The sequence below is a fragment of the Ovis aries genome, chromosome 6 (genome assembly GCF_016772045.2).
Source record: "Ovis aries strain OAR_USU_Benz2616 breed Rambouillet chromosome 6, ARS-UI_Ramb_v3.0, whole genome shotgun sequence".
Taxonomy (NCBI): domain Eukaryota; kingdom Metazoa; phylum Chordata; class Mammalia; order Artiodactyla; family Bovidae; genus Ovis; species Ovis aries.
The window spans coordinates 117,730,030-117,868,022 of NC_056059.1; the positions used below are offsets into that span (position 1 = coordinate 117,730,030).

Genomic DNA, 137,993 nt, shown 5'->3' on the forward strand with positions numbered 1-137,993 from the left:
GCCTCTGGTGGGCACTGACTGAAAATGCCTGAGCTTGGAGCTCTGCGTCTGGCAGGACCCTGGTGGACAGGGAGAGGAGGTGGCCACCCGGGGCAGGATCAAGCCTGGAGCCCCTGCTGCCCTGCAGGGATGGACAGTGACAGGCAAAGTGGCTGCAGAGGACAGTGGCCTCAAGGGGGAGTCTGGAGGGACAGGGTCTGCTGGGGCAAGGACACCCCCCGACACCCCATCTGAACTGTCTTCCCTGTATCAGCTGGTGGCCGATTACCTGTCCTTTTTGCCAGTAAAGATGCTGGCACCACGCGCCGTTGCGGCCAAAGGGCCGCAGGCACCAGGGACGCTGCCCAGGGGCAGAACGCCAGGGGTCGGGGAGCTGTCCGCGGTCCTGAACACGGGCCTGGGCGTGCGCTCTCCGCGGTCCTGAAGGCGCCTTGGATGCCAAGGCTGCATGAGGCTGGGTCCCCCTTGTTCCAAAGCTTCCGTGCAGCAGCATAGGCCCCCTCCCTCCTCTGGTGTCCTGAGTGTGGGGTGCCCTTTCTCGAGTCGTCAGGAGACCCCAGGTGAGGTCTCAGAGAAGATGAGAAAGCAAAGAAGCAGAGTGTTCCCCTTTCATTTGCCAAACTTCAGGTGACCCAAAGCCGTTGTCAGGGGGTATTTTGGGGTGCATAGGAGGGGGAGGGTGCACAGAGCCTTCTGTGGCCAGCCTCCACCTCTGCCGCCTGCACCCTCCCCACAGGTGCCCGGGGAGGCGCCTGCTCAGAGAGGGCGCAGTGCCAGCAGAGGACCCTGTCCAGATTCAGCGACTGACACTAATCTGTGGATGGGATGGCCACCCCTGCTGTGTCCTTCGTGGGGATGTTGGGAGGACCCTGGGCCGTCAGCGCTGGGGTGCGTTTTGCATGAACCAAACATCACTCAAAGCGGGGGTTGTTTATCCATGTGCCCTGGAGACCCCCAAGCACTGCTGCCACAGGAGAAGGGAGCTCCCCCCACCACCACCGAGTACAGCGAAGGCTGTAATTCTGCCATCCTTCACCCTTTGAGGGGAGGATATGGGGACCTTAGAGGTCACATGGAATCCAACTCCCACAATTCACAGATGAAAAATTGAGGAGGGGTTCACAAGCGCATGAAGGGTTAATGGCAGAGACGGTGGGCTGCTCCTCCTGCTGCTGCCCCCAAGCCGGCCAAACGCGAGGATGCTGGCGGCGGCGAAAGGGCTGAGAGCTCAGCGCTCGCCCAGCCCCCTCGGGCGCACCCTGCCCTCCCCTCTCCCACGTAATCTCAGCCCCCACCCACACGTGCCCTCAGGTCCACTTCGAAGGCCTTTTATCACCAGTCTCTCCCCAGATTTCTAACTTTGTCCATGTTGCTTCCAGCCTTGACAACCCACCAACCAACGCGCCAGTGACCCCCTCTGGTCCTGACAGATGTGCAGAGTGTGGGGCTTAGCAATGAGGGGGGTTCCTATCCACCGGGCAGGTGGAGCCGTCCCCACGTCAAGCCCTGATTTCACCCCACCTGGGGCCCCCGCAAGGGAAGCTGGTGGCTTGGAGATAACCCGATATGGCAGATGGGCAAAGATTGCACAAATGAGGGTCTAATTGACAATCAATTGTGATTAGGAGCAAAAGGACATCTTTATAGCCCCAGACGCTCTGAGCTAAAGTTGGGGAGATGGGAGGCCGTCTCCAGGTCTGGCAGAGGAGGGGGTACTGCACATCTCCACGACCACGGATGTTCCTTAGAGATGGGGGAGGGCCGGGGCAGGCGAGGACGGGACCGTCTCCCCACCTCTGTCCACACACAGCACCCCGCTTCCCATGGGCAAGCGGCCTGGGGTCCCCCGTGCACTCTGGAGGACCCCCCCACTCCATCGCCCCATGCTGCTCTGGACTGCACGCTACAGACTTCGAGATCCTTTCCCTGCCTTCCTGCCGAAGCTCCCAGCAGAACGCTGCGGGCGGAAGAAGGGGAGGGAAGGACCTCCACGCTCTGGGACAGGCACAGAGCTTCCGTCCACCCCATCCATCCGAGTGGCCCTCAGCCTGGACCAGTCCTCACCTCTCGGGGCAGAGCGCTTCGCTGCACTGAGTGTGTGTGTGTGCTTTGGGGAGGAGCACGGCGTGGTGGTCTGTTACGGCATAGTATTCCGTTGCGCCTACAGGCCATATGGAATATACTGCATTCTACTTACTGTGCTTAGCGATAGTCACCATACGCTACCTACATCTGCATTACACAGGCCGCCATTCCACGTGCGTGCTCATGCTGAAGGAGAGTTGCATCGAGAGAGCTCATATCTCTCTTCCTCCTGTGAGCGTGTAACCAGAGTGAGCGCAGGCTCCTGCCCGCCCCGCCCTCTGCCCACCCAGCAAGGGGTGGGGGTTTTGACTGCTGCTTGTGTGCCTCCCCTGGCGACCTGTGGTGGGGCCAGGCATGTGTGTGAGCGTGCCCTGGAGGGGCACCCAGAACCAGGTCAGGGCCCAGTCCAAGGGACTTGCCCCTTGGTGCCCAGGACAGTGCCCAGCAGCTGTGCCTGGGGGTGGTGGTGAGGGGTCAGAGCAGTAGCTCAGGGGACAGGTCCCTGTGTGCCCCTCGCACCAAGGCCAGCTGGGAGTTGGCTGGCAGGGGTGAGGCTGGCTGCAGGGATGTGACTGCGTTTTCATGGATTTGTGTCTGTGTGTGGTGTGTGCTGGTGAACGAGTGTGTGAGTGCGTGCAAACGGGTGTGCGCATCTATGTTCAAACTTTGCTGGGGGAGGGGCAGAGAGAGCGTAAGAGTCCCTCCAGGAAGGTGGGGGTGGGAAGGAGATAATTACCTCTCTGTGATGAGAGATTATCCACCCTCCTTCCCCCAGAGGTGATTTATAATTTAAAGATAAAGAATAATCAAGTCCTGGCAAGGAAGGACACAGTGTTGTGGGCCTGATTAGAATCTCCGGACGGACCAGCACGCGGGGGAGGGGAAGGGCTGGGGGAGGGGACGTCTGGCCTCCCCATCCCCCCTGCCCCCACCTCCCTGAGGATCAGCCTGTCCGAGCTTGGCCCAAATTACAGCCAATCGGTCCCCCATTATTTCTCCCAACTTTTAATTTCTGCTTCCAAAGGATCATTGCCCGCGGTAATTGCAAAGGACCCGTCCTTGTGTGCAGAGCAGGCTCCGGGGACCGCAGTGTGGGGCGGCGCAAACCGCTCGTGCACACGCCCGCGCGCACACCCCCACCACCAACAGCGCACACCCTGAGGACCCGGCACGCGCGCTCCCACCGCCGGCTCCCACCTGGGTCCAGCGGCGGCCGGTGTGCTTGTCGGCAGGCGCAGGGAGGAGGGAGAGGCGGCCCTCCCTCGGACGCGGGCCGGCCCCTCGAGGGCCGCAGGGCCGGGCGGTGCGCACCTCGCGGTGTAGGCAAACGCGCGTGTAACACCCGGGCCGAAGGACTTCTCCGGGAGCGGGGAGGGGGGTTTGCGGTGCTGCTCCCCCTTCCGGGAGGCTATCGATTTTTGTGTAAGCCTCCTGCCCTTGGCACGAGTTTTTCGGCCCCGGTTTTGGGGCGGGGACGGGAGGCCCAGCCCGCCGTCCCCGCGTTCGATTCCACTTCTGATGAGCGACCCCGGGGGCCATCGGCCCCGCCCGGCGCGGACACGAGGCCGGGCCCTAATTTGACGGCGCGAAGAGGCGGGGGCGTGAGAGGACGCCGGCCCGAATCGCTAAGCGAGCGAGACCCGGAGACTCGAGAGCAGACCCCGAGCGGAGGGACGGAGGGAGGCGGGACCGAGGCCCGCGGAACGCCCGAGAGAGGGCTGACGACGCGGCCGGGACCCCGGGGGTCGGCCCGCGGGGACCGCACGGCTCGCCCAGCCGCAGAGGGGCGCGGTAGCCTCGCGAGCCGCCGGGATGCCCCAGCCAACTCGCGGGGCGCGCCCCGGGGCCCCCGCAATTATTTAAGGGGGCTGCCTCCCCCCGCCCCAAGCCCGGGGGGCCGGCGGTGTTTCCGGACGAGAGGAAGCGAAGCGAACCGCGACAGCCTCTCGCGCACCGCACTCTTCCTCGGGCTGCGCGTCTGTCGGTCGGGCCCGGGGTGCCGTCCGTGTGTCCCGCGCGGGGCCCGCCTCCTCCGCCCGGGACCGTTCGCAGCCAATTAGGCGCGCGCGCTAACGAGGGCGGCGGAGCCCGCGGCCGCCGGCGGGCGCACGTGTGTGCGGCGAGTGGGCGCGTGGGCGCCGCCGGCGGGGCCGCCATAAAGGAGCCGGCCCGGCGCGAAGGGCGCTTGAGGCGGCGGCGGAGGCGGCGGCAGCAGCACCGGCCGAGCGCGGGGCGCGAGCCGAGCCGCGGCCGCCGGCGCAGGACCGAGCGGCGGCGCCCGGGCCGCCGGGGATGGGAGCCCAGTAGCCGGAGGGGCCCTAGCGGCCGACGCGCGGGAGGCCGGCATGAGCGCGAGCGGCCCGGCAGCTCCCGGGGACGGTCCCGCGCTGCCGCCGCCGCCGCCAGCGCCAGGCCCAGGGCCCGCACCGCCCGCGCCCGGCGCCGCCCGGGACGCCATGGACGGGCGCGCGGAGATGCCTGCCTTCCCGCGGGCCGGAGCCCCGCCGCTCGCCGCCAGCGACACGGTGCCCGCGGCGCCCGAGGGGGCTGGGGCGGCCCGGCCCGGCCCGCCGCCGCGCCCCACCTCCTTCTCGGTGCTGGACATACTGGACCCCAACAAGTTCAACAGCAGAAGACGCCGCTGTGTGCTGCTGGGCCCTGTGGCGTCCGCTGCCTGCGCCCCGTGCGCCCCGGCCCCCGCCGCCCCGGGACGCCCGCCGCGCTCGGAGGAGCTGGAGCGCCGCGCCCTCGTCGCCGCTGGAGCTGGAGCCGGGACCGGAGCTGAGCCGCCGCGTGAGTAGGACAGGGCCGGCGCCGGGTCTCCAGGGCCGGGGCACGGGCCGCGGCTACGCGTTCGCGCTCCCGGGACCCCTCGGCGAACCTGGCCGGCCCGGCGACAAGCTCTGTGGGAAAGTTCGTAGCGCGCGGGGTCCGCACCAGCCCGCCCGCCGCCTGCGTCCGAGCCGGGCTCCGGTCCCACACCGCCCGGTGCCTCCCAGCTGGCTCCCCGGGCCGGCGCAGGGCTGCGGGCCGCACAGGTTTGGCCACTGCGCGCCCTGGGCATGGCGGGCTCGCGCGCCGTGACCTCCCCACTCCCGCCGCAGCCTCCCGAGGCCCCCGCCCTTCATTCATTTTTTCCTTTTTTTTTCTTTCTGTCTCTCTCTTTTTTTGGGGGGACAAATCAGACTAATTGTGACAAAACGCTGGTTATCTCTGGAAAAACAATTAAATCCCTTCGATTACAGTTAAGGGGAAATGTGCTTAGCGGCGGAAAGCAACCGCTAATGGGGCGGCCCGAGCCCCGGCCTGGTCGATATCCCATTACGGCTGCATGCATATCTCTTTCAAGCACCTTGCAAACTCCCCCCGAACATCTAAATTATAGGGTCAAAATTCGGATAATTACTCGATTAAAACCTATTACACTTATTAGGGGCCGCTATTGATCGAGAATTGCATTCGACCGGCTCCTGATTGCTTTCGGTGCCCCCTCCCCTGGCCCTTCCTCCAGCCAACTTCCTGGGCCCTCTGCCTGGCAGAGAGAGGTGCACAAGGCGGGCAAGGCTAGGGGGCAGGCAGGGCTGGGGGGCCTTTCCAGGAGAGGGGCCTCCAGTTTGGGGTGCCCTCAGAGCTGGACTGATATGAAGGAGAAACAACCCAGGCGGACTGGAGGGGCCCCTTCAGACTCCCCCCACCCCCAGCGAGGTTCTGGGAGTTTCCACATAGAGCCTCCACTCAAACGGGGAACAGTCAGAAGGCCCAGTTCCCCGGGTTCAGGGAGGGGTGGTCAGCCGCCTTCCTCAGCACAGCCCTGGGCAGAACAGGAGCAAAGTGCTCTCGGCTCCTCTTGGCGCAGCCTCTGCTCGCGGTGAGGGGTACGTGGGGGCCTGGAGGCGTCTCCCAGGACTGCATGTGGCCTTTATTCTCCGATTCTCAGGGCCGCCCTCACGGGGCCTGGTGCCCGACCGCGAGACACGGTGCTGGGGGCTTGTCCTGGCTGCTTTCCTCGTTGTACGACCACCTGTGGGAGCCAGGGCTGCTTAGAAACCCCCCTGCCCCACACCAGGCCACCATCAGGTCAGATGCTGTCCTCCAAATTTCTGAGATTCGGATTGCAGCCGCCTTGCCGGGCTCTGCCTGGAGGATGTGGGGCTGCTGCTCAGACAGGCTGAGCAGAGACTCCATCCCGGGGATCTCAGCGCTGCCCTGGACCCCCGCCCCCAGGCCGGGATTTCCCGGTCAGGCCCAGTCCAGGCCCGCTGGGGCCTCAGCCCAGGGGCCAAGTTCTAGGCCCCGAGGCTCGAGGTAGGGATGGATCCAGGGCAGCGTTTTTGGTCCCCCGAAATCGCCTCCGGTAGCGGGCTCCACCCTCACCCCAGGCCTCTGGTCCGGCCCGCTCTTAAACGCTCAGTAATTGGCTGGCCCGGAGCCTTGCGGTAATTGGAGGGTAATATACGCCGAAATAAATTAAATGGCCGTTAACTAGTTTGTACATTACACAAAATGAGTTTAATTAAGTTTGTATCTGCCCCGCGGATCGATGGGATCCTTCCCCCTCGCCGTAAGCCCGGCGGTCCGGTCTGCCCCGCTCAGGCAAAGGCGCAGACCCGGGAGACGGCGGGAAGAGGAGCCGCGGGAAAGGAGGAGTGCGGGGGTGGGGGGCACAGGAGGAGGGAGGGAGCGGGCAGGGAAACGAGAGCGCCCGGGGCCGGGGAGGCGGCAGAGAAGAAACGGAAACGGGAGAGGGGGGCTCGATTCGGGGCGCGGGACGGCGGGGACGAGCGCGGAAGGGAGCGCGCCGGTCCTAACTGCCCTCTCCTCCCGCCCCGCCCGGCCCACAGACGCCGGCGACCCCTGCAAGGCGGACGAGGCAGAGGCGAACGGCTACAGCAGCGGCGGCGGCCGCAGCCCGAGCGCAGACAGCGGGGACGAGGCGCCCGACGACGACGACGATGAGGACGAGGCGGGGACGGTGCGCGGCGCGGAGGCGCGGGGAGGCGGCGGCGGCGGCCTCGGGGCCCGCGGGTCGGGCTGCCAGGGAGAGGCCGAAGCGCCCTCAGGCGCCGTCGACGAGGCCGCGGCCCCGGGTCCCCGCGGGACCTCGCCCGGAGTCCCGGGCCCGCAGGGAGCCGCGGCGGCGGCGCCGCCTGGGGGCGCGGGGACGGCCTCGCAGGGCGCGGCGGCGGCGGCGGCCGCGAAGCCCAAGCGGAAGCGCACGGGCTCCGACTCCAAGTCCGGGAAGCCGCGGCGCGCGCGCACCGCCTTCACCTACGAGCAGCTCGTGGCGCTGGAGAACAAGTTCAAGGCGACGCGCTACCTGTCGGTGTGCGAGCGCCTCAACCTGGCGCTGTCGCTGAGCCTCACCGAGACGCAGGTGAAGATCTGGTTCCAGAACCGCCGCACCAAGTGGAAGAAGCAGAACCCCGGCGCCGACACCAGCGCGCCGACCGGTGGCGGCGGGGGCGCGGGCCCGGGCGCGGGGCTGCCCGGCGGCCTCAGCCCGCTCAGCCCGTCGCCGCCCGTGGGCGCGCCGCTCGCCATGCACGGCCCGGCGGGGTACCCAGCGCACGGCCCCGGCGGCCTGGTGTGCGCCGCGCAGCTGCCCTTCCTGTCGAGCCCGACGGTGCTCTCGCCCTTCGTGCTGGGCTCGCAGACCTACGGCGCGCCCGCCTTCTACGCGCCGCACCTCTGAGCGCGGCCATGGGGCCGACCGGGCGGCCCAAGGACCCGAGGGCGCCCGCGGGCCGGCTCTTTGGCAAGGCCGCGGTCGCTGACTCTGTATATAGCCGATTGCTACAGAAGAGTTTTAAATTTATAAACGACTGTCCGCGTGCGTTGGGGCCGAGCTCGGTCCGCTGGGAAGCACTTTGCCGAACTCTACCCGATCAATAAACCGAAGGAGGCCCGCGTCCCTCAAGCTGCTCGCTGCCCTTCGGGGGGGACTTTGGCGCGACCCAGGTGCCCCTTGCGGGCCGTGGGCCCCCGTTTCCCCGCCGGCCCGGGTTCCCGTGGCCAGGCTCGCGCGTCCTGCGCCCCGAGTTCCCCCACGTGCTTGCGACCTTCGCTGCCGAGCCTCCAGCCCCAGAGAACCAGGTCCCCTGCCTTCCCTACTCCTTCCGTCCCCCAAGCCTCGGGACCTCCTCTTCCCCTCCCCCCGCGGGGAGCGCCTGGCGGGTGAGGAAAGGCCGGGGCTGGCGGGCCGCAGCAGGGATCGGGTCTGCCCCGACCCCGTGCTCCTGCCTCGCTGCGCCTTGGCCCCGTCAGTCCTGAGCACCAGGACTGCCGAGGTGGCGGGGGCGTCTGCAGCTTTCCGGGGAGGCGCCTGAGCCCAGCCCGCGGGGTCCCGTGCAGCCGCGCCTCTCCGCCCGCAGCCCGGCGCCGAGCCCCCACTTGCTGGCTCCTGGAGTGCGGGGCGGGGAGGCAGGCGGCTGAGCGCGCCGCCCCGGATGCGGGCGCTGCTGCGCAGTGATGGGGGTCCCCTTCGCCGGCACTCAGGGTGGGCTCCCACGGTCGCTGGACACCGAGTGGCGGCGCCGTGTGCCTGCCCAGCCCCGCGGCTGCTCCTTGGCCGAGCCCTGCGCCCGCGGGCGGACATTCCTCTCCGTGAGCAACTCCCATGTTCTCAGAGGGACTCTTCCCCGTGCTGGTCACCGACCACGGGGCCAGAGCTGGGGCTGAGGCTGGGGTCGTGAAGCAAGAGGACCCTGCGGCCAGTGAGTGACAGCCACCGCCGGCCGGTGGGGGAGGAGGAGGGCGCCCAGCGTTGCCCTCAGCGTCTCCAGTGGGCAGTGGGTGGAGGAGGGGCGGGAGTTGGGGTGGGGCGGCTAGACTGCCCCGCCCCGCGCTGCAGCCCCCACCCTGGCCTGCGGCCTCCCTCCTCACCCACAGCACCGCCCCCCACCCCGGGCGCCCCACCTGCTCAGGGCCGATGCTGCGGGAATTCTGCAGTAACCCTCTGGCTGGCGGTCAGCACCAAAGGGCTCCTCCACCCAACCTGCAGGCAGCTGAGAGGCCCGAATCTCAGGACACGGGGCTGGAGGAGTGTGAGCGCCCCCAGTCCCACCGCCAAGGCCTGGCTTCCGGAGGGCGCTGGTAGCGGACAGTGGGGCCCCGAAGGCTCTTGGCCTCAAGCTTCCCGCGTGACTGTGCACTTAGTCCAAGCAGGGTCCCAGGGCTGCCTAGCAAGAAACCGCAGCCCGCACTTCCGGCGCTGGGCACCCGCTCAGGACTGCGGAGGAGGGGCCAGGTCGATCATCCCCTGGGGACCCCCTGCCCTCCTCCCCGACGCCCACCTTGGGGAACCGAGGGCAGGAAGGAGGAGTTTCATGCACCAGGGCAGCGGCTCTGGGCTCCCTCTCCCCACTCCACCTCTCACCCACACTCACAAGGTCACCTGCACACGTGGCGGTCACACCTCTGGACCCTCCAGTGTCACCAGGCGCAGCTCAGGATGCGGGGAGGTCGGAAGCCGTGAGGAAGGGAAGCGGTCCCGCCCCCACCCGCCCCCCTCCTTGGGGCCCAGACTTAGCCCCGAGCTGGTCCCACTGCCATGTCCCTCTTGGCACCTGGGCAGGCCCTGCTGCACAAGTGTGGGGGGGGAGGCCTCCCTTCAGCGCTGAGCCCTTGTGGGGACGGAGCTGTGTCAGCCTGTCTGAGCCTCCTAGCACCTGAGGGGCAGCATGTCACTGGGAAGAACAGGCCTGGTCTTGCGGGGCTTAAAGCATCTGCCTCTAATACGGGAGACCTGGGTTCAATCCCTGGGTCGGGAAGATCCCGTGGAGGAGGAAATGGCAACCCACTCCAGTATTCTTGCCTGGAGAATCCCCTGGAAGGAGGAGCCTGGTGGGCTACAGTCCACGGGGTCGCAGAGTCGGACACGACTGAGCGACTTCACTTCACTTGTGGGGCTCGCGTGGGGCGGCCCTGCCCTGGCCCGCGCCCGCTCCTGCAGGCGCTTACAGGCCCAGCTCCCGCCCCAGCTCTCCTACAGGCCATGGAATCCACCACGAGCCCAGGGAACTGGGGTGCAGACACCACCTCCCTGGGGACCCTCCAGCTGTCCCCACCAGCCTTACTCCCAAGAGGCTTTTCAGGGAGCCCTGCCCGCCCAGTTCTGGGGTTCCTGAGCTGGAGGCAGGGGGGCATGCTGGCCCCGCTGGCACCTTACCCCTGTGGCCCCACTTTGCCGTCAGCGCCATGAGGCTCAGCCCAGGATCTGGGTGCACTCTGGGGAGGCCCTCCCCCAGCCCCCAGGACCAGCCCTGGCCCCAGAGAGCACTGGCCCCCAATCCCAGAATGCTGCCCACGCAGTTCACCCTGTGGAGGAGCAGGCACAACACGGCTCCTCTGTGCCTGGACGCACACAGGCGCCCAGAGCCGCCCTGGGGGCTCCCCTCCCTACACTATCCCCGTCTCCCGTCCAGGGGCTGCTGAGCCCAGCCCCCCTGCCTCCTTGGCCCAGCCCACGCTGGTGGGCTCTGGTCACTCGCTGTGTTAGGACTGGCTTTGGTTGTGTGGAAGAGAAAAGCTCAATGAACAGAAATTGAAGGAGATTATTTCTCCTGTGTGAGGGAGTGCTGGCCGTTGGAGGCGCTGGGCACCTGTGACACCTTCCCAGAGTTCTGGGGGGATCAGCTTGGAGAACCTTCCCAGAGTTCTTGGGGCACCAGCTGTCTAGCTCTCCCGTTGCCCCATCCCGGCTGGGCTGGACCCCGTCCTCATGGACACACATGGAGAGTGAGGCTCCAGCCATCACATCCACTTTCTAGGCACAAACAAGAGAGGAGAGGGGAGCAACCTCTTCCTTTAAGGAGCTTTCCAGAAGCCCTTGTAACAGCTGCTCAGATCTCATTGGCCAGAACTTGGTCACTTGACCGCTCCTAGCCAAGGGAGGTTGGGAAATGTAGTATCTTAGCTGGTGAGACACCCACGCCCCCGCTGCCAACCGCCCCATGCCTGGTAAGAAGGGGAGTGGGCATGGGGGCTGCCGGCAGACCCACTCGCCCACAAAGCACCCTAGCAGCTTCACCTGTCTCCCTGCCCACCTGTTCTGCTTACCCCTGACCAGTGCTGTTCCGTCTGGGCGCGCTGGAGACAGCCCTACCATCACAGCCACATGCTCAGGGGCACTCGCCCGGCCAGCCTGCTGTGCCCGCAGCCCCACTCCCCTGGCAGGCTCGTGCTCCCTGCCCGTCCTGCCACTCCACCCGGCCCCACGTCACCTCTGGCTGCCTGAAGCGCGTCCTTCTTTCGGAGCCAAAGCTCCAGACTGTCCACGTGGGCCACCCTCCCGCCGGGGCAGGCAGCCTGTCCTGCTCCTTCCTTCTCAGGGCCCTGGCACCCCCACTCGTCCTGTTGAGCTGGGGGGGGGGGCCCATCTCACTTCCTGCCCAGGACCCCCTCAGTACCACTGCCCCGGCCCAGGCACTCCTGTTCTCATCCCCACGGGCCCCTCTCCTCCCGCAGCGAGGTTCTCCTGTGCTGCCCAGCCCTGCCCACGCCAGTGGTGCGGCCCGCCACTCAGCAGCTGGTGCCCCTGCCACCCCACCCCCAGTTCCCCACTTGTGACCACATGCCCTTGCTCCTGGGCAGCCAGCGTGACCTACCACACCCCACCCTGGGGAGGCCCCTGGCTGGGCCACTGAAATGCCAACTCAGCTCAGAGGGACCGTCCCTGGCCACCTGCGGCTTTCTGGAGGGCGTGCTGTTTCCATGGGGAAGGGCAAGGCTGGACGGACAAAGTGGGCGACCTGGGGGTGGGCAGGGGAGTAACAGGAACGCAGGGAATGTCGCTCGGGGGAGGGGGTGCAGGGCTGAGCACACAGGTTGCGGGGGACGACTGCAGGTGCCCTGCCCCACCCCACCCCTTCAGCGGGGTGGTGGCCCCCTCTGGAGCAGCCCCCGCCAGGCAGCGACCACCCTCTCTCTTGCCAGGACACAGAGCTGATGGTAGCTGGGTGCTGATCCCTGGGAGAGAGACCGCCTTTGCTGCTTTCTGGGCACCTGGACACTCCCAGGGGATTAGGTTTGGCCAAGCTGACATGAGCAGTGTGTGCTGCTGGAGGAGCTCCCGAGGGGGCCCCTCACAGGAAACGGCTGAGGCTAAGGCACAGCCGCCTCTTTCTGCAGACACAGTGATGGCTGGAGCTCCAGCAGCCGCTGTGGGCCAAGAGACAGTCTTGGGGATACAGGCCCTGTGCTCTGATGCTGCGGGTGGGGGGGTGGGGGTGAAGCCCAGTGGCTCCATGCAGTTTCCTCGCCAACCTGAACACCACCTTAGGACTTTCAGTTCAGTTGCTCAGTCGTGTCCGACTCTGCGACCCCATGAACTGCAGCACGCCAGGCCTCCCTGTCCATCACCAACTCCTGGAGTTCACTCAAACCCAAGTTCATTGAGTCGGTGATGCAATCCAGCCATCTCATCGTCTGTCATCCCTTTCTCCTCCTGCCCCCAATCCCTCCCAGCATCAGAGTCTTTTCCAATGAGTCAACTCTTCACATCAGGTGACCAAAGTATTGGGATTTCCAGCTTCAACACCAGTCCTTCCAATGAACACCCAGGACTGATCTCCTTTAATATGGACTGGTTGGATCTCCTTGCAGTCCAGGGGACTCTCAAGAGTCTTCTCCACAGTTCAAAAGCATCAAATTCTTTGGCACTCAGCTTTCTTCACAGTCCAACTCTCACATCCATACATGACCACAGGAAAAACCATAGCCTTGACTAGACGGACCTTAGTTGGCAAAGTAATGTCTCTGCTTTTTAATATGCTGTCTAGGTTGGTCATAACTTTCCTTCCAAGGAGTAAGCGTCTTTTAATTTCATGGCTGCAATCACCATCTGCAGTGATTTTGGAGCCCAAAAATATAAAGTCTGACACTGTTTCCCCATCTATTTGCCAGGAAGTGATGGGACCAGATGCCATGATCTTATTTTTCTGAATGTTGAGCTTTAAGCCAACTTTTTCGCTCTCCTCTTTCACTTTCATCAAGAAGCTCTTTAGTTCCTCTTCACTTTCTGCCATAAGGGTGGTGTCATCTGCATATCTGAGGTTATTGATATTTCTCCCGGCAATCTTGATTCCAGCTTGTGCTTCTTCCAGTCCAGCATTTCTCATGATGTACTCTGCATAGAAGTTAAATAAGCAGGGTGACAATATACAGCCTTGACGTACTCCTTTTCCTATTTGGAGCCAGTCTGTTGTTCCATGTCCAGTTCTAACTGTTGCTTCCTGACCTACATGCAGATTTCTCAAGAGGCAGGTCAGGTGGTCTGGTATTCCCATCTCTGTCAGAATGTTCCAGTTTATTGTGATCCACACAGTCAGAGGCTTTGGCACAGTCAATAAAGCAGAAATAGATGTTTTCTGGAACTCTCTTGCTTTTTCGATGATCCAGCGGATTTTGGCAATTTGATCTCTGGTTCTTCTGCCTTTTCTAAAACCAGCTTGAACACCTGGAAGTTCACGGTTCACGTATTGCTGAAGCCTGGCTTGGAGAATTTTGAGCATTACTTTACTAGCGTGTGAGATGAGTGCAATTGTGCGGTAGTTTGAGCACTCGTTGGCACTGCCTCTCTTTGGGACTGGAGCATGTTTAAACCCTGTGCTCAGAAGGCTGTGTCACTGGAGTGTTCCGTTCTGTGCAGCCGACTCTGACTCCTGCCACCCCTCTGCTGCTCCCTGGACTGGCCAGTCAGTCTGCCCTGGGCAAGGGGGCTGCACCGTACCACCCCACACCCCACAGTAGCCCCATGGCCTCAGGAATATAAAACAAAGAAGCCACGAAAGACTGGTTAAATTCGGCTACATTAAAAAAAAAATCTCCATGGCAAAAACAGTGTGAGCAAAACCAGAAGATGAAATCAGGCGCGCTTGCAACACATCATGTACAGCTTGTCTTCTCACTGAATACAGCGTCCCCACAGTTTAGCAAGAAACCCATAAACTAACAGAAAAATGAACAAAGGGTATGGAATACAATTCCCAGAAAAGGATGAGCAACGAATGCTCCAACATATGGAAAACGCTTGCTCTCACTCCTAAGAGAAACATCAATCACAACTATAAGCGACTTTCTCATGGAGCAAAGATCAAAACATTCATGAAACGAGAGCCAAGTCACAGCCAGCATCTGGCTGGGAGAACACTGAAGGTGTGCCCCACACACCCACACACACTCCCACACACACGCACACTCCCGCACACACACACACGCCCACGCACACTTGCAGGCCCTCATGCACACGCACCCCACACACGCACACCCATGCACACACAGCTAGTCGGCAAAACCACGAGACTCACTGGATCAAAGCATTTGAGGAAACCTACTGAGCTGATCGGGAAGCTGCCAGGCCAGGACTCACATGGCCAAGCACAACACGTGCAGATTTACCCAACTGGTACAGGAAACACACTAAACAAACAACCAGAAACAATCTGGGGGACGGGAGGATCTTCCAGAGTTGCCACATCCTACCACTTGAACAAGAAAGAGACCCAAGGGCCAGGGAAGCAGGGCCCACACACCGAGGGAGACAGTGGCGGACAGAAACTTCTGGAAAAAGCCCAGATGCTAACCTTACTAGACAAGTGCTTTAGATCAGTTACTTCAGAAACTTCTGGAAAAGCCCAGATGCTAACCTTACTAGACAAGTGCTTTAGATCAGTTACTTCAGAAACTTCTGGAAAAAGCCCAGATGCTAACCTTACTAGACAAGTGCTTCAGATCAGTTACTTCAGAAACTTCTGGAAAAAGCCCAGATGCTAAGCTTACTAGACAAGTGCTTTAGATCAGTTACTTCAGAAACTTCTGGAAAAGCCCAGATGCTAACCTTACTAGACAAGTGCTTTAGATCAGTTACTTCAGAAACTTCTGGAAAAGCCCAGATGCTAACCTTACTAGACAAGTGCTTTAGATCAGTTACTTCAGAAACTTCTGGAAAAGCCCAGATGCTAACCTTACTAGACAAGTGCTTTAGATCAGTTACTTCAGAAACTTCTGGAAAAAGCCCAGATGCTAACCTTACTAGACAAGTGCTTCAGATCAGTTACTTCAGAAACTTCTGGAAAAGCCCAGATGCTAAGCTTACTAGACAAGTGCTTTGGATCAGTTACTTCAGAAACTTCTGGAGAAGCCCAGATGCTAAGCTTACTAGACAAGTGCTCTAGCTCAGTCACTGTGTGCTCATGCCTAAAGAGTGATGCTGTGCCAATGGAATATCCATAACAAGAAACCAATTAAGGAAGAAAACCAAGCAGACGTTTTCTGGACTGAAAAAGCACAGTCACAGAAATGAAAAGCTCCCTAGAGCAACTCAGCACCGGACTGCAGTTGGCGGAAGAAAGAATCTAGGCCCGGGAGGGAGGCCAACAGGTCCAGCCTGAGAAACAGAGAAAGAATGAAGAAAACCAGGCCTGAGAGGCCAGTGTGCGCACCTGACGGGGGTCCCAGGAGAGGAAGGAGGGGCAGGGCAGAAAGGATCTCGGGAGAAACAATGGGCGAAACCTTCCAAGTTTAAAGAGAAACCACCTCCAGAAGCAAGAAGCTCAGCAAAGCCCCAGCAGCACAGACAAGGAGTCCCTGACTAGACAGGCTTTAGTTAACAGCAGGACGGTGAAGGCGGGGCATCTCGAAAGCAGAGGAGACCCCGGCTCACCGTGCAGAGGCTTCTTTCTCTCAAAGGCTGACAGCTGCCTTCTCGCCTGGGACCCTGGAGCCTAGGAAGCAGTGACATGACATATTCAAAGTGTCGAAAGAGACGACGGTCACACCAAGAACCCCACAGCCAGCAAAACTGCGCAGAATGAAGGGAGAATGAAGACATCCCCAAAGAGACAGGAGCAAAGACAGCTCCCGGCTGGCAGATTCAGAGCCTCCGGGAGACACCCAGGGCGCTGGGAAAGGCAGCCCCGGGGCGGCAACACAGTGCAGACACGCCTGTGAGCCTTTTCCTTTCCTACGGAGCTGCAGAGCAGCTACATACAGCGATAGTCACAGACCTGTGCTGATGGGCTGACAGCCTGTACGATGCCACTTGTATGATAAGAACAGTGGAAAGGAGCTGGGAAGAAGCGCGCTCTAAGGGAGCAGCTCTGTAGCCACTGAAGTCCAGTCGGCATTAATCCACACTCGCGAGCATTAAAGTTGTTCAGCGTAATCCTCAATGCAACCACTGAAAAAATTACCTACAAATAATGAAAGGCACGAGGGAATTAAAGTATTACAAGGGAATTAAACAGTTATTTAACACACAGGAATCAGTAACAGAGAAAGAAAGGTTTAAAAGACATGTAGAAAAAAGGAAAAATGGCAGACACAAATCTCATCAGTAATTATCTTAAAGGGAAACAGATTACATGCTCCACTCCAGCAACAGAGCTGGTGGCACGGACTAAGGAGCATGAGCACACACACGCCGCCCATCAGCAAGACTCCAGGGTCGGAGGCGGCGAGAGCAGGGCGGGAGGAGGATGTGCCCCGCGAGCAACAGGAGGCGCGCTCACGCCGCCCGCGACAGGCGCGAGGCAGACGCTGTCACTGAGGGAGAGCAGGCTGTGCTCCGAGACAGAAGGCCAGGCCCTCAGGAAGAAGTTCCGGATATGCACATACATGCACTCAGCAACCAAGCCCTGGAGCGCACGGAGCAGAAGCTGACAGAAGAGGGAGAGACAGATGGCTCCAATGGCTGGAGCGTCTAACAGCTGGGGTAAAGGTCAGCAGGAAAAGAAGGCCTGAGCAGCGCGAGACAGCAGCCAGGCCCACAGGCTCCAGGCAACACCCGCCGCCAGGAGACCACGGGGCTGCACGCTGCTCTCCAGGAGAGCCCACGGGCCGCAAACCCTGAAGAACCGGAACCACACAAGACGTGCTCTTGGGCTCAATGAAATCAGAAATCAGGAGACATGAGGAAACTCGGGAAATTCACAAGCATGCGGGCATTAAACAAACTCCGAAATAAACGATGAGCGAAGGGAGAAATCACAAGAGAAGTCTGAAAACACTTCAAGAATAAGCAAACACGAACACACGATATGCTGAAACGTGCAGGACGGAGCTAAAGCAGCGCTTGGGTGATGCTTTGCACCCATCAACACCTACACTGAACAGCAGGCCTCAGAACAATGAGCTGAATCCCCACTGAAGAAAGCACGGCAAAGCCGAAAAATCATAAACGCAAAGCAACCCAAGGAAGTAAAGGGTAGAGTGGAGATTAACCAAGCAAAAACCGAAAATAACAGACGACGACTTCGAATACATCAACACGACTGACAATTCTTTAGCTAGACTGCCCGAGAAAACAGAGAGAAGATGCGAATTTCCACCATCAGGGGAGACAGGAGAGACCGTGCAACCAGCCTTGTTCCTGTTGTTCGGTCACCAAGTTGTGTCCGACTCCAGGCGACCCCGTGGACTGCAGCACGCCAGGCTCCCGTCCCGCACCATCTCCCGGAGTTTGCCCAAGTTCATGTCCACGGAGTCGGTGATGCCATCCAACCGTCTCATCCTGTCGTCCCCTTCTCCTGCCCTCAATCTTTCCCAGCGTCAGGGTCTTTTCCAACGAGTCAGCCCTTTGCATCAGGTGGCCGAAGTATTGGAGCTTCAGCTTCAGCATCAGTCCTTCCAATGGGTATTCACGGTTGATCTGAAGATTGACTGGTTGGATCTCCTTGAAGTCCAAGGGACTCTCAAGAGTCTTCTCCAGGACCACAGTTCAAAAGCATCAATTCTTTGGCGCTCTGCCTTCTTAACAGTTCAGCTTTCCCAATCGTCTGTGAGAGCTGGGAAGACCGCAGCCTTGCCTGCATACATCTTTGCTGGCAAAGTGGCGCCTTTGCCTCTTAGCGCTCTGTCCAGGCCTGTCGCAGCCTTCCTTCCAAGAGGCAATCGCCGTCTACTTTCAACGGCTGCGTGGCCCGAGAGCCCAAGAACGGGGTTTGCCACCGCTCCCCTCTCCCGCTTCTATCTGCCATGGGGTGACGGGACCGGGTGCCATGACCAGAGCGCTTCTTAATGTTTACTTTTAAGCTGGCTTTTTCACTCTCCTCCAAGAGGTTCTTTAGTTGCTCTCTGCTTTCTGCCATTTGAGTGGCACCGTCTGCGGATCTGAGGTTGTTGCCGTTTCTCCCGGCAGCAGCATTTCTTGTGACGTGCTCTGCATATGTCACGCAGGGTGGCAGTAGACAGCCCTGGCCACTCCTTTCTCAACCCTGAACCAGCCCACTGTTCCATACAAGGCTCTAAGTGTTGCTTCCTGACTGGCATATGGGTTTCTCCGGAGACAAGTAAGATGGTCTGGCATTCTCATCTCTTTTAACAGTTTTTCACAGTTGTTATGATCCACATTGTCAAAGGCTTTGGCGCAATCAATGAAACAGAGGTAGATTCTTTTAATTCCTTTGCTTTCTGTATGATCCAGCAAACGTTGGCAGTTTGAACTCTGATTCCTCTGCCTTTCCTAAGCCCAGCTTGGACATCTGGAAGTTCTCAGTTCACGTAATGCTGAAGCCTGGCATGAAGAATTCTGAGCACTAGCTTATTAGCATGGGAGATAAGAGTGGCTGCCTGGTGGTTTGAACATTGCTTAGCGCAGCCTTTCTTGGAACTGGGTGAGGACTGACCTTTTCCAGTCCTGTGGCCACTGCTGGGTTTTAAAGGTTGCTGGCGTGTTGAGGTCGCACTCTGACAGCATCCTCTACGGGGATCTCAAATAGCTCTGCTGGAGCCCCGTCCCCTCCGCTAGCTTTGCTGACAGCAGTGCTTCCTAAGGCCACCTGACCTCACCGCCAGGGTCTGGCTCCGGCTGAGCGGCCACACGGCGTGGCTCTCTGGCTCGTTAAGGGCTCTGCTACTGCAGTCCTCTGGATTCTTCCCTTCTCTTCCGCTTCTATTGGGTCTTCACTGCTTCTGTCCTTTATTGTGCCCATCTTTGGCTGAAATGTTCCTTTGCTATTTCCAATGTTCTTGAAGAGATCTCTAGTCTATCAACCTTATGGAAACATAAGTGATTATATAAAGGGATACTATGAACTGTGTGTATAACCTAGATAAGACGACAGGTTTCTAGAAATAAGCAAATGACTGAACTGACCTGTGGGGTTTATCCCACGAGTGCTCAAGGGTGGTCCAATGTATGGAAAGCAGTTAATGTAACACACCTGATCAGCAGAGCAAAGGGCAGAACCCACACAATCACTTCAACAGATGCATGAAGTGTATCTGAAAAAAATTCAGCTCCCGTCATGACGAAACACTCAACCAACCAGGAACCCAAGGGGATCCTCAACCTGCCGCGCAGCGTCTACAAAGAGCCCAGCCACCGCCACACTCTGCGGGGAAAGACCAGAAGCTCTTCCCTCAGATCAGGGGTGAGAAGAGGGGGCCTCTCCTCTCCAGCAGTCTCCGGCTCTGCCCTGAGGCTCCAGCCAGGGCCGCCAGACCAGACAGAGGGGTGGACGGGCTCCACCTGCGAAGGGGGAAACACAACTTTCTCCTGCAGGTGACGTGACACTGTGTGCAAGGAATCCTGAGGAATCTACACACACACGCAGACACACACACACTGTGTACAAAAAATCCTGAGGAATCTACACACACACGCACACAGATACACACGCACACACACACACAGACTCACACAGAGACACACAGATACACACACACACACGCATGCACACAGACACACACAGACACACGCACACACGCACACGCACACACACAGTGTACAAAAAATCCTGAGGAATCTACATACACACGCACACACGCACACACACACACACACACGCACATACACACAGACACAGATACAGACACACAGACACACACACAGACACAGACACACACACCACCACCACCACCCCCGTCCCCAGTAGAGCTAGTAAGGAATCCACACACACACACACACACACACACAGCCTGTTAGAACTAATAAGCGAGCTGAGCACTTTCAGGACATGCCATCAACGTGAAACAAGCAGTTGTAACATCTGCGTATCAGCAGCAAACAATCCAGAAGTGAGGCTCAGAGAGCTGCATCTGTGACAGCATCAAGCAGAGCAGAGCACCTGAGGACGCATCTAACCAACGCAAGACTCGGCACGCAGAACCCGCAAGACTGAAGATACAGAGAAAAGCTAGATATTTAGAAAGATGCTCTACGTTCACTAAGTACAAAATTTAATATTCAGTTCAGTTCAGTCGCTCAGTCGTGTCTGACTCTTTGCGACCCCATGAATCGCAGCACGCCAGGCCTCCCTGTCCATCACCAATGCCCGGAGTTCACTCAGAGTTGCGTTCATCGAGTCTGTGACGCCATCCAGCCACCTCATCCTCGGTCGTCCCCTTCTCCTCCTGCCCCCAATCCCTCCCAGCATCAGAGTCTTTTCCAGTGAGTCAACTCTTCGCATGAGGAGGCCAAAGTACTGGAGCTTCAGCTTTAGCATCATTCCCTCCAAAAGAAATCCCAGGGCTGATCTCCTTCAGAATGGACTGGTTGGATCTCCTTGCAGTCCAAGGGACTCTCGAGAGTCTTCTCCAACACCACAGTTCAAAAGCATCAATTCTTCGGCGCTCAGCCTTCTTCACAGTCCAATTCTCACATCCATACATGACCACAGGAAAAACCATAGCCTTGACTAGACGGACCTTAGTCGGCAAAGTAATATCTCTGCTTTTGAATATACCATCTAGGTTGGTCATAAATTTTCTTCCAAGGAGTAAGCGTCTTTTAATTTCATGGCTGCAATCACCATCTGCAGTGATTTTGGAGCCCCCCAAAAATAAAGTCTGACACTGTTTCCCCATCTATTTGCCAGGAAGTGATGGGACCAGATGCCATGATCTTACTTTTCTGAACGTTGAGCTTTAAGCCAACTTTTTCACTCTCCTCTTTCATCAAGAGGCTTTTTAGTTCCTCTTCACTTTCTGCCATAAGGGTGGTGTCATCTGCACATATGAGGTTATTGATATTTCTCCCGGCAATCTTGATTCCAGCTTGTGTTTCTTCCAGCCCATGGTTCTCATGATGGACTCGGCACAGAAGTTAAATAAGCAGAGTGACAATATACAACCCTGACGTACTCCTTTTCCTGTTTGGAACCAGTCTGTTGTTCCATGTCCACTTCTAACTGTTGCTTCCTGACCTGCATACAGATTTCTCAAGAGGCAGGTCAGGTGTCTGGTATTCCCATCTCTTTCAGAATTTTCCACAGTTTATTGTGATCCACACAGACAAAGGCTTTGGCATAGTCAATAAAGCAGAAATAGATGTTTTTCTGGAACTCTCTTGCTTTTTCGATGATCCAGCGGATTTTGGCAATTTGATCTCTGGTTCCTCTGCCTTTTCTAAAACCAGCTTGAACATCAGGGAGTTCACGGTTCACGTATTGCTGAAGCCTGGCTTGGAGAATTTTGAGCATTACTTTACTAGCGTGTGAGATGAGTGCAATTGTGTGGTAGTTTGAGCATTCTTTGGCATTGCCTTTCTTTGGGATTGGAATGAAAACTGACCTTTTCCAGTCCTGTGGCCACTGCTGAGTTTTCCAAATTTGCTGGCATATTGAGTGCAGCACTTTCACAGCATCATCTTTCAGGATTTGAAACAGCTCAACTGGAATTCCATCTTGTGATGCTTTCTAAGGCCCACTTGACTTCACATTCCAGGATGTCTGGCTCTAGAGGAGTGATCACACCATCATGATTGTCTGGGTCGTGAAGATCTTTTTTGTACAGTTCTTCTGTGTATTCTTGCCACCTCTTCTTAATATCTTCTGCTTCTGTTAGGTCCAGACCATTTCTGTCCTTTATCGAGCCCATCTTTGCAGGAAATGTTCCCTTGGTATCTCTGATTTTCTTGAAGAGATCTCTAGTCTTTCTCATTCTATTCTTTTCCTCTATTTCTTTGCATTGATCGCTGAAGAAGGCTTTCTTATCTCTTCTTGCTATTCTCTGGAACTCTGCATTCAGATGCTTGTATCTTTCCTTTTCTCCTTTGCTTTTCGCCTCTCTCTTTTCACAGCTATTTGTAAGGCCTCTCCAGACAGCCATTTTGCTTTTTTGCATTTCTTTTCCATGGGGATGGTCTTGATCCCTGTCTCCTGTACAATGTCACGAACCTCATTCCATAGTTCATCAGGCACTCTATCTATCAGATCTAGGCCCTTAAATCTATTTCTCACTTCCACTGTATAATCATAAGGGATTTGATTGAGGTCATACCTGAATGGTCTAGTGGTTTTCCCTACTTTCTTCAATTTGAGTCTGAATTTGGTAATAAGGAGTTCATGATCTGAGCCAGTCAGCTCCTGGTCTTGTGTTTGTTGACTGTGTAGAGCTTCTCCATCTTTGGCTGCAAAGAATGTAATCAGTCTGATTTCGGTGTTGACCATCTGGTGATGTCCATGTGTAGAGTCTTCTCTTGTGTTGTTGGAAGAGGGTGTTTGCTATGACCAGTGCATGTTCTTGGCAAAACTCTATTCGTCTTTGCCCCGCTTCATTCCACATTCCAAGGCCAAATTTGCCTGTTACTCCAGGTGTTTCCTGACTTCCTACTTTTGCATTCCAGTCCCCTATAATGAAGAGGACATCTCTTTGGGGTGTTAGTTCTAAAAGGTCTTGTAGGTCTTCATAGAACCGTTCAACTTCAGCTTCTTCAGCATTACTGGTTGGGGCATAGACTTGGATAACTGTGATATTGAATGGTTTGCCTTGGAAACAAAGAGAGATCATTCTGTCGTTTTGAGACTGCATCCAAGTACTGCATTTCGGACTCTTCTGTTGACCATGATGGCTACTCCATTTCTTCTAAGGGATTATTGCCCGCAGTAGTAGATGTAATGGTCATCTGAGTTAAATTCACCCATTGACCTCTAACACCACAGGGATTGGGGGTACCTACTGCCCCTGCATCTGTGGTTCTGCCTCCAAGGATTCACCCAACCAGAGCTTATGTGGGATCCCAAAGTATTTACTGTTGAAGAAAACCCTCGCATAAGAGTCAACACAATCTGTAAAATCTCAGACACCTTTTTATTTTTTGGCGGAAATTGACAAGCTCATCCTAAAATTTATTTGGAAATGTAAAAGACCAGAATGGCGAAAACAATGTTTAAAAAGAACAAAGTTGGAGGCTTTCAAAACTCCCCACAAGGCTACATCAGGCAAGACTGCGTAGTAGCAACAGAAGGTCAGGGAACAGAAGGGAGACTCCAGAAACAAATTCAGGGGTTTAGTGTCAACTTACAGTCAGTAAAGGTGCCAAGACAATTCAATGGGAGAATGAACATCTTTTTGATAAACGATGCTGAGACAACCGGATATCCACACAAATGATGCACAGACAGAAATGAACTCAAGACGGTTGATCCACAGCAGAGGCCTGAGTTTAAGATCAAGATCATAAAGCTCCTGGAAGAAAACATGACTGACGTTCATGACCTGGGATTAGGCAACCGCTGCTTAGATACGATATGAAAAGCACAAGGGACAAAATGAAAGACAGACACATAGGATATCAAAACTCACAGCTTCTGTGTCTCAGAGAAACTGTAAGAGAACGAGGACACAGAATGGGGGAAATAATTGCGAATCCCGTAAGGGCCTAGTACCCAGCGTACACTAAGAGCTTTTAGAACTCAAAACAGCAACTCAGCTGAGAATGGGCAGAAGATCTCAATGTTTCTCCAAAGAGGATAAACGATGACCAATAAGCACGAAAAGATGCTCAACACAGGTGGTCACATGGCATTGTGACTCGCTGGACATGAGTCTGGGCGAACTCCAGGAGATGGTGGGGGACAGGGAGGCCTGGCGTGATGCGGTCCCTGGGGTCACAGAGTCGGGCAAGACTCAGCAACTGAACAACAGGGCGCTCACCATCAGTCATCACTCGGAAAGTGCAAGTCAACCCACAGTGAGATGCCACTTCACACCCACTCCGATGGCTAGAATCACAGAGAGCGACGACGAGCGTGGCAAGAACACGGAGAAGACGAGCGCCTGGGCGTGGACCTCAGGGGCGCAGGCGCTTCGGAACACATTCCAGCAATTCATCAGTCAGTCAGACACAGAGGGACTACACAACCCATCCATTTCATTTCTCGGCATAAACCCCAAAGGAATGACAATATATGCCCATGCAAAACTTGCAGACAAATGGTCATAGCAGCATCCGTAATCCCGAAGTGCAAACCTCCCACGTGTCCAACGCAGGGCGAGCCTGGTCTGCTCAAGCAGCGGAGCGCCGTCTGGACTGAGGAGGGCGCACTGACAGCACCAGGGGGTGGCCTTCAGGGCGCTGCGCTGCGCGGAGAAGGCTGGCGGGGCGGCGGTGCCACGTGCAGGCAGCGCCCAGCAGGTGGACCCGGAGAGCAGCGGAGAAGGCTGGGGCAGGGCGGGGCTGCACTTGTCCTGGGCGTTGAGCAACCCTGAGCCACGTCACAAAACGCCCAGGCCGTGCAAGACGCCCCCTGGTGGCCAGGCTGCCGCGTCCACCCCAGGCAACCAGGCGGGTGGGCCCTACGCGCTGGCAGAGGTCCCCGCGGCAGAGACATCCACGCCTCTGGGACACATGGCTTAACAGTGCACGCCGGGCCCTGGACCAGGAGGCGCGGATGGCACGGGGACCCCGTGCACGGGCCTGGCCCTCTAGTTCAGGGCGTAGTTAAACTGGTTTGCAAACTTCTCGTGCTTCTTCCGGTCCATCTGGTTCATGGCGGTGACCACCCTCTGCACGGCTGCCCTGCGGGGAAGCACAGGGAGCCATGACCAGGGAGGCTGGCCGGGCCCCGGGCCCCTGACTGCAGCCCGGCGGGACGGGGACCCCGGTGCTGGGCTGGCTGCTGCACCTGGGCCGCTGGGGAGGCCCCTGCAGAAGGGCGCCGCGGCGAGGGGCTCTGCCTCCAAGGCCACCTTGGCCAGGCCTGGCAAGTCTCCCACTGCTCACTGAGCTCCAAGGGCGGCCTCCAGACCCCAAACTCACCCATCAGAGCACGGTCCGCCCAGCAGCCAGGTGGGCAGACGCAGCAGGACACGCCCGGTCCCCTCAGCTCAGATTCCTCCTGCCTGGCTGCGCACGGAGCCCCACCCAGAGCAGACACACTGGGACAGGCGGCTCTGCCTGGGGGGAGGCGTGGCCTCCCACACGGCGTGCTGCAGGCCACACGGCTCGCTGCAGGCAGCCCGCTCGGGGAGCGCAGGGAGGGTGACCCAGGCCACACTCCCGGTGTCAGCACCCACCCTGCCCTCCACGCTGGCCGAGCCACAGGGAGCCAGCCATGAGCCCAGAGCCCGGGCTCACGACACCCCAGACGCAGCTGCTCTCGTGCCCACAGCACAGGGGCTCTGCGGGCGCTCAGGAAGCGGCCCTCTGGGCTCCCAGACTTGGTGCTCGCTGGGAGCATGTCCCCTGGCCGGTGCAGCGAGCAGAGCACTGTCCCAGCGTCCGGCCTGAGGGCGGCCCCACCCCGAAGCCTGGGTGCTACCCAGGCAGGCATCCCTGCACCTTCCCTGGGCACTGGCAGTGGGCAGTGCCTCTGGCCACCACAGAAGCGGGATGGACAGAGAGGCGCTGGGCGGGCAGCCCCTCCGCTGGCATCCCAGCACCCGGGGCAGAGAACGGGACACCGTGAGGAGCACTTACTTGGCGAAGACTTTCTTGGCGATGCGCGCGCGTGCCGTGTCAGCCTGCCGCTTGAGGTCAGTGAGGCCCGGATGCTTCCGCCGCTTGCCCTTGCCTTTCCCGCCAGGCCTGGATGAGCCCAGATCTACCCCGGTGGCCGCCTCCACGTCCCTCAGGAACTCGGGGTCCTGCCAGTCTGCAGACAGACTGAGATTTCAGAAAACACCCGCACGAACTTCACCAAGGCCCGACCCCTCCACGGTGGGTTACGTGGGGGGATCCCCATGGAGCCCCTAAGCAGGAAGGCAACCAAGTCTGGAGGCCAGGGGACAAGGCCACAGGCAAGCGGCTGTGTCAGCCTCCAGGTGCGCTGTGGCCATTCAGCCCCAGCGGGGCCCTCGGCCTGTCCCTGCCAGAGGGTGGGCGCAGGCCAGCTGCGGCCAAGGGAGCTGCCCGCTGCGCCTCCTGATTGGCCTGAAGCTAACTTGGCCCCAGGTCCCTGCGAGGAGGGTGTCAGCTCACCCAGCCCCCTCAGGACAGCAGGAGCGGGTGGTCCAAAGGGAAACAGATGTCCCCCAGTCCCCGCCCGGCCTCACCTGTCCTGGCTGCACCATGGGCCACATCTGTGTGCCCACTTGCCAGAATGGAAAGCGTTAACAGTCCAAATCTGGGAAAAGAGCTCCCAACCCACGGGCAGAGGCCTCAAGGTCCACTCGCCTCAACCTCCTTCTCTCCCAGGGGCGGGGTGGGACGGGGCTGTGCGGAGGCCCCTGAAATTCAGCGTCCATCCAGCATAGCCCCCGCCAGTGTCCAGACCTATGGACCCCGGCCCCGGCTGGCAGAAGGGTGCCAGACACCCCAGACCCCAACAGTGAGCAGCCCGAGCTGGCAGAGGGGCCGGCAGTGAGCAGGCCACGTCCAGTGGGGGGTGGCCAGGCGCCCAGATTCAGAGATGGCACGGCCTCCCCAGGGTGATTTCTGAAGTGAAGGGATATGGAGCTGCACAATCCAGGTACAGGAGCGATTAATCCAAGATTAAGGAAAACTGTCCAAACAGTTTATCTCCCAGTAATGAGAAGGCGTCACAGTTTAGGAACCCAGTGAATAGAGCAATTGTTTAAACACAACGGAAAAACGCCGGCACCCAGTAGAGATGGAATGAGCATCTCAGGAAAATGAAGGAGCAATTTAAAAGCCTTTGAAGAAAATCAATAGAAGCCAGCAGCGGGCCGTCCTGCGTGCTGACGGGCCCCGGAGCCCCACACGCATTGTCACCGAGGTGAGCGCTGGGGAAAAGAAAATTGCCCGCATGCGAGGGAGGCGGGATCGATACTGCAGTTAGTAAAGAGACGCTATTTCACATCTGACTGGCCAGCGCTGGCCGCGGCCCCGGCCCGGTACCTGTTGTTAACAAGTCACCGAGGGCTGCAGAACCTGATACTCTTCAGGGCTGACACAAAAAATAGGCACTTAATTTGCTCCTGAGTGTAGGCCACCAGGGGAGGCTGCGGCCCCTGGATTAGTGGGTCAGGCCCCTCCCTGCCACCCTCCAGGCCCAGGGCCCAGGGGCTGACCCTGCTGTGAGGCTGGAATCCAACGCCGACCTCTCCTGATGAAGGAAGGGCCCGCTAAAGCGACACATGGTCTGGTTGGGACCTGCAGGGAGCCAGCACTGCCCCGAGGACACGGCCACCCTCCGCCTCAGGGGGTCCTGGGCCTGAGCCCATGCCTTTGTCAAGAGTGGGGGCCTCCAGACCTCAACCCAGGTTGACAAACCATGCGGTTCTGACACAGGGCAGGCCCCCGCCCCACCCTGAGAGAACCTGGGGCTGCCCTGGCAGGGGGCCGCTTCTGTGGGTCCCCACCCTGCTTGTGGCTCAGGAGCCTCTGGGAGCCAGGCAGCAGCCAGCCCATGCCAGAACGCAGGACCGGCTTGCGCGGAGCATGTGCGCTCCGTGAAGGGTGCAGAACAGCGCCTCAGCGGCGCCAGTCCCTTGTCCATTTTGCATGAAACTGGTCTATGGGCCAAAGACGGGGACCGCGAGGAGGCACCCCAGACAGCACGCCACGCTCAGAGGCCCGGCAGGACCGCCTGGGACCACAGGCAGGACCTTGGCCTTCTGCTCGCACACCACACACGGTCCACAGCCCCGTGCGCACGGGCTGGCCAGGCAGCAGGTGAGCAAGCAGACAAGAGCTGGCAGCCCCAGGCAACCCCAGGCCTCAGCCGTTCACCTGCCTCACGTTGTTCCCTCACATGCTTAGACATGGGCCTAAGAACCCAGAACCCCGACAGACAACGAGAAAGCGGTTTCCAGCCGTGTGTGTGCCCAAGCCAGCCAGCAGGAGCCGTGTGAAACTGTGGCCGGGATGGAAGCTGAAGCTGAGGGTCCCGCCAGCGCTGAGGGCCTCACATCCTGGCCGCAGCTCCTGAGCTACGGTCACCACTGTCCTGGAGGCGGCAGCTGACCCCCGCAGGTGCCACGGGCTGGCCTGGAGGCCACTGGGCACAGGGCTTCCTTACCCCAGGCCCGCCCCCGTCCCCCAGACCCACCTGGGCGCCCCGCTGGCCTCTGCAGCTGCTGCCTCTGCTCCCTGGCCCTGTCCTCCGCGTGGAGGGGCCGTCCCGCGTCGTCTCTCGGGATGATCTTCCCGTGGAAAGGGCACTGTGAGGAGAATGGAGCAGTTTTGATGCAGCGCAGGCTGCCGGCCACCGCACTGACGGCTCTGAGGAGGGCCGGCCCACACCTCGCCACCCTCCAACACACGCCACACAAGGCAAGGCCCTCGGGTGCAGCGTGACAGAGCCAGGTAGGGAGGGCAGCCTGTGGTCAACCCGCCTCCACGGACCCCGGGCCCAGCACAGAGCGGGCTCAGGACCACATAGGCGGCGACGCAGAGACTGAGGTGGAGTGGCCCAGCCCTGTGCCCACCCGGGGGGTCCTGGTGCCAGCAGGCTGGAGCCCAGCCCTGCCTCGTCCGCCATGGGCCCCCCAGGCCAGCCCCACCTTCAGGCGGTCCTGACGCGCGCAGAGCTGGCCGTCGGGCCGCGGGGCGCGGCAGCGGTGCTGCACAGGCTCGAACTGCCCTGCGAAGGCGATGCAGCGGCTCCGCAGGGCCTCGGAGACGCTGGCGCTGTCCACCTCAGCGTCCACTTCGCAGGGCTTCCAGAAGCGGTGCTCCGAGTCACACCTGCACACAGACCCACCTCTCAGCACCCACAGCGAGGCTGGGCCTGCGAGTGCACCCAGGGCAAGCGGAGATGCCGCGCATGGCAGGGGTACGCCAGGCACAGCCCAGTGGCCTGACACCCCAGTGTGGCCTGGACCTGGGTGGGGCTCATTGATGGGCGTTAACAAGACACAGACCCCGTGTCCCCACCCTTCAGGTCTGCAGATACAGTGCGGGCGGCGCAGCAACGCAGTGGTGTCCAGGAAGCTCCTTGTAAAGCCCTGGGCCCGGCCCACAGGAGCCCAGGCAGAGGACAGGAGATGGTGATGCGGGCCTGGGGCAGAGCTGGGAGCGCGGGCTGGGCTGGGCCGGGCCAAGGCCCTCATACCTCTCCACGCTCTACCATCAGGGCGGGGACAGGGGAGGCCCCTCAGGGGGCCACAGGGAGATTCAAAAAGCCCACAGGCCTCTGGGCAGGGCCGGACCACCACCTAGCCCTGGGGCTTCCAAGGCCCACTGGCCTCAGTGGGCAGGGCACTAAGAGCTGTGTCCACTGTGCACAGAGGGGTGGAGTGCAGTACCCTCACTCACTTGAGGATCTTGCCAGCCGCTGGCTCCTCCTGGCCCCAGGTGCACAGGTCCACCCCGAAAGGGACGACAGGTGCCCGGGCCTGCTCTGCCGCCCGCCGTGCAGCCTGCTCCGGGGCCAGCGGAGCCCTGGAGAGTGAGCAGCATTCAGGGATGGGGAGCCCAGGGCCGCCCCGGCCACCTGCCTCTCCTGCCCCCCAGGTCCTGGGGATCCCCCTGGGCCCTGACCCCCGACCCCTACACCTCAGGCCTGGACCAGGGGAGCCAGCCTCACACCGCGCTCCTCACGCGGGCCTCGGGGTGCCCCGATGTCTGTCCCTCTCGCCCCGAAGCCTGGAGCCTTTCCTCGGGGCGGACCTAGCCTGCACGCCAGCAATGAGGACTCAGGGCCCCAGGTCCCCACCCCAGGCAAATGCGGTAGGCACCCGCCCTGCACACGTGGGGCTGCCTGGGCGTCACCTGGGGCTCGGGGGCGAGGCTGGGGACCCGTGGGGTCGGAGCCGGTGCAGTTGGGCGGCCGCAGAGGTGGGGTCGCAGGCCTCCATGTCACTCCCAGGCCTCTTCCTCGCCTGCGAGCCTGGTATGGCCAGACCTTCCTCCAGCCCTGGAACACAGAGATGTCTGCTCTCAGTCGCCACCCCGGATCCTGCACGGAGCCCTGCAGGGCGCCCCGCCCCTGGTGACGGCACAGCCCGTGAGCGCACCTGTCCGGCCGGCCCAGGCCCATGGCTGGCTACTCATTGCCGAAGCCACCAGACACCGACCTCTGTGGGCCAGGCGTTTGCGCCGAGTGCCCAGAGCAGTGGAGGCCGTGTCTCTGACGCCCCTGGACCCCATTCATCAGGACCCCTGCCCACTGGTGCCGGTGTCCAGGCTGTCCCTGACCCCTGCCAACCCTGCCCAGCTGGGCACGGGGCCAGCGTCCCGGGAGGCAGGGGGCGGAGCCGTCAGGACCCAGAGGCGCTCCACCCCGAGGGCCCCGCCCTCTCTCTGAGCTTTCCTCCGCACAGCAGGAAGAACCGCGACCAACGCACCCAGGATACGGGAACTGAAGAGGGGCTGGAGACGCAGCAGAAGACAAGAGGGGACCCGAGCAGCCTGGGGAGGGTGGCCCCCGGCAGGGACGTGGCACGGGAGGCGGCCACACACACGTGCAGACAGTTCTCCGTGCATGGAGGCGTGACGCGTGACGCGTGCCCACGTCCTTATCACCTGACCCCAGGAGGAGAGGAAATGACTGGAATGGGGGAAAGACAGTCCAGGCTTCCTGGAATCAGAAGGAAACTGAGGAGTTTCCTGAGGGCAAAAAGGAGACAGAGAAAGAACAGGCAAGTCACTCAGGAGAGCAGTTAGAAACATCAGAGGGGAAGAAAAAGGTCTGAGCAGCTTTCCTCCAAAAGCCATGAACATCCATGGGCACCACGAGCAGTTGAGTATGAGGTCTGAGGGATGATGTTCAAACTTAAGACTTTTTCAACCAGCTCCGCTAGGTGTCAAGGTCGCGGCTTCTATGGCAGATACCGTGGACTTCCCATCCAAGAAATCCTTCCCAGGAACAGAGAAAACTGACAGGACGGCCAAGTGGGCAGCTCCAGGGGCCACAGGGCTGCCGGAGAGCAGAGCTAGAGGACATCAACACAGGACAGCCCACCATGCCCTGTGCCTGGCCTCCGGACGGCACCTCCATCCTTCCATCTGTGTGCAGGGACTCACTCAGAGAAGCGAGAGACAAAACAATAAACAATGCAGCCTGGAATCTGCACGCAGGCTCCCTGCACACAGAGCCTGGAGTCTGCACGCGGCCTCCCTATGTACACAGGGCCTGGAGTCTGCACGCGGCCTCCCTGTACGCACAGAGCCTGGAGTCTGCACGTGCCCTCCCTGTACACACAGAGCCTGGAGTCTGCACGTGCCCTCCCTGTACACACAGAGCCTGGAGTCTGCACGCGGCCTCCCTGCACAAAGAGCCTGGAGTCTGCATGTAGCCTCCCTGTGTACACAGACCCTGGTGTCTGCACGTGCCCTCCCTGTACACACAGAGCCTGGAGTCTGCACGCGGCCTCCCTGTACACACAGAGCCTGGTGTCTGCACGCGGCCTCCCTGTACACACAGAGCCTGGAGTCTGCAAGTGCCCTCCCTGTACACACAGAGCCTGGTGTCTGCACGTGCCCTCCCTGTACACACAGAGCCTGGAGTCTGCACGTGCCCTCCCTGTACACACAGAGCCTGGAGTCTGCACGTGCCCTCCCTGTACACACAGAGCCTGGAGTCTGCACGCGGCCTCCCTGTGTGCACAAAGCCTGGAGTCTGCACACGGCCTCCATGCACACAGAGCCTGGAGTCTGCACGCGGCCTCCCTGCACAAAGAGCCTGGAGTCTGCATGTAGCCTCCCTGTGTGCACAGAGCCTGGAGTCTGCACATGGTCTCCCTGTATACAGAGAGCCTGGAGTCTGCACGCGGCCTCCCTGTGTACACAGAGCCTGGAGTCTGCACGCGGCCTCCCTGTGTACACAGAGCCTGGAGTATGCACACGGCCTCCCTGTGTGCACAGAGCCTGGAGTATGCACACGGCCTCCCTGCACACAGAGCCTGGAGTTTGCATGCGGCCTCCCTGCACACAGAGCCTGGAGTCTGCACGCGGCCTCCCTGTACACACAGAGCCTGGAGTATGCACACGGCCTCCCTGCACACAGAGCCTGGTGTCTGCACATGCCCTCCCTGTACGCACAGAGCCTGCAGTCTGCACGCAGGCTCCCTGTACACACAGAGCCTGGAGTCTGCACGCGGCCTCCCTGTACGCACAGAGCCTGGAGTCTGCACGCGGCCTCCCTGTACGCACAGAGCCTGGAGTCTGCACGCAGCCTCCCTGTACGCACAGAGCCTGGAGTCTGCACGCGGCCTCTCTGCACACAGAGCCTGGAGTCTGCACGTGCCCTCCCTGTATACACAGAGCCTGGTGTCTGCACGCGGCCTCCCTGCACACAGAGCCTGGTGTCTGCACGTGCCCTCCCTGTACACACAGAGCCCGGAGTCTGCATGCGGCCTCCCTGTACACACAGAGCCTGGAGTCCGCATACAGCCTCACACCCACCCAATGCTGTCTGGCGCTTTTGCAGAAGCCCCACGATGCCCACAAATCTGAAAACGTTTTCTCCAAGTCTTTCATGAGACTCGCCCGCCCTTCCTGCTCCAGACGCCCTCCAAGCTCACACACAGACTAAGCGTGGGGTTCACCCCTGCTTCTCGAGTGCCTGTGGCTGAGAGCAGAGGACCCGGGGCAGAGCAGAGCCAGTCCCCAGTATGGCAGCTCCGCGTGGGTCACCGGCAGCCCCCAGCTCTGAGCACATTCGGAAGGCAGGCTGGGACCAGGCTCTGCCACCAGCAAACCCCAGGTCCAGGGACGAGGCCTTCCAGGCGACCCACCCGGGATACTGGCAATGCCGCACTCCCAGCTGGTACAGACACACAGCCACGCGCACACGTGGGGAGGCAGGCCGATAAGTGGCCGCAGTGGCACTTACGAAGATGGATACAATCACTGCCCAACAATCGATGTGAGAATTCCTAAGAGTTACAAGAATGAAATATACTTTTCATTGATTTGTTGTTTTAAACCATTAAAAAGATGAGGAAGCGTGTTAAAGCAGGGTAAACAGGGCACTAAAGACACTCCCATTCTCACACTGTTGCAGAAAATCAATCTCCATGACATACTTTCAAGTAAAAATCCAAAAAGCAGGTGAGTCCACGGCCCTGGGAATGGTGCTATTGGGGAGAACACCGACGGGGAGCCTGGCGGCCGCGGGCCCCACCTGCCGACCGGGGCGTCAGACCCAGGCCTGGACCTCAGCTCAAATTCACTCCCGCAACGGCTCTTAAGAACAATCACAGCAAATGTCTAAATCCCTTTTTTGTTTGAAGTGACCAAGTAGCACCCATTTGCGCCGCGGCAGGCGGGGTGGTGGGATCGATGGCAGGAAATGGGAGGCGGGGGCTGAGCGCAGAGCTGGGCTCAAGCCTGACACTATTGATTTTACCTAGTTCAGCTGGCCTTGTAATTAAAATGTAAATTTGAGAAAGAGATTATGTCCTGACAGAAACGGTAGGATTAAGGAGAAGATAAAAGCCCCTCAGTGAAAATTCAGAGAAAGGAATGAGAAAGAAACGGGCGCCGTCTCCCCAGCTACGGGCTTAGACGGACCTACTGCAGAGTCATCGCCTTTAACTGAAAACCAGTGACGACGATCAACTGGCACCATGAACTGGCGCCCAGCACTTCCTGCGCTGCCCCTGCGGCACCAGGGTCCATGGTGCAGACCCAGCCCTGGACCCCTTGAGGAGCAAGGGGTCTCCTGCCGCCCGCTGTCAAGAGGCCTGTCCTGGGGCACAGCGGCCCCTCCTGCAGGGGGTCCCAGGCGCCCGGCCCACAAACCCCCGGGGAGCAGCGCGGCTACACTCTGCGCACCTGGCCGCCGTGAGGACAAGCGGGAGCTGGCAGCACCCGGGGGTGGTCACCTACACTGGTGCCTGGAGACCGAGCTCCCCCTCAAGGGAGGCGGCCAAGGCGGACTGCAGAGACGGGCCGGGCCCCTCAGGGCTCCAGCACCCGCCCCTGCCGCCTCGTGGGCGCGGGATGAGGCCTGCGGGTGGCAGACCCAGACCAGGCACCTGGAGGGGCATGTCAGAAGGCAGGGCCCCAGAGACGGCCCAGGGCTCAGAGGAGACCTGCGCTGGGACGGCGTGGCCAGCGAGGTCAGCGTGAGGGCGCGGCGGGGGCTGGAGGGCTGGGGTGGGCAGCAGCTGCACCCTCAGGCGCCCAGGGAGGGCCTCAAGGCAGCGGACGGGGGCCTCGAACAGCAGGTGGGGTACACCCTGGCCACATCCACGCCTCGACTGCCTGCGCACCTAAGCCCTGGACAGGCTCACCGTCAGCTCACATGCCAACTCAAACCTCGAGTCGACAACTCGCTCCCTCCCCACACGAGCCCCACGTGGCGCAGGCTTCACGCGCTCCCTCTGCGCACAAGGCGCTCTGTGCACACGCGGCTCCTGGAGGTGTTTGGAGAGAAACTCCGGCAAAGGCAGGGGGCAGCAGCGCCTCCCCGAGGGGCCCTGGGGCTCCTGGACCAGAGGCTGAGCCGCGACCCCACCGACGGGACCAGGACTCAGGGAGGCCTGCGTCAGCAGGTGCCTGACCTCGTAGGGAGAATCACGGTTTCCAATGGAAGTGGCTCCGCAGGGGCACCCAGTGGGGCGGCAGAGACCCCAGGACGACGTGGCACGGACTGGGCACCCTGTGGCCGGCCCCCTGCTCTGCGGGCCCAGGCTGGACCCAAGCCCGCCCTCAGGGGCCGCGTCCTGAGGGCCCCCCTCCCGGGCCCATGCCGCTGCTCACCACACTCAGGCCGCAGGTGCTCCGGGACACAGGCCTCGTAGCCCTCCTTCTCCGGGACCTCCACAAAGTCGTCCTCGTCGTCATCCTCGTCCCCGGGGGCTGCCATCTGGGGAAATACCCCAAGCTGTGAGTGACAGCCGCAGGCAGAGCCCCAGCCTCGCTTCTGTGGACTGCCTCCAGGGTGGGGCTCAGCATGTACCACGTGGCCCCATTCACAGTCCACCTCATTCCCTAAACCGCAGCAGCCCACATGCGCCTCCGCCGGCTGGCCCGCTGAGACCCACAGACGGGCACGCTGCAGCCCAGGGCGCCCCACGGGCCTGAGGTCCTGGCCCTCCACCCAGCTCCGGCCAGACCAGAAGCACCGCCCCCAGGCGTCCAGCGCTGCGGCTGTGACCACGGCACTTCCAGAACGTTCCATCCTAGAGAGCGGCTTGTTACAAGGCCACTGAAGAGAAAGCCTCCCCTGGACGGGGCAGGCCTCCCTGCTGCTCTCCGAGCCTGGATCCCCCCCACCCCCCCACCCCGAGTCCAGTGCCCCAACATCCACTCCCCCACAGCACCCTCCCTGGAGGCAACCAGCCGGGCCGGAGTGGCAGGGACCCTGGGAGGGGGGGCTCACTGCACAGGGCAGGGGCTCCTCCGGAAAACAGCTTGGAGGCGGCCCTGCACTCCCGCCACGCGCTGGGGCCACACGCAGCCTGAACCAGGGCTCAGCAGCCTGCGCCTCTCAGGGAGAGCTCCTCCCCTCACATTCTCAACCCCCGCATCCCTATGACGGGGCATGGGGCCCGTTCTTCCCGAGAGGGCGCCGCTCGGATGTGCCTGGGACCTGGGCTGCACAGCCAGTGCCGCCCGGAAACACTCCAGAGTCTGAGGGCCCGCAGCCCCAGGCCCAACAGTAGAAAATGTTCAGAGACCGTGGCCGGGCTGATGCCCACTGGACTCTCACCCTCCCCTCCAGGGTCCATCCCGATAGCCAGGCCCTGGGGCACACGGCTGCCCGGGGCAGACAGACAGGGGCCGGCCCGCCAACCCCAGGGCAGGCGGCCAGCCAGGCTACAGCCGCCCAGGACCCAGAGGCTGAGGAGCCGCTGGGAGGCCTAATCAGATGCAAATGCTCAGCTTGGGTGCAAGCCGCGGCGCGCGTCTGGGAGGCACGGAGACATTAATCATTGGAAACTGTAATTTTTGTTATCAGTCTAACACTGATCAAAAGGGAAGCCTGTCTCCACCGCTGACCTGTGAAACGTCCCAATTATACTCTTTGGAAATGACAGGGGCACTTAACTCCAGAGCCGAGCAAATGACGACGATCAATCACGTTTGAATAACAATGAGCCGCGGACCTGAAAATTATTTTTGTATAGAATCTACCCAGGAATTTATGAAAGGTGGAAAGCAGCCCAAGGTTTTCGGGCATTACGGTCCCGGCTAGTGCCGTGCGTATCAAACACTAAACAGAATTTATGTGTTTTAATTTTCCAAAAGGTGGATGTGGAGTGCGTGCCGCGGTGCCCGACGCCCGCGCCAGGCCTTAAACACGGAGCTCCCTTTCATAAGCGACTATGCTAATCGCGCACACCCTTGAGTTCCACCCGGGACTTTTATTAAATTTTCATTTCCTAAAAAACATTTGGATGCTTAGCTAACTATTAGGAATTATACCCTCTCTCTCCCCAGGTAAAGCTGTTTATCCCTGTGACTAAGCCCGGGAGCCCTGGGCTTAGATGCGCGTGAGGCCCGCGGGCCTGCAGGGCAGCCTCCTCAGGCCCCAGACCCTGGCGCACAGCTCTGCAGGGCGGTGCCAGCGACCTCCCGCAAGAGCTGCTGCAGGGGTCGCTGCCACCCTTACGTCCCAAATACCTCGGAGGCTTGGGTGACCCTCGAACCAGGCCCCCGGAGAAACAGGGGTCCCACTCAAAGGAAGGTCTAGTTCTCCGGGCTGCGCGGGGCTCTGCGGCGCTGAGCCCCGGGGGCACCCCATCCCTGGAGGGCAGCGGAAGGAAACCCCCCATCACCCAAGCTGGGCAGTCCTCTCCCATCCTTAGAGGAGCACTTGGCTGGGGACACCCAGGCCCACGGAAAGTGTCTACCTGCACTTGAGGGGCCAGCCCAGGGCTCCCAGGCACCATAGCGGCAACCTCCTCTCGAGGTTAAAGGTCACAGGTCAAGTCAGAAATTATCTGGGCATGGGTGGGAGGCGGCTGGGGGCAGAGCAGGGGCACAGAGTCCCCTGAGGGTCCTGGGGGATGTCACAGCCTGCGAGCATCGGGTGAGGCAGGAGGCCTGCACAGCAGGGTCAGACTCGCTGACGGTCCTCAAGAGCAGTTTGCTGGGAGTCGAGCTTCCCCGTTGTGAAGAGAGACCATCAGACACGCTCGAGAAAGCAGCCCGCCCTCGCCCAGGGGCCCAGAGGTGCACCTCCCCTGCCAGGTCCAGTCCTGGGCCAGGCAGGCAGGCCAGGCCCTGCGGCTGATGCCCAGGCCCCGGGACTGAACCCTCAGGGCCCCAGGGAGGCAGAGGATGCCCCAGGCCTTCCTCTCATTCCACACAAATTGATTCTCACCCAGTTAAAAGGATTTAGAAAAATGAGGCTCTGAAATCATAATTAAGCAAGCAACGAAAGTGCTAAAATATACGACATAATCCGATTACAGAAGCATGGGAGCGGGCTGCTAACTGCTCGAGAAGGATGGGAAGGGCCACCTCCCAGACCTGCCCGCCCAAGGCCTGCCCACGGTAGAGCTGGACCATTAAACACATTCTGTGCCATCTAATTAACTTGGGGCGCCACTGCCATTACTTTTCACCCAAGAAATCACTTTTGTTCAGTTTTATGCGTGTATGTTTCCCTTTAAAAAAAAAAAAATGATGTAAGGCCCCGTCAGACAAGTGAGCGCCAAGCTGCATCTGTCTCCTCAGCTTGATGGCAGCGCACTTAAAGCCCATTCTATCTTATAAACCAAAAATTAACCGTGCTCAGCTGTGAGGGTCGTCATCACAGCTGCTATTTATATGCTAATACCCTCCCTGGACCGCGTGCAAATTGCCCAGCTAGGCCAATATCTCATGCGCATCTCCGCTGCCTGGACGCACCTTGGCAGGTGTGGGCCTGCTGCGGGCGGGTGGTGACCATCACTAGCCTCGAGTGGGCGCGGGGCGCTGCCGCCCTCCTGCATGGAGGGGCCTGGAGCCACCAGCCCCTCTCTCACCAGCTCCCGCCGCTCCAGCACTGAGGCCAGCCAGCTGGGATGTGCGAGGCTGCCACCGCCCCATCAGGCCCACCAGGTGCCAGGCCACCATTTCCAGGCAGAGGCAACAGCTTCCTGAGTCTGTCCTGCGTCCAGACGGGCAGCCCATGCTCCTGGGACCCCACCTGGGGCCTGATGCGGGCTGGCTGGCCTCACCCAGCCCAGCCTCTGGGCGAGATCGCGTGCTCACCATGCACTTGGCCTTAACAAGAAGATCCATGCAACTCCCCCAGACTCAGCCTTCCCATCTCTAAAACAGGGTTAAGGATGGAATCGACCTCACAGGGCTGACTCTGGAATTAAGGAAACCACCTGTGAAAGTATTCAGGCGAGAGCAGCCACCCTGGAGAGCGCTGGGGACCTGGGCTGTAGGGCAGGGATGGCCCAGGGCCTTCGGGGGCGGGGGGCTGCCCCCATAGCAGCCAACGTGTTCCCAGTCCTCGCGAGAACACGGGCAGCCCCTGCCCCAGCTGCCGCACAGCGGCCTCTGGCGCGAGAGTGATGGAGAGAGCAGTCCCCAGGAAGGCTCACTGGCCCGGCCAGGCCCAAGCCCCTCACGGCAGCTGATTCAGCTCCCTGCCTCCCTGGGGCCGCGGCGCAGTCAGCACTTCACCCCGAGGCTCTCTGCTCAGGAAGCCGGCACCGAGCGGCATCCAGCCCAGCACACCTGGCCACTAACAGAAGTCACGCGGGATCTGGGCCCTTGCAACGAGTGGGAGCGTGTGGGGGTTAAACGCGAGGCTGCCGGCAGACTGGCAACAGGAGAAGGGGAGCACTGTGGGGGCGCTCCAGCGGCTGCAGCGAGGAGCCCGGGGCTGAGAAAGCACCTGCTCTGCAGAGAGTCTGCACAGACTGATGCAGAGAATCATTGCTTTCTGTCTTACTGGGGGGGAGGGGATTAATATTTTATGAATCATACAATACAAAGTAAGTGATGATCACAGCTACATAATTAAACAACAGGCAATTTGAAAGTTTCCCAAGGATTTTATCAGCATAACAGATGTAGCAGCCACGGATTATTAGGCCTGTTCTCCAGCAACAGGGCTGGAAACTAAATTTACCAAACTATGCTCCACATCGACCTAGCTAAGACCGATCTCTACCCGCTTCCACACAGAGCTGGGACAGACACACCGTAAAACAAAAAGTTACACACGTTTAAGCTGGCTTAAATCCTCTTTAAAGGCAGAACACCTACATCGAAAGGAAAAGAACACGGCAACACAGGCTAAAGCAGGGAGCCTGGCCAGAGAGCCCAGCCAGGCGGCGGGGCAGAGGTGCCGCACACACGGCGCCTCCACAGTGGGAGCAGCAGGACCTCAGGCCTGCCCGTCTCCTGCGGTGTTAGGGTCCCAAGCACTGAACTGCACACTCCCAGCTCAGCCTGCTAGCGGAGACACCAGGCAGAGACCGAAGCTGCAGCCGTCTCACGGGAAGACGACCAGGCAAAGACGCCGGTCTGTGTCGTCACCGCGGCCGCGCAGAGCCGCGCAGACACCGCAGAGCCGCGCAGACACCGCAGCGGGGCTGTTCTGGGAGCCGGGCTGCCTGAGCAGGCGCTGCCTCTCAGCTGCAGGCCCAGTCACTCCACCCGCAGGTCCGTGGCCGGAGAACGGACAAGCACGTGCTCAAGGGCTCCAAGCCTCTAAGCTGGGGCTTAGAGGAGACAGGGCAGCCCCGCTGCCTCCTGCTGAAGCCACCACGCAGACCCACGCCCCCTGGCCCGACTGGACCCCCCGAACACCCCTTGCATCCTCAGTCTCCTCTCTGCAGAGGGCCCCCTCTGACCTGACCACGTGCCTCCCAGGCCTTGGGGCTGCCCGGCTGCGGCCAATGACCTGCTGACGCTCAAGCTGGGTCAGGCCCAGGGGCCACTCAGGGCTGGCTCCCTGCAGCTGGCCTCTCCAAGCGGCCCTCAAGGGAGCCGCGGCAGGACACCCGGAAGGCTCTGCTGCCGGTCCTGGGCCTGGAGTCCTGCAGGGCAGGCTGGTCCCGGGCTACAAGGAGCAGGCATGCTGCTGGGGCCCCCTCATGGATCTCCCCAAAGCCCTGGCTGCCTCCAGCCCAGCAAACCTAGGAGCCACCGGGACGGGTCACCCAGCCCCACCAGCACAGCAACCGAGAGATGGCCTTTGCATAAGATGGGCCGGGCTGAGCCGGCCGTGAAGGGGCGCATGGGGCTGACCCCCAATCCCCACAGCACGGGCCGCTCTCGGGCCTGACCCCCCACCCCGACGCCACACCCAGGCTCTGCTGAGGCTCAGACAGGGACGCACACACAGGACCAACTGCTCTCCTGTGCCCAGAAAGCACCCTCTCTCACTGTGAAACAAGCATCGAGGTCACAACCCCCAGAACTGACTGACTTCTCACTGAGCTGCGTACTCAGCAAAGCCCTGTAAAGAGGCGGCCTCCGGAGCAGCCCGTGACCGGGTCCGCGCGCCCGCCCGCCGCAGAAGGGCGAGAGCGCCCCCTGCCGGCCCCCGAGGGCCGCGCGGCGCGGGGCGGAAGGCGGAGGGCGGCCTGAGCTCAGAGGCAAGGACGAGGGTGCGGCAGGCTCCGGGCGGGGCCGCTCTCCATTCTAAGTCCGGGGTCCTAAACCTGACCTTGTCCTCAGCAAAGAACGGCGCCTGCCCACCCCAGGCCCCCTCGAAAAACGGGAGGGGGCAGGGCCCGTCACCCCACACCCACCGCGTCTCCTCCAGGTGGCAGAGCTCCCTTCTAATCACTAAGGCAGTCAGCTGCAGATCCCCTCCCCCAACACACACACACACACACACACACACACACGCGCGCGTGCACACACACGCGCGTGCACACACACACACACCCTGCAGCTGTGGCTCCCCTCAACCCAGCGCCCCCGTCGCCTCCGTGTCCTCCTGCCCGAACCCTGGCCCAGCCGCGCCGCCTGCGGGCAGGGCCTGGCCACGGTCTCTGGCACTCAGACGAGTCTGCTCCTCTCTGGCACTCAGACGACTCTGCTCCCGGCGAGGAGACACTAAGACCCACAGGGCTGAGCTCGGATGGGGGATGGCCCCTGGCTATCCTCACAGCCAGCTGGGGGCACTCACCTCCCCGCTGCGGCCCTCCTCGGGCACGATGTCCAGCTCCCGGGACTTCTTCAAGGCCGCTTCCAGCTCGGTCTTCAGGTAGATGGCACCCTCCAAGTGCCCACCGTGTGTCCCCGCGCGGGTGAACAGCTGCGAGGACAGGACAGCACCTCCTAGGCCAGGCACTCACTCTCCCCTACGGCCAGCACTGCACCCGCTGTCAGCCCATGCGGCCCATCTGGACCCAGGGGCCCGCCCTGACCCAGGTGCACGCCCAGAGCCGGGAGCACGCCCAGAGCCGGGAGCACGCCCAGACCCCGGAGCCCGCCCAGAGCCCGCCCAGAGCCGGGAGCACGCCCTGACCCCGGAGCCCGCCCTGACCCCGGAGCCCGCCCAGACCCCGGAGCCCGCCCAGACCCCGGAGCCCGCCCTGACCCCAGAGCCCGCCCTGACCCCAGAGCCCGCCCAGACCCAGGGGCCAGCCCGCATCCAGGAACACACCTGGACCCAGGAGCATGCAGCCGGCAGGAGCTTGTTCTGGATGAGCCTGAGCGCATCCTGGGCCGCACGGATGACGGCCGAGTTGTCCTCGCTCTCACGCACCCTCAGGCTGTCTGCAGCAAATGCATGGACGGTCAACGGAGGGACTGCCACCCAGGCAGGTCACGGGGTATCCCAGACTGGACCACCCGCCAGCCACTCATCACCCGGCACCCAAACCTGCCAGCCAAGGAGACTCTGTCTTGTGGCTTTTGCCACAGCAGGTTCAGCCTAACTCCAACGGCCCTCTCCAGGCCATGAAGTCAGGGGACGCCCCCCCTGCCCAACGGCCACACTGCCCTCAGGATGGAGGCCCCACCCGCCCCTCAGCCCAGGGTCCTCCCTGTGAGCTCTGCCACCCCAGCAAGCCTCAGCCAGCACCCCCTCCAGCGTGACCCCTGTGTTGAGCCCTTGGTGCTTCCTTGCAGGGCAGAAGGTCCCGCTGTGGCTGCAGAGGCTGGGTGGCCTCCAGCCTCAGCCTCACCCCACCTGAGGGGCCCGAGCCAGGTGGGGTGGGACAGTCAGTGCCCCTCACCCACGGAAGCTGGAATGCAGGAACCCACGGCGCCAGCGTGGGCACGGCCCATGTTGTCACAAACATGGCAAAAAAACGGTTTCTCTCGATTCCTCCTCCCAGCTGCCCTCTGGCCCATGGAGCGCCCTGCACGTCAGAGGACTGGCACCCTGTGCCCTACACGCCGGAGTGCCTTCCCATGCTCACCTCACAGCCCAGAGGCCGGAGCACCGGAAGTGTCCCAGGGCCTGTGGCCGAGGTGGCCTGGCGTGGGGGCAGCCCTACCTGAGGACAGCTCCACGTCCAGCGTGTACTGCCGGGAGCCCAGCCCATGGTGCCGCACGAACCCCTCTGGGTCGCTGTCCTCCTCCTCCGAGGGTGGACCTCCCGCGCCCGCGGCTCCCGGGCGGCCTGAGCAGGCAGGCAGGCTCTTGCTGCAACAGGGCTGTTCCTCGTCCCCGTCACCCTTCTCGGGCACAGGGCACCAGGTAGACCCGGGGACCAGGTCGAGGTCGAAGGGCAGCAGCAGTCGGAAGCAGCTCTCCAGCTCGGTGAGGCAGCCCCGGATCTCCGCGGACATCTCTGGGAGAATGGGACGCGGCTCGATGGACCCCGGCGGGAGTGGCGTCCAGGAGGGGACAGAGCGCACCCCGCCCCCTCCCCCACAGGCCGGCGGGTGCCCTGCTCCGGAGACCACTCCAGGACGTTCGGGGCGACACCCTCAGCCGTGCCCGGCGAGAGCCTGCCTGGACGGCACTCCAGCCGCTCGCCGCCGAGCTCAGCTCTGCCCCACCAGCCCACTCTGGCTGTGGCTGCCCGCGGAATCTCCCAGCTCTGTGGCCTTCCCAACGCCAGGCTTCTGGAAGGGCCTTCGACCTGCTGCCCTTCAAGCTGCTCCCACCCTGGGTGCCGCCCACAGGGAGGTCGGGCAGAGAGATTTGGGGAGCAGACTGGCAAGACTGCAGTTGAGGGGTGTCAGGGTCAGATGGACGGCGACGCTCAGGCCACCATGGGACGCGCGTCTGCAGCGTGGCCGCTGGGGCCGCAGGAGAGGGTGGGCGGCCTGCAGGGGCCCTCCCCCACCCTCGACTTGAACCAGCTCTGTCCACCCTGTCTACCCACCTGCCCCCAAACCCCCAGCGAACCTCAGCCGGCGCCTCCTCCAGCGCGACCCCTAGGCCCATGGCCCTGGTGGTCCCTTGCAGGGTGCCAGGTGCCCGGGGATCTAGGTCTTCCTGCGGCTACGGGGCCAGATGACCTCCAGCCTCCTCCTCACCCCCCGCCCCCACCACACTCCCAGAGCACGCCCTGTGACAGGGGTGCAGTGCTGGGCAAGGACCTGAGCTCTGCCTGGGAAGGAGCAGCAGGCTGGCTCGGGGTGGCGCCCCACTCCCCACAGCTCACCTTCCATCTCCCGCGCTGCCCACTGGGACCTCTCCTTGTAGATTCTGTCCAAGTGCTTCTGTCTCTCTTCTGCTCGCTTTCTTTCTGCCAGAGTGCGAGCGTCCACGTCCTGGAAGTCTACCTGAGAAGTTTAGGTAAAGGTCAGGTCCAGCTACAAAAAATCTAACGAAAACGTGACTTGCAACCAGGCCTAACAGCAGGCGCAGCAGCGCAGCTCTGCTCAGGAGCTACAGGCCAAAGCGCTGTGGCCTCAGGCTCACGCGTGCTGCTTTAACACGCAAGGCAACACCCTCGACGGGAACACTAAACCCCCAGAATGAACACAGCCGCCGGCGCCTCCTAGTCAAGTCAGGTCAAAAGGCTTCTAGCCACACACACGCCGCAGTGGGAAGGGAGGCTGCTGGCCAGACCCAGAGGCCTGAGGACGCTCGAGGGGACCCCAGGGGGCAGCGGGAAGGGCAGCAGCCACAGGCCTGGAGTGGGTGGGGAGGGAGGGGCAGTAACCGGTCCTAGCAGGTGTCGGCCACCCAGACTGGCTGGGCCCAAGCGCAGAGCCTGGCAGAGAAACGAGCTGTGTCTGAGCAGATGGCTCTCACGCTCCTGTTCACCTTGTGGAAACCAGGGCCAAAGGCTCAGCCCCACCTACACGTGGGGACGAGCTGAGGCCCTTCCCTCACAGCTGCTCCTCCGGCTCCAGGCCACCCCCTGCCCAGACCGCACGGGCCGGTGGTGCAGTGCAAGGCCTGCCCACCTGTTTGCTGTGCTTTAGGAAGTGGAAGCCCAGGGCCAGCTTCTTATAGGCCGCACCGTACTTCTCATTCCAGCCATGGACGGCCCGGGTGGCCGCTTGCCTCAGCCTCTGCGCCACCTCCCTGGGGGGCGGCAGGGGCCGCTCATGGTCAGTACCCAGCGTGAGCTCCAGGAACTCCTGGAAGTTGGAAATGACCAGTGTCCTGAACTGGTGAGACCTGGCGAAGAGCTGGCCCAGGACCTGGAAGGCGGACAGGCGGATCTCTGCATGCTCCTGGCTCAGCTGGGCCATCAGCAGGTGGTAGGCATGGCCAAGCAGCTCTTCCGAAGACCTGGAGACACAGCCGCAGTGGCAGGGACGCGGGCACTTCCAGAGCCATTTGCCCTTCCCCCAGGGCAGACCAGCACTGCCCACGTGCCAACCCTGGCCCTGCCCATTGCCGGATAGCCCACAAGGCGAGCTTTTAACTACTTTCATGAAGACAAACAGAAAAAAACATTCCCTGACACAAGGAAACGCTGTGAAGCTCAGGGTCAGGGCGCACGGTTTCACGGGACCCAGCCAGGCGCTGTCATTTATTCGGGGGCTGACCGCCCATCCACAGCCGGGTGCCTGGGAGCCTGAAGGACTCTTGGCCCGCCCAGCTAGCAGCGGTGCAGAGACCCCACCCCAAGGGGAGACCACCCCCAGCCCCCTGGAAAGCTCTGTAGCCTTCTGGGAGCTACCCCAGGAGGCGTGCACACCGCAACCCCTCTCTCGTTCCTCTTCCCAGCTACCCTCACGCTCCCCACCCTGCATGCCCTGCTCTTTGGGGGTTTTCGGGGAATGCAACAAAGCCTGGCCTGAGTCACCGTTTTTAACCAAAGTGTAAATTCTTGTCACTGAAACGATCATGTAAGTTCTGTTCTGTGAACATAAGGCAAGGATCACCAGCAGAGTTCCTCGCTTCTGCTGCTGGTGCTGAGAGGCTCTTGGGTGAGAGCAGTGTCCAAAGACAGGACAAGAGTCCACCCATGTGACCTCTAACCTTCCTCCCACACGTGTTCCAACACTGAGTAACCCTTCAATCGTACACGTGCGCTCAAGGTTAGGCATCCACACAGAGAACTGAACAGACCTGTTCTTCCTAAGGCTGCACACCCCTGCCTCGAACTGCTGCCCCAGAACAGGACCGAGCACTGCAGGGCCCTGGGGAGATGTCCTGGGGAGATGTCCTGGGGGGTGTTCCTTTGCTGGTTCTTCCCCAGCAGGGAAGCTGACCCCAGGGTAGCCCCACATTCTCCTAGGGTTGGCACAGACTTGCTGAGACAGAGCCTTAAGACATACTTGCAAATTTTCTTCAGTTGCTTCATTTTCTCAGGGTTCAATTGGGGCTCTCCTGAAGTTGTGAGCTCTTCAACCAACTCTGAAAGTTTCTGATCCATATCTAGAAACAGGAAACGCAGAGACGCTAAACGACCACCTAGTATTTCACAGCTCTGGGTTTTATTAGATGTCGCTGGGTTCCACTGTGTGTCAGGCACAGGGTATCGGCACAACGCTGAGGGGGTCCTTGAGACCTGGCCTCTGTGACATGACCCCCTGATACTGAAACAATTCAAGGTGAGATTCCGGGCCGGGTCAACAAGACATTTTTGATGGTAATTAGCAAAAGGGCAACAAGAGACCGGGGCTCTGCAGGTCTACAATCCGAGAGCCACGGAGCACGCAGTCACGCTCGGCGGGAAGGCAAGGACCAGAACGGCTGAATTACACTCAAGCTAGCTTTCCCGCAGGACTGCAGGCGCACCTCTTTCCTCGCCAGCTCGACCATCCCTCCGAAAGCCACAGGGTGGCCTCTAGACCCGCAGGGCGAGCTGCTGCATCTCGACCTGCTCGCGGGCAGCCGCCCGAGGCGGGTATGGAGGGGGCCGGGGGGCCGCGCCGCAGGGGGAGGGCCGGCGTCGGGGGCAGCGAGGACGCCCGGCGCTCCGCCGCGTCTCCCACCAGCAGTAACGTCTGCCGTCGCCGACGCTGGGCCGCCGGGGCGGGCCCGCCCTCCGGGGCAGAGCCCCAGCGCCCCGCCGCCCTCGGGCCAGTCAGGGCCGACGAGCCCCGGCCCTGAAGTCCGCGGCGCGGCCGGACCGAAGAGGGCGGCGTCCAGCGCAGGGCGCGCCGGGGGCACCACGGGGCGGGGGACGGAGGAGGCGCCCCCGAGAGAAGGCTGCGCTCCGACCCCGGCCCGCCAGGCCGCCCCTCAGCTCCACCTACCGCGCTCCCTGCCGCTCGCCTCAGCCCACCCTTCCGGCGAAGGGCCCGCCCCCCGTCACGTGCCCCGGATCGCGACAGTCATTGGCCCGCCCCAGCCCGGCGGCGCGCGGGGAAGGTCGCAGCGGCCGAAGCCCCGTCTAACCCGCTTGGCGGCAGCTCTCTGCTTAGCCCGCCCCTTCCGGCGCAGGCCCCGCCCCCTCCTGTCACGTGACCCCCAGCGTGGCGAGCAGTGGCCCGCCTGGACCCCGAGGCGTGGACGTGCGGTCAGAGCCGAGACCTGCGCGGTGACGCAGGCGCGCTCCCGGCCGAAGGCGCGCGCGCGGGGGAAGGGGAGGGGGGCGGGTCTGACGACGCGCGAGAAAGAAGGAGGCGGGCGGGCGCGGCAAGGCCTTAAAGGGACCGTGTGCTCGTGGGCTGGGCCGGGCCCGACTGCGGGTGCGCGCTCGGCTTTCCGGCGTCGGCCCGGAAGCGTGGCGGCTCCGCGCGCCGGGCCGCCTGGTGGGCGCGCTTCTCCCTGCCGGCGCTGCCCAGAGGGCTCCCCGGGCCGGGTCCTGGGCGGACGCGCCAGCCGTCCCCGAGAGGTGGTGCCCCCGCTGGCAGCGCCCTCCCCGGTCCGTGGGCGGCGCGGGGAGGCCGGCCCGGGGGACCCTCCCCGGAAGACCCGCCCGGGCTCGTGTGCCAGCCGCCCGCCGGCCGCACGTCCCGGGGCCGGGACCGGCGCGGGGCCGGGCGCAGGTCCTCCCGAGGCCGCGGCGGGGACGCCCCCAGGCCTGGCGGCTCCGGCGTGCTCGGACGCCCGCCGTGGCCGGGCCCTCGGGAGGCTCCGCGGGCCCGCGGCGCCCGCACGGACCGGCGAACGGCAGCTGGGCCGTGTGCGGGGGCCTGGGTCGGGCAGAAGGGGCCGACGGCGCCGCAGGCCAGCCGGCCCAGCGCCTCCGCGGGCGGCGGTGCCCGACGCGCCGGGCTCCCGTCTCGGGACGGAGAACAGGGCGCCGCTTGGGCCGTGTGGTAGCGCTGACACAGAAGGCCCAGAAGAGGGGACCCCGAGCGGAGGGAGGAGCGGGGGCCCGGGATCGGAGCGGGGGGTGGTTGCCCAGCCTCGTCTCCGTGTTGAAATGTCGAGCTGTATCTTTGGAAAGGGTGCTCTTGTGGTACGTGAATTACATCTTAATAAATAGCTGTTAAGAAAGGGGGGCGGGAAGGAACGAAAAACGAGACAAAACGAATTAAGAAGCGAAAGAAGAAATGAGCGCCGGCCTCCCTGCGCAGGCCCCCGCCTCTGGTCTCCCTTCTGTGGCTACAGGGTGTTTCCCTTGCGAGGAGGACCCCCTCTCTCCAGGTCCCCTCCCCGGACTCGCCTCCACGGCCCTGGCCGCCCAGCTCCTGGAGACCTGAGTCTGCCCCACCGCCCGCTCGTCTCAGCTGATGGAGGCTCCTCTGTCCTTCCAAGCGCTTGGGCCAATGACCCAGGAGGCCCCCTGGACCCCTCTTCCTTTCCCACAGCCCAGATGTCCGGACAGCCCCACCTTCAGGGGGAATTCAGAATCTGCGTACTTGGTCGCCCTGCGGCCACCGCCAGGTCCCTGCCGCATACCCTCAGCCGGTCAGCGCAGTCACCTCTACCCTCCTGCCCCCTAGAGACCATTCACCTCGCAGCAGCCAGGGGGCCCCCTAGAAGCTGAAGTCAGATCGTGTGATCCCCTCGCCCCTTCAGTGGCTCCCGGCCCAGGGTGAAGCCAGAACCTTTAACAGACCACGGGGCCTTCCGGGTCTGTCTGTGCGGCTCACCCAGCCACCTCCTTCCTGCTCTCCCTGCCCCTGCAGCCGGCAGGGCTTCCGGAAGCCACCCCATGCCTTCAAGGCTATGCATCCTGCCTGGCATGTCTTGCTTCAGCCTCTCACCTCCCTTGGTGTAACAGGACTGCCCTGGCCCAGCCCCCACCTGCGCTTTCTTTCTGGCTGTGTTGGGTTCTGGCTGTGTTGGGTCCTGGTGGACACATGGGTCTTTCTCTGGTTGCAGTTCACAGCTTCTCATCATCGTGGAGCACAGGCTCCGGGTGTGCAGGCTTCAGTACTTGTGGCTCCCAGGCTCTAAACACAGCTCGGTACTGGGGACACACCGCTGTATTGCTCTGCGGCCTGTGGAACCCTCTGGCCCAGGGATCAAACCTGTGTCTCCTGCACTCGCAGGCAGATGCTCTACTACAGAGCCACCAGGGAAGCCGCCCTGCCTGCCTGTCCTGGACTTGGTCCACTTTGTCCCACAGTGCTTGTAACCTCACACAGCCTTGTAATCTCATCCGTGGTCCACGGGAGAAGGGATGGCAGCCACTTCAGTATTCTTGCCTTGAGAACCCCATGAAAAGGCAAAATGATAACATACCAAAAGAGGAACTCCCCAGGTCATTAGGTGCCCAACACGCTCCTGGAGATCAGTGGAGTAATAACTCCAGAAAGAATGAAGGGATGGAGCCAAAGCAAAAACAATACCCAGCTGTGGATGTGACTGGTGATAAAAGCAAGATCCGATGCTGTAAAGAGCAATGTTGCATTGGAGCCTGGAATGTCAGGTCCATGAGTCACAGCAAATTGGAAGTGGTCAAACAAGGGATGGCAAGGGTGAATGTCGACATTCTAGGAATCAGCAAACTAAAATGGACTGGAATGGGTGAATTTAACTCAGATGACCATTATATCTACTACTGCAGGCAGGAATCCCTCAGAAGAAATGGAGTAGCCATCATGGTCAACAGAAGAGTCCGAAATGCAGTACTTGGATGCAATCTCAAAAACGGCAGAATGATCTCTGTTCGTCTCCAAGGCAAACCATTCAATATCACAGTTATCCAAGTCTATGCCCCAACCAGTAATGCTGAAGAAGCTGAAGTTGAACGGTTTTATGAAGACCTACAAGACCTTTTAGAACTAACACCCCAAAAAGATGTCCTTTTCATTATAGGGGACTGGAATGCAAAAGTAGGAAGTCAGGAAACACCTGGAGTAACAGGCAAATTTGGCCTTGGAATGCGGAATGAAGCAGGGCAAAGACTAATAGAGTTTTGCCAAGAAAATGCACTGGTCATAGCAAACACCCTCTTCCAACAACACAAGAGAAGACTCTACACATGGACATCACCAGATGGTCAACACCGAAATCAGATTGATTATATTCTCTGCAGCAAAAGATGGAGAAGCTCTATACAGTCAACAAACACAAGACCAGGAGCTGACTGTGGCTCAGATCATGAACACCTTATTACCAAATTCAGACTCAAATCGAAGAAGGTAGGGAAAACCGCTAGACCATTCTGGTATGACCTCAATCAAATCCCTTATGATTATACAGTGGAAGTGAGAAATAGATTTAAGGGCCTAGATCTGATAGATAGAGTGCCTGATGAACTATGGAATGAGGTTCGTGACATTGTACAGGAGACAGGGATCAAGACCATCTCCATGGGAAAGAAATGCAAAAAAGCAAAATGGTTGTCTGGAGAGGCCTTACAAATAGCTGTGAAAAGAAGAGAGGCGAAAAGCAAAGGAGACAAGGAAAGATATAAGCATCTGAATGCAGAGTTCTAAAGAATAGCAAGAAGAGATAAGAAAGCCTTCAGCGATCAATGCAAAGAAATAGAGGAAAACAACAGAATGGGAAAGACTAGAGATCTCTTCAAGAAAATCAGAGATACCAAGGGAACATTTCCTGCAAAGATGGGCTCGATAAAGGACAGAAATGGTCTGGACCTAACAGAAGCAGAAGATATTAAGAAGAGGTGGCAAGAATACACAGAAGAACTGTACAAAAAGGATCTTCACGACCCGGATAATCACGATGATGTGATCACTCATCTAGAGCCAGACATCCTGGAATGTGAAGTCAAGTAGGCCTTAGAAAGCATCCCTATGAACAAAGCTAGTGGAGGTGATGGAATTCCAGTGGAGCTGTTTCAAATCCTGAAAGATGATGTTGTGAAAGTGCTGCACTCAATATGCCAGCAAATTTGGAAAACTCAGCAGTGGCCACAGGACTGGAAAAGGTCAGTTTTCACTCCAATTCCAAAGAAAGGCAATGCAAGATAATGTTCAAAACTTCACAATTGCACTCATCTCACATGCTAGTAAAGTAATGCTCAAAATTCTCCAAGCCAGGCTTCAGCAATACGTGAACTGTGAACTCCCTGATGTTCAAGCTGGTTTTAGAAAAGGCAGAGGAACCAGAGATCAAATTGCCAACATCCCCTGGATCATTGAAAAAGCAAGAGAGTTCCAGAAAAACATCTATTTCTGCTTTATTGACTATGCCAAGGTCTTTGACTGTGTGGATCACAATAAACTGTGGAAAATTCTGAAAGAGATGGGAATACCAGACCACCTAACCTGCCTCTTGAGAAATCTGTATGCAGGTCAGGAAGCAACAGTTAGAAGTGGACATGGAACAACAGACTGGTTCCAAATAGGAAAAGGAGTACGTCAAGGCTGTATATTGTCACCCTGCTTATTTAACTTCTGTGCAGAGTTCATCATGAGAAAGGCTGGACTGGAAGAAACACAAGCTGGAATCAAGATTGCCAGGAGAAATATCAATAACCTCAGATATGTAGATGACACCACCGTTATGGCAGAAAGTGAAGAGGAGCCAAAAGCCTCTTGATGAAAGTGAAAGAGGAGAGTGAAAAAGTTGGCTTAAAGCTCAACATTCAGAAAACGAAGATCATGGCATCCAGTCCCATCACTCCATGGAAAGTAGATGGGGAAACAGTAGAAACAGTGTCAGACTTTATTTTTTGGGGGCTCCAAAATCACTGCAGATGGTGACTGCAGCCATGAAATTAAAAGACGCTTACTCCTTGGAAGCAAAGTTATGACCAACCTAGACAGCATATTCAAAAGCAGAGACATTACTTTGCCAACAAAGGTCTGTCTAGTCAAGGCTATGGTTTTTCCTGTGGTCATGTATGGATGTGAGAGTTGGACTGTGAAGAAGGCTGGGTGCCGAAGAATTGATGCTTTTGAACTGTGGTGTTGGAGAAGACTCTTGAGAGTCCCTTGGACTGCAAGGAGATCAGCCCTGGGATTTCTTTGGAAGGAATGATGCTAAAGCTGAAACTCCAGTACTTTGGCCACCTCATGAGAAGAGTTGACTCATTGGGAAAGACTCTGATGCTGGGAGGGATTGGGGGCAGGAGGAGAAGGGGACGACTGAGGATGAGATGGCTGGATGGCATCATGGACTGGATGGACGTGAGTCTGAGTGAACTCCGGGAGTTGGTGATGGACAGGGAGGCCTGGCGTGCTGCGATTCATGGGGTCGCAAAGAGTCGGACACAACTGAGCGACTGAACTGAACTGAACTGAAGGTTTTGGGGGCGTTTACTCTCCTGTTCTCGGGAGGTATGCTCCATGAGAACAGGGATCTTTGTCTTGTGCTGGTGACGGAATGAAACACCAACAGTGCAGAGTGGTTTGAATCTTTATATTTTAACACTTGCTTCTTACAGCTGCTTTATTTTATATCCCTTGCACAACAACCTACAGGGCAAGCTGCCAAGCACTGTGATTCAGAGACTATACAGGGCGCAGGCGCAGGGCGAGATAACCTTTACCTGGACTTATTTCCTGCAGCTAAGACTTTGTTTTGGGGAACTTCCTTATCAACTTGGAATCCGTTTTGTCCCTGGGTCTGTTCCTTTTGAGGAATCAGAGAAACATCCTTGTGTGCAAGAAATCTTCTTTTCCCACGGGAACAGAGGATTCTTAGCTGAACATCTAGTTTGCAGGAATGTTCAGCCCTGGTTGAGAGTCTCGTTAGCAAGCACTTCTCAACCTTCCTTAAACCTAGTTCCCTACACTGGGCAGAACATCTCGTTTGCAGGAATGTTCAGCCCTGGCTGAGAGTCTCGTTGGCAAGCACTTTCCCACCTTCCTTATCCCTCGTTCCCTGCAGTTTTGTTTCATGATGTCAGGCACAGAGTAGGTGCTCAATACTTGTTGAATCAACAAGAACAAGGAAGCACCTTACAGGCAGTTGGAGAGAAAAGGGACGTTACAAAGAGAAGAGAGCCGCAAATTTCTTGGCCAAAACAACACAAGCTGCAAGGCAATGAAAAAAAAGCCCTGCAGCAGTAAAAGAAAAAACGCCGTCAACCTGGAATCGTGCGTGCAGCGGAGCGCGCCCCAGACTAACGAGGGTGGGATGGAGCCGCTGCAGACAAAAGCTGAGGGGATTCGTCACCAGCAGTTTTACGGTTTAAGAAATGTTACAGAACTTCTTCAGAAGTAAATTAGAATTTAACAACTAATATTTGGAAAATTTCCACATATTTGGAAATTAGCCATCAGACATCTAAATAGTCCATGCTGCTGCTGCTGCTAAGTCACTTCAGTCGTGTCCGACTCTGTGCGACCCCACAGACGGCAGCCCACCAGGCTCCTCCATCCCTGGGATTCTCCAGGCAAGAACACTGGAGTGGGTTGCCATTGCTTTCTCCAACAGTCCATGGGTCACGTAAAAAATCACAAGGGAAACTAAAATATTTTTAACTGCATGAAAATTAAAACATTAAAATGTAGGAATGTTTATGTTAGAAATAAAAGGTTCCACAGCAGTAGTCTTCCCCTTAAGAAGCTAGAAAAAGAATAATCAAATCCAAAATAGACTTTATTTTCTTGGGCTCCAAACACAGTGTGGATGGTGACCACAGCCATGAAATTAAAAGACGCTTGTTCTTTGAGAAAGCTGTGACAAACCTAGACAGAGTATTAAAAACCAGAGGCGATCACTTTGCGAACAAAGGTCCCTCTAGTCAAAGCTATGGCTTTTCCAGCAGTCATGTATGGGTGTGAGAGTTGGACCATAAAGAAGACTGAGCACCAAAGAATGGATGCTTTTGAACTGTGGTGTTGGGGAAGACTCTCGAGAGTCCCTTGGACTGCAAGGAGATCCAACCAGTCCATCCTAAAGGAGATCAGTCCTGAATATTCATTGGAAGGACTGATGCTAAATCCGAAGCTCCAATACTTTGCCCACCTGATGCAAAGAGCTGACTCACTGGAAAAGACCCTGATGCTGGGAAAGATTGAAGGCGGGAGGAGAAGGGGACGACAGAGGATGAGATGGTTGGATGGCATCACTTACTCAATGGACATGAGTTTGATCAAACTCCAAGAGACTGCGAAGGGCAGGCTGCGTGCTGCAGTCCACGGGGCTGCAAAGAGTCGGACACGACTGCGCGACTGAACAACAAACAAACTAAGCAGGAGGAAGGAGACAATTAAGAGCGGAAATCAATTGAAAACAGTCAAACAATGGGAGGAAAAAATCCGAAATGTGCGTTGTGAGGTCTATAAAATTGAAATTCTGATTGATAGAAAGCGGACTGCGGCTGAACGGATCAAGGAGCAGTTAAGGAGAGACGAGTGACCCGGAAGGAAGAGGGAGGGCAGCACCTCGAGACGTGTCCTGCCGGCGTCACAGATAGTGGAGCACAGTGCAGGTGCCAGGCTCAGGGAAGCCCCAAGCAGACCAAATCCAGCAGCTCAGAAAAAACGACACCCCACGTGGGATTCATCCAGGAAGGCAAGTTTTGTTTAACCATTCAAAGAATGTAATTCTCCGTATCAACAAAATAAAGAAGAAAAATCACATGGTAATTTCCTTAGACAAAAAAAAAAAAGAACATTTGACAAAATTCATCAATTCACGATGATACTCAGGAGACTCCCTCAACCTGATAAGGAACACCCAGGGAAACCCGCAGAAACAGCAAACTTCTTAACAGTGAAAGGTGACACTTTCTGCCCAAGAATGGAGACAAGGCCACGATGTGCCCCCTCCTGCTGTAACCATGAGCTGGAGGCGCTGGCTGGTACAAGAAGGAAAGGAAAAGAGACACAAGACATGGACATTGGGAAGAAAGAAGTAAACTGTCTCTATTTACAGATGATACAATTGTGTACATAGAATAGGTCTTAAAATTCACCAGGGAGTAAGACTAGTGAGGGACTTTAGCAAGGTCACAGGCTACATGGTCTACATACAAAATCACTGTGTCTGTTACCACGTTGGAACTCCTGGAAAGGGAAATTTAAAGATTAAGCAAACAATAGCATTACAAATCTTGAGGTAATTAGGGTAAATAAAATATGTCCAAGGAATGTACGCTAAAAACTGAAAAATGTGAGTGAGGAAGATCGAGGAAATCTGAGTGAGTGGTGAGACACGTGTCGTGGACGGCAAGACTCAGAACTGTTGACTTTGAGTTCTGTTATGGACTAAATCAGGCCCCCCTCCCTCAAACAGTAATCTCCCTCCCTCTCTGTTTGGAGGCAGTTGAGTGAGGTCACCAGGGTGCGAGGGTGGGACCCCGATGCTGTAGGACCGGCGTCCTCCTGAGTGGACAGGGGGAGCAGGTGCTGGACAGGGCCTCCCCAGGATCCAGCTGCCGGCACCTTGTTCCCGGACCTGTGGCCTCCGGGGTCACAGGAATATCCCCACATCTCAAGTAGACAGAGGCCGTCCTCAAGTTGGTCTAGAGATTCTACGCAATTCCAGTTTAAACCCCACAGACTGGTTTTTTCCCGGAAGACCCTTATGAGCTGATTCTAAAACGAAATCTAAAAAACCTAGAAAATGAGTCAACAAAAGGGGCCCACACCCCCTGGTTTCAAGGTTTCTGGGGCACCTGGACACAACAACTCTACTTCCAGGCGTCTACCCAGGAGGAATGAAGACATGTCCGGAGTCATGGGTATCAGCCGTCCTGGGTACCAACTGTCCTGGGAACCGCCTGCATGTCTGTGGCAGGCAGACAGCCAGGCTGGGTGTGTGTGGAAAAGCAGGGCTGCAGGAACCATGAGTGTTTCTGGGTGGGACTTAGACCCAGAGCTCAGTCTGTGATTCGTTTTGAGTGGCGGTGAAACTCAACCTCAGTCGTGAAGACAGGCGCGGCAGCTGCGCGGGGCAAGTAGAGTCTGGGGGGGCCGGGGTGCTGGCCACCTGGGCCTGCTAGCTGAGGTGTCGACTCAGGACCCACGCTCCCACACATGCCACGCTCACAGCTGAACAAGCCCATGGCCAGCAGCGCACCCGGCACGCATGGGCGGTGGGCGCCGAGCCTGACGAGGGTGTGGGGCCCACGCTGGCCAGCTGCCTGCCTAGCAAACGCGGACACACAACCAGCGACCCCACATCCTCCCGCAGAGCACAAGCGCACACTCAGCAAACGTCGTGCCCGAGAATGCTCATGGCCGGTTTACCTGGAAGCGACCGATGTCGACCGGTGTGCAGACAGGAAGTCACTCTCACGCACCAGTGGGCACCACGGGCAGCGAAAAGGGTGAGCTGCCCTGCCTGTGGGTGGGCCACCAGGGCTCCGACAGTGGGGCTCTGTGTGCACCATGCCTGAGTGGCCTGGCAGAGCCACTCTTACCAAGAAACAGGGTTGCCCAGGACACTGGCCTGGGAAGGTCTTGGGGACAGCCCAGAGGGCTGGACTGGCTTGCAGGCCACGTGCACAGACGCGTGGCCGAAATCCATCTCCTCCACGTGCTCTTAAGATCTACTTCCATAGAGAGCAAAGAGCAAGAAAGCAGGCAGAGATGGGGGCGAGGCCAGCAGAGACCCCCACTGTCCCCCTCCCTGGGTATGGATGGCAGCAAAGAACCCATCAGCCCACTACAGCTCTCCCCAAGTGCCTGCACAGCAGCGAGCCCACGCGTGTGCCAGACCTGACGGGTGGTGTGTGGGCGCAGGGCCCGGGGAGACCCCACTTAAATAGTGCTCTATCCTTGGCTGGTCCCAACTAAGCAGAGCACAGTCACATCCTGGAGGCCACGCTCCCCTTGGGACGTGGGCCCAGGGCACAGAGGTCAGTGTGGACAGCTGGCAAGGAAGCAGAGAGCCAGACCGAGGCTTGAAGCTAGAGTAGCCAGCACCAGCAAGGAGCCCAGGCGGGCTGAGGGCCAGGGCAGTGCCGTGGCGAGTCCAGAAAGGAGGCGGCCAGGGAACATGGCGGAGAACAGGCTGAGGAGGCAGTCAGCAGAGGCCACGGAGCCCACCCTGGTCCTCACAGGAGGCGTCTGCAGGACGGCAGGGATGGAGTGAGTGGACCAGAGCTCGCCCGGGCTGGGCACTGGGGACTTGGTGGGCCAGGCGGCCCAGGCAGCGCGCCCTGCCTTCACCAGGCCAGGGTGGCCTCAGCTGCTTCCAAGCCCTCTTTGGCCACCGTGACAGAAACTGTGCCGACTAAGAAAAGGAATTTGTCCAAGGGAGCTGGGCACTCCTGGACTGCGGGGGCCAGAGTGGTGGGCAGAGGGGCCCACGTGGCCCCTGAGTTCTAACCCTAACCGCCCGAGGCACCATTCCTGCTGACGGTCAGCAGGCAGGGATGCACACCCCCATTCCCGCTCGGGAGGAGGCTCCTCAAGATGTCTCCAAGGATCCCAGGAGACCCCCAGTGTCGGGAGTTGCTTGGGATGCCACGAGGCTGAGGGGCCCCTGGAGCAGGGCGCGGTCCTGTGAGTGTTCTAGGGCGTCCGGGGGCCCACCCTGGACCGACGGGCAGGTGGCAGACACCCCCCGGGGGGGTCCGACGTGCCGCCGCTGCACACAGAAGTAGAGACACCTTTACTGGCGAGCCTTACGTTTACAGTTTATTAGCTGATCAACCTCAACATGCAAAAATAAGCGCTGAGTACAAACCTCTACCGTACGGTTTCATGTAAACTACAACAGTTCGTCCGATTTGAAAAGTCATTGGTGGTTACTTCAACTGAACTACTGGCTTCTGTAATGAATAGTGTTTAGAGCTAGAGTCACTGAGCCGTCGGCAAGGCCTCTGCAGACACCGGTCCAGTGGGTTTCCACGAGATACATTCTCAGGCAGGAGACGAGGCGGCAGGAGTGGCGTGACACTGAGCCTACAGGGCTGAACGCGGGCCCTCGGGTGCGGCCTCGGGCGGGCGGCGGTCCTGGAGGCCAGCGCCGCCGGCAGCCGCGGTGCCGGCGTCTTGGCAGCAGCTCCAGAGGAGTGACAGGGTCCCTCGTGGCACCAAGTCACCACAGGTCAGCCTGGCGTGGCCACTGCCGCTCCCGGGCCATGGCCGAGGACCAGTCCGCCCGGCGGCTCCTTGTCAGCAGAAGGGCAGGGGCTGTGAGAACACGCGGAAGGAATCCGTTCCTGTTGTGAAAGGTTCCAGCCTCCCTCCGCGTGGTCAGTCTGTAAAGAAGCTTCTCTGAAAGCTGAAGCACTTCAGAAGCATCAACAGCTGACGTGTTTCAAACCCGAGTCCGCGCGTGTTCAGTCTCTCCTCTTCCCAGGAGTGTTGTCGTTGCTCAGATCTTTGGTCGCAGAAACAGAAAGGCAGGTCGGCGGGGCCTGAGGCCGCTCGGCGAAGCGGCCCTACATGATGTACACCTTCTCGGCCTGGGAGAAGTGGAAGACCTCTTTGGTTCTCGGGCAGACGACCTTATCATCCTGCCGGATAGAGAGCAGGGACTGAAAAGAAAGACCAGGCGCGTTAGGAAGGGCCAATCCAGGCTACATCAATGTTTATGAGAAGCCCAGAGAACTGACTCTCAGGAAACAAATCGCTTCACTTCATGAAAGTCGCTTTCTGCAGGCACCCCTGCCAGGAAGTCCTGAGCTCTCTCCACTGCCCCCAACCCGCCTTGCAAAGGACAGCTCAGGCCCCAAACCCCGGGGCGCTCGGCCCCGGCCCCGCCCCCGGCCCTCACGTTGTAGCCGTAGACGTAGCCGTTGGGCAGCATCATGGGCGGGTTGTTCTCATTCATGACATCTCCCGAGATCTTGCAGACGAGGCGCGAATTGGCGCAGTGCGCCATGGGTAGGGGCTGCGCCAGCTTGTTCAGCGAGCGGCTGCACACCGGGCAGTCGGGGCTCCGCGAGCTGCCGTCCTCCTTGTAGCACTGCCTGCGCATGGGTTAAGGAGGGCGGGCCAGCCAAGGTCCCAGGATCCCGAGCACCCCGAGGAGGCTGCTGAGCATTACGGTCCCTCTCTGGGCACGGGAGCCCTCCTGGCACTGTCTCAACACTGGGGCTGCAATGCAATTAAGGCACGGTCTGGGGGGCGGGGGGCACTGGGGGGCAGGGGGCACTGCAGAAGTTTCAAGGACAGGGGCTAAGGCTGGTAAGGAGCGGGGTCTGGACGCCAGCCCCGCACTAGAAGGGTCCCGTGGGGAGCACTCCCGCGGAGAAGGATACGGCGTCTTTATGGCGGAGAGGCCGGCCTGCAGGGTGAGGGTGAACACGGAGTTGTTTCCCAGCTGGTGCAGCCGGTAGTTGTCATACCGGAACTGCTGGATCAGCATCCGCCACCGCGCCGGGTCCAGCAGGTCCTGGAAGAAGCGGGGCAGAATCGATAACAGGAAACAAACAAGCTTAAAGTCTCTTCTCTGCAGACGCAAAGTGAGAGCCACCCGGCTCAGCCACGCACCGGCGCCCAGAGGGCAGCCTCGACTTCCGCCCGCAGCCAGGCCACGGCTGACTCCCTTTCTGGGACGTTGACTCGATCCGAGCCTATGCTGATGCTCCGGAGTGTGGGTCCTGTGGCCCGGAGGCAAGTCAAGGACTCGCGGCTGGGAGGAAAGCCACTCAGTGAGCAAGCTCCAGAGCCTCTTGCTGAGGGCGTTAAGGTTTGCAAGGAGAAGCCTTATTCCAGGGGACAGCTTAGCAGAATAGAAAGTTAAACCTAACCCTAACCCTAACCCTAAAACCACCTAGGTTTAGACTCAAGAAGGGGTGGGGGCAGGGAGGGAGGGGAAGGCAGAGGTTCTGCGAGCCCCTCAGAGCCCAGGCACAGGGCTCACATCACACTCCGAACATTTAAAAAATGGTTTTAACATGTCTTTTATCCAACAGTCCATGGTGAAGGAGGACCGCCCCTAGGGGCTGCCGCGCCCAGCACCAGCTGTGAGCCCTGCAGTGTCTGCTACAGCCCTCTCAAAACAAAGCCCTTTGTCCATTCCCACCGTGACCCATCTGGACATGTCTGTGACCTCTTGCCACGAGGGACGAAGGCATCGCTCCCTTGATGAGGCGGCTCCAGCACGTCAGGAACGCCTGGTCCCCTGCTCCTGCTTCCAGGACAGCCGTCCCAGCTGTTTCCGAGCTCCCTGCACCTGAGACCCCCCCCCCCCCCCCCACCTGCGCGGGGTCACGGCTCTCCCGTCACCCAGACCTTCTCTTCGGAGCCAGGTAACCTGCCAGACCAGCCTTCCTGGGCCATAAAGAAGGCTGAGCGTGGAAGAGCTGATGCTTCTGAACTGGGGTGCTGGAGAAGACTCTTGAGAGTCCCCTGGACTGCAAGAAGATCCAACCAGTCCATCCTAAAGGAAACCAGTCCTGAATATTCACTGGAAGGACTGATGCTGAAGCTGAAACTCCAGTACTTTGGCCACCTGATGCAAAGAACTGACTCACTGGAAAAGACCCTGATGCTGGGAAAGATTGAAGGCAGGAGGAGAAGGGGACGACAGAGAATTACATGGTTGAATGGCATCACCAACTCGATAAACGTGAGTTTGAGCAAGCTCCGGGAGTTGGTGATGGACAGGGAGGCCTTGCGTGCTGCAGTCCATGGGGTCGCAGAGTCGGACATGTCTGAGTGACTGAACTGAACCTGCCAGACCAACTTTAACAGCCAAAGGTTGTCCTGTCTCAGTCGGTGGAGAACTCTGCCCAGGGGAGGGGAAGCCCGCCCCGGGGTCTATTCTGAGGCTCGGTCCCTCTGGATCCAACAGCAGTGAGGACGTCACTGCCTAGCTCTTTACAGCTGCTGCGAGGCCTCACCAAGGAGTAAAGAGATCTGCTCCACACCCTCCTGAGCTGGGCACCTCATCCCCAAGGGCAGCTGGCCTTTGCTGCACTTTGAAGAGAAAACGCTGTGAGTTAAAATCTGAGTTTAGACCTGAAGATCTTTGTGACCTGATGATTTATTATATTCCCAAACACCAAAGAAAGCGTGAATTCAGTTGGGAAGAAGCTTCCAGCAGCTTTCCAAAGGACCTGCAGGCACTCTGGGCGGTGGGGGCTGGGTCTGCCCAGAGGCTCCCACAGACACTGAGGGGCAGCGGGGCTGCAGGGAAACACTCGGCCTTGGACAGAGGCCAGCTTCACGGCCCAGAGGACACGGTGGTCCACCACCCAAGGGTTTTACTCTCTCCCCCACAAGTACACCGCTGAAACACTGAGGCCCCAAGTGATGGTCGGGAGAGGCCCTCTGGGAGGGAAAGAGGTCACGGGCAGGGGGCTCACGAACAGGATTGCTATCCTTCTAAGAAGATCCCCAGAGAGCTCCCGACCCAGCGGACTCCACCACGGGAGGACCCAGCGGAAGTCGTGCCTCAGGCTGGCACCTGACCTTGGACTTCCAGCCTGCCGAGCCCTGAGCAGTGCACCCTGCTGTTCACAGCCTGGTCTGTGGTGTGGGGGCTGCAGCTGCCAGAAGGGGCTAGCCCAGAGAACGGCTGCCAGGAGTGGACGCGGTGGCGACAAGCGCCTGAACCCGGGGGTGGGGCTTCACCACCCGGGGCAGCAGCTAGGCCGACAGGATGGGCCACTGAGAACGAGGGCTCAGGGAGAGAAGAGCGTGGCGGAGCGCACCCCTGTCTCTGCAGAGGCCTGAGAGCTGTGCACCATCAAAGGCCACTGTGATGAGACCTCAGACCCGACGAGGACTGAGTTACTGGGAACTGGAGCAAAGGCTCCTGGTTACAAAGGGTGGCGAGCCTGGCAGAGGTGTGCTCGTGGACGGGGCTGCGGGTGACGAGTCTAGCACCCGGCTGAAGCCGTCTGTGGGCAGAGTGGTGAAGGTGGGGCCGGGCTTCTCTTGGGGGTTTATCCTGGGGGTGGGGGGGTGAGGGGAGACGAGCCCAGTGATCCTGATGCAGGGAGGAGAGCGCAGGGCGGGAGCAGGTGAGCTCAGCAAGGACGCCAGCCGGGCCTCGCAGAGGCCAGGCCTGTCCAGCCTGGACCAGGCCTCCAGAGGAGTGAGCAGGCACTCGGAACTGCCCTTTCCAGCTGAAGTACTTTAGGAGCTGTTCTGATCAAAGATTTTGCCAGCAAAATGGGAACAAGATGGGAAAGAAAGCCTGGGTGGTGTGCGGGCCACCCTGGTCAGCGGCAGTGACTGCAGGCCCAGCCCAACCCCACGCCCAGGGCACGCCGTACCTTGTAGGGGGAGATGTGCGTGTCCGGCGGGAAGGCCAGCATGCCCATGACCTGGCGGACCTCGTCCAGCTGGCTCCCCTCGGCCTGGCTGAAGTGCTTCCTCGCGTGTCTGGAAAGGCACAGCGCCACCTGGAGACGCCCGCGCCCCCACAGCCCCGCCCCGGCGCCGGCTGCGCCTGCCCACACCTGGCCCAGGGGCGGCCCGGGGGCCTGCCCCGCACGCTCGGGGGCCCCACCTCACCGCGTCCAGCCTCTTGTTCTGGCGGATGAGCTCAATGAACTCCTGGATCCTCAGGCTAAACTCCAGGCAGCTCTGAGGGTGAAGACAAGACAAGGGTCAGCTTAGCCAGGCTCACCTGAAGCTGTGTCCCGGCTCGAAGCTGCACGCACTGCTGCAGGAACTCGGCACTGCCAGGGAGGCAGGGCTGCTGCTGAAATCCTAATTTCAACCTGCAGCCAATACTTGCTGGGTCCTGACAGGCCATGGCCTGGCCCCAGCCCACATCTCTCAGGGCCAGGCCAGGGAGGGCCGAGCGGACATGGGGTGAGGAGCAGCAGGGGTGCTCCCAAGCCGCAGCTGGCTGCACAGACACGACAGCCTGGTCAGCAGAGTCAGCACAGCGCCCTCACAACCCCCTCCTACCAGCAGGTCTCCTCTTTCCAGCCCTGGGCCACACCGAGGGCTCTGGGGAACAGAGACCCGCATGAGGACCCTCACAGTGTGGGCCACAGCGACTCTGGGAACGAGTTAGCTCAGAGGCCCTGGGTGGGCGGGGCCTCGGCACGTGGCCAGGACCGGGCGAAGATGGCAGAGGTGAGCAACCAGGTCAGGGCCAGCTCCTGGAAGAGCCCAGATCGTGCTGCGGGTGCGAGGGCCCCGGGGCTGGGGCTGCTGTGCTGGGAGGCGGCCGTGGCCCAGCTCCATCTGGGAGGCTTCTGTTCCAAGGCTCTACAGGAGACCCCGGGGGATGCTGATACGGCTGCATCAGTGGGGTAGCTTGTAAGGAGCCCAAGCGAACTTTGAAACCTTAGTAGTATCAACCCAATTTGGGCTAAAACTCCTGCAGCTAGGGGTATAGGGCAAGCAGGCAAAATTAACTTTTGTGACCTAAGATGGAAAAACTGGATTATTTTACCACAAAACTAAGACCATATAACATCTTCAACACAGCTTCAGAAAACACCCAGTGTTTACACCCAGAAACGGAGCATGTGGAGCGCACGGCACGGAGGCGACCTCAGGGCCTCCGCTCAGCCGCCCACAGTGCCCAGGCCCCGAGACGGTGTCAACACTGCCCTGTGCCTGCCGCTTCCACAAGTATGCCAACCTCGTGACTTGCTCCCTGCCCCCCAGCCTGGTGTACACACTGCTTCTGCGGAGGCGCCTGGGCTGGAGGGGCCCTGGGAGGGCACCCTGCACAAGCCCCGGGCCCGGCGCCAGGTGTACCAAGTGGCGCGCAGGCTGGCCTGACTGCAGACCGTGGCGCTGGCGCCGGGCACGGCAGAGGTGCAGAGCCACTCACCTGGCACCCACACATCCACTCCGCAGGGGCTCAGAAAAGGTGGTCTGCCTCCCTGCCCAAGCCTTCCTCCCCACCCTGTGCGGGGCACTGCGCCCTGGGCAGCAGTCTGTCCTGACCCCACATGGGTGGGGCAGGGCGAGGGTGGCGTGGCAGGCACCGCATAAACCAGTGAAGAAAATCCCAGCCCCTTTCAGAGGCCAGAGGAGCACGCCTGAGCCGGGGACGGAGGGGAGGGGCGCTGCCTGCCTCCCAGGGAACGATGACCACTTCCATGTGGGGCTCCCGGCCGCGGAGCGTTACCACTAAACCCTAGGTCAGCTCTACAGAACCGCCCCGTGGAAATGTGTCTCCCCGTTTACGGTGGCTCTCTGCTCTCCGAGTTAACCCTCAGACAGTCCCGAGAGGGCAGGCACGAGCGGGCGTCCAGACCGGACAAGGACTGCCACCACCCAGTGAGCACATGGCAAGCGGCCTGAGAGGCTCTGCGCACTCCCGCTCACGGCCCCACTGAGGCTGCAGACGCAGTGCGCACGGGCCCCCCGCCGGCCTGCCGTGTCCAAGACCCGCCTCAACTCAGGAGACTTCTGCGGGCTGCACTCACTCCTTTGGAGGCATTTTCAACGACAGGAAACGTGGGTCTCAAAGTTAGAGCCTTAGCACGGGTCTGAGGGGCCCCCGGCATCTGGCATGGGGCCCCTGACTCCCCGCCCCCAGCCTGCACGTGTGATCTAGTACCGGCGCTCACGTGTGCCCACAAGGGGACAAGCTGGACAGAGCCTGCACACCGGCTTGTGTTCAGTGGAGCTCTGCACTGAGCGCATTCTGGCGCCCCCTCAGCCTCCGGGTGCACTTCCGGACAGCTACTTATGCTCCCTCCGGGTACGTGGCGAGACCACAGGAGCGCGCCCTGGTGGGCTCGCCCCGCCAGCCCACCCCCGGCAGGCAGGTGCAAGGCTCCCCGCTGCGACCCGACCCCCGTGGCGTGCCTGGCCAAGCAGCAGTGTTCTCGGGGAGGGAGCAGGGCTTGCAGAAACTGCCTGTTGCACCGGAGGCATTTTCCTTCTGCCCTGGTTCCCGCCGAGCGCACAGCCGTGGGGGTGGAGCAGAGCGCGGGCGCGTGTTACATACCAATTCTGGCTTTCCTTTTATGGATTCCATACCAAGATCCTCACTCTCTTTAGGGGAGCCACTGGCCACTCTACTTTTCCGTCCCGTCTTCGCGTCGTGCTCGCTTTGGCGGCCCTGAGTGGCAGAGAGTGTCACCCTTGGCTGGTGACTATGTGCACACGACAAGCTCAGCGGGGCGGGGTCAAAGGCGCTCAGTTTAGTACAGTTTTTCTAACAGAGGCAGGAAAGGTTAATACAATCAAGCATTTCTGAAAGCCCTAAGGCGCTGACACCTTTCAGGAAACAAGTTTAAATCCTGCAATTTATGTTTAAGTGTCTATTTTTTAAGCTGCTTCTGGGTCTCAAGAAAGGCTGTATTTGAGAATATCCCAGCCTGGAACTCTGCACCCTCAGAGGCGGGCATCCACTCCTCGCAGGGTGCCTTCCAGGGTCAGTGAGTGGGTGGGTAGGAGCTGGGCCCACCCGGCTCCAATCCCCGGCAGCACATGCGTGGGCCACACCACGTGCCTTCAGAACTTCACTCAACATCTGGCCAAACCATAATGCAGAGAGTGCTTTCCCTAAAACCCAACACCACCCTCTCATATAACAACCCCAAACCCGCACCAAACCCAACAACGGGGACGTATGCCTCCACACAACTCCGAAACGACAGGCTCCGGCGCAGCTGGCGCCGCCCCTCCCGACTCGGCAAGCTCCGCCCAGGCACGACCCGCCCCCTCCTGGAGCCCCGCCCCGGCGCAGCCCTCGCACCTTCATCTTGCGCAGCCGGGACTTGTTGTCATGGCACCAGGCCAGGCAGGTGGCGGTCTCGCGCCTCTCCAGGGACTCCTCCACCTCTTTGGCAGTCAGGAACATCTCGATGTTCACTAAATCCTGCAGTGAAGGGAGCCCTGGCTCAGAGCACTGGACCCCGGACCCGCCCGAGGCTGCACGGACACGGCGCCCGGCAGCTGGCACCCTGCGCCTCCTCTCAGGCGAACATCCTCTCCGGCGCTGGGACACCGCGCCGCGGGCCGGGTCTGCACAGCACGCGGGCCAGGTGACAGCCCAGGTCCTGCCAGAACCTGGGGCCCCACGAGCTCTCACAGGGCCCACATACGGAGATCCCGGCGGTCCACACTCGCAGTTTCTACGCGTTTTACTCTGCAGATTGATTTCAAGTTTAGGCTTTTGAGAAAGGGCAGCTGGGGGGCCGCACGTCTCTCGCCTCTGCGGTCCGCTTCTCTCCCACCCCGAGGCGTGCAATCTGTGCGGGCCAGCCCAGTGCCGCCGAGCTGGAGGAGCCCAGCAGAGCCAGGGACCCACAGGAGCGCGCCCAGCCACTCGAGTGCACACCCGCCAAGTTGAGGGGGCGCTGTGGTGCCAGGAAGTGCGGGAGAGAGGAAGCGCGGGGCCCAAGCAAGAGGCTGGAGTAGCCTGGGAGAAGGACCTCCCTGGCCACGCTGGGCAGGTAATGGACGTTCCGACATGACAAATGAGGGGTCGCCGTAAGATTTCGGAAAGGGAGTCTCTCTTCCCTCAGGCGCAGACTGACCAGGCCATTTTCTGTCAGCGGGCGGAGGGACACCAAGCACACAGCGGCCCCGGACCCCCGCGTCTCCAGAGCCTCCACTTCGGCCTCGCGGCCACTCGGACCGCAGAGCATGGGGCAGGACACCGCCTCGCCCGCGCGCTCTCGGCCAAGGCGCGCCGCGCAGAGCAGCTCGGAGCGCACGAGGCCGAGCTCCGTGCGAGCTGTGCTGCAGAGGGACGCAGAGCCCTGCCGGTGAACGCAGCGCGAGGACGGGCTGCCTGCTCCACGCCGAGACAGAGCCAGTGGAAGCGCACGGCCAGTGAAGCTGCCGCGAAGCCAGGCACTGACAGCGAAACTAACAAGAGGCTCCACCCGCGGCCCCGGGAGGGGCAGTGGCAGATGCTGGCAGATGCTAGGGCCTGCAGGACGCGCCCCCAACCGCCCCAGCCTGACCCCTCCTCGGCTCCATGTCCTGACTGCCGGACAGAGCAGGACGCGGTCAGAGAGGGCTGGAGCGTGGCTGGGCCAGCTCCGGACTCCAAGCCTTCCCGCCAAGGCCCCTGCTCCGCCAAGGCCCCTGCTCCGCGCAGCTGCTCTCCTGCTTCTCCCTGAGCACGGGGTTCAGGGGAGGAAGTGGCCTGTGGCTGTGCAGCCGAGACTCGCTAGTCCGGCCCTCGCGCACGGCCCTTCCTACAGCGGGGCTGCAAGGCTTCCAGCCGCGGCCGCGCCCCGCCCTCCCGACAGAGGGGCCTGCGCTCTGCGGCTCCCTTGGCTGTCTCTCCACGGCCTCCTTTTTCCGGAACGTTTCCCGCTAGGCCAAGGCCAGGCTGTCTTCCTTCTCTCCCGTGCCCCATCCTCCCCAGGCCTTCTCTGACTCCCAGGCGGTGGCCTCTCCCGCCCACACCCCTGGAGTCTAGCCTTTCCCAGCCTCTCCCGTTCCTGTGGACAGTCCTCTGATGACCGTGGACCCTGGGCTGTGAGAGCCACGGTAAAAATGTTACACCAGCCAGCCGAGAGTGAGCCAGTGAGCGAGCACCGCCCACGGCCCCTCCCGGGAGGCGCCACCAGGGAGGCGGCTAACAGGGGGCCTTGGCTGACCCCATCAGGCCTGCTGCCCGCCACAGCCCCAGCAGGGCCCGGGCGCCCTTCCCTCTTCACAGTGTCTTTGGATGAGGAGGAGGAGCCCCAGCGCTACAGCCTGTTCCTGGGAGGCCTTGCCCACCCCAAGGCCAGGAGGGTGCCCTCCTGTGTCTGCTGCAGAAAGCAAGCTCCTTTCTGTGCTCAGTGTGAGGCTGGGGGCTCCACGGGGAAACCCCTTCTGGGACTGGCTCCGAGACATTCATGCCAACTGACCTTCTGGGGCCCCTGCCCGGCCCCCACTGCAGACGGGTGACCACCGGCCCCTGCCTGCCCCCCGCTGCTCCTCTCGGCACCTCTGCAGATGGCTCACCTTCACTGCCATCTGGTCTGGCTTCGCGCTTCCCCCCATGGTGCACACCCGGGGGCCAGGAGGCACAGGGAGCTTGGGCATCACCAGCCAGCGAGGGGGGGTGAGCCTGGCCATGCCCTTGCAGGTGCAGGGGTGGGTGCAGGAGTGAAACCTGACCGACGGACAAGCTGTGCCGAGGTGAGGCAGGCAGAGCCTGTGGTGAGGCGGAAGCTGGCATGGTGGGTGGGGGACTGGGCGCTGGGGACTCCTGGGCACCAAGCTGAGACTGGTAGCTCTGCCATCCACAGCAGGAGCCTGGGCCCGGGCACGCCCAGCTCGAGGAGCTGCCCGGGGCTGGGGTGCAAGCGGGAGGATGCCCACCCCCGGCCCCCCTACGAGTGTATCAGCCACGTTGGAGGAAAGGCCTGGAGCTGTAACTAGGTGAGGACAGGAGCCCGTGGGAAGCAGCTGGGCTGGGCACGCTGCTGGAGACCCTAGGCACCTCCTGGGACGGGAGCAGGGTCACACCACATTCGGAGCCACCAGGGCTGAGCCCCGTCAGCCCAGGGCGGGAGCCACGCACACTGGATGGGGATGGGGTTGTGGTGGGGGCCGGGGGGCCTGAGGACACGAGGGCACGGAGGCTCAGGCCCGGGGGTCCCAAGTGCAGCAGAGGAGCTGGCTGGGGCGGGACCCGGGATGCAAAGACAAGGACACCGCCCTCAACAAAGGTGCTCCCACCAGAAGCTCCAGTCGTCGGAGGTGGGCACACAGGGCGGCCACGCACTCCTGCCAGGCATGCCTGACTGCTATGCCCACCGCAGTGAAAGCTGCCCTTGGGACACTGAGGCGCCGCCGCCGCCCCCAGCCAGCAGCCTGAGGACAGGGGGACCCGCAGGGGCAGTGCAGGGCACCAGCGGGCCGATCACCACCGCACGCGGCCTGGGGCATCGAGCGCTTCAACACCTGCACCGTGGGGCCGCCACAAAGGGACAGACAGAAAGCACGCCCGGCCCAGAGAGAAGCTCACACACGAGGCAAGGGCACGGAGGTCATCACGCGAGGGAGGGGCTGCCCGGCTCAGGACAGGGCGAGGGCCCCGCCCGCGCCCACCTCGATGCCGCTCTGGCGCGCCAGCTTCACGGCTGTGTTGTAGTAGCCGCAGCGCAGCAGGTGCTCCACCATCATGCGGTCCATGCGCTTCCTCTTCCACACGCTGGCCGCCGCCGGCTGGTCGCTGCTGTGCTCCTTGAGATGCTCGATCCGGCGCTTGCACAGCTTGGCGCTCTCATCCTCCGCCTGGATGGACTCCACCGCCTGTGCCAGTCACAAGAGCTCAGGGTCTCCGGCTGCCACCGGCCGCCTGGACTGCCCACCGGACCCCCACCTGGACCACAATGGCTAGGCAGCAGGGAGGCCAGAGCGGGCAACAGGCCCCTGGGCTGCACGGGAGGGGAGGGGAGGGGAGGGGAGGGGAGGGGAGGGGAGGGGAGGAGCTAGTCTCCAAGGCGATGGCAGGGTCTGTCCTTCCCCGCAGGGACATTACTTTCTGTCTCAGGTACTCCAGCTGCACTGCCTGAGACAGAGAACTTCGCCTTTGTCCAGCCTCGCGGTTAGTGAACCCACTTGCCATTATAGCCTGAGTTCTTATCTTTTATGATGCCTTCTCTATTAGCACTTTCTCTAAGTACTTTCTCTATTCAGTCCTCTCCGAACTGAAGGCTGTTCAGTCCGGAATTAAGACGGCCAAGTGGCAGTGTTCTGTGCCCGCTTATCACAGCAGGCGCTGGCGGCCACCTGAAGTGTGGCCCTGGGACCCTGGCACCGGGTCCGTGACTTCTCCACGGGAACGTCAGTGACACCGGCGGCTGGTGCCTATGTGCTGGACGCCAGGTCCGGAGTCCTGGTCAGCCCTTGGCTGCTTCCAGCACATTCCACAGTCAAGAAGTCAGCTGTCGGGGCGTTCGCTGCTCCTTGACAAAGGGCCTCTCCTCTACCTGCTGTTCTAAGTTCTTCAGTCTCACTGCGTGAACATCCCAGGTAGGCTTGCTTGCAGTTATTGGGTTGAAGTCTCTGAGCTGTGGACCGTCAGTGGAAACCTCCCAGTCATCTACCTGCACTCGGGGCCCAGGGCAGGCTCTGCCCGACTCGCCCGCCTCTCGCCCTCTTCTCGTCTCTGCGCTGTGTCCCAGGTCATCTCCTCAGACGATCTCCCAGCTCTCCAACTCTCTGTTTAGCTGCATCCGATTGTTAAATGTAACATGTTTGTTGTGAGTAAAATCTGAGTTTCTCATCTGTTCTCTTTCTTTTCTTGAATTTTTACTTGGCTGTTTTTAACTTCAAACCACTTGCGCTTTCTACTCCCTGCAGGTATCTCCGAGCTGTTTTTTCACCCTTTAAACGCAGTGAAGCGTGGTGTCTGCTAGTTGCTGCCTCTGAAGTCTGTGCGGACTTCCTATTCCTTCTGAGTCTCCCTCACGGTGTCCAGTGTACCTGTCGCCCCCCACTGTGCTGGCTAATGTCGCAGAACCACCCGAGGCTCAGACTGGAGGCAGCCTCCACCTGGGAGAGCCTGGAGGCAGCAGCTGCTGGGACCACGCCTACCAGACGGAGGCTGGGGGTGGAGTCACAGCGCGCAGTTTAGGCTGTGAGCCCGGGTGCCAACGCCTGCTGGGCAAACCGCTTCTGGGCTCCCTCGCCCGAGGTACAGCGTTTCTGCCATCAGACCCCCGCTCTTAATGGCCCGAGGCCCGGGCCAGGGAGGCCCTTGCGGGGGGGGGGCCTCTCCCGAGGCAGCAGGGGTCCCTCACCTTCTGCCCCATCCCACCCCGGCCCGCGTGTTCTCCAAACCTGATGATTTCTGTCTCATGAGCTCCCGATACTTTTGATAAAATGTTTTCAAAAATCTTATCTCACTCTGGGGGTTATCTACCATCCTCAGAAACAGGAAGGCCAACGTGCTGTTTTGAGGTGAAACAGAAGAAATGATAACCCTGCTCCCATCCTGGGCCCAGGACACATGGAGACGGGAACCGGAAGGGGGGCTCGGGAAGCCAGCCTCGCGGCGGCAGAGGCCCAAAGCAGGACGGGGGGGGGGGGGGGCGTGACGGGGACACCCTCCGCACAGCGCCCCCCAGGGCAGCCGGGGAAGGGGGCAACCGCGGGCGCCGGCGGCGGGGGCCAGGGCAGGCGGGCCGCGCCAAGGGAGCGCTGACCTTCCTCTTGAGGACGCTGAGCTTCTCCACCACGCCGTCCAGGAGGCTGACCACGGAGTCCACGGCGGGGCAGCCGCCCAGCGTCCGCTCCAGCTCGGCCACCGCCGCGCTGACGTGGCTCGTCTCCCGGTCGATGCTTTTCTGCGCGGCGCGGAAGCGCTTGTTCAGCGTCTCGTAGGGCACCTGCGGGAGACGAGCGGGAGGCCACTGCGCCGGCGCCGGGGCGGGCGGGGCCTTCTCATTAGCTAAAGATGTGTCTCCTCTAAAGCCTGCCTGGGCCCCACAGAAGGCCCATGTGAGCGAGGGTCACCTGTGTTCCCAGACAAGGACACAAAGGCTGACATGCACCCAACCTGCGTGAGACGCAGGGCAGCCTCCACTCTCCCCAGAAACCCCCATGTGCTGGTGAACAGAAGCGCCCCCGAGTTCATCTACAACAGCACACAGTTAAGGCAAAGACCACACTGGGGGCGGGAAAGCCCACGATGGCCCCAGCTCAGCGGCCGGGAGGCTGATGAGGCCAGGAGCACGGACAGGAAGCAGCCCCTTGGACGCCGCGGTCAGGAAAGCGGAGGCGGGAGTACTCACAAGAGAGGACGCCCATTCCCCAGAACCCAGGACGGCAGACAGCCCCCGGAGCGCCACTGAAGTCACAGCACCTGGGGACTCCGGGAGGGACTCCCTACCAAGAGGGGGGCTCCCCGCCGGCACACGCTGCCCACAGGGCAGGCCTGCGCGGAGCTGGGCAGGGGCTGTCCCAAACCCGCCCTGCCCGGGGCAAGGACCGCTCGCCGGGGCCCCGCTGGCTGCCCCGACACTCAGGGGGAACCGACCCTGTGCCAGGTGCTGTGCGGGGCGGGGAGGAGACAGGGCCTGACCCAGGGCCTGGGCTTCCCGGGAGCAGATATCCCTGGGTGACGGCGGGGCCGGGGCGGGGACTGGCCAGGAGACCCGGCAAGGCCACCACCTGCCTGCCCAGGCTGCCACTCCCACTCGGCATGGAGACCCGGCTGCCCACACCTTGGCTCGTCAACGGGAAGCTGAGCCGACCCGCCAGGCCTCGGGCTACCTGATGGCCGTGGGCAGGGGGGTGGCGGCTCTCAAAACAACCCGGCTAAGAGCACGGGCCCAGCGGACACGGCGACGGCCTGACAGGGCGTTCAGGCCCCTGCTAGCGGCGGACGGCACGGGCCCCCTGCGCAGACCACCGACTGGTCCCCTGGCCCACCCGCACACTGACGCCCTCTGGACTCACTGCTCGTGTCAGCAAAGCGGATGCTCCTGGGGGCCCGCAGCTCAGGAGTGACCACCCGCGCAGCACCGTGCGCCAGCAGCCAGCACAGGCCCGGGCTCGAGGCAGACGCGCAGCCAGGACTCAGCCCCTCGGTGGAGGGCACACCCGCCTCCAGGTGCGACTTCTGGAGGGCGCAGGCACACCTGGCCTCCAACCACTGCCTGCAGGAGACCGGACTCGGGGAGGGGGGAGCGTCTCTGCAAGGAGCTGAGCGGCAGGCAGAGCCCCCGAGACCACACGACTCACACCGGGGAAGACGCCTCAGGGCGCTGAGGCCTGGGATCTGCAACCCAGCCCGCGTGGGGAAAGCATGCAAGACGCCGTGGGGGCGCAGGGCAGGGGCCCCCTTCGAGAACCTGGGCCGCCTGTGAAACCCAAGTGGCAGTGGTGGCTCCACTGCCTGCCCGAGTGAGCGCTCGGCTGCAGGGACCCCCCCCCACCAGGCAGCTGCACCCCAGGGATCCTCCACCCGGCAGCCGAACCCCAGGGAACCCCCCCAACCAGCAGCTGCACCCCAGGGACACCCCCACCCGGCAGCTGCACCCCAAGGATCCCCCACCCGGCAGCTGCACCCCAAGGATCCCCCACCCGGCAGCTGCACCCCAGGGATCCCCCACCCGGCAGCTGCGCCCAGGGTCCCCCCACCCTGCCTGCTGTGCTCCAGGGACCACCGCGCCCCCCTCCCGCTCTCAGGGGCCACACACGCCCAGTGCTGAGTGTTCTGCTCCCCTTTCTGCCGCCCAGGCCTCCCACGGACCCGGCCTCCCTCCCCACCATCCCTTCACAAGCTCCTGGAACCCATGTCCTTTCCGGGCCACCCGGCCACCGAGGCTTCGCCTCTCGCACTGTCCCCAACTGTCGTCACCAGCTCCACAGGCGCCTCCTGAAGGGCTTTTGCCAAAAGGGACAGAATTCCAGAAATGCTGCAGACTAGAGAGCCTCCTGGTGAGAGTGAGAGAGGAAAAGCCTCCTGATGAAGGTGAGAGAGAGGGAAAACGCCGGCCTAAAGCTCAGCATTCAGAAAACTAAGATCATGGCATCTGGTCCCATCACTTCATGAGAAATAGATGGGAAACAGTGGAAACACTGTCAGACTTTATTTTGGGGGGCTCCAAACTCACTGCAGATGGTGACTGCAGCCATGAAATTAAAAGACGCTTGCTCCTTGGAAGGAAAGTTATGACCAACCTAGATAGCGTATTCAAAAGCAGAGACATTACTTTGCCGACTAAGGTCCGTCTAGTCAAGGCTATGGTTTTTCCTGTGATCATGTATGGGTGTGAGAGTTGGACTGTGAAGAAGGCTGAGCGCCGAAGAATTGATGCTTGTGAACTGTAGTGTTGGAGAAGACTCTTGAGAGTCCCTTGGACTGCAAGGAGATCCAACCAGTCCATTCTGAAGGAGATCAGCCCTGGGATTTCTTTGGAAGGAATGATGCTGAAGCTGAAACTCCAGTACTTTGGCCACCTCATGCGAAGAGTTGACTCATTGGAAAAGACTCTGATGCTGGGCGGGATTGGGGGCAGGAGGAGAAGGGGACGACCGAGGATGAGATGGCTGGATGGCATCACGGACTCGATGGACGTGAGTCTGAGAGAACTCCGGGAGATGGTGATGGACAGGGAGGCCTGGTGTGCCTCGATTCATGGGGTCGCAGAGTCGGACACGACTGAGCGACTGAAGTAAACTGAAACCACTCTAAGGAGAAGGCAACGGCCCCCCACTCCAGTCCTCTTGCCTGGAAAATCCCATGGACAGAGGAGCCTGGAAGGCTGCTGTCCACGGGGTCGCTAAGAGTCAGACACAACTGAGCGACTTCACTTTTACTTTTCTGCCCTGGGTCCCTCCTCCAGGACCGGGAGGAACACGTGTGCTGTGGCACGCCATCCGATCATCAGAAGCCAACCGAGACGGGCACGGAGCTCCCTGCATGACACAGCCCTGCTGGACGGTCAGAAACGATGAAGATGGTCACCTGGTTTTGACCACAGTAAAAAAAGACTCTGAATGATTCTGTTAACATACAGACAGTGGTGCCTGATTCACAGCACTGGCCCAGGGAGGCTCGGAGACCAAGGAGGGGTGGACCTGGTGGGAACCCACGGGCACAGTCTGTGTGGCCAACCAAGGAGGCAGGGCCACTCGGGCAGAGGACCGACCGCCTCCGCAGCAGAGGCGCCGGACGGAGCCCGCTCAGGCAGAGGGCCAATGTGCTCTGCCCAACGTGCGCCTCATACCATCTGCACAGATTCCCTCGAAGGGGACTGCAGACAAAAGGTAGGCGCTGCAACTCTAAGGCTCCCAGCTGGAAAGCACAGGGGGAGAGCTTCCTGGCTCTCAGGGAACGCTCTCCCGCAGGGATACAGACAGCACCCACTGTAAAAGAGAAGTTGACCAGTCAGTCTTTATCCAAACCAGGACTTCTGCCTTTGAAAGACAACTTAAGAATAAGGACAATCTACCGTGAGCCGCATCGCTATTTTACAAATTTCTGACATATACTTCAGACACCATAAAATTTACCCTTCCTTGTAACTCAAGAATAGAGCCCAGCGGTGTTCACGACAACCCCAAGGCCATGCAACCAGCAGCGCCATCTGCTTTCGGAACATTCTCCTCACCCCGAAACAGAAACTCCTGCCTACAGAAGTCGTGCCCCCAGTCAAGGAAGCAGCCGGGGCCCCCCATCCACCTGGCGGACCTGCCCGTGCGGGACACTCCTATCAGCGACTCATCCAGTCTCTGCGGTGCGCCACGCCTGGCCTCCGGCTGAGCGCCCGCGAGCGCGGCTCCTCCTCAGGGCCGAGCGGCATCCCGGCACGGGGGCATCCCGGCACGGGGGCATCCCGGCACGGGGGCATCCCGGCACGGGGGCATCCCGGCACGGGGGCATCCCGGCACGGGGGCATCCCGGCACGGGACGGCGCCGCCTCTGCACCGGGAGGGAGACGGGCGCTGAGGCTGCTCCCGCCTGGAGAGAGGCGCCGCTCTCAGAGGGGAACCGCTGGGCTGTGTGGTAACTGTCTAAGCAGGCGGCTTTCCTCAGCCGGGGCACCGCGCGACACTCCTTAGCGAGGACCAGGGTTTCGACTTCTCCGCATCCTCGTCCAGCAAGCCCCCCCGCCCCGTCCAGCTCTGTGACCAGGCCCTCCTGCGGGCGGCAGGTGCAGCCGCGCTGCGCCGCACTGTCCACCGCCGCCGCCGGCATCTCTCTCCAGTCTCCTCGCAACCGTCTGCTGTTTCTGCAGCTTCTTTGCTTCTGTTATGGGACTGTGAGAGTCGTTTGGTTACTCTGTACACTAAAGCCTTAGAAACTGTTTGCAAATATTTTCCTTCTGTAAGTAAGCTTTCCTCTTCTTTACACGGCGTCCTTTGAAGTACAAGCTTTTTTGGTTTAATGAAATTCAATCTGTCATCATTTAACTATAAACAAAATTGCTTCCTCCATTTCCCTTTCCACTGTTCATCTTCAGGGTGGAAAATGAGAGTCGTCGTTATCTGCTGGTCTTGCGTCCGAAACTGTTCTGAGCCCCGTCCTCAGCTCGGGGAGGCCTGCAGGCGCGCGGCGCACGTGCGCGCCTCCGGATCTTCGGGCTCACCATCATCTCATCTGCAAACTGTCACCGCTGGCTCTCCAGTCTGCCTGCCTGCTGCTTAGCTTTCCCGCCCAAGCCCCCATGAGGGTCTCCAGGGCGACGCTGAATGGGAATGGTGAGTGGACACGCTTGTCCTTGCTGACCTTTCCGAGTTCCACCACGGAGTGGGATGGCGTCTGCGGCTTTCTCAGAGTCGCGCTTTACCAGGCTGAGGACGTCCTCCTCTATCCCTAGCTGGCTCGCTGCTGTATCGTGAAAGGGTGACGGGCTTTGTTCAGTGCTTCCGCCTGCGCCTGCTGAGCCGGTCGTGCGGTTTCGTCCTCTCTGCTTCTGGGGTGGCGATGCACCGGCTTCTGCGTGTTGAGCCAGCCTTGCATTCCTGGGGTGAGCCCCACTTAGTGACGGCGCGTAGCCCTCTCCATGTGTTGCCAGGCCCCGTCTGCAGGCACTGCTGAGGAGTTCGGCACCTATATTCATCCATGAGACTCGTGCAGTTTTCTTGCGGGCCATCTGTCTGGTCCCGCTATCAGGGTAAAACTGACCTCATTAAGCTCAAGTGCTCTTCCTCTCCCGCACTTTGGTTCTTGTGAGGGAGCAATGCCTCTTCTTCTTTAAACATTTAACAGAATTCACCAGAGAAGCCATCAGGTCCTGAGTTTTTCTTTATGGGGATTTTTTAAAAAATCTGTTTACTTGGTACAGACGACCCAGCCATCATGTTCACAGAAGGGCAATTTCATGGTCCAGCTCCACACGCTTTCCTCCCACGCCTCTGCCCCCCTTCTGCAGCACTCCACGCGGAAGCGGGGCGGGGAGCTTTCTCATCAGCTGGAACCAGCTCTTCACGGGTCACAGGCGGTGGGTTTTTTAAGGTCTGTCATGTGCTTTTGAATTCTGGTTTCGGGACTTTCTGGCGGCCCAGTGGCTGAGCCTACTCTGCACTCCCAATGCCGGGGGCTCAGGTTCAGCCCCCGTCAGAGAACGCGGTCCCACACGCCTCCACTAAAGCTCCCCTGTGCCAGAACCGAGACCCAGTGCACTCAAGACAAATAAAAGTTAAAATGATAATGATAATTCTGGTTTTATCTTATCTAGTTATACCAAAGACTTAAACCTGTGTTAATCAAATCTACTTAATGTTTCCTTGGTACAGTACAGCTTTTAAGACTACAGGATTTCTCCACTTAATCAGCTGGTGCAACTATTTCCTCCAGCACCTCCTTGCCCTTCAGTGGCTCACAGAAAGTGACCCTGCCTGTTTTCGTAACTGAAACAGATCCTGGCAAACACCCTTCGCTGAGACCTGCAGGGAACCTCTGCAGCTCCGGTCCAGCTCTCAGCCACCCTCCCACACACTGCCGTCTGCCCCAGGGTGTGCGGCTCCCGCCTTCTCCAGGGCTTGCTGTGGTCTCCTCGTCGTATTTGCTGACAAAGAAGCGCATCTCCCTCTGTCATCACGCTCCCACCACTTCTGCAGGCGCAGGAGGGACGCCTCTCGCCAGCGGCACAAGGCCCTTCATCTTTCACAAGAACCTCCGAGGGGGTTCCCACATATTTATCACAAAGCTAAAGGAGTCCTCTGAAACTCTGGGCTGCACCCTAAACACAGCAGACACCCCTCCCTGTCCTGGGCTGACCTCCCCCGGCACACACACCCCTGCAGAGGCTCGTGAAGGACAGCAGGGCTGAAAACCCCTATTTCTAAACAGGCTTCTTAGGAAAATGACCTTTCTGGTCCACGCCTGTGGGCATGGGGTGAGATGGACAAAGCTGGAGGAGGGAACGACACCGTTGGCACCTCTGTGGCCCTCTCATCCTGATAGCCAAGGTCCTCACAGGAGTCTTTCCATGCCACCAGTCCACCTCAGCAAGGGCAACAAGCCACAGGGACACGGGGGAAAGGATTCTGCACAAAGCAAACAGTGGCACACACTGTGAGGCCCCCAGCGCTGGCCTGTCCTGTAGCAGTGGGAGGCCGCTGTGGCTCAGGGTCCAAAGGGGTGGGGGAGCAGGTGGGGAGGAGGAGTGGGGGAGGGGAGATGGATGAAGGGGGGGAGGAAATGGGGGCGGTGGGGGAGGGAGTGAGGAAGGGGAGATGGGGAAGAGAAGGGGGAGGAAGTGGGGGAGGGGAGATGGGGAAGGGGGAAGTGGGGGCCTTGGGGGAGGGAGTGGGGGAGGGGTGGGAAGGAGCAGCGGGGGAGGGGAGGGGAGGGGGCAGGGGGAAGCTGGAAGGAGTGGGGAGAGGGGCCCAGTCACCGAGGGCCAGGGGCCCCTCTAACAGCTCTGGAGAGTGGGGAAGCTGGAAGGAGTGGGGAGAGGGGCCCAGTCACCGCGGGCCAGGGGCCCCTCTAACAGCCCTGCAGAGTGAACTGTCAGCGGCTCCCTCGAGTCTCCACTCTTTGAGACCCCACTGGCTGTAGCCCACCAGGCTCCTCCATCCACGGGATTCTGCAGGCAAGCACACTGGAGTGGGCCGCCATTTCCTCCTCCAGGGTGCCTTCCCCGGGTCTCCAGTGCTGCAGGCCAATTCTTCACCATCTGAGCCACCCTGGACTTCAGTCCAAGTGAGACGGGAGCTGCCAGGCCAGAAGGACGGCCCCACTGCGGCTGTGCGGGCACGGCGGAGCCGGGACAGTGAGGGCCGCTCACAGCCCGGGGAGCCGGGGCGAGAGGCGGCCAGAGTGCGCGTCTGTCCTGCAGGCAGAGTGAGGAGGGGCAAGCTGGGAGAGTGGGGGTCCAGGAGGGCTCCACGGCGCAGCCCTCGGGCTGGCTCAGCCAAGTCTCCCCACCGGGACTAGGGCGACGGGGTGCGGGTCTGGGGAGGCGGCGGGCACGGGAACGAGGTTAGACCCCCAGCTGCTAAGAAGCTGGGCAGACCACGCCGGGCCAGCAGGCAGGCTCCAGGCCACCGCTCTGGGGCTGGAAGGGGTCCCGCGGGAGTCGGGGCGCGCAAGGGGTGCTCAGAGAGGGCCACCAGGGCTATGTGCGGCCCGATGGGGGAACGAGGCAGGGCCAGGAGCCTGGGAGGGCCCGGCGGGGTGGCGCTGTGGGAGCCAGCGGGAGCTGGTCTGGAGGAGGGCCCGGCAGGGGCGAGGCGGGTGCGCCTGGAGGCCCTGCTGGGCAGTGGCGGGGCAGAGCTGGCCTGGAGGCCAGCGGCGCGCGAGGCCGGGCGGCGGCCGTCTCGGAGGGCGCCTGAGAGGCTGCCCCCTCGTCACCCAGATCACAGAGCACACCTTCGGGCCAGGGCCGGGGTCGTGAGCAGGCCGTCCTCCCCATCAGCGGACCCTTCGGAGAGGAAAGGGGTGCAGGCGGGGAGTGGGGGTCGGAAAGGACCCTTGAGGCCTCACACCCAGGCCGCCGCTCTCAACGACAACAGGTGGATGCCAGTGCCCACGGAGCCCCTTGCACAGAGGGGAGGCCCACCCGGAGCAGCAGGCCCCGGCACCTGCCTCCCTCGGGCCAGGCGCCCGCCCCGAGGACCAGGGGCCCAAGGAGGGTCTGACAGAAAAAGCACCAGACGCTGAGTGAAGACAGAAAGAAGAAACCAGGGCAGGGCCCAGGGAGAGCCGCAGGGCGAGGTGCGGAGGGGGCTGGGCCTGGGAGAGGCCTGCTCGGGTGGGGCCGGTGACCCACTGCGAAGGGGCAGCTCGCCCACAGGGGCAGGGCCGCAGCTGTGAGAGGAAATGGGCGGGGGTGACGGCTGGGTCTCTGGTCCGTGAGGCCCCTGGGCAGCCAGGGTCCCTCTACTAAGCGCGACACAGTCCAGAGTCAGGGAGAGGGACCGTCACCAAAGGATCTCTTTAGGGACTGACTGGTCCCTACTCCGCAACACCGAGTTGTTAAGTGACAGCTAGCAGTGATCGAAACAGTGGGCAGCTCTCCTTTTCAAAAGATTCTGAATGACCTACACCTGAGAATAACTGCCCATTCCCGGGGAATCTGCTCGGCCAGGTGCAGGGCGGAGTCAGACATCCACCCTGGGCCTTTTCTGCCCAGGCCCCCGTGCCGTCTCTTCCCTGCCCCAGGCACGCAGTGCCCCTGCCCTCTGCAGGGCTTCAGGGACGCCTGGAGACCCCTGCTCCAGCTGGACAACAAGCCTTCAGGGTCAGGCCTGCCAAGATTTCAACTCAGCCCATGCGGCTCCTCCCCAAATCCGCCAGCCCGCCCCATGGGCCCTCCCCCCTCACAGGACCTCCCTGAACCCCAGGTCCCCAACTCGAGGCCTCCTCCACCCAGTGTGCGACGGGACAACCCAACGGGGCCTCACCCGGCCCTCCCCCGAACAGCGCGCACCGAGACGGAGGCACCTACAGGGATTCACACTCCCTGAGTGTGCCCCAGCCGTGTCTGAGCCTCACTAGAGCACAGAGGTGACAAGCTCAGTGGTCACAGTCATGCCAGACCCGCCCGAAGCCCGGGGCCTGCAGCGCGTGGCGGCGGCAAGGCCCTCGGCCAGCACTGCCCGTGGCTAGGGTTGGCGCTGGCTCCGACAGCTACGCAGGGAACTGGAGCCCCGAAAGCTCTCTCCCCCAGACTCGAATCTGTTTAAGATGCAGCAGCACTTAACCACAGGCAGCCTGCAGAGCGCGCGGAGCACCTGCCCGGCAGGCTGCGTCTCTGCGGGAGGGCCCGGGCAGAGGACGCGCCAGCAGCTCTCCTCCATGAAGTCCCATGTCCCAGCATCAGCAAGCGACGCGGCAGTGTTGGGCCGGGAGGCCGTGCAGGGTGGGCACGGGGCTTCTAGAGGGCCTTCCAGCCGAGCGCTAGGCTTGGGAGGCCAAGGCTGGGCCGGGGGCGCCCTTAGTTGACAGCAGACAGCACTCTGCAGGTGTGACGAGGCTGGACCCGTGAACGGGAGGGCAACCGCGCTGCAAGTGTCTGCCGGAGAGGCGGTCACTCTCTGATCACAGAACCTAAAGAAAAAAGCTCCCGGCTGGCGCGAGTGGTAAAGAACCCGCCTGCTCATGCCGGAGATCTAACAGACGATCCCTGGGGTCAGGAAGACCTCCTGGAGGAGGGAACAGTGACCCACCCAGTACCCTTCTCTGGAGCGCCCCTCGGACACAGGAGCCTGGAAGGCCACAGTCCACAGGATCGCACAGAGCTGGACACGACTGAAGCGACTTGGCACGCATGCAAAGAAAAAGGAGGTGAGGACCCAGCCCGCGGCCACCATGCCCTCGTCTCCAAGGCCCCGTGCTTCGCGCCACCGGCGCGTCTCAAACCTCAGACCACGCGGATCCCCAAGTCCAGCTGAGACCGAGTTTGGAAAACTGGACTGCAAGTTGTAACTTTAGGCATATACTTGGAACGCAAAGTACAAAGCCAGGATTCGAAATTGCAGATAAGTACTTGGTCAACAAAACCGTCGCCAAGCTAAAAGTAGAAAACTTACATACTTCTATGGAGAATTAAAACACAGCCGAACTGTCCCCAGATAGAGTGGGGGCGACGTGCCGGGCAATGGGTGCTGGGAGCGGGTGCTGACACGGGCGACCCCTGGCCGAGGCGCCCAGACGAGGTTCCGGGTGCCCGGGGGGTGGGCCCAGGGGGACCCACGGGAGGAGTGAGGTGCAGGGCCGGTCTCCCATCACCAACACCACGTCCCCAATCCTGGCTGAGCGGACCCTGCTGATTCGCGGGGTGACAGACGCGCCTCTATAAAATACGATTTCCCTTCAGTTATCTGAAAGGAAAAAACAGAAGTAAAAACCCCAAAACCGAATGGGGCAGTCAGCAAAATAACTTGGAGAATGAACACAAATTGCTTTCATAATCAGAAAACACTTCCAAAGACAAAACAGGGTTTCCAGCTCACAGGTTTCCACTCCTCCTTCCCTGAGGCCCGGGGGGCGTGAGCCAGAGCCCACACGGACAGCACTCCAGGGAGCTTCGCCGGCCAGGCCAGGGCCCAGGCGCGCCCCCGGCGCCCACTGCGGGGAGGACGCCTCCCCCACAGCCAGGGCGGCCAGGCCAGCGGCTGTCAGCCGGCGGGGCGGAGGCCAGGGCTGCTGCTTGGCCTCCTGCAGCCCCACTGCAGACACGCGCCCCAGGGTCCCCAGGCCTGGGGTCAGGGAGGAGGGCAGGTCAGAAGGCGCCAGCAGCCTCAACCCGGCCGCGCCCCGCCGCCCCCCACCCGCCTCCTCTCTGAAGGAGGCTTGCCCGCGGCATACTGGTCCCCACTGCCTGCGGGAGGACCTGCCTTCGCGCTGGAGCTCGGCCTTCCAGCACCGGCCTCGGCCCCCTCCGCACCTCTGCACCCCGCTCAGATGAGACCAGCAGAGCTCCCGAGACAATCGCTTTCCTGTGCTCTAATTTTGCTTCCCAACCGAGCAGCCCTCGTTCCCAGTGAAACTTCCTCATCGCCCACTGGGAACTAGTCCCGAGAAAGGTTCACCAGCAGCGACACCTGTGTCAAGACGAGAGGGATTATCCTGCGGGATGTAAACAATCTGTACGGGAAAAACGGACAGAGCACCTCGTGAAAATTCTACTTTCCAAAATCACTCCAATAAAGCAGCGAAACATTTTCAGCTGGCAGGCTCACTTGAGACGACATTAGAACATCTCTCTGCCCCTAAGAATGGCGGCACGCCTCCTTTGCGCCTGTGCGCTCGGCTGTGTCCGACTCTGCGACCCCAACGACTCCTCTGTCCGTGGGATTCTCCAGGCAAGAACACTGGAGCTGGGTTGCCATTTCCTCCTCCAGGGGATCCTCCTGACCCAGGGGTCGACCCCACGTCTCCGGCCGCCTGCACTGGTAGGTGAATTCTTTTCCACTGAGCCACCTGGGAAGGCTGCGTGACTACTTCAGTCAAAGTCTATTTAACAGGTTTGGAACTCAAACTGCGTTCATGGTTATGAACTGAGAGAGGAGGACCTGGAGGAGACATCCTTCCAGTCTGGTGTTTCCCACTTCTCACGTCTCAGCCTCCTTGTCTGTCAGTGGAACGGCGGGCCTGATGGGGTCTGAGTGAGATAATGGGTCAGCAGCTAACAGCTCCCTACTCATACTTTTTTTGGTGCTGGTGGGGGCACTTAGTTGGGTGCATGGGGCAGCAGAGAACCCTGGCCTCTGAGATGCAGGGTCTTGCCTGAGTTGCGTATAAAAACACCACGCCCTACAAGGGGGTCCAGCAAACAGGCCTCTGGTTCACGTCAGCGGCACAGGGCTTCCCTCCCTCCCTCCCTTCCCCTCAGGGCTCAAGGAGTAAGGAGTGTGGCAGCTACCTCCCAAGCCAGAGCCCGCACTGCACCCTGAGCAGAGCAAACAATCTCCAAGGGTTCAGGACCCTCCAGAGGTCTCCTGAGAATCGACCAGAGCTCATGGCAATCTTGCCACAATGCACCCACCACCTGTCACCATTTTGGTGGACAGGGAAGCTGGGCCCTCCAGGAGCAGAGACGCTACTTGACTCCCAGGGAAAGAACTCAGACTTCCACAGGCTCAGCTGCAGCTCTCCTGGGAACGTTACAACCTTGATCCTTGAAGGAATTTACTCCCAGCTGTTTCACTGCAGCCAGTCAGCGTTGAATCCTCTACTAACTAGGTAAGAACTACTTGGGGGCCCCTCTCCCAGGAAAGGCGGTTCCACTGCAGTCTACGTCGACTTGGCTAAGCGGCCATCCAAGGTCACGCAACTGTCGGCCAAGCGGCAAGAGCTGTATTTCAGGTTTGGTGACGCCCCGCGGTGGTGAGGCCTCTCTGCACAGGTCCCTAATGAGAGGCTGGAAGCCATCCGTCAGCACCGTCTGACAGAAGCTTCCGGGACGAAAGCTGGACGCAACCGCCGGCTACCGGTCTTTCTCTCGCTGGGTGCCCCCGACCCCACAGCCCCGAGATCCCCGCCTCCAAAGCAACCAGCCTGGCCACGGCCAGAACGGTCCCTGCTGCGGCTCGCGTTCTTTCGAGGACGAAGGGCTCCAGAGGGCGAAGTGGGGCGCCAGGGAGACGCGCTCCCTGCCCAGTCGCGGCGGCAGAGACGGCCACACGCCGCGCCCGCCCGGCCCGCAGGTCCCCGGCCGCAGAGCGCAGGCACCCAGGCCCCAGGCCCCGGGGAGCCCGGCCGCAGAGCGCAGGCACCCAGGCCCCAGGCCCCGGGGAGCCCGGCCGCAGGCCCCGGGGAGCCCGGCCGCAGACCCCGGGGAGCCCGGCCGCAGACCCCGGGGAGCCCGGCCGCAGAGCGCAGGCACCCAGGCCCCAGGCCCCGGGGAGCCCGGCCGCAGGCCCTCGGCCCCCGCCCGGCGCCCCAGGCCGCGCCCCGGCCTCGGGCCCGCCCCCCACCGCCGCGCCCGCTCGCCGCCCCGCCCGCCGCCCCTGGCAGGCGCGGGCGCACCGCGGCCACAGACCCCACCTTGAGGGTCGGGTACTCCTGCACCTTCAGGGTCATGGAGAGCTGAGCGGCGGACTCCTGCACCGCCATCTTGGCTCGGCCAAAACATCAGGGGCGGCGGGGAGGCGCGGCGCGCGGCACGCCGGGTAGTGACGTCGAGGGGCGCGGCGGGCCGGCGCCCGCGCCCAGCGCCTCCGCTCGCCGCTCGGCGGCCGAGGAAGAAGGCGCGGCCACCGGCCCACCCAATCCCCGCCCGCCCTTCTCCCCTCCAGCCAATCAACGGGAAGCCCGGCTGGGCGGGGTCCCTCCTTGAACCTGAGGCGGGGTGGGGCCGGCGGCTCTGTGCGCGGAGCTCCCGGGTTGCCGGCGGCCCTGCGCCCGGCGCTGGCGGTCGGGGGCTCCCGCGGGGTGGGGGAGCGCGCTCCCGCGAGCAGCGCGGCCGTGGCGGTCACTGGGCTCCCGCGGGCCGGCCTCCAGCTAGTGAGCCCGCTGTGCCAGGACGTCTGCAGGCTCCCAGCGCCTGTCCGTGGGCTGCTCTCCGCAGAGGGGCGCGGCTGCAGCCCACAGCGGCGGCCCAGGCACCCGCGCTGGGGAGGGGAGGTGGCGGTTCTGAACTCGGCAAGGAAAGAGGCCGCCGCAGTGTACAAAGGCCCGGTGCGGGCAGAGCCTCCGGCGTCCCTGGCTCCCACACCGACTCAAGTTGCCTTTCAAACCGCTCCATATACTTAGCCCCTTTTAGTCCTTGCAAAAATAGAAATTAAATTAGGTTTCACTAGTTAGAAGACTTTCACATTAAGCCAAATTTCACACTCTTTTTAAATGATTTTTTTAAAGAAACATTAGCGTTAAAAACCCATGCACCTGAGGCGGCACAAGAAATCCACTGTTGCGGGGGGCACGCCGTCTGGACCCTCTACAGACATCTTCACCAGCCTCGCCACACACGCACACGCACGCACGCACGCACACACGTCAGCCTGAGTAAATACATCAGGGCTTTCAGAGTCTTCGCAGCTAAAGGCTAACTAACGAAGCCTCTGTCAGCTGTAATAGGATGACAGCCAGTTTTTTTCACCAGGAAACGAGAAATTAAGTGAAAGCCGCTCAGTCGTGTCCGCCTCTTTGCGACCCCATGGACTGTGTATGGAATTCTCTAGGCCAGAATACTGGAGTGGGTAGCCTTTCCCTTCTCCAGGGGATCTTCCCACCCAGGGATCGAATCCAGGTCTCCCGCATTGCAGGCAGATTCTTTACCAGCTGAATAAAAAGATCTGTAATTTAATAATATCTTAATTTTTTACGTGGGCAACACATTTCACCAAAGAAGGCACACGAACAGCTGAAGAACAAATGAAAAGACCCTCAACACCACTAGCCACAAAGACAGACCACTTCAAGCGCCAGATTAGCTATGACCAACACCGTGGAGGGACCAGAGTTCAGAACGCACAGAGAGGGGCCCACCACAGGCAAATCCGGAGCACAAGCCCCGGGAGCTCGTTTTCTAGGGAAAAAATCTGGGTGGGGCTCTGAGAGCCAGAGTCCACTGGAGGGGCGAAGCACAGAACCTTCCAAATTAGCTGGGCTGCTGGGGGCAGGGGCAGAGGGAAGTTTTCTTCTTCCTGCCAGAAAGCAGGTAGAAGTCTCTTCCAGTCAGGGAAATTGACACGCGAGGAGGGTATGAGAGCGCCTCCTACCGGCCTGCCTTAACTCCAAAGGCTAGCTGACTATTCCTTAATGAATTCCACATTTTCCCCTTTTGATCAACATCTTTCCTTGAAAGCATCACTGATCAAGAATCAGGGTCTTCCCACGTAGCAGACTGCCAGTGGCTTGTGGGAAAGGCTACCCACTCCAGTATTCTGGCCTGGAGACCTCCACAGACTATAAGTCAGTTCAGTTCAGTTCAGTCGCTCAGTCGTGTCCGACTCTTCGCCACCCCATGAATCGCAGCACGCCAGGCCTCCGGTCCATCACCATCTCCCGGAGTTCACTCAGACTCACGTCCATCAAGTCCGTGATGCCATCCAGCCATCTCATCCTCGGTCGTCCCCTTCTCCTCCTGCCCCCAATCCCTCCCAGCATCAGAGTCTTTTCCAGTGAGTCAACACTTCGCATGAGGTGGCCAAAGTACTGGAGTTTCAGCTTTAGCATCATTCCTTCCAAAGAAATCTCAGGGCTGATCTCGTTCAGAATGGACTGGTTGGATCTCCTTGCAGTCCAAGGGACTCTCAAGAGCCTTCTCCAACACCACAGTTCAAACGCATCAATTCTTCGGCGCTCAGCCTTCTTCACAGTCCAACTCTCACATCCATACATGACCACAGGAAAAACCATAACCTTGACTAGACGGACCTTAGTCGGCAAAGTAATGTCTCTGCTTTTGAATATACTATCTAGGTTGGTCATAACTTTTCTTCCAAGGAGTAAGCGTCTTTTAATTTCATGGCTGCAGTCACCAGCTGCAGTGATTTTGGAGCCCAAAAATAAGTCCAAGGGGTCGCAAAGTGTTGGGCACAACTGAGCCAATTTCACTCACTTCCCTTTGCAGGATCTTAGTTCCCCCACCAGGGATGAAACCCAGGCCTCCTCTGGAGTCTTAAGCACTAGACCACCGGGGAAGTGCCAGCTCACCCCCTCTTCTCATGACGCCCCATCTCTGGGGCTCCGCCTCCAAGTGCCTCCAGATCCAGCAGGTGGGATGTCAGAATAAGACTCCAGGAACACAAAAGCCCAGAGATTTGCATGGCAGAGACGATGTGTGAATCCCCCCAATCTGTCTGGGGGAATTCATTCTGAGAATTCTTGTATTTGAAGATAAAGCTGCATTTTAATTACTTGGCCCATTTTGAATAACCTTTATTAGTATAAAAAAAGTTACCTACTGTGTGTGTGTGTGTGTGTGTGTGTGTGTGTGTGTGTGTCTGTGTAGTGTGCCTGGCCCCTGCTCCTTAATGTGCTTTCCCAGGAACAAAATACAAAGCCAGGAAAAAACAAAATCATCCAGAAACAAAGTAACAGGTGTCAGTGAAGGTGTGGACGAGACGGAGCCTGCTCACTTGCCAGCGGGCCGGGCCGCTGCTATGGAAGCCAGACTGGCAGGCTGCTCACCACGTCACACCGGAACCAGCAATCGCTCCCGGCGGAAACCCCCAAGAGCCTCCCAGAGAACCCGATTCAGTGTGGTCTCTCCTGCTTTGCCTGTGGGAGGTGAGTGCTGGAGGGTGGCCGGGGCCGGGCCTGGGGGCTACCAGACCGCCCAGTCCCTCTCGGAAAGACGGGTCCTGGTGCACAGCTGGCGGGACCACAGTCAGCATGTCAGGACGTTTGGCTGTTGCTGCCGAGATCGTCCACAGCCATACCTCATCAGTTATGGAGCATGGATAGAAGCCACGTGCCCACAGGCTCTTTGCCCATGACAGAGAACCCTGGCCGGGGGAGAGGCCTCGAGCTGCAGGCCCAGCACGCTCAGCCCCCACGCAGACGCCTGGCCGGGCTGCGGCTTCCCTGGGCTCCAAGCACCTCCCGTCCCAGGACTGGAGTCTGGGCTGAGTGGACAGCCGGGTGGCGGCCCCCACCCTGAACCTCCACATCCTTCTTCCTGGGACTGCCTTGGGCCCCGCCGCAGGGTGCGCTGAGCGCGGGCCATCCGAGCCGTGGCGCCCCCGAGTTCTGTCCCCACGAGCCCAGGGCAGCCGGCGCCCCGACCAGTCTCCAGCCTGGCCTCGCCCAGCCCCCACCACATTTGCTCCCCAGAAGTCTGCCTGAGGCTGGCACCTGCTGCTACAGCATCGAGGTCCAAACCCAAGTTCTGCCACCGACTGGCTGGGATGCCTGTGCCAGAAAGGGTCTCCGGTGGAAACCCCGGGTGCGGTTCCCCTCTGCTGCTTTCCCTCCCAACAGAGTGGCACCCGGCGCTGGCCATGAGCCAGGGGGATATGCAGTTCCGAGCCGGCTGGCTGCAGGGCGAGGACACGTATGAGCTGGAGCAGCCCTTAACCCGGCGCAACCATCACGGGACAGTGTCTACACACAAAACTGTTTATTCAGACCAGCTCCTTCCCGGGGATGGGGGACACAGACAACCTGTCCCGGGGCACAGGCTTCCAGGAAGCCCCGGAAGTTGAGGAAGAAGCCCTCCAGGTCTCGGACCCAAGCCTCCTGCTGCCCCATGTGTTCAGCTTGTTTTTTTAGAGCCTCCACCTCCACCTCCAGCTGGGAGAACCTGTCCCTGAGCACGCCCAGCTCAGCCAACAATTCCAGGGTGCCTATGGGTTGGGGCTCTTCTGGGACACAGTCTCGGGTGCCCTGCCCACCTTCACATATACCTCTAAAGAGGTTTCTCATCTTCTCTTGGAGAGCAGGGCATCCCTCTCGCCCTCTGGAGAAAACTCTCCAGAACACCAGGGCACAAAGCAGGAAGAGACTCCTTAAACTGGTCCCAGGCCAGCGGTCCCCAGGCCCTCGGCCCATCAGCACCTCGGCACTGAGACACACCAGGCGGACCACACAGGGCATAGGTCCAAGCCCCGGCCAGGAGGCGCTGGCGTTTCCGACTCTGTCTCCCACGGACGAAGCAGGCACCCAAGCCTGCAGAGACAGCCTCCAGGGCAGACCCGGCGGTGGAAGGCCGAGGCACGCCGGGAACCGGGGTCTCGGGGTAGTCTCGCCCAGGTGAGAACGCCCTGCTTCGCCGGATGTAGGTGGCCATCCGGTCCCCATTACCCGACCTCCCGCCAGACTCAAGAGTGTCAGACCCCAGCTTTGAGGTCGTCCTTTGCTCCGCGGCGAGCTGGAGGCCCGGAGTCTTTCGCAGGCGCTCTGTAGCCCTGTGCGGAGCCAGTGTGCGACCCCGGAGGCCTGAGGGTCCCCTGTGCTCCAGTTCTCGGCGCCCGATCTCAGGCTGCAGGAAGGGAACACAAAGACGAGGGATCGGGCCGCTCCACAGGGCTGGAGTCCAAGGGGACCTTGGTGTTAAGGTTCCAAGGGAGGTCACCTGTGGCCGCTGCTTTCTGGCTGCCCTTGGCTCTGCAGGGAGCCCACCGAGAGGTTTGCTGGCCGTGGGCAGGAGTCCTGGGATCTCTCCCAAAGAGTCAGAGGCAGCCCTCCGCGGAGCAGCACATCCCGGGGCACAGGCTTCCAGGAGTTCCCGCAAGTTGATGAAGAAGACTGTCATTTCTCGGACCCACGCCTCCTGCTGCCCCAGGTGTTCGGCTTCATATTTAAGAGCCTCCACCTCCTCCTCCAGCTGGGAGTACCTGTCCCAGAGCAGCTCCAGCTCAGCTAACTCCAGGGTGGCGGTGGGCGGGGGCTCTCCTGGGACACGGTCTCGGGTGCCCTGCCCACCGTCACATATTCCTCCAGAGAGGCTTATCATCCTCTCCTGCTGGAGGGCAGGGCATCCCTCTCGCCCTCTGGAGAAAACTCTCCAAAACACCAGAGCACAAACAAGAAGACCCTGCTTAAACTGGTCCCAGGCCAGCGGTCTCCAGGCCCTCGGCCCATCAGCGCCTCGGCACTGAGACACACCAGGCGGTCCACAAAGGGCATAGGTCCGAGCCCTGGGCAGGAGGCGCTGGCGTTTCCGACTCTGTCTCCCATGGAAACAGCCGGCACCCAAGTCTGCAGAGACAGCCTCCAGGCCAGACCCGGCAGTGGAAGGCCGAGGCACGCAGGGAACCAGGGTCTTGAGGTGGTCTCGCCCAGGTGGCTGGATGGAGGTAGCCGTAGGGTCCCCATTACCTGACCTCCCGCCAGACTCAAGAGCTGAGGTCGTCCTTTGCTCCTCGGCGAGCTGGAAGCCCGGAGTCTTTCGGGGGCGTTCTGCAGCCGAGTGCGGAGCTGGTGTTCGATCCCGGAGGCCTGAGGGTGCCCTGTGCTCAGGTTCTCTGTGCCCGATTGAGGCTGCAGGATGGGAACGCAAAGGTGAGGGATCGGGCCAGCTCCACAGGGCTGGAGACCAAGGGGACCTTGGAGGTAAGGTTCCGAGATGGGTCACCTGTGGCCGATGGTCTCTGGCTGCCCTGGCTCTGCAGGGAGCCCAGGGAGAGGTTTGCTGGCCGTGGGCAGGAGTCCTGGGATCTCTCCAAAGGAGTCAGCGGCGGTCCTGGGCCGAGCAGGACGTCCCAGGTGGGGACCCTGTGAAGGAGGAAATGTCACGGCCTCTATCATGAGAGCACGATCCATTTCAGTCGGACTGTGGACTTTGAGCTCTTTGCCCAGTATCTATGGGAACAGCATACCAATGGAAACCCAGAGCCCCGAACAAGGAGCCTCGGGACTTGTCCCTATCTCGGTCGCCTCAAAGAATATGCTAAGTATCTCTAACAGAACCAAGTGTAAACCCCATTGTGCTCAGTGGGATATGGCCACAGACCGATGGCTAAATGGCCATTGTTTAACTATGTAGGCTTATGAGGCATGAATCCTTGCTTAACTCCGATGCTATCTCCCTTTTACCTTGTCCAGAGTAGTTTCAAGGAAGCTGGGGAGGAGGGTTTGGGCTCGTACACTAGGGTATCTAAGGAGTTCACAGAAACTGGTCGGGATCCTTGGCTGAGAGGAGACTCTGCCTTGGGGCTGCCGGTGTAATCATCGGCACTCCACCATCGGCCCTGTCCTTCTGAGGGAGTTGTTTCCCGCAGCGCATGATTACCACACCTGGACCTGTTGTTGGGCGCTGCTCCAAGGTCGACGAGCGGCCGAGTCGGGCTTTGAGGGCGCCCTCTGCTCCGCGGCAGGCTGGAGGCCCGGAGTCTTTCGGGGGCATCTGGCGACCGTGTGAGGCGCCGGTGTCTGATCCCGGAGCTTGAGGGTCCCCTGTGCTCCGTTTCTGGGAACCCGATCTCGGGCTGCGGGAGGGGAACACAAATGACAGGCCTCGTGCCAGCTCCGTTGCCGGGAGCGGGTGCTCCGGGCGCCGGGTGCGGGTCCGGGGACTGGAGAGCCCACAAAGAGGCCCTAAAGTGGAACCCATCACGAAGGTGGATTGAGCGCTATGGGCCAGATGCCCGGGGTAGGAGGAATGGGCGCTGGTCGCCAGAAGGGCGACGGAAGAGGCGGTGAGCCGAAGACGCGGCCGAAGAAGAAGCGGCAGCAGCCGCGGTACAAGCGCCATCTCGACCCTGTGCTCTCTTGGGAGACCGCGGCGGCGCCCGGCCTTTATACCAGCCCCGTGCGTCCCACCGCCTCTCTGCGACGTCACGTGCACCCCCGGCCAATCGCCAGGCTGCTTTCACCGCTGCGCGCAGCGGGCCAATTGCGGGGCGCTTCTCGCCTTCTCCCTCCCGTCCGGCCCCGCCCCGCTCTCCGCGTGGTCCCTGAGGCCCTGGGGGGCGGTGCAGCCGCGAGCCGGTGGAGGAAGGGCGCTCCAGGGGTTGCCATGGTGATCCTAACGGTGCAACGGCTCCCTTTGGTGTCTCAGCTTCCGGTAGCTTTTTTTTTTCGGTAGCGTCTCATAGCGGATGGAGGAGAGGCGGTCAGCGAAATAGAGGTGGTGTGCAGCGGGCTGGCTGCAGGAGGTGTGGAGATGGATAGAGGAGGTGAGATGCTGGGGAGGGGGCGGGGGCTCCCACCGAAGGGTCCGGGCAGCAGAGGAGACGGGCGGCCCCCTCTGCTGGTTTCCCTCCTGTCAGAGTGGCAGCCGGCGCTGGCCGTGAGCCTGGGGCATCTGCAGTTCAGACCCGGCTGGCTGGAGGGCGAGGACACGTGTGGGCTGGAGCAGACATCGATCCCGCAGCCACCATCACGGGACGCTGTCTTCCAACACTACTATTCACAACTCATATACGTGGTGAAGGTCAGGCCAGCTCTGCCCCCGCTTCCAGGCCCCCTTCCCGGAGTTGGGGGGCGCACAGACATCGGCCTTCCTACTGTGAACCTGTCCCGAAGTTGAGGAAGAAACCCTCCAGCTCTCGAACCCGTGCCTCCTGCAGCCCCAGGTGCTCGGCGTATTCCTTTAACGTCTACGCCTCCACGTCCTGGTGGGAGAACCTGAACCTGAGCAGCCCCAGCTCAGCCAACGAGTCCTGTGTGCGTGTGGGCTGGGGCTCTCCTGGGACACGGCCACAGGCGCCCTGCCCAGCGTCAGGTATTTCTCTTGAGACGTTTTTCAGCCTCTCCAGTCAGAGCGCAGGGCATCCCTCTCACCCTCTGGAGACAACTCTCCAGAAGACGAGGACACCCCAGCTGACCCAAACACAGAGGAGCCAGATAAAACTGGTCCGAGGCCAGCGGTCTCCAGGTCCGCGGCCCATCAGCACCTCAGCAGTGAGGCCCCCCACCCCCAGGGGGACCACGCCCTGCACGGGTCCGAGCGCCGGCCACGAGACGCTGGCGTTTCCCAGCCTGTCTCCCAGGACGCAGCCACCCAAGCCTGCAGAGACAGCCGCCGGCCCGGTCCCCGCGGTGGGAGGCCGAGGCCCGCCGGGGCCCGGGGTCTCGGGGTCTCGGGGTGTGGGCTCTCGGGCTGGTCCCGCCCGGCTGAGGATGCGCTGCTACCGTGGATGCAGGTGGGCCTCCCGGCCTCCCGCCAGCCTCACCGAGTGACCCAACTGCTGCTGGGGGTGAGGGGCTACTGGAGCCGGACCTTCCCTCTCTGGGGGTCTCGGCGCCACCGGGGCATCAGGGAGCCAGTGGGGGCCAAGGTCGCCTGGCGGCTTTGGAAGGGCTCCGAGGCCAGCCTTCTCACCCTCTGCAGGCTCTGGGCGCTGCTGCTGGGAGGAGTGTGCAGAGCTGGGGCGCGTACTGCCACACTGATGGGAATCAGGTGTTTCTCCTCCACCAGGTAGCAGTCCCTTCCAGCCAGCTCCCCTGGGCTGGACAACAGTGTCGAAGGTCACAGGCACACAAGGACTCGGGGGTCATCACGGAAAGCTCCGGGCTGGGTTTCCGGCCGGCATGTGCGTAGGGCCCTGATTGAGAGGGTGCGCGGGATGGCCGCTGCCCTTGCGTCCGAATCGGGGTTGGAGGTCGACCTCTGCTCAGCGCTGAGCTGGAGGCCAGGCGCGTTTCGGGGGCGCTCTGCTGGCGTGTGCGGAGCCGGTGTGGGACCCCGGAGGACTGAGGGTCCCCTGTGCTCCGGTTCTCGGCGCCCGACCCCGCGCTGTGGGAGCGGAATACCAAGGCGAGAAGTCGGGTCAACCCCATCCGAGGGAGCGGGTGCGCGGACTGGAGAGCCCACAGAAAGGACCCCAATGCGACCCCAAAATAAAATTGGAGTGAAGGGTATGGGCCAGAGGCCCGGGGCAGGAAGAATGGGCGCTGGTCGCCAGATGGGCGGCCGAAGAGGCTGAGAGCAGGAGAAACGGCAGAAGTCCCGGTAATAGACCCATCTCGCCCAGGTGCTCTCTTCAGCCTGGGAGACCGCGGCGACACGCGGCCTTTATACCCGCCCATGCCTCACCCGCCTCCCTGCGACGTCACGTGCAACTCCGGCCAGTCGCCAGGCGGCTTTCACCGCTGAGCGCAGGGGACCAGTTGCAGGGCGGTTCTCGCCAACTCCCTCCAATCTGGCCCCGCCCTGATCTCCGCGTGGTCCCTGAGGCCCTGGGGGGCGGGGCGGTGCATCTGCGACCCTGTCGAGGGAGGGCGCTCCAGCGGTTGCCATGGTGACCTTAAACCTGCCTGGATCCTCTTGCCCCATTTGGCGTCTCAGCTTCCTATAGCGACTGACAGCGGAGGGAGGACAGGTGGTCCGCCAAACAGAGGTGGTGTGCAGGGGGCTGGGCTGCAAGAGACCTGGAGGAATAGAGGCGGTGAGATGCTGGGCAGGGGCCCGGGGCTCCCGCCGGAGGGTCCGGGCAGCAGAGGAATCGGGTGGCCCATCTGATCCGGCGGGTGTGTGCTCCCTAGACGGATCCCAGCACTCCCGTGCAGGTGAGTCTGTGTGCCACTGGCACAGCGAGGCCAAACACACTGAATCCTCGGAATCGGCAGCAGAGAAAGGTTACTTGCTGCACGATGCGAGGAGACGCGAGGCTCCCACCTTAAAAAGCCCAAACTCCCCAAAGGTTTCAGCATAGCCCTTTCCTGAGACAAGGGAGGGAGGGTGTGGTGAGTCCTGCCAACTTCTTGGTGTCAGAGTCTTTGTTCTTGAGGTCAGGTCAAGGTCAGATAACAGTGTTCCTGTAAATGTCTCCTGAATGAATGCCATTTTCTGTTCTGACAAGAAAAGACAAGGCTCAGCTTTCTCCCTCCAAGGTCCAGGTCCTGGCTAAGGGCTGGGGGGAGGAGGGGGAGGTGCGCTCCCTGCTCGGCCAGTCTCCCTGCCCAGGAGTCTTCATCCAGCACCCAGTCTGGGTCCTCCCACGAGCACCCAGGCCGGGCTGAGGAGGCAGGTCTCGGCTGGTGGTGCCCTTGGAGCCAGGCCCCCGGACGCTGTGCACTGTCCTCTCTGAGGCAGCTGGGCGCCCAGGACCCAGCTGGTCGCCGGTCTCCTCAGGGCCTCCAAGCAGCAGGGGCTCAGGCCCCTGGCAAACTGCAGCTGCCCTTAGGTCCCAGCGTGGGGACTGGGGGCCCTTCACTGTGGCCTCTCGGCCTGGGCCCGGCCAGCGGGCAGCACTGGCGAGGGCGGTGGAGTCCAGCAGGACAGAGCCCTGGCCGGTCCCCCACCCCCATCCACTGGCGTGCGCCAGGTGAGCAGGAGGGCTCCGGGGTGAAGGCTGGGGTCCGCCTCTTACCTCCCTCTCTGTCTGACTACCACCACAGGCGTCAGTGAAGGTGTGGACGAGACGGAGCCTGCTCACTTGCCAGCGGGCCGGGCCGCTGCTATGGAAGCCAGACTGGCAGGCTGCTCACCACGTCACACCGGAACCAGCAATCGCTCCCGGCGGAAACCCCCAAGAGCCTCCCAGAGAACCCGATTCAGTGTGGTCTCTCCTGCTTTGCCTGTGGGAGGTGAGTGCTGGAGGGTGGCCGGGGCCGGGCCTGGGGGCTACCAGACCGCCCAGTCCCTCTCGGAAAGACGGGTCCTGGTGCACAGCTGGCGGGACCACAGTCAGCATGTCAGGACGTTTGGCTGTTGCTGCCGAGATCGTCCACAGCCATACCTCATCAGTTCTGGAGAATGGATGGAAGCCACGTGCCCACAGGCTCTTTGCCCATGACAGAGAACCCTGGCCGGGGGAGAGGCCTCGAGCCGCGGGGCCACCACGCTCAGCCCCCACGAAGACACCTGGCCGGGCTGCGGCTTCCCTGGGCCCCAAGCACCTGCTTTCCCAGGACTGGAGTCTGGGCTGAGTGGACAGCCGGGTGGCGGCCCCCACCCTGAACCTCCACATCCTTCTTCCTGGGACTGCCTTGGGCCCCGCCCCAGGGTGCGCTGAGCGTGGGCCATCCGAGCCGCGGCGCCCCCGAGTTCTGTCCCCACGAGCCCAGGGCAGCCGGCGCCCCGACCAGTCTCCAGCCTGGCCTCGCTCACCCCCACCACATTTGCTCCCCGGAGGTCTGCGGGAGCCTGGCACCTGCTGCTACAGCGTCGAGGTCCAAACCCAAGTTCTGCCGAAGAGTGGCTGGGATGCCTGTGCCAGAAAGGGTCTCCGTTGGAACCCCCGGGTGGGGCTCCCCTCTGCTGCTTTCCCTCCCATCAGCCCTCCCAGCCGTGAGCCCGGGTATCTGCAGTTCCGAGCCGGCTGGCTGCAGGTCGAGGACATGTGTGGGCTGGAGCAGCCCTTGACCCGACGCAACCATCACGGGACAATGTCTTACACAGAAAATGGTTTATTCAGGCCAGCTCCTTCCCAGGGTTGGGGGGACACAGACAACCTGTCCCGGGGCACAGATTTCCAGGAGTTCCCGCAAGTTGATGATGAACACGGTGATTTCTCGGACCCACGCCTCCTGCTGCCCCAGGTGTTCAGCTTCTTTTTTAAGAGACTCCACCTCCACCTCCAGGTGGGAGAACGTGTCCCTGAGCAGCTCCAGCTCAGCCCAGGAACCATGTGTGCCTGTGGGTGGGGGTCTCCTGGGACACGGCCTCGGGTGCCCTGCTCACCTTCAGATATTCCTCTAGAGAGGTTTATCATCCTCTCCTGTTGGAGGGCAGGGCATCCCTCTCGCCCTCTGGAGAAAACTCTCCAGAACACCAGGGCACAAAGCAGGAAGAGACTCCTTAAACTGGTCCCAGGCCAGCGGTCCCCAGGCCCTCGGCCCATCACTACCTCGGCACTGAGACACACCAGGCAGACCACACAGGGCATAGGTCCAAGCCCCGGCCAGGAGGCACTGGCGTTTCCGACAGCCGGCACCCAAGTCTGCAGAGACAGCCTCCAGGCCAGACCCGGCAGTGGAAGGCCGAGGCACGCAGGGAACCAGGGTCTTGAGGTGGTTTCGCCCAGGTGGCTGGATGGAGGTAGCCGTAGGGTCCCCATTACCTGACCTCCCGCCAGACTCAAGAGCTGAGGTCGTCCTTTGCTCCTCGGCGAGCTGGAAGCCCGGAGTCTTTCGGGGGCGCTCTGCAGCCGAGTGCGGAGCTGGTGTTCAATCCCGGAGGCCTGAGGGTGCCCTGTGCTCAGGTTCTCTGCAGCCGATCTGAGGCTGCAGGATGGGAACGCAAAGGTGAGGGATCTGGCCAGCTCCACAGGGCTGGAGACCAAGGGGACCTTGGAGTTAAGGTTCTGAGATGGGTCACCTGTGGCCGCTGGTCTGTGGCTGCCCTCGGCCCTGCAGGGAGCCCAGCGAGAGGTTTGCAGGCTGTGGGTAGGAGTCCTGGAATCCCTGCGAACGAGTCAGCGGACGAGTCAGCGAACGAGTCCCTGAGCAGGACGTCCCAGGTGGGGACCCTGTGAAGGAGGAAATGTCACGGCCTGTATCTTGAGAGCACGATCCATTTGCGTCGGACTGTGGACTTTGAGCTCTTTGCCCAGTATCTATGGGAACGGCATACCAATGGAAACCCAGAGCCCCGAACAAGGAGCCTCGGGACTTGAACCTAGACTCTCGGTCGCCTCAAAGAATATGCTAAGTATCTCTAACAGAACCAAGTGGTAAACCCCATCATGCTCAGTGGGATATGACTGCAGGGCTATGGCTAAATGGCCATTGTTTAACTATGTAGGCTTATGACGTATGAATCCTTGCTTAACCCCGATGCTGTCCACTTTTACCTTGTACAGACTGGTTTCAGGGAAGCTGGTGAGGCGGGTTTGGGCTCGTACACTAGGGTACCTAAAGAGTTCACAGAAACTGGTCGGGATCCCTGGCTAAGAGGAGACTGTGCGTTGGGGCTGCCAGTGTAATCATCTGCACACCACCATCGGCCCTGTCCTTCTGAGGAAGTTGTGTCCCGCAGCGCGTGCTTACGACACCTGGACCTCGTGTAGGGCTCTGGTCCGAGGTGGACCACCGTCCCGGTCGGGCTTTGAGGTCGCCCTCTCCTCCCCGATGACCTGGAGGCCCAGAGTCTTTAGGGGATGCTCCGAGGCCAAGTGCGGAGCCGGTGTGCGACCTCAGAAGACTGAGGTTCCCCTGTGCTCTGGATCTCGCAACCGATCTCGTGCTGGGGGCGGGGAACCCCAAGGCGAGGGATCGGGCCTGTTCCACGGGGCTGGAGGCCAACGGAACCTTGGTTTTAAGGTTCCGAGGTGGGTCACCTGTGGCCGCTGGTCTGTGGCTGCCCTCCGCCCTGCAGGGAGCCCAGCGAGAGCTTTGCTGGCCGTGGGCAGGAGTCCTTGGATCCGTGCGAATGAGTCAGCGGCGGTCCTGGGCCGAGCAGGACGTCCCAGGTGGGGACCCTGTGAAGGAGGAAATGTCACGGCCTCTATCTTGAGAGCACGATCCATTTGGGTCGGACTGTGGACTTTGAGCTCTTTGCCCAGTATCTATGGGAACGGCATACCAATGGAAACCCAGAGCCCCGAACAAGGAGCCTCGGAATGTGTAGCTAGACTCTCGGTCGCCTCAAAGAATATGCTAAGTATCTCTAACAGAACCAAGTGGTAAACCCCATCATGCTCAGTGGGATATGACTGTAGGCCTATGGCTGAATGGCCATTGTTTAACTATGTAGGCTTATGAGGCATGAATCCTTGCTTAACCCCGATGCTGTCCACTTTTACCTTGTCCAGACTAGTTTCAAGGAAGCTGGGGAGGCGGGTTTGGCCTCGTACACTAGGGTACCTAAAGAGTTCACAGAAACTGGTTGGGATCCCTGTCTAAGAGGAGACTGTGCCTTGGGGCTGCCACCATCGGCCCTGTCCTTCTGAGGGAGTTGTGTCCCGCAGCGCGTGCTTACGACACCTGGACCTCGTGTAGGGCTCTGGACCGAGGTGGACCATCGTCCCGGTCGGGCTTTGAGGTCGCCCTCTCCTCCCCGATGACCTGGAGGCCCAGAGTCTTTAGGGGACGCTCCGAGGCCGTGTGGGGAGCTGGTGTGGGATCCCAGAAGACTGAGGTTCCCCTGTGCTCTGGATCTCGCAACCGATCTCGTGCTGGGGGCGGGGAACCCCAAGGGGAGGGATCGGGCCTGTTCCACGGGGCTGGAGGCCAACGGGACCTTGGTTTTAAGGTTCTGAGGTGGGTCACCTGTGGCCGCTGGTCTGTGGCTGCCCTCCGCCCTGCAGGGAGCCCAGCGAGAGGTTTGCTGGCCGTGGGCAGGAGTCCTTGGATCCATGCGAACGAGTCAGCGACGGTCCTGGGCCGAGCAGTACGTCCCAGGTGGGGACCCTGTGAAGGAGGAAATGTCACGGCCTCTATCTTGAGAGCACGATCCATTTGGGTCGGACTGTGGACTTTGAGCTCTTTGCCCAGTATCTATGGGAAGGGCATACCAATGGAAACCCAGAGCCCCGAAAAAGGAACCTCGGGACGTGTAGCTAGACTCTCGGTCGCCTCAAAGAATATGGTAAGTATCTCTAACAGAACCAAGTGGTAAACCCCATCATGCTCAGTGGGATATGACCACAGGCCTATGGCTGAATGGCCATTGTTTAACTATGTAGGCTTATGAGGCATGAATCGGGACAGCCCCGATGCTGTCCACTTTTACGTTGTCCAGACTAGTTTCAAGGAAGCTGGGGAGGCGGGTTTGGGCTCGTACACTAGGGTACCTAAAGACTTCACAGAAACTGGTCGGGATCCCTGGCTAAGAGGAGATTGTGTCTTGGGGCTGCCACCATCGGCCCTGTCCTTCTGAGGGAGTTGTGTCCCCCAGCGCGTGCTTACGACACCTGGACCTCGTGTAGGGCTCTGGTCCGAGGTGGGCAACCGTCCCGGTCGGGCTTTGAGGTCGCCCTCTCCTCCCCGATGACCTGGAGGCCCAGAGTCTTTAGGGGATTCTCCGAGGCCAAGTGCGGAGCTGGTGTGCGACCTCAGAAGACTGAGGTTCCCCTGTGCTCTGGATCTCGCAACCGATCTCGTGCTGGGGGCGGGGAACCCCAAGGGGAGGGATCGGGCCTGTTCCACGGGGCTGGAGGCCAACGGGACCTTGGTTTTAAGGTTCTGAGGTGGGTCACCTGTGGCCGCTGGTCTGTGGCTGCCCTCGGCCCTGCAGGGAGCCCAGCGAGAGGTTTGCTGGCCATGGGCAGGAGTCCTTGGATCCGTGCGAACGAGTTAGCGGCGGTCCTAAGCCGAGCAGGACGTCCCAGGTGGGGACCCTGTGAAGGAGGAAATGTCACGGCCTCTATCTTGAGAGCACGATCCATTTGGGTCGGACTGTGGACTTTGAGCTCTTTGCCGAGTATCTATGGGTAGGGCATACCAATGGAAACCCAGAGCCCCGAACAAGGAGCCTCGGGACGTGTAGCTAGACTCTCGGTCGCCTCAAAGAATATGCTAAGTATCTCTAACAGAACCAAGTGGTAAACCCCATCATGCTCAGTGGGATATGACTGCAGGTCTATGGATGAATGGCCATTGTTTAACTATGTAGGCTTATGAGGCATGAATCCTTGCTTAACCCCGATGCTGTCCACTTTTACCTTGTCCAGACTAGTTTCAAGGAAGCTGGGGAGGCGGGTTTGGGCTCGTACACTAGGGTACCTAAAGAGTTCACAGAAACTGGTCGGGATCCCTGGCTAAGAGGAGATTGTGCCTTGGGGCTGCCACCATCGGCCCTGTCCTTCTGAGGGAGTTGTGTCCCGCAGCGCGTGCTTACGACACCTGGACCTCGTGTAGGGCTCTGGTCCGAGGTGGGCAACCGTCCCGGTCGGGCTTTGAGGTCGCCCTCTCCTCCCCAATGACCTGGAGGCCCAGAGTCTTTAGGGGATGCTCCGAGGCCAAGTGCGGAGCTGGTGTGCGACCTCAGAAGACTGAGGTTCCCCTGTGCTCTGGATCTCGCAACCGATCTCGTGCTGGGGGCGGGGAACCCCAAGGCGAGGGATCGGGCCTGTTCCACGGGGCTGGAGGCCAACGGGACCTTGGTTTTAAGGTTCCGAGGTGGGTCACCTGTGGCCGCTGGTCTGTGGCTGCCCTCGGCCCTGCAGGGAGCCCAGCGAGAGGTTTGCTGGCTGTGGGCAGGAGTCCTGGGATCCCTGAGAACGAGTCAGCGGCGGTCCTGGGCCGAGCAGCACGTCCCAGGTGGGGACCCTGTGAAGGAGGAAATGTCACGGCCTCTATCTTGAGAGCACGATCCATTTGCGTCGGACTGTGGACTTTGAGCTCTTTGCCCAGTATCTATGGGAAGGGCATACCAATGGAAACCCAGAGCCCCGAAAAAGGAACCTCGGGACGTGTAGCTAGACTCTCGGTCGCCTCAAAGAATATGGTAAGTATCTCTAACAGAACCAAGTGGTAAACCCCATTATGCTCAGTGGGATATGACCACAGGCCTATGGCTAAATGGCCATTGTTTAACTATGTAGGCTTATGAGGCATGAATCGGGACAGCCCCGATGCTGTCCACTTTTACCTTGTCCAGACTAGTTTCAAGGAAGCTGGGGAGGCGGGTTTGGGCTCGTACACTAGGGTACCTAAAGAGTTCACAGAAACTGGTCGGGATCCCTGGCTAAGAGGAGACTGTGTCTTGGGGCTGCCAGTGTAATCATCGGCACTCCACCATCGGCCCTGTCCTTCTGAGGGAGTTGTGTCCCGCAGCGCGTGCTTACGACACCTGGACCTCGTGTAGGGCTCTGGTCCGAGGTGGACCATCGTCCCGGTCGGGCTTTGAGGTCGCCCTCTCCTCCCCGATGACCTGGAGGCGCAGAGTCTTTAGGGGATGCTCCGAGGCCGAGTAAGGAGCCGGGTGCGACCTCAGAAGACTGAGGTTCCCCTGTGCTCTGGATCTCACAACCGATCTCGTCCTGGGGGCGGGGAACCCCAAGGCGAGGGATCGGGCCTGTTCCACGGGGCTGGAGGCCAACGGGACCTTGGTTTTAAGGTTCCGAGGTGGGTCACCTGTGGCCGCTGGTCTGTGGCTGCCCTCGGCCCTGCAGGGAGCCCAGCGAGAGGTTTGCTGACCATGGGCAGGAGTCCTGGGATCCCTGCGAACGAGTCAGGGGCGGTCCTGGGCAGAGCAGGACGTCCCAAGTGGGGACCCTGTGAAGGAGGAAATGTCACGGCCTGTATCTTGAGAGCACGAACCATTTGAGTCGGACTGTGGACTTTGAGCTCTTTGCCCAGTATCTATGGGTAGGGCATACCAATGGAAACCCAGAGCCCTGAACAAGGAGCCTTGGGAGTTGTAGCTAGACTCTCGGTCGCCTCAAAGAATATGCTAAGTATCTCTAACAGAACCAAGTGGTAAACCCCACCATGCTCAGTGGGATATGACCGCAGGCCTATGGCTAAATGGCCATTGTTTAACTATGTAGGCTTATGAGGCATGAATCCTTGCTTAACCCCGATGCTGTCCACTTTTACCTTGTCCAGACTAGTTTCAAGGAAGCTGGGGAGGCGTGTTTAGGCTCATACACTAGGGTACCTAAAGAGTTCACAGAAACTGGTCGGGATCCCTGGCTAAGAGGAGATTGTGCCTTGGGGCTGCCGATGTAATCATCTGCAATCCACCCTCGGCCCTGTCCTTGTGAGGGAGTTGTGTCCCGCATCGCGTGCTTACGACACCTGGACCTCGTGTAGGGCTCTGGTCCGAGGTGGACCATCGTCCCGGTCGGGCTTTGAGGTCGCCCTCTCCTCCCCGATGACCTGGAGGCCCAGAGTCTTTAGGGGACGCTCCAAGGCCGTGAGGGGAGCTGGTGTGGGATCCCAGAAGACTGAGGTTCCCCTGTGCTCTGGATCTCGCAACCGATCTCGTGCTGGGGGCGGGGAACCCCAAGGGGAGGGATCGGGCCTGTTCCACGGGGCTGGAGGCCAACGGGACCTTGGTTTTAAGGTTCCGAGGTGGGTCACCTGTGGCCGCTGGTCTGTGGCTGCCCTCCGCCCTGCAGGGAGCCCAGCGAGAGGTTTGCTGGCTGTGGGCAGGAGTCCTTGGATCCGTGCGAACGAGTCAGCGGCGGTCCTGGGCCGAGCAGGACGTCCCAGGTGGGGACCCTGTGAAGGAGGAAATGTCACGGCCTCTATCTTGAGAGCACGATCCATTTGGGTCGGACTGTGGACTTTGAGCTCTTTGCCCAGTATCTATGGGAGCGGCATACCAATGGAAACCCAGAGCCCCGAACAAGGAGCCTCGGGACTTGAACCTAGACTCTCGGTCGCCTCAAAGAATATGCTAAGTATCTCTAACAGAACCAAGTGGTAAACCCCATCATGCTCAGTGGGATATGACCACAGGCCTATGGCTAAATGGCCATTGTTTAACTATGTAGGCTTATGAGGCATGAATCCTTGCTTAACCCCGATGCTGTCCACTTTTACCTTGTCCAGACTAGTTTCAAGGAAGCTGGGGAGGCGGGTTTGGGCTTGTACACTAGGGTACCTGAAGAGTTCACAGAAACTGGTTGGGATCCCTGTCTAAGAGGAGACTGTGCCTTGGGGCTGCCGGTGTAATTATCGGCAATCCACCATCGGCCCTGTCTTTCTGAGGGAGTTGTTTCCCGCAGCGCATGGTTAGGACACCTGGACCTCGTGTAGGGCGCTGGTCCAAGGTGTTCGATTGTTCCCTGGCGATCTGGAGGTCCAGAGTCTTTCGGGGGCGCTCCACGACCGTGTGTGGAGCCGGTGTTCAATCCCTGAGACCCGAGGGTCCCCTGTGCTCCGGTTTTGGGCGCCGGATTTCGGGCTGCAGGACGGGAACACGAAAGAGAGTACTCGGGCCAGTTCCCTCCATGGGAGCGGATGCGCTGGGCGCCGCGTTCGCGTGCGGGGACTGGAGAGCCCACAGAAAGGTCCCCAGTCAGACCCCAGAATATAAGTCTTCTGCACGGTATGGGCCAGAGGCCCGGGGCAGGAGGAATGGGCGCTGGTCGCCAGATGGGCGGCCGAAGAGGCTGAGAGCAGAACAAGCAGTGGCAGCAGCCGCGGTAACGCAGCCATTGCTACCTTGTGCTCTCTTCTCCCTGGGAGACCGCGGCGACGCCCGGCCTTTATACCCGCCCGTGCGTCACTGGCTTCTCTGTGACGTCACGTGCAACTCCAGCCAGTCGCCAGGCGGCTTTCATCGTTGAGTAGAGCGGACCAATTGCGGGGCGGTTCTCGCCATCTCCCTCCAATCTGGCCCCGCCCCGCTCCCCCCCCACCCCTGCCCGTGGTCCTTGAGGCCCTGGGGGGCGGGGCGGTGCATCTGCGACCCTGTCGGGGGAGGGCGCTCCAGCGGTTGCCATGGTGACCTTAAACCTGCCTGGATCCTCTTGCCCCATTTGGCGTCTCAGCTTCCTATAGCGTCTGACAGCGGAGAGAGGACAGGTGGTCCGCCAAACAGAGGTGGTGTGCAGGGGGCTGGGCTGCAAGAGACCTGGAGGAATAGAGGCGGTGAGATGCTGGGCAGGGGCCCGGGGCTCCCGCCGGAGGGTCCGGGCAGCAGAGGAATCGGGCGGCCCATCTGATCCGGCGGGTGTGTGCTCCCTAGACGGATCCCAGCACTCCCGTGCAGGTGAGTCTGTGTGCCACTGGCACAGCGAGGCCAAACACACTGAATCCTCGGAATCGGCAGCAGAGAAAGGTTACTTGCTGCACGATGGGAGGAGACGCGAGGCTCCCACCTTAAAAAGCCCAAACTCCCCAAAGGTTTCAGCATAGCCCTTTCCTGAGACAAGGGAGGGAGGGTGTGGTGAGTCTTGCCAACTTCTGGTGTCAGATTCTTTGTTCTTGAGGTCAGGTCAAGGTCAGATAACAGTGTTCCTGTAAATGTCTCCTGAATGAATGCCATTTTCTGTTCTGACAAGAAAAGACAAGGCTCAGCTTTCTCCCTCCAAGGTCCAGGTCCTGGCTAAGGGCTGGGGGGAGGAGGGGGAGGTGCGCTCCTGCTCGGCCAGTCTCCCTGCCCAGGAGTCTTCATCCAGCACCCAGTCTGGGTCCTCCCACGAGCACCCAGGCCGGGCTGAGGAGGCAGGTCTCGGCTGGTGGTGCCCTTGGAGCCAGGCCCCCGGACGCTGTGCACTGTCCTCTCTGAGGCAGCTGGGCGCCCAGGACCCAGCTGGTCGCCGGTCTCCTCAGGGCCTCCAAGCAGCAGGGGCTCAGGCCCCTGGCAAACTGCAGCTGCCCTTAGGTCCCAGCGTGGGGACTGGGGGCCCTTCACTGTGGCCTCTCGGCCTGGGCCCGGCCAGCGGGCAGCACTGGCGAGGGCGGTGGAGTCCAGCAGGACAGAGCCCTGGCCGGTCCCCACCCCCATCCACTGGCGTGCGCCAGGTGAGCAGGAGGGCTCCGGGGTGAAGGCTGGGGTCCGCCTCTTACCTCCCTCTCTGCCTGACTACCACCACAGGCGTCAGTGAAGGTGTGGACGAGACGGAGCCTGCTCACTTGCCAGCGGGCCGGGCCGCTGCTATGGAAGCCAGACTGGCAGGCTGCTCACCACGTCACACCGGAACCAGCAATCGCTCCCGGCGGAAACCCCCAAGAGCCTCCCAGAGAACCCGATTCAGTGTGGTCTCTCCTGCTTTGCCTGTGGGAGGTGAGTGCTGGAGGGTGGCCGGGGCCGGGCCTGGGGGCTACCAGACCGCCCAGTCCCTCTCGGAAAGACGGGTCCTGGTGCACAGCTGGCGGGACCACAGTCAGCATGTCAGGACGTTTGGCTGTTGCTGCCGAGATCGTCCACAGCCATACCTCATCAGTTCTGGAGAATGGATGGAAGCCACGTGCCCACAGGCTCTTTGCCCATGACAGAGAACCCTGGCCGGGGGAGAGGCCTCGAGCCGCGGGGCCACCACGCTCAGCCCCCACGAAGACGCCTGGCCGGGCTGCGGCTTCCCTGGGCCCCAAGCACCTGCTTTCCCAGGACTGGAGTCTGGGCTGAGTGGACAGCCGGGTGGCGGCCCCCACCCTGAACCTCCACATCCTTCTTCCTGGGACTGCCTTGGGCCCCGCCCCAGGGTGCGCTGAGCGCGGGCCATCCGAGCCGCGGCGCCCCCGAGTTCTGTCCCCACGAGCCCAGGGCAGCCGGCGCCCCGACCAGTCTCCAGCCTGGCCTCGCTCACCCCCACCACATTTGCTCCCCGGAGGTCTGCGGGAGCCTGGCACCTGCTGCTACAGCGTCGAGGTCCAAACCCAAGTTCTGCCGAAGAGTGGCTGGGATGCCTGTGCCAGAAAGGGTCTCCGTTGGAACCCCCGGGTGGGGCTCCCCTCTGCTGCTTTCCCTCCCATCAGCCCTCCCAGCCGTGAGCCCGGGTATCTGCAGTTCCGAGCCGGCTGGCTGCAGGTCGAGGACATGTGTGGGCTGGAGCAGCCCTTGACCCGGCGCAACCATCACAGGACAATGTCTTATACAAAAAATGTTTATTCAGGCCAGCACCTTCCCGGGGTTGGGGAGGGGGACACAGACAACTTGTCCCGGGGCACAGGCTTCCAGGAAGCCCCGGAAGTTGAGGAAGAAGACCTTCAGGTCTCGGACCCACGCCTCCTGCTTTTTTAAGAGACTCCACCTCCACCTACAGGTGGGAGAACGTGTCCCTGAGCAGCTCCAGCTCAGCCCAGGAACCATGTGTGCCTGTGGGTGGGGGTCTCCTGGGACACGGCCTCGGGTGCCCTGCTCACCTTCAGATATTCCTCTAGAGAGGTTTATCATCCTCTCCTGTTGGAGGGCAGGGCATCCCTCTCGCCCTCTGGAGACAACTATCAACAACACATAAAAAACAAAGAGCCTGCTTAAACTGGTCCCAGGCCAGCGGTCTCCAGGCCTGCGGCCCATCAGCGCCTCAGCACTGAGACACACCAGGTGGACCACACCCTGCACAGGCCCAAGCGCCGGCCAGGAGACGCTGGCGTTTCCGACTCTGTCTCCCACGGATGCAGCCGCCACCCAAGCCTACAGAAACAGCCTCCAGGCCAGACCTGGCGGTGGTTGGCCGAGGCACGCCGGGAACCGGGGTCTCGGGGTGGTCCCGCCCAGGTGAGGACGCCCTGCTCCTCTGGATGGAGGTGGCCTTCCCATCCCCATTTCCTGGCCTCCCGCCAGGCTCATGATCGTCCAAGTCGGTTTGGGGTTGCCCTCTGTTCCCCGGCGAGCTGGAGGCCCGGAATCTTTTGGGGGCGCTCTGCGGCCATGTGCGGAGCCAGTGTGCAACCCCGGAGGCCTGAGGGTCCCCGGTGTCCGGTTCTCGGCGCCCGATCTCGGGCTGCGGGCGGGGAACCCCAAGGTGAGGGATCGGGCCTGTTCCACGGGGCTGGAGTCCAAGGGGACCTTGGTCTTAAGGCCCGAAGTGGGTCACCTGTGGCTGCGGGTCTCTGGCTGCCCTCGGCTCTGCAGGGAGCCCACCGAGAGGTTTGCTGGCCGTGGGCAGGAGTCCTGCAAACTCTCCGGATGAGTCAGCGGTGGTCCTCGGCGGAGCAGGACGTCCCAGGTGGGGACCCTGTGAAGGAGGAAATGTCACGGCCTCTATCTTAAGAGCACGATCCATCTTGGGTCGGACTGTGGACTTTGAGCTCTTTGCCCAGTATCTATGGGAACGGCATACCAATGGAAACCCAGAGCCCCGAACAAGGAGCCTCGGGACTTGTAGCTAGACTCTCGGTCGCCTCAAAGACTATGCTAAGTATCTCTAACAGAACCAAGTGGTAAACCCCATCATGCTCAGTGGGATATGACCACAGGCCTATGGCTAAATGGCCATTGTTTAACTATGTAGGCTTAGGAGGCATGAATCCTTGCTTAACCCCGATGCTGTCCACTTTTACCTTGTCCAGACTAGTTTCAAGGAAGCTGGGGAGGCGGGTTTGGGCTCGTACACTAGGGTACCTAAAGAGTTCACAGAAACTGGTCGGGATCCCTGGCTAAGAGTAGACTGTGCCTTGGGGCTGCCGGTGTAATCATCGGCAATCCACCATCGGCCCTGTCCTTCTGAGGGAGTTGTGTCCCGCAGCGCGTGCTTACGACACCTGGACCTCGTGTAGGGCTCTGGTCCAAGGTGGACCACCGTCCCGGTCGGGCTTTGAGGTCGCCCTCTCCTCCCCGATGACCTGGAGGCCCAGAGTCTTTAGGGGATGCTCCGAGGCCAAGTGCGGAGCTGGTGTGCAACCTCAGAAGACTGAGGTTCCCCTGTGCTCTGGATCTCGCAACCGATCTCGTGCTGGGGGCGGGGAACCCCAAGGCGAGGGATCGGGCCTGTTCCACGGGGCTGGAGGCCAACGGGACCTTGGTTTTAAGGTTCCGAGGTGGGTCACCTGTGGCCGCTGGTCTGTGGCTGCCCTTGGCCCTGCAGGGAGCCCAGCGAGAGGTTTGCTGGCCGTGGGGAGGAGTCCTTCGATCCATGCGAATGAGTCAGCGGCGGTCCTGGGCCGAGCAGGACGTCCCAGGTGGGGACCCTGTGAAGGAGGAAATGTCACGGCCTGTATCTTGAGAGCACGATCCATTTGGGTCGGACTGTGGACTTTGAGCTCTTTGCCCAGTATCTATGGGAACGGCATACCAATGGAAACCCAGAGCCCTGAACAAGGAGCCTCAGGACTTGTAGCTAGACTCTCGGTCGCCTCAAAGAATATGCTAAGTATCTCTAACAGAACCAAGTGGTAAACGCCATCATGCTCAGTGGGATATGACTACAGGCCTATGGCTGAATGGCCATTGTTTAACTATGTAGGCTTAGGAGGCATGAATCCTTGCTTAACCCCGATGCTGTCCACTTTTACCTTGTCCAGACTAGTTTCAAGGAAGCTGGGGAGGCGGGTTTGGGCTCGTACACTAGGGTTCCTAAAGAGTTCAAAGAAACTGGTCGGGATCCCTGGCTAAGAGTAGACTATGCCTTGGGGCTGTCAGTGTAATCATCGGCAATCCACCATCGGCCCTGTCCTTCTGAGGGAGTTGTGTCCCGCAGCACGTGCTTACGACACCTGGACCTCGTGTAGGGCTCTGGTCCGAGGTGGGCAACCGTCCCGGTCGGGCTTTGAGGTCGCCCTCTCCTCCCCGATGACCTGGAGGCCCAGAGTCTTTAGGGGACGCTCCGAGGCCGTGTGGGGAGCTGGTGTGGGATCCCAGAAGACTGAGGTTCCCCTGTGCTCTGGATCTCGCAACCGATCTCGTGCTGGGGGCGGGGAACCCCAAGGGGAGGGATCGGGCCTGTTCCACGGGGCTGGAGGCCAACGGGACCTTGGTTTTAAGGTTCCGAGGTGGGTCACCTGTGGCCGCTGGTCTGTGGCTGCCCTCCGCCCTGCAGGGAGCCCAGCGAGAGGTTTGCTGGCCGTGGGCAGGAGTCCTTGGATCCGTGCGAACGAGTCAGCGGCGGTCCTGGGCCGAGCAGGACATCCCAGGTGGGGACCCTGTGAAGGAGGAAATGTCACGGCCTCTATCTTGAGAGCACGATCCATTTGGGTCGGACTGTGGACTTTGAGCTCTTTGCCCAGTATCTATGGGAACCGCATACCAATGGAAACCCAGAGCCCCGAACAAGGAGCCTCGGGACGTGTAGCTAGACTCTCGGTCGCCTCAAAGAATATGCTAAGTATCTCTAACAGAACCAAGTGGTAAACCCCATTATGCTCAGTGGGATATGACCACAGGCCTATGGCTAAATGGTCATTGTTTAACTATGTAGGCTTATGAGGCATGAATCGGGACAGCCCCGATGCTGTCCACTTTTACCTTGTCCAGACTAGTTTCAAGGAAGCTGGGGAGGCGGGTTTGGGCTCGTACACTAGGGTACCTAAAGAGTTCACAGAAACTGGTCGGGATCCCTGGCTAAGAGGAGATTGTGCCTTGGGGCTGCCACCATCGGCCCTGTACTTCTGAGGGACTTGTGTCCCGCAGCACGTGCTTACGACACCTGGACCTCGTGTAGGGCTCTGGTCCGAGGTGGGCAACCGTCCCGGTCGGGCTGTGAGGTCGCCCTCTCCTCCCCGATGACCTGGAGGCCCAGAGGCTTTAGGGGATGCTCCGAGGCCAAGTTCGGAGCTGGTGTGCGACCTCAGAAGACTGAGGTTCCCCTGTGCTCTGGATCTCGCAAACGATCTCGTGCTGGGGGCGGGGAACCCCAAGGCGAGGGATCGGGCCTGTTCCACGGGGCTGGAGGCCAACGGGACCTTGGTTTTAAGGTTCCGAGGTGGGTCACCTGTGGCCGCTGGTCTGTGGCTGCCCTAGGCCCTGCAGGGAGTCCAGCGAGAGGTTTGCTGGCCGTGGGCAGGAGTCCTTGGATCCATGCGAACGAGTCAGCGGCGGTCCTGGGCCGAGCAGGACGTCCCAGGTGGGGACCCTGTGAAGGAGGATATGTCACGGCCTGTATCTTGAGAGCACGAACCATTTGGGTCGGACTGTGGACTTTGAGCTCTTTGCCCAGTATCTATGGGAACGGCATACCAATGGAAACCCAGAGCCCTGAACAAGGAGCCTCGGGACTTGTAGCTAGACTCTCGGTCGCCTCAAAGAATATGCTAAGTATCTCTAACAGAACCAAGTGGTAAACCCCATCATGCTCAGTGGGATATGACTGCAGGCCTATGGCTAAATGGCCATTGTTTAACTATGTATGCTTATGAGGCATGAATCCTTGCATAACCCCGATGCTGTCCACTTTTACCTTGTCCAGACTAGTTTCAAGGAAGCTGGGGAGGCGGGTTTGGGCTCGTACACTAGGGTACCTAAAGAGTTCACAGAAACTGGTCGGGATCCCCGGCTAAGAGTAGACTGTGCCTTGGGGCTGCCGGTGTAATCATCGGCAATCCACCATCGGCCCTGTCCTTCTGAGGGAGTTGTGTCCCGCAGCGCGTGCTTACGACACCTGGACCTCGTGTAGGGCTCTGGTCCGAGGTGGACCATCGTCCCGGTCGGGCTTTGAGGTCGCCCTCTCCTCCCCGATGACCTGGAGGCCCAGAGTCTTTAGGGGACGCTCCGAGGCCGTGTGGGGAGCTGGTGTGGGATCCCAGAAGACTGAGGTTCCCCTGTGCTCTGGATCTCGCAACCGATCTCGTGCTGGGGGCGGGGAACCCCAAGGGGAGGGATCGGGCCTGTTCCACGGGGCTGGAGGCCAACGGGACCTTGGTTTTAAGGTTCCGAGGTGGGTCACCTGTGGCCGCTGGTCTGTGGCTGCCCTCCGCCCTGCAGGGAGCCCAGCGAGAGGTTTGCTGGCCGTGGGCAGGAGTCCTTGGATCCGTGCGAACGAGTCAGCGGCGGTCCTGGGCCGAGCAGGACGTCCCAGGTGGGGACCCTGTGAAGGAGGAAATGTCACGGCCTCTATCTTGAGAGCACGATCCATTTGGGTCGGACTGTGGACTTTGAGCTCTTTGCCCAGTATCTATGGGAACGGCATACCAATGGAAACCCAGAGCCCCGAACAAGGAGCCTCGGGACGTGTAGCTAGACTCTCGGTCGCCTCAAAGAATATGCTAAGTATCTCTAACAGAACCAAGTGGTAAACCCCATCATGCTCAGTGGGATATGACCACAGGCCTATGGCTAAATGGTCATTGTTTAACTATGTAGGCTTATGAGGCATGAATCGGGACAGCCCCGATGCTGTCCACTTTTACCTTGTCCAGACTAGTTTCAAGGAAGCTGGGGAGGCGGGTTTGGGCTCGTACACTAGGGTACCTAAAGAGTTCACAGAAACTGGTCGGGATCCCTGGCTAAGAGGAGATTGTGCCTTGGGGCTGCCACCATCGGCCCTGTACTTCTGAGGGAGTTGTGTCCCGCAGCACGTGCTTACGACACCTGGACCTCGTGTAGGGCTCTGGTCCGAGGTGGGCAACCGTCCCGGTCGGGCTGTGAGGTCGCCCTCTCCTCCCCGATGACCTGGAGGCCCAGAGGCTTTAGGGGATGCTCCGAGGCCAAGTTCGGAGCTGGTGTGCGACCTCAGAAGACTGAGGTTCCCCTGTGCTCTGGATCTCGCAAACGATCTCGTGCTGGGGGCGGGGAACCCCAAGGCGAGGGATCGGGCCTGTTCCACGGGGCTGGAGGCCAACGGGACCTTGGTTTTAAGGTTCCGAGGTGGGTCACCTGTGGCCGCTGGTCTGTGGCTGCCCTCGGCCCTGCAGGGAGTCCAGCGAGAGGTTTGCTGGCCGTGGGCAGGAGTCCTTGGATCCATGCGAACGAGTCAGCGGCGGTCCTGGGCCGAGCAGGACGTCCCAGGTGGGGACCCTGTGAAGGAGGATATGTCACGGCCTGTATCTTGAGAGCACGAACCATTTGGGTCGGACTGTGGACTTTGAGCTCTTTGCCCAGTATCTATGGGAACGGCATACCAATGGAAACCCAGAGCCCTGAACAAGGAGCCTCGGGACTTGTAGCTAGACTCTCGGTCGCCTCAAAGAATATGCTAAGTATCTCTAACAGAACCAAGTGGTAAACCCCATCATGCTCAGTGGGATATGACTGCAGGCCTATGGCTAAATGGCCATTGTTTAACTATGTAGGCTTATGAGGCATGAATCCTTGCTTAACCCCGATGCTGTCCACTTTTACCTTGTCCAGACTAGTTTCAAGGAAGCTGGGGAGGCGGGTTTGGGCTCGTACACTAGGGTACCTAAAGAGTTCACAGAAACTGGTCGGGATCCCTGGCTAAGAGTAGACTGTGCCTTGGGGCTGCCGGTGTAATCATCGGCAATCCACCATCGGCCCTGTCCTTCTGAGGGAGTTGTGTCCCGCAGCGCGTGCTTACGACACCTGGACCTCGTGTAGGGCTCTGGTCCGAGGTGGACCATCGTCCCGGTCGGGCTTTGAGGTCGCCCTCTCCTCCCCGATGACCTGGAGGCCCAGAGTCTTTAGGGGACGCTCCGAGGCCGTGTGGGGAGCTGGTGTGGGATCCCAGAAGACTGAGGTTCCCCTGTGCTCTGGATCTCGCAACCGATCTCGTGCTGGGGGCGGGGAACCCCAAGGCGAGGGATCGGGCCTGTTCCACGGGGCTGGAGGCCAACGGGACCTTGGTTTTAAGGTTCCGAGGTGGGTCACCTGTGGCCGCTGGTCTGTGGCTGCCCTCGGCCCTGCAGGGAGCCCAGCGAGAGGTTTGCTGGCCGTGGGCAGGAGTCCTTGGATCCGTGCGAACGAGTCAGCGGCGGTCCTGGGCCGAGCAGGACGTCCCAGGTGGGGACCCTGTGAAGGAGGAAATGTCACGGCCTCTATCTTGAGAGCACGATCCATTTGGGTCGGACTGTGGACTTTGAGCTCTTTGCCCAGTATCTATGGGAACGGCATACCAATGGAAACCCAGAGCCCTGAACAAGGAGCCTCGGGACGTGTAGCTAGACTCTCGGTCGCCTCAAAGAATATGCTAAGTATCTCTAACAGAACCAAGTGGTAAACCCCATCATGCTCAGTGGGATATGACTGCAGGCCTATGGCTAAATGGCCATTGTTTAACTATGTAGGCTTAGGAGGCATGAATCCTTGCTTAACCCCGATGCTGTCCACTTTTACCTTGTCCAGACTAGTTTCAAGGAAGCTGGGGAGGCGGGTTTGGGCTCGTACACTAGGGTACCTAAAGAGTTCACCGAAAGTGGTTGGGATCCCTGGCTAAGAGTAGACTATGCCTTGGGGCTGTCGGTGTAATCATCGGCAATCCACCATCGGCCCTGTCCTTCTGAGGGAGTTGTGTCCCGCAGCACGTGCTTACGACACCTGGACCTCGTGTAGGGCTCTGGTCCGAGGTAGACCATCGTCCCGGTCGGGCTTTCAGGTCGCCCTCTCCTCCCCGATGACCTGGAGGCCCAGAGTCTTTAGGGGACGCTCCGAGGCCGTGTGGGGAGCTGGTGTGGGATCCCAGAAGACTGAGGTTCCCCTGTGCTCTGGATCTCGCAACCGATCTCGTGCTGGGGGCGGGGAACCGCAAGGGGAGGGATCGGGCCTGTTCCACGGGGCTGGAGGCCAACGGGACCTTGGTTTCAAGGTTCCGAGGTGGGTCACCTGTGGCCGCTGGTCTGTGGCTGCCCTCCGCCCTGCAGGGAGCCCAGCGAGAGGTTTGCTGGCCGTGGGCAGGAGTCCTTGGATCCGTGCGAACGAGTCAGCGGCGGTCCTGGGCCGAGCAGGACGTCCCAGGTGGGGACCCTGTGAAGGAGGAAATGTCACGGCCTCTATCTTGAGAGCACGATCCATTTGGGTCGGACTGTGGACTTTGAGCTCTTTGCCCAGTATCTATGGGAAGGGCATACCAATGGAAACCCAGAGCCCCGAACAAGGAGCCTCGGGACGTGTAGCTAGACTCTCGGTCGCCTCAAAGAATATGCTAAGTATCTCTAACAGAACCAAGTGGTAAACCCCATTATGCTCAGTGGGATATGACCACAGGCCTATGGCTAAATGGCCATTGTTTAACTATGTAGGCTTATGAGGCATGAATCGGGACAGCCCCGATGCTGTCCACTTTTACCTTGTCCAGACTAGTTTCAAGGAAGCTGGGGAGGCGGGTTTGGGCTCGTACACTAGGGTACCTAAAGAGTTCACAGAAACTGGTCGGGATCCCTGGCTAAGAGGAGATTGTGCCTTGGGGCTGCCACCATCGGCCCTGTCCTTCTGAGGGAGTTGTGTCCCGCAGCGCGTGCTTACGACACCTGGACCTCGTGTAGGGCTCTGGTCCGAGGTGGACCACCGTCCCGGTCGGGCTTTGAGGTCGCCCTCTCCTCCCCGATGACCTGGAGGCCCAGAGTCTTTAGGGGATGCTCCGAGGCCAAGTGCGGAGCTGGTGTGCGACCTCAGAAGACTGAGGTTCCCCTGTGCTCTGGAACTCGCAACTGATCTCGTGCTGGGTGCGGGGAACCCCAAGGCGAGGGATCGGGCCTGTTCCACGGGGCTGGAGGCCAACGGGACCTTGGTTTTAAGGTTCCGAGGTGGGTCACCTGTGGCCGCTGGTCTGTGGCTGCCCTCGTCCCTGCAGGGAGCCCAGCGAGAGGTTTGCTGGCCGTGGGCAGGAGTCCTTGGATCCATGCGAACGAGTCAGCGGCGGTCCTGGGCCGAGCAGGACGTCCCAGGTGGGGACCCTGTGAAGGAGGAAATGTCACGGCCTGTATCTTGAGAGCACGAACCATTTGGGTCGGACTGTGGACTTTGAGCTCTTTGCCCAGTATCTATGGGAACGGCATACCAATGGAAACCCAGAGCCCTGAACAAGGAGCCTCGGGACTTGTAGCTAGACTCTCGGTCGCCTCAAAGAATATGCTAAGTATCTCTAACAGAACCAAGTGGTAAACCCCATCATGCTCAGTGGGATATGAGTGCAGGCCTATGGCTGAATGGCCATTGTTTAACTATGTAGGCTTATGAGGCATGAATCCTTGCTTAACCCCGATGCTGTCCACTTTTACCTTGTCCAGACTAGTTTCAAGGAAGCTGGGGAGGCGGGTTTGGGCTCGTACACTAGTGTACCTAAAGAGTTCACAGAAACTGGTCGGGATCCCTGGCTAAGAGGAGATTGTGCCTTGGGGCTGCCACCATCGGCCCTGTCCTTCTGAGGGAGTTGTGTCCCGCAGCACGTGCTTACGACACCTGGACCTCGTGTAGGGCTCTGGTCCGAGGTGGACCATCGTCCCGGTCGGGCTTTCAGGTCGCCCTCTCCTCCCCGATGACCTGGAGGCCCAGAGTCTTTAGGGGACGCTCCGAGGCCGTGTGGGGAGCTGGTGTGGGATCCCAGAAGACTGAGGTTCCCCTGTGCTCTGAATCTCGCAACCGATCTCGTGCTGGGGGCGGGGAACCGCAAGGGGAGGGATCGGGCCTGTTCCACGGGGCTGGAGGCCAACGGGACCTTGATTTCAAGGTTCCAAGGGGGGTCACCTGTGGCCGCTGGTCTGTGGCTGCCCTCCGCCCTGCAGGGAGCCCAGCGAGAGGTTTGCTGGCCGTGGGCAGGAGTCCTTGGATCCGTGCGAACGAGTCAGCGGCGGTCCTGGGCCGAGCAGGACGTCCCAGGTGGGGACCCTGTGAAGGAGGAAATGTCACGGCCTGTATCTTGAGAGCACGAACCATTTGGGTCGGACTGTGGACTTTGAGCTCTTTGCCCAGTATCTATGGGAAGGGCATACCAATGGAAACCCAGAGCCCTGAACAAGGAGCCTCGGGACTTGTAGCTAGACTCTCGGTCGCCTCAAAGAATATGCTAAGTATCTCTAACAGAACCAAGTGGTAAACCCCATCATGCTCAGTGGGATATGACTGCAGGCCTATGGCTAAATGGCCATTGTTTAACTATGTAGGCTTATGAGGCATGAATCCTTGCTTAACCCCGATGCTGTCCACTTTTACCTTGTCCAGACTAGTTTCAAGGAAGCTGGGGAGGCGGGTTTGGGCTCGTACACTAGGGTACCTAAAGAGTTCACAGAAACTGGTCGGGATCCCTGGCTAAGAGTAGACTGTGCCTTGGGGCTGCCGGTGTAATCATCGGCAATCCACCATCGGCCCTGTCCTTCTGAGGGAGTTGTGTCCTGCAGCGCGTGCTTACGACACCTGGACCTCGTGTAGGGCTCTGGTCCGAGGTGGACCATCGTCCCGGTCGGGCTTTGAGGTCGCCCTCTCCTCCCCGATGACCTGGAGGCCCAGAGTCTTTAGGGGACGCTCCGAGGCCGTGTGGGGAGCTGGTGTGGGATCCCAGAAGACTGAGGTTCCCCTGTGCTCTGGATCTCGCAACCGATCTCGTGCTGGGGGCGGGGAACCCCAAGGCGAGGGATCGGGCCTGTTCCACGGGGCTGGAGGCCAACGGGACCTTGGTTTTAAGGTTCCGAGGTGGGTCACCTGTGGCCGCTGGTCTGTGGCTGCCCTCGGCCCTGCAGGGAGCCCAGCGAGAGGTTTGCTGGCCGTGGGCAGGAGTCCTTGGATCCGTGCGAACGAGTCAGCGGCGGTCCTGGGCCGAGCAGGACGTCCCAGGTGGGGACCCTGTGAAGGAGGAAATGTCACGGCCTCTATCTTGAGAGCACGATCCATTTGGGTCGGACTGCGGACTTTGAGCTCTTTGCCCAGTATCTATGGGAAGGGCATACCAATGGAAACCCAGAGCCCCGAACAAGGAGCCTCGGGACGTGTAGCTAGACTCTCGGTCGCCTCAAAGAATATGCTAAGTATCTCTAACAGAACCAAGTGGTAAACCCCATTATGCTCAGTGGGATATGACCGCAGGCCTATGGCTAAATGGCCATTGTTTAACTATGTAGGCTTATGAGGCATGAATCCTTGCTAACCCCGATGCTGTCCACTTTTACCTTGTCCAGACTAGTTTCAAGGAAGCTGGGGAGGCGGGTTTGGGCTCGTACACTAGGGTACCTAAAGAGTTCACAGAAACTGGTCGGGATCCCTGGCTAAGAGGAGATTGTGCCTTGGGGCTGCCACCATCGGCCCTATCCTTCTGAGGGAGTTGTGTCCCGCAGCGCGTGCTTACGACACCTGGACCTCGTGTAGGGCTCTGGTCCGAGGTGGGCAACCGTCCCGGTCGGGCTTTCAGGTCGCCCTCTCCTCCCCGATGACCTGGAGGCCCAGAGTCTTTAGGGGATTCTCCGAGGCCAAGTGCGGAGCCGGTGTGCGACCTCAGAAGACTGAGGTTCCCCTGTGCTCTGGATCTCGCAACCGATCTCGTGCTGGGGGCGGGGAACCCCAAGGCGAGGGATCGGGCCTGTTCCACGGGGCTGGAGGCCAACGGGACCTTGGTTTTAAGGTTCCGAGGTGGGTCACCTGTGGCCGCTGGTCTGTGGCTGCCCTCCGCCCTGCAGGGAGCCCAGCGAGAGGTTTGCTGGCCGTGGGCAGGAGTCCTTGGATCCATGCGAACGAGTCAGCGGCGGTCCTGGGCCGAGCAGGACGTCCCAGGTGGGGACCCTGTGAAGGAGGATATGTCACGGCCTGTATCTTGAGAGCACGAACCATTTGGGTCGGACTGTGGACTTTGAGCTCTTTGCCCAGTATCTATGGGAACGGCATACCAATGGAAACCCAGAGCCCTGAACAAGGAGCCTCGGGACTTGTAGCTAGACTCTCGGTCGCCTCAAAGAATATGCTAAGTATCTCTAACAGAACCAAGTGGTAAACCCCATCATGCTCAGTGGGATATGACTGCAGGCCTATGGCTAAATGGCCATTGTTTAACTATGTATGCTTATGAGGCATGAATCCTTGCATAACCCCGATGCTGTCCACTTTTACCTTGTCCAGACTAGTTTCAAGGAAGCTGGGGAGGCGGGTTTGGGCTCGTGCACTAGGGTACCTAAAGAGTTCACAGAAACTGGTCGGGATCCCCGGCTAAGAGTAGACTGTGCCTTGGGGCTGCCGGTGTAATCATCGGCAATCCACCATCGGCCCTGTCCTTCTGAGGGAGTTGTGTCCCGCAGCGCGTGCTTACGACACCTGGACCTCGTGTAGGGCTCTGGTCCGAGGTGGACCATCGTCCCGGTCGGGCTTTGAGGTCGCCCTCTCCTCCCCGATGACCTGGAGGCCCAGAGTCTTTAGGGGACGCTCCGAGGCCGTGTGGGGAGCTGGTGTGGGATCCCAGAAGACTGAGGTTCCCCTGTGCTCTGGATCTCGCAACCGATCTCCTGCTGGGGGCAGGGAACCCCAAGGCGAGGGATCGGGCCTGTTCCACGGGGCTGGAGGCCAACGGGACCTTGGTTTTAAGGTTCCGAGGTGGGTCACCTGTGGCCGCTGGTCTGTGGCTGCCCTCCGCCCTGCAGGGAGCCCAGCGAGAGGTTTGCTGGCCGTGGGGAGGAGTCCTTCGATCCATGCGAAGGAGTCAGCGGCGGTCCTGGGCCGAGCAGGACGTCCCAGGTGGGGACCCTGTGAAGGAGGAAATGTCACGGCCTGTATCTTGAGAGCACGATCCATTTGGGTCGGACTGTGGACTTTGAGCTCTTTGCCCAGTATCTATGGGAACGGCATACCAATGGAAACCCAGAGCCCTGAACAAGGAGCCTCGGGACTTGTAGCTAGACTCTCGGTCGCCTCAAAGAATATGCTAAGTATCTCTAACAGAACCAAGTGGTAAACCCCATCATGCTCAGTGGGATATGACTGCAGGCCTATGGCTAAATGGCCATTGTTTAACTATGTAGGCTTAGGAGGCATGAATCCTTGCTTAACCCCGATGCTGTCCACTTTTACCTTGTCCAGACTAGTTTCAAGGAAGCTGGGGAGGCGGGTTTGGGCTCGTACACTAGGGTACCTAAAGAGTTCACCGAAAGTGGTTGGGATCCCTGGCTAAGAGTAGACTGTGCCTTGGGGCTGTCGGTGTAATCATCGGCAATCCACCATCGGCCCTGTCCTTCTGAGGGAGTTGTGTCCCGCAGCACGTGCTTACGACACCTGGACCTCGTGTAGGGCTCTGGTCCGAGGTAGACCATCGTCCCGGTCGGGCTTTCAGGTCGCCCTCTCCTCCCCGATGACCTGGAGGCCCAGAGTCTTTAGGGGACGCTCCGAGGCCGTGTGGGGAGCTGGTGTGGGATCCCAGAAGACTGAGGTTCCCCTGTGCTCTGGATCTCGCAACCGATCTCGTGCTGGGGGCGGGGAACCGCAAGGGGAGGGATCGGGCCTGTTCCACGGGGCTGGAGGCCAACGGGACCTTGGTTTCAAGGTTCCGAGGTGGGTCACCTGTGGCCGCTGGTCTGTGGCTGCCCTCCGCCCTGCAGGGAGCCCAGCGAGAGGTTTGCTGGCCGTGGGCAGGAGTCCTTGGATCCGTGCGAACGAGTCAGCGGCGGTCCTGGGCCGAGCAGGACGTCCCAGGTGGGGACCCTGTGAAGGAGGAAATGTCACGGCCTCTATCTTGAGAGCACGATCCATTTGGGTCGGACTGTGGACTTTGAGCTCTTTGCCCAGTATCTATGGGAAGGGCATACCAATGGAAACCCAGAGCCCCGAACAAGGAGCCTCGGGACGTGTAGCTAGACTCTCGGTCGCCTCAAAGAATATGCTAAGTATCTCTAACAGAACCAAGTGGTAAACCCCATTGTGCTCAGTGGGATATGACCACAGGCCTATGGCTAAATGGCCATTGTTTAACTATGTAGGCTTAGGAGGCATGAATCGGGACAGCCCCGATGCTGTCCACTTTTACGTTGTCCAGACTAGTTTCAAGGAAGCTGGGGAGGCGGGTTTGGGCTCGTACACTAGGGTACCTAAAGAGTTCACAGAAACTGGTCGGGATCCCTGGCTAAGAGGAGATTGTGCCTTGGGGCTGCCACCATCGGCCCTGTCCTTCTGAGGGACTTGTGTCCCGCAGCGCGTGCTTACGACACCTGGACCTCGTGTAGGGCTCTGGTCCGAGGTGGGCAACCGTCCCGGTCGGGCTTTGAGGTCGCCCTCTCCTCCCCGATGACCTGGAGGCCCAGAGTCTTTAGGGGATGCTCCGAGGCCAAGTGCGGAGCTGGTGTGCGACCTCAGAAGACTGAGGTTCCCCTGTGCTCTGGAACTCGCAACTGATCTCGTGCTGGGTGCGGGGAACCCCAAGGCGAGGGATCGGGCCTGTTCCACGGGGCTGGAGGCCAACGGGACCTTGGTTTTAAGGTTCCGAGGGGGGTCACCTGTGGCCGCTGGTCTGTGGCTGCCCTCCGCCCTGCAGGGAGCCCAGCGAGAGGTTTGCTGGCCGTGGGCAGGAGTCCTTGGATCCGTGCGAACGAGTCAGCGGCGGTCCTGGGCCGAGCAGGACGTCCCAGGTGGGGACCCTGTGAAGGAGGAAATGTCACGGCCTGTATCTTGAGAGCACGAACCATTTGGGTCGGACTGTGGACTTTGAGCTCTTTGCCCAGTATCTATGGGAACGGCATACCAATGGAAACCCAGAGCCCTGAACAAGGAGCCTCGGGACTTGTAGCTAGACTCTCGGTCGCCTCAAAGAATATGCTAAGTATCTCTAACAGAACCAAGTGGTAAACCCCATCATGCTCAGTGGGATATGACTGCAGGCCTATGGCTAAATGGCCATTGTTTAACTATGTATGCTTATGAGGCATGAATCCTTGCATAACCCCGATGCTGTCCACTTTTACCTTGTCCAGACTAGTTTCAAGGAAGCTGGGGAGGCGGGTTTGGGCTCGTGCACTAGGGTACCTAAACAGTTCACAGTAACTGGTCGGGATCCCCGGCTAAGAGTAGACTGTGCCTTGGGGCTGCCGGTGTAATCATCGGCAATCCACCATCGGCCCTGTCCTTCTGAGGGAGTTGTGTCCTGCAGCGCGTGCTTACGACACCTGGACCTCGTGTAGGGCTCTGGTCCGAGGTGGACCATCGTCCCGGTCGGGCTTTCAGGTCGCCCTCTCCTCCCCGATGACCTGGAGGCCCAGAGTCTTTAGGGGACGCTCCGAGGCCGTGTGGGGAGCTGGTGTGGGATCCCAGAAGACTGAGGTTCCCCTGTGCTCTGGATCTCGCAACCGATCTCGTGCTGGGGGCGGGGAACCCCAAGGCGAGGGATCGGGCCTGTTCCACGGGGCTGGAGGCCAACGGGACCTTGGTTTTAAGGTTCCGAGGTGGGTCACCTGTGGCCGCTGGTCTGTGGCTGCCCTCGGCCCTGCAGGGAGCCCAGCGAGAGGTTTGCTGGCCGTGGGCAGGAGTCCTTGGATCCGTGCGAACGAGTCAGCGGCGGTCCTGGGCCGAGCAGGACGTCCCAGGTGGGGACCCTGTGAAGGAGGAAATGTCACGGCCTCTATCTTGAGAGCACGATCCATTTGGGTCGGACTGTGGACTTTGAGCTCTTTGCCCAGTATCTATGGGAAGGGCATACCAATGGAAACCCAGAGCCCCGAACAAGGAGCCTCGGGACGTGTAGCTAGACTCTCGGTCGCCTCAAAGAATATGCTAAGTATCTCTAACAGAACCAAGTGGTAAACCCCATTATGCTCAGTGGGATATGACCGCAGGCCTATGGCTAAATGGCCATTGTTTAACTATGTAGGCTTATGAGGCATGAATCGGGACAGCCCCGATGCTGTCCACTTTTACCTTGTCCAGACTAGTTTCAAGGAAGCTGGGGAGGCGGGTTTGGGCTCGTACACTAGGGTACCTAAAGAGTTCACAGAAACTGGTCGGGATCCCTGGCTAAGAGGAGATTGTGCCTTGGGGCTGCCACCATCGGCCCTATCCTTCTGAGGGAGTTGTGTCCCGCAGCGCGTGCTTACGACACCTGGACCTCGTGTAGGGCTCTGGTCCGAGGTGGGCAACCGTCCCGGTCGGGCTTTCAGGTCGCCCTCTCCTCCCCGATGACCTGGAGGCCCAGAGTCTTTAGGGGATTCTCCGAGGCCAAGTGCGGAGCCGGTGTGCGACCTCAGAAGACTGAGGTTCCCCTGTGCTCTGGATCTCGCAACCGATCTCGTGCTGGGGGCGGGGAACCCCAAGGCGAGGGATCGGGCCTGTTCCACGGGGCTGGAGGCCAACGGGACCTTGGTTTTAAGGTTCCGAGGTGGGTCACCTGTGGCCGCTGGTCTGTGGCTGCCCTCGGCCCTGCAGGGAGCCCAGCGAGAGGTTTGCTGGCCGTGGGCAGGAGTCCTTGGATCCATGCGAACGAGTCAGCGACGGTCCTGGGCCGAGCAAGACGTCCCAGGTGGGGACACTGTGAAGGAGGAAACGTCACGGCCTGTATCTTGAGAGCACGATCCATTTGGGTCGGACTGTGGACTTTGAGCTCTTTGCCCAGTATCTATGGGAACGGCATACCAATGGAAACCCAGAGCCCTGAACAAGGAGCCTCGGGACTTGTAGCTAGACTCTCGGTCGCCTCAAAGAATATGCTAAGTATCTCTAACAGAACCAAGTGGTAAACCCCATCATGCTCAGTGGGATATGACTGCAGGCCTATGGCTGAATGGCCATTGTTTAACTATGTAGGCTTATGAGGTATGAATCCTTGCTTAACCCCAATGCTGTCCACTTTTACCTTGTCCAGACTAGTTTCAAGGAAGCTGGGGAGGCGGGTTTGGGCTCGTACACTAGGGTACCTAAAGAGTTCACAGAGACTGGTCGGGATCCCTGGCTAAGAGGAGACTGTGCCTTGGGGCTGCCGGTGTAATCATCGGCAATCCACCATCGGCCCTGTCCTTCTGAGGGAGTTGTGTCCTGCAGCGCGTGCTTACGACACCTGGACCTCGTGTAGGGCTCTGGTCCGAGGTGGACCATCGTCCCGGTCGGGCTTTCAGGTCGCCCTCTCCTCCCCGATGACCTGGAGGCCCAGAGTCTTTAGGGGACGCTCCGAGGCCGTGTGGGAAGCTGGTGTGGGATCCCAGAAGACTGAGGTTCCCCTGTGCTCTGGATCTCGCAACCGATCTCGTGCTGGGGGCGGGGAACCCCAAGGGGAGGGATCGGGCCTGTTCCACGGGGCTGGAGTTCAACGGGACCTTGGTTTTAAGGTTCTGAGGTGGGTCACCTGTGGGCGCTGGTCTGTGGCTGCCCTCAGCCCTGCAGGGAGCCCAGCGAGAGGTTTGCTGGCCGTGGGCAGGAGTCCTTGGATCCATGCGAACGAGTCAGCGACGGTCCTGGGCCGAGCAAGACGTCCCAGGTGGGGACACTGTGAAGGAGGAAACGTCACGGCCTGTATCTTGAGAGCACGATCCATTTGGGTCGGACTGTGGACTTTGAGCTCTTTGCCCAGTATCTATGGGAAGGGCATACCAATGGAAACCCAGAGCCCTGAACAAGGAGCCTCGGGACTTGTAGCTAGACTCTCGGTCGCCTCAAAGAATATGCTAAGTATCTCTAACAGAACCAAGTGGTAAACCCCATCATGCTCAGTGTGATATGACTGCAGGCCTATGGCTGAATGGCCATTGTTTAACTATGTAGGCTTATGAGGTATGAATCCTTGCTTAACCCCAATGCTGTCCACTTTTACCTTGTCCAGACTAGTTTCAAGGAAGCTGGGGAGGCGGGTTTGGGCTCGTACACTAGGGTACCTAAAGAGTTCACAGAGACTGGTCGGGATCCCTGGCTAAGAGGAGACTGTGCCTTGGGGCTGCCGGTGTAATCATCGGCAATCCACCATCGGCCCTGTCCTTCTGAGGGAGTTGTGTCCTGCAGCGCGTGCTTACGACACCTGGACCTCGTGTAGGGCTCTGGTCCGAGGTGGACCATCGTCCCGGTCGGGCTTTCAGGTCGCCCTCTCCTCCCCGATGACCTGGAGGCCCAGAGTCTTTAGGGGACGCTCCGAGGCCGTGTGGGAAGCTGGTGTGGGATCCCAGAAGACTGAGGTTCCCCTGTGCTCTGGATCTCGCAACCGATCTCGTGCTGGGGCGGGAACCCCAAGGGGAGGGATCGGGCCTGTTCCACGGGGCTGGAGGCCAACGGGACCTTGGTTTTAAGGTTCTGAGGTGGGTCACCTGTGGCCGCTGGTCTGTGGCTGCCCTCGGCCCTGCAGGGAGCCCAGCGAGAGGTTTGCTGGCCGTGGGCAGGAGTCCTTGGATCCGTGCGAACGAGTCAGCGGCGGTCCTGGGCCGAGCAGGACGTCCCAGGTGGGGACCCTGGGAAGGAGGAAATGTCACCGCCTCTATCTTGAGAGCACGGTCCATTTGGGTCGGACTGTGGACTTTGAGCTCTTTGCCCAGTATCTATCGGAGCGGGATACCAATGGAAACCCAGAGCCCTGAACAAGGAGCCTCGGGACGTGTAGCTAGACTCTCGGTCGCCTCAAAGAATATGCTAAGTATCTCTAACAGAACCAAGTGGTAAACCCCATCATGCTCAGTGGGATATGACTGCAGGCCTATGGCTAAATGGCCATTGTTTAACTATGTAGGCTTATGAGGCATGAATCCTTGCTTAACCCCGATGCTGTCCACTTTTACCTTGTCCAGACTAGTTTCAAGGAAGCTGGGGAGGCGGGTTTGGGCTCGTACACTAGGGTACCTAAAGAGTTCACAGAAACTGGTCGGGATCCCTGGCTAAGAGGAGATTGTGCCTTGGGGCTGCCACCATCGGCCCTGTCCTTCTGAGGGAGTTGTGTCCCGCAGCGCGTGCTTACGACACCTGGACCTCGTGTAGGGCTCTGGTCCGAGGTGGACCACCATCCCGGTCGGGCTTTGAGGTCGCCCTATCCTCCCCGATGACCTGGAGGCCCAGAGTCTTTAGGGGATGCTCCGAGGCCAAGTGCGGAGCCGGTGTGCGACCTCAGAAGACTGAGGTTCCCCTGTGCTCTGGATCTCGCAACGGATCTCGTGCTGGGGGCGGGGAACCCCAAGGCGAGGGATCGGGCCTGTTCCACGGGGCTGGAGGCCAACGGGACCTTGGTTTTAAGGTTCCAAGGTGGGTCACCTGTGGCCGCTGGTCTGTGGCTGCCCTCCGAACTGCGGGGAGCCCAGCGAGAGCCCAGCGAGAGTCCTGGGATCCCTGCGAATGACTCAGCGGCGGTCCTGGGCCGAGCAGGACGTCCCAGGTGGGGACCCTGTGAAGGAGGAAATGTCACGGCCTGTATCTTGAGAGCACGAACCATTTGGGTCGGACTGTGGACTTTGAGCTCTTTGCCCAGTATCTATGGGAACGGCATACCAATGGAAACCCAGAGCCCTGAACAAGGAGCCTCGGGACTTGAACCTACACTCTCGGTCGCCTCAAAGAATATGCTAAGTATCTCTAACAGAACCAAGTGGTAAACCCCATCATGCTCAGTGGGATATGACCGCAGGCCTATGGCTAAATGGCCATTGTTTAACTATGTAGGCTTATGAGGTATGAATCCTTGCTTAACCTCGATGCTGTCCACTTTTACCTTGTCCAGACTAGTTTCAAGGAAGCTGGAGAGGCGGGTTTGGGCTCATACACTAGGGTACCTAAAGAGTTCACAGAAACTGGTTGGGATCCCTGGCTAAGAGGAGACTGTGCCTTGGGGCTGCCGGTGTACTCATCGGCAATCCACCATCGGCCCTGTCCTTCTGAGGGAGTTGTGTCCCGCAGGGCGTGCTTACGACACCTGGACCACGTGTAGGGCTCTGGTCCGAGGTGGACCATCGTCCCAGTCGGGCTTTCAGGTCGCCCTCTCCTCCCCGATGACCTGGAGGCCCAGAGTCTTTAGGGGACGCTCCGAGGTCGTGTGGGGAGCTGGTGTGGGATCCCAGAAGACTGAGGTTCCGCTGTGCTCTGGATCTCGCAACCGATCTCGTGCTGGGGGCGGGGATCCCCAAGGGGAGGGATCGGGCCTGTTCCACGGGGCTGGAGGCCAACGGGACCTTGGTTTTAAGGTTCCGAGGTGGGTCACCTGTGGCCGCTGGTCTGTGGCTGCCCTCGGCCCTGCAGGGAGCCCAGCGAGAGGTTTGCTGGCCGTGGGCAGGAGTCCTGGGATCCGTGCGAACGAGTCAGCGGCGGTCCTGGGCCGAGCAGGACGTCCCAGGTGGGGACCCTGTGAAGGAGGAAATGTCACGGCCTGTATCTTGCGAGCACGAACCATTTGGGTCGGACTGTGGACTTTGAGCTCTTTGCCCAGTATCTATGGGAACGGCATACCAATGGAAACCCAGAGCCCCGAACAAGGAGCCCGGGACGTGTAGCTAGACTCTCGGTCGCCTCAAAGAATATGCTAAGTATCTCTAACAGAACCAAGTGGTAAACCCCATCATGCTCAGTGGGATATGACCGCAGGCCTATGGCTAAATGGCCATTGTTTAACTATGTAGGCTTATGAGGCATGAATCCTTGCTTAACCCCGATGCTGTCCACTTTTACCTTGTCCAGACTAGTTTCAAGGAACCTGGGGAGGCGGGTTTCGGCTCGTACACTAGGGTACCTAAAGAGTTCACAGAAACTGGTCGGGATCCCTGGCTAAGAGGAGATTGTGCCTTGGGGCTGCCGATGTAATCATCTGCAATCCACCATCGGCCCTGTCCTTCTGAGGGAGTTGTGTCCCGCAGCGCGTGCTTACGACACCTGGACCTCGTGTAGGGCTCTGGTCCGAGGTGGACCACCGTCCCGGTCCGGCTTTGAGGTCGCCCTCTCCTCCCCGATGACCTGGAAGCCCAGAGTCTTTAGGGGATGCTCCGAGGCCAAGTGTGGAGCCGGGGTGCGACCTCAGAAGACTGAGGTTCCCCTGTGCTCTGGATCTCGCAACCGATCTCGTGCTGGGGGCGGGGAACCCCAAGGCGAGGGATCGGGCCTGTTCCACGGGGCTGGAGGCCAACGGGACCTCGGTTTTAAGGTTCCAAGGTGGGTCACCTGTGGCCGCTGGTCTGTGGCTGCCCTCCGCCCTGCAGGGAGCCCAGCGAGAGGTTTGCTGGCTGTGGGCAGGAGTCCTGGGATCCGTGTGAACGAGTCAGCGGCGGTCCTGGGCCGAGCAGGACGTCCCAGGTGGGGACCCTGTGAAGGAGGAAATGTCACGGCCTGTATCTTGAGAGCACGAACCATTTGGGTCGGACTGTGGACTTTGAGCTCTTTGCCCAGTATCTATGGGAACGGCATACCAATGGAAACCCAGAGCGCCGAACAAGGAGCCTCGGGACTTGAACCTACACTCTCGGTGGCCTCAAAGAATATGCTAAGTATCTCTAACAGAACCAAGTGGTAAACCCCATCATGCTCAGTGGGATATGACCGCAGGCCTATGGCTAAATGGCCATTGTTTAACTATGTAGGCTTATGAGGCATGAATCCTTGCTTAACCCCGATGCTGTCCACTTTTACCTTGCCCAGACTAGTTTCAAGGAAGCTGGAGAGGCGTGTTTAGGCTCATACACTAGGGTACCTAAAGAGTTCACAGAAACTGTTGGGATCCCTGGCTAAGAGGAGACTGTGCCTTGGGGCTGCCGGTGTAATCATCGGCAATCCACCATCGGCCCTGTCCTTCTGAGGGAGTTGTGTCCCGCAGCACGTGCTTACGACACCTGGACCACGTGTAGGGCTCAGGTCCGAGGTGGACCATCGTCCCAGTCGGGCTTTCAGGTCGCCCTCTCCTCCCCGATGACCTGGAGGCCCAGAGTCTTTAGGGGACGCTCCGAGGTCGTGTGGGGAGCTGGTGTGGGATCCCAGAAGACTGAGGTTCCCCTGTGCTCTGGATCTCGCAACCGATCTCGTGCTGGGGGCGGGGATCCCCAAGGGGAGGGATCGGGCCTGTTCCACGGAGCTGGAGGCCAACGGGACCTTGGTTTTAAGCTTCCGACGTGGGTCACCTGTGGCCGCTGGTCTGTGGCTGCCCTCGGCCCTGCAGGGAGCCCAGCGAGAGGTTTGCTGGCCATGGGCAGGAGTCCTGGGATCCGTGCGAACGAGTCAGCGGCGGTCCTGGGCCGAGCAGGACGTCCCAGGTGGGGACCCTGTGAAGGAGGAAATGTCACGGCCTCTATCTTGAGAGCACGATCCATTTGGGTCGGACTGTGGACTTTGAGCTCTTTGCCCAGTATCTATGGGAACGGCATACCAATGGAAACCCAGAGCCCCGAACAAGGAGCCTCGGGACATGTAGCTAGACTCTCGGTCGCCTCAAAGAATACGCTAAGTATCTCTAACAGAACCAAGTGGTAAACCCCATCATGCTCAGTGGGATATGACCACAGGCCTATGGCTAAATGGCCATTGTTTAACTATGTAGGCTTATGAGGCATGAATCCTTGCTTAACCCCGATGCTGTCCACTTTTACCTTGTCCAGACTAGTTTCTAGGAAGGTGGGGAGGCGGGTTTGGGCTCGTACACTAGGGTACCTAAAGAGTTCACAGAAACTGGTCGGGATCCCTGGCTAAGAGGAGATTGTGCCTTGGGGCTGCCGATGTAAACATCTGCAATCCACCATCGGCCCAGTCCTTCTGAGGGAGTTGTGTCCCGCAGCGCGTGCTTACGACACCTGGACCTCGTGTAGGGCTCTGGTCCGAGGTGGACCACCGTCCCGGTCCGGCTTTGAGGTCGCCCTCTCCTCCCCGATGACCTGGAGGCCCAGAGTCTTTAGGGGATGCTCCGAAGCCAAGTGCGGAGCCGGGGTGCGACCTCAGAAGACTGAGGTTCCCCTGTGCTCTGGATCTCGCAACCGATCTCGTGCTGGGGGCGGGGAACCCCAAGGCGAGGGATCGGGCCTGTTCCACGGGGCTGGAGGCCAACGGGACCTCGGTTTTAAGGTTCCAAGGTGGGTCACCTGTGGCCGCTGGTCTGTGGCTGCCCTCCGCCCTGCAGGGAGCCCAGCGAGAGGTTTGCTGGCTGTGGGCAGGAGTCCTGGGATCCGTGCGAACGAGTCAGCGGCGGTCCTGGGCCGAGCAGGACGTCCCAGGTGGGGACCCTGTGAAGGAGGAAATGTCACGGCCTGTATCTTGAGAGCACGAACCATTTGGGTCGGACTGTGGACTTTGAGCTCTTTGCCCAGTATCTATGGGAACGGCATACCAATGGAAACCCAGAGCCCCGAACAAGGAGCCTCGGGACTTGAACCTAGACTCTCGGTCGCCTCAAAGAATATGGTAAGTATCTCTAACAGAACCAAGTGGTAAACCCCATCATGCTCAGTGGGATGTGACCGCAGGCCTATGGCTAAATGGCCATTGTTTAACTATGTAGGCTTATGAGGCATGAATCCTTGCTTAACCCCGATGCTGTCCACTTTTACCTTGCCCAGACTAGTTTCAAGGAAGCTGGAGAGGCGTGTTTAGGCTCATACACTAGGGTACCTAAAGAGTTCACAGAAACTGTTGGGATCCCTGGCTAAGAGGAGACTGTGCCTTGGGGCTGCCGGTGTAATCATCGGCAATCCACCATCGGCCCTGTCCTTCTGAGGGAGTTGTGTCCCGCAGGGCGTGCTTACGACACCTGGACCACGTGTAGGGCTCTGGTCCGAGGTGGACCATCGTCCCAGTCGGGCTTTCAGGTCGCCCTCTCCTCCCCGATGACCTGGAGGCCCAGAGTCTTTAGGGGACGCTCCGAGGTCGTGTGGGGAGCTGGTGTGGGATCCCAGAAGACTGAGGTTCCCCTGTGCTCTGGATCTCGCAACCGATCTCGTGCTGGGGGCGGGGATCCCCAAGGGGAGGTATCGGGCCTGTTCCACGGGGCTGGAGGCAACGGGACTTTGGTTTTAAGGTTCCGAGGTGGGTCACCTGTGGCCGCTGGTCTGTGGCTGCCCTCGGCCCTGCAGGGAGCCCAGCGAGATGTTTGCTGGCCGTTGGCAGGAGTCCTGGGATCCGTGCGAACGAGTCAGCGGCGGTCCTGGGCCGAGCAGGACGTCCAAGGTGGGGACCCTGTGAAGGAGGAAATGTCACGGCCTCTATCTTGAGAGCAGGATCCATTTGGGTCGGACTGTGGACTTTGAGCTCTTTGCCCAGTATCTATGGGAACGGCATACCAATGGAAACCCAGAGCCCCGAACAAGGAGCCTCGGGACTTGTAGCTAGACTCTCGGTCGCCTCAAGAAATATGCTAAGTATCTCTAACAGAACCAAGTGGTAAACCCCATCATGCTCAGTGGGATATGACCGCAGGCCTATGGCTAAATGGCCATTGTTTAACTATGTAGGCTTATGAGGCATGAATCCTTGCTTAACCCCAATGCTGTCCACTTTTACCTTGTCCAGACTAGTTTCAAGGAAGCTGGGGAGGCGGGTTTCGGCTCCTACACTAGGGTACCTAAAGAGTTCACAGAAACTGGTCGGGATCCCTGGCTAAGAGGAGATTGTGCCTTGGGGCTGCCGATGTAAACATCTGGAATCCACCATCGGCCCAGTCCTTCTGAGGGAGTTGTGTCCCGCAGCGCGTGCTTACGACACCTGGACCTCGTGTAGGGCTCTGGTCCGAGGTGGACCACCGTCCCGGGCCGGCTTTGAGGTCGCCCTCTCCTCCCCGATGACCTGGAGGCCCAGAGTCTTTAGGGGATGCTCCGAGGCCAAGTGCGGAGCCGGGGTGCGACCTCAGAAGACTGAGGTTCCCCTGTGCTCTGGATCTCGCAACCGATCTCGTGCTGGGGGCGGGGAACCCCAAGGCGAGGGATCGGGCCTGTTCCACGGGGCTGGAGGCCAACGGGACCTCGGTTTTAAGGTTCCAAGGTGGGTCACCTGTGGCCGCTGGTCTGTGGCTGCCCTCCGCCCTGCAGGGAGCCCAGCGAGAGGTTTGCTGGCTGTGGGCAGGAGTCCTGGGATCCGTGCGAACGAGTCAGCGGCGGTCCTGGGCCGAGCAGGACGTCCCAGGTGGGGACCCTGTGAAGGAGGAAATGTCACGGCCTGTATCTTGAGAGCACGAACCATTTGGGTCGGACTGTGGACTTTGAGCTCTTTGCCCAGTATCTATGGGAACGGCATACCAATGGAAACCCAGAGCCCCGAACAAGGAGCCTCGGGACTTGAACCTAGACTCTCGGTCGCCTCAAAGAATATGCTAAGTATCTCTAACAGAACCAAGTGGTAAACCCCATCATGCTCAGTGGGATATGACCGCAGGCCTATGGCTAAATGGCCATTGTTTAACTATGTAGGCTTATGAGTCATGAATCCTTGCTTAACCCCGATGCTGTCCACTTTTACCTTGCCCAGACTAGTTTCAAGGAAGCTGGAGAGGCGTGTTTAGGCTCATACACTAGGGTACCTAAAGAGTTCACAGAAACTGTTGGGATCCCTGGCTAAGAGGAGACTGTGCCTTGGGGCTGCCGGTGTAATCATCGGCAATCCACCATCGGCCCTGTCCTTCTGAGGGAGTTGTGTCCCGCAGGGCGTGCTTACGACACCTGGACCACGTGTAGGGCTCTGGTCCGAGGTGGACCATCGTCCCAGTCGGGCTTTCAGGTCGCCCTCTCCTCCCCGATGACCTGGAGGCCCAGAGTCTTTAGGGGACGCTCCGAGGTCGTGTGGGGAGCTGGTGTGGGATCCCAGAAGACTGAGGTTCCCCTGTGCTCTGGATCTCGCAACCGATCTCGTGCTGGGGGCGGGGATCCCCAAGGGGAGGTATCGGGCCTGTTCCACGGGGCTGGAGGCAACGGGACTTTGGTTTTAAGGTTCCGAGGTGGGTCACCTGTGGCCGCTGGTCTGTGGCTGCCCTCGGCCCTGCAGGGAGCCCAGCGAGATGTTTGCTGGCCGTTGGCAGGAGTCCTGGGATCCGTGCGAACGAGTCAGCGGCGGTCCTGGGCCGAGCAGGACGTCCAAGGTGGGGACCCTGTGAAGGAGGAAATGTCACGGCCTCTATCTTGAGAGCACGATCCATTTGGGTCGGACTGTGGACTTTGAGCTCTTTGCCCAGTATCTATGGGAACGGCATACCAATGGAAACCCAGAGCCCCGAACAAGGAGCCTCGGGACTTGTAGCTAGACTCTCGGTCGCCTCAAGGAATATGCTAAGTATCTCTAACAGAACCAAGTGGTAAACCCCATCATGCTCAGTGGGATATGACCGCAGGCCTATGGCTAAATGGCCATTGTTTAACTATGTAGGCTTATGAGGCATGAATCCTTGCTTAACCCCAATGCTGTCCACTTTTACCTTGTCCAGACTAGTTTCAAGGAAGCTGGGGAGGCGGGTTTCGGCTCCTACACTAGGGTACCTAAAGAGTTCACAGAAACTGGTCGGGATCCCTGGCTAAGAGGAGATTGTGCCTTGGGGCTGCCGATGTAAACATCTGCAATCCACCATCGGCCCAGTCCTTCTGAGGGAGTTGTGTCCCGCAGCGCGTGCTTACGACACCTGGACCTCGTGTAGGGCTCTGGTCCGAGGTGGACCACCGTCCCGGTCCGGCTTTGAGGTCGCCCTCTCCTCCCCGATGACCTGGAGGCCCAGAGTCTTTAGGGGATGCTCCGAGGCCAAGTGCGGAGCCGGGGTGCGACCTCAGAAGACTGAGGTTCCCCTGTGCTCTGGATCTCGCAACCGATCTCGTGCTGGGGGCGGGGAACCCCAAGGCGAGGGATCGGGCCTGTTCCACGGGGCTGGAGGCCAACGGGACCTCGGTTTTAAGGTTCCAAGGTGGGTCACCTGTGGCCGCTGGTCTGTGGCTGCCCTCCGCCCTGCAGGGAGCCCAGCGAGAGGTTTGCTGGCTGTGGGCAGGAGTCCTGGGATCCGTGCGAACGAGTCAGCGGCGGTCCTGGGCCGAGCAGGACGTCCCAGGTGGGGACCCTGTGAAGGAGGAAATGTCACGGCCTGTATCTTGAGAGCACGAACCATTTGGGTCGGACTGTGGACTTTGAGCTCTTTGCCCAGTATCTATGGGAACGGCATACCAATGGAAACCCAGAGCCCCGAACAAGGAGCCTCGGGACTTGAACCTAGACTCTCGGTCGCCTCAAAGAATATGCTAAGTATCTCTAACAGAACCAAGTGGTAAACCCCATCATGCTCAGTGGGATATGACCGCAGGCCTATGGCTAAATGGCCATTGTTTAACTATGTAGGCTTATGAGGCATGAATCCTTGCTTAACCCCGATGCTGTCCACTTTTACCTTGTCCAGACTAGTTTCAAGGAAGCTGGAGAGGCGTGTTTAGGCTCATACACTAGGGTACCTAAAGAGTTCACAGAAACTGTTGGGATCCCTGGCTAAGAGGAGACTGTGCCTTGGGGCTGCCGGTGTAATCATCGGCAATCCACCATCGGCCCTGTCCTTCTGAGGGAGTTGTGTCCCGCAGGGCGTGCTTACGACACCTGGACCACGTGTAGGGCTCTGGTCCGAGGTGGACCATCGTCCCAGTCGGGCTTTCAGGTCGCCCTCTCCTCCCCGATGACCTGGAGGCCCAGAGTCTTTACAGGACGCTCCGAGGTCGTGTGGGGAGCTGGTGTGGGATCCCAGAAGACTGAGGTTCCCCTGTGCTCTGGATCTCGCAACCGATCTCGTGCTGGGGGCGGGGATCCCCAAGGGGAGGGATCGGGCCTGTTCCACGGGGCTGGAGGCAACGGGACTTTGGTTTTAAGGTTCCGAGGTGGGTCACCTGTGGCCGCTGGTCTGTGGCTGCCCTCGGCCCTGCAGGGAGCCCAGCGAGATGTTTGCTGGCCGTTGGCAGGAGTCCTTGGATCCGTGCGAACGAGTCAGCGGCGGTCCTGGGCCGAGCAGGACGTCCCAGGTGGGGACCCTGTGAAGGAGGAAATGTCACGGCCTCTATCTTGAGAGCACGATCCATTTGGGTCGGACTGTGGACTTTGAGCTCTTTGCCCAGTATCTATGGGAACGGCATATCAATGGAAACCCAGAGCCCCGAACAAGGAGCCTCGGGACTTGTAGCTAGACTCTCGGTCGCCTCAAGGAATATGCTAAGTATCTCTAACAGAACCAAGTGGTAAACCCCATCATGCTCAGTGGGATATGACCGCAGGCCTATGGCTAAATGGCCATTGTTTAACTATGTAGGCTTATGAGGCACGAATCCTTGCTTAACCCCGATGCTGTCCACTTTTACCTTGTCCAGACTAGTTTCAAGGAAGCTGGGGAGGCGGGTTTCGGCTCCTACACTAGGGTACCTAAAGAGTTCACAGAAACTGGTCGGGATCCCTGGCTAAGAGGAGATTCTGCCTTGGGGCTGCCGATGTAATCATCTGCAATCCACCATCGGCCCTGTCCTTGTGAGGGAGTTGTTTCCCGCAGCGCATGGTTAGGACACCTGGACCTCGTGTAGGGCGCTCGTCCGAGGTGTTCGATTGTCCCCGGCGATCTGGAGGTCCAGAGTCTTTCAGGGGCGCTCCACGACCGTGTGTAGAGCCGGTGTTCAATCCCTGAGACCCGAGGGTCCCCTGTGCTCCGGTTTTGGGCGCCGGATCTCGGGCTGCAGGACGGGAACACGAAAGAGAGTACTCGGGCCAGTTCCCTCCATGGGAGCGGATGCGCTGGGCGCCGCGTTCGCGTGCGGGGACTGGAGAGCCCACAGAAAGGTCCCCAGTCAGACCCCAGAATATAAGTCTTCTGCACGGTATGGGCCAGAGGCCCGGGGCAGGAGGAATGGGCGCTGGTCGCCAGATGGGCGGCCGAAGAGGCTGAGAGCAGGAGAACAAGCAGTGGCAGCAGCCGCGGTAACGCAGCCATTGCTACCCTGTGCTCTCTTCTCCCTGGGAGACCGCGGCGACGCCCGGCCTTTATACCCGCCCGTGCGTCACTGGCTTCTCTGTGACGTCACGTGCAACTCCAGCCAGTCGCCAGGCGGCTTTCATCGTTGAGTAGAGCGGACCAATTGCGGGGCGGTTCTCGCCATCTCCCTCCAATCTGGCCCCGCCCTGATCTCCGCGTGGTCCCTGAGGCCCTGGGGGGCGGGGCGGTGCATCTGCGACCCTGTCGGGGGAGGGCGCTCCAGCGGTTGCCATGGTGACCTTAAACCTGCCTGGATCCTCTTGCCCCATTTGGCGTCTCAGCTTCCTATAGCGTCTGACAGCGGAGAGAGGACAGGTGGTCCGCCAAACAGAGGTGGTGTGCAGGGGGCTGGGCTGCAAGAGACCTGGAGGAATAGAGGCGGTGAGATGCTGGGCAGGGGCCCGGGGCTCCCGCCGGAGGGTCCGGGCAGCAGAGGAATCGGGCGGCCCATCTGATCCGGCGGGTGTGTGCTCCCTAGACGGATCCCAGCACTCCCGTGCAGGTGAGTCTGTGTGCCACTGGCACAGCGAGGCCAAACACACTGAATCCTCGGAATCGGCAGCAGAGAAAGGTTACTTGCTGCACGATGCGAGGAGACGCGAGGCTCCCACCTTAAAAAGCCCAAACTCCCCAAAGGTTTCAGCATAGCCCTTTCCTGAGACAAGGGAGGGAGGGTGTGGTGAGTCTTGCCAACTTCTGGTGTCAGATTCTTTGTTCTTGAGGTCAGGTCAAGGTCAGATAACAGTGTTCCTGTAAATGTCTCCTGAATGAATGCCATTTTCTGTTCTGACAAGAAAAGACAAGGCTCAGCTTTCTCCCTCCAAGGTCCAGGTCCTGGCTAAGGGCTGGGGGGAGGAGGGGGAGGTGCGCTCCCTGCTCGGCCAGTCTCCCTGCCCAGGAGTCTTCATCCAGCACCCAGTCTGGGTCCTCCCACGAGCACCCAGGCCGGGCTGAGGAGGCAGGTCTCGGCTGGTGGTGCCCTTGGAGCCAGGCCCCCGGACGCTGTGCACTGTCCTCTCTGAGGCAGCTGGGCGCCCAGGACCCAGCTGGTCGCCGGTCTCCTCAGGGCCTCCAAGCAGCAGGGGCTCAGGCCCCTGGCAAACTGCAGCTGCCCTTAGGTCCCAGCGTGGGGACTGGGGGCCCTTCACTGTGGCCTCTCGGCCTGGGCCCGGCCAGCGGGCAGCACTGGCGAGGGCGGTGGAGTCCAGCAGGACAGAGCCCTGGCCGGTCCCCCACCCCCATCCACTGGCGTGCGCCAGGTGAGCAGGAGGGCTCCGGGGTGAAGGCTGGGGTCCGCCTCTTACCTCCCTCTCTGCCTGACTACCACCACAGGCGTCAGTGAAGGTGTGGACGAGACGGAGCCTGCTCACTTGCCAGCGGGCCGGGCCGCTGCTATGGAAGCCAGACTGGCAGGCTGCTCACCACGTCACACCGGAACCAGCAATCGCTCCCGGCGGAAACCCCCAAGAGCCTCCCAGAGAACCCGATTCAGTGTGGTCTCTCCTGCTTTGCCTGTGGGAGGTGAGTGCTGGAGGGTGGCCGGGGCCGGGCCTGGGGGCTACCAGACCGCCCAGTCCCTCTCGGAAAGACGGGTCCTGGTGCACAGCTGGCGGGACCACAGTCAGCATGTCAGGACGTTTGGCTGTTGCTGCCGAGATCGTCCACAGCCATACCTCATCAGTTCTGGAGAATGGATGGAAGCCACGTGCCCACAGGCTCTTTGCCCATGACAGAGAACCCTGGCCGGGGGAGAGGCCTCGAGCCGCGGGGCCACCACGCTCAGCCCCCACGAAGACGCCTGGCCGGGCTGCGGCTTCCCTGGGCCCCAAGCACCTGCTTTCCCAGGACTGGAGTCTGGGCTGAGTGGACAGCCGGGTGGCGGCCCCCACCCTGAACCTCCACATCCTTCTTCCTGGGACTGCCTTGGGCCCCGCCCCAGGGTGCGCTGAGCGCGGGCCATCCGAGCCGCGGCGCCCCCGAGTTCTGTCCCCACGAGCCCAGGGCAGCCGGCGCCCCGACCAGTCTCCAGCCTGGCCTCGCTCACCCCCACCACATTTGCTCCCCGGAGGTCTGCGGGAGCCTGGCACCTGCTGCTACAGCGTCGAGGTCCAAACCCAAGTTCTGCCGAAGAGTGGCTGGGATGCCTGTGCCAGAAAGGGTCTCCGTTGGAACCCCCGGGTGGGGCTCCCCTCTGCTGCTTTCCCTCCCATCAGCCCTCCCAGCCGTGAGCCCGGGTATCTGCAGTTCCGAGCCGGCTGGCTGCAGGTCGAGGACATGTGTGGGCTGGAGCAGCCCTTGACCCGGCGCAACCATCACAGGACAATGTCTTATACAAAAAATGTTTATTCAGGCCAGCTCCTTCCCGGGGTTGGGGGGGGGGGACACAGACAACTTGTCCCGGGGCACAGGCTTCCAGGAAGCCCCGGAAGTTGAGGAAGAAGCCCTTCAGGTCTCGGACCCACGCCTCCTGCTGCCCCAGGTGTTCAGCTTCTTTTTTAAGAGACTCCACCTCCACCTCCAGGTGGGAGAACGTGTCCCTGAGCAGCTCCAGCTCAGCCCAGGAACCATGTGTGCCTGTGGGTGGGGGTCTCCTGGGACACGGCCTCGGGTGCCCTGCTCACCTTCAGATATTCCTCTAGAGAGGTTTATCATCCTCTCCTGTTGGAGGGCAGGGCATCCCTCTCGCCCTCTGGAGACAACTATCAACAACACATAAAAAACGAAGAGCCTGCTTAAACTGGTCCCAGGCCAGCGGTCTCCAGGCCTGCGGCCCATCAGCGCCTCAGCACTGAGACACACCAGGTGGACCACACCCTGCACAGGCCCAAGCGCCGGCCAGGAGACGCTGGCGTTTCCGACTCTGTCTCCCACGGATGCAGCCGCCACCCAAGCCTACAGAAACAGCCTCCAGGCCAGACCTGGCGGTGGTTGGCCGAGGCACGCCGGGAACCGGGGTCTCGGGGTGGTCCCGCCCAGGTGAGGACGCCCTGCTCCTCTGGATGGAGGTGGCCTTCCCATCCCCATTTCCTGGCCTCCCGCCAGGCTCATGATCGTCCAAGTCGGTTTGGGGTTGCCCTCTGTTCCCCGGCGAGCTGGAGGCCCGGAATCTTTTGGGGGCGCTCTGCGGCCATGTGCGGAGCCAGTGTGCAACCCCGGAGGCCTGAGGGTCCCCTGTGTCCGGTTCTCGGCGCCCGATCTCGGGCTGCGGGCGGGGAACCCCAAGGTGAGGGATCGGGCCTGTTCCATGGGGCTGGAGTCCAAGGGGACCTTGGTCTTAAGGCTCGAAGTGGGTCACCTGTGGCTGCGGGTCTCTGGCTGCCCTCGGCTCTGCAGGGAGCCCACCGAGAGGTTTGCTGGCCGTGGGCAGGAGTCCTGCAAACTCTCCGGATGAGTCAGCGGTGGTCCTCGGCGGAGCAGGACGTCCCAGGTGGGGACCCTGTGAAGGAGGAAATGTCACGGCCTCTATCTTAAGAGCACGATCCATCTTGGGTCGGACTGTGGACTTTGAGCTCTTTGCCCAGTATCTATGGGAACGGCATACCAATGGAAACCCAGAGCCCCGAACAAGGAGCCTCGGGACTTGTAGCTAGACTCTCGGTCGCCTCAAAGAATATGCTAAGTATCTCTAACAGAACCAAGTGGTAAACCCCATTATGCTCAGCGGGATATGGCCACAGGCCTATGGCTAAATGGCCATTGTTTAACTATGTAGGCTTATGAGGCATGAATCCTTGCTTAACTCCGATGCTATTTCCCTTTTACCTTGTCCAGACTAGTTTCAAGGAAGCTGGGGAGGTGGGTTTGGGCTCGTACACTCGGGTATCTAAGGAGTTCACAGAAACTGGTCGGGATCCCTGGCTAAGAGGAGACTGTGCCTTGGGGCTGCCGGTGT

The 137,993-nt window shown here is 60.4% G+C and overlaps 4 protein-coding genes across 7 annotated transcripts; 1 reads left to right on the forward strand and 3 right to left on the reverse strand.

Annotated features, from left to right (window-relative positions):
• Window positions 1-4,430: 4,430 nt before the first annotated feature.
• On the forward strand, window positions 4,431-7,777 carry NKX1-1 (NK1 homeobox 1). The gene is made up of 2 exons (XM_027971416.1): window positions 4,431-4,878; window positions 6,927-7,777. Exons 1-2 carry the CDS (start codon window positions 4,431-4,433, stop codon window positions 7,775-7,777), a joined length of 1,299 nt encoding a protein of 432 aa, XP_027827217.1.
• Window positions 7,778-13,873: 6,096 nt separating this feature from the next.
• On the reverse strand, window positions 13,874-46,662 carry UVSSA (UV stimulated scaffold protein A). 2 transcript variants are annotated; one of them, XM_027971328.3, is made up of 14 exons: window positions 46,628-46,662; window positions 45,704-45,803; window positions 44,378-44,708; window positions 43,627-43,747; window positions 42,508-42,804; window positions 41,670-41,782; window positions 41,190-41,318; window positions 34,859-34,964; window positions 29,921-30,065; window positions 29,465-29,590; window positions 28,711-28,894; window positions 28,257-28,368; window positions 25,724-25,898; window positions 13,874-24,823 (listed from the first exon to the last, which is right to left on the reverse strand). In XM_027971328.3, exons 2-14 carry the CDS (start codon window positions 45,799-45,801, stop codon window positions 24,730-24,732), a joined length of 2,031 nt encoding a protein of 676 aa, XP_027827129.2. In that variant the 5' UTR covers window positions 45,802-45,803; window positions 46,628-46,662; the 3' UTR covers window positions 13,874-24,729. The 2 variants fall into 2 exon arrangements, with proteins under 2 accessions (XP_027827129.2, XP_027827128.2); XM_027971327.3 differs by lacking the exon at window positions 46,628-46,662 and adding an exon at window positions 46,167-46,625.
• A 10,588-nt stretch (window positions 46,663-57,250) lies between these two features.
• Window positions 57,251-83,959, reverse strand: MAEA (macrophage erythroblast attacher, E3 ubiquitin ligase). Of its 3 annotated transcripts, none has more exons than XM_042251754.1 (10): window positions 83,871-83,959; window positions 70,627-70,809; window positions 68,525-68,728; window positions 65,220-65,342; window positions 64,467-64,580; window positions 62,052-62,128; window positions 61,816-61,924; window positions 58,849-58,982; window positions 58,362-58,557; window positions 57,251-58,101 (listed from the first exon to the last, which is right to left on the reverse strand). In XM_042251754.1, exons 1-10 carry the CDS (start codon window positions 83,937-83,939, stop codon window positions 58,027-58,029), a joined length of 1,284 nt encoding a protein of 427 aa, XP_042107688.1. In that variant the 5' UTR covers window positions 83,940-83,959; the 3' UTR covers window positions 57,251-58,026. The 3 variants fall into 3 exon arrangements, with proteins under 3 accessions (XP_042107688.1, XP_027827130.1, XP_027827131.1); XM_027971329.2 differs by having other exon boundaries at window positions 57,251-58,122; XM_027971330.2 differs by lacking the exon at window positions 64,467-64,580 and having other exon boundaries at window positions 57,251-58,122.
• Window positions 83,960-87,876: 3,917 nt separating this feature from the next.
• LOC105601929 (uncharacterized) lies at window positions 87,877-90,966 on the reverse strand. The gene is made up of 4 exons (XM_042251097.1): window positions 90,958-90,966; window positions 90,510-90,844; window positions 89,848-89,987; window positions 87,877-89,753 (listed from the first exon to the last, which is right to left on the reverse strand). The coding sequence occupies exons 1-4, from the start codon at window positions 90,964-90,966 to the stop codon at window positions 88,180-88,182; spliced, it is 2,058 nt and encodes a 685-aa protein (XP_042107031.1). The 3' UTR covers window positions 87,877-88,179.
• Window positions 90,967-137,993: the final 47,027 nt, after the last annotated feature.

Excerpts from the sequence above, each read along its gene's own strand:
- NKX1-1 (XM_027971416.1), top strand. The coding sequence starts at position 4,431 with ATGAGCGCGAGCGGCCCGGCAGCTCCCGGGGACGGTCCCGCGCTGCCG. Across the intron at positions 4,879-6,926 it reads GACCGGAGCTGAGCCGCCGC|ACGCCGGCGACCCCTGCAAG; the intron begins GTGAGTAGGACA and ends CCCGGCCCACAG.
- UVSSA (XM_027971328.3), bottom strand. The coding sequence starts at position 45,801 with ATGGATCAGAAACTTTCAGAGTTGGTTGAAGAGCTCACAACTTCAGGA. Across the intron at positions 43,748-44,377 it reads TCCTAAAGCACAGCAAACAG|GTAGACTTCCAGGACGTGGA; the intron begins GTGGGCAGGCCT and ends TAAACTTCTCAG. Across the intron at positions 41,783-42,507 it reads GGACGTGGAGCTGTCCTCAG|ACAGCCTGAGGGTGCGTGAG; the intron begins GTAGGGCTGCCC and ends CATTTGCTGCAG.
- MAEA (XM_027971329.2), bottom strand. The coding sequence starts at position 83,939 with ATGGCGGTGCAGGAGTCCGCCGCTCAGCTCTCCATGACCCTGAAGGTG. Across the intron at positions 68,729-70,626 it reads TCAGCGTCCTCAAGAGGAAG|GCGGTGGAGTCCATCCAGGC; the intron begins GTCAGCGCTCCC and ends TGACTGGCACAG. Across the intron at positions 65,343-68,524 it reads CGCGCCAGAGCGGCATCGAG|GATTTAGTGAACATCGAGAT; the intron begins GTGGGCGCGGGC and ends CCTTCACTGCAG.
- LOC105601929 (XM_042251097.1), bottom strand. Across the intron at positions 89,988-90,509 it reads GCGCCCAACAACAGGTCCAG|GGTCCCCACCTGGGACGTCC; the intron begins GTGTGGTAATCA and ends CCTCCTTCACAG. Across the intron at positions 89,754-89,847 it reads CCAGAGACCATCGGCCACAG|CCTCAATCGGGCACAGAGAA; the intron begins GTGACCCATCTC and ends CCCATCCTGCAG.